The 121,951-nt window shown below is 43.5% G+C and overlaps 15 protein-coding genes across 23 annotated transcripts in view; 8 read left to right on the forward strand and 7 right to left on the reverse strand.

Annotated features, from left to right (window-relative positions):
* Nucleotides 1-4,917, reverse strand: part of klb (klotho beta) — a 5,258-nt gene extending 341 nt beyond the window's left edge. The window contains exons 1-6 of the mRNA XM_061079178.1: nucleotides 4,156-4,917; nucleotides 2,668-3,181; nucleotides 2,300-2,568; nucleotides 1,957-2,213; nucleotides 857-1,791; nucleotides 1-96 (exon numbers count right to left, since the gene is read on the reverse strand). The exon at nucleotides 1-96 is cut by the window's left edge and continues 341 nt beyond it. Of these exons, the coding sequence (XP_060935161.1) occupies nucleotides 1-96; nucleotides 857-1,791; nucleotides 1,957-2,213; nucleotides 2,300-2,568; nucleotides 2,668-3,181; nucleotides 4,156-4,917 (2,833 nt within the window). The remainder of the gene's footprint in view (nucleotides 97-856; nucleotides 1,792-1,956; nucleotides 2,214-2,299; nucleotides 2,569-2,667; nucleotides 3,182-4,155) is intronic.
* A 1,785-nt stretch (nucleotides 4,918-6,702) lies between these two features.
* Nucleotides 6,703-10,803, forward strand: LOC133011854 (toll-like receptor 1). Its single transcript, XM_061079771.1, has 2 exons — nucleotides 6,703-6,909; nucleotides 8,138-10,803. The coding sequence occupies exon 2, from the start codon at nucleotides 8,145-8,147 to the stop codon at nucleotides 10,551-10,553; it is 2,409 nt and encodes an 802-aa protein (XP_060935754.1). The 5' UTR covers nucleotides 6,703-6,909; nucleotides 8,138-8,144; the 3' UTR covers nucleotides 10,554-10,803.
* Nucleotides 10,804-15,622: 4,819 nt separating this feature from the next.
* LOC133011549 (toll-like receptor 1) lies at nucleotides 15,623-19,822 on the forward strand. 2 transcript variants are annotated; one of them, XM_061079295.1, is made up of 3 exons: nucleotides 15,623-15,812; nucleotides 17,072-17,789; nucleotides 18,015-19,822. In XM_061079295.1, exons 2-3 carry the CDS (start codon nucleotides 17,079-17,081, stop codon nucleotides 19,485-19,487), a joined length of 2,184 nt encoding a protein of 727 aa, XP_060935278.1. In that variant the 5' UTR covers nucleotides 15,623-15,812; nucleotides 17,072-17,078; the 3' UTR covers nucleotides 19,488-19,822. The 2 variants fall into 2 exon arrangements, with proteins under 2 accessions (XP_060935278.1, XP_060935277.1); XM_061079294.1 differs by having other exon boundaries at nucleotides 17,072-19,822.
* ints10 (integrator complex subunit 10) lies at nucleotides 19,822-27,792 on the reverse strand. 2 transcript variants are annotated; one of them, XM_061079296.1, is made up of 17 exons: nucleotides 26,999-27,792; nucleotides 26,807-26,874; nucleotides 26,623-26,726; nucleotides 25,832-25,971; nucleotides 25,674-25,755; nucleotides 25,437-25,583; nucleotides 25,170-25,344; nucleotides 24,302-24,471; nucleotides 24,029-24,168; nucleotides 23,734-23,887; nucleotides 23,261-23,343; nucleotides 22,939-23,094; nucleotides 22,098-22,206; nucleotides 21,711-21,790; nucleotides 21,414-21,576; nucleotides 21,199-21,292; nucleotides 19,822-20,304 (listed from the first exon to the last, which is right to left on the reverse strand). In XM_061079296.1, exons 1-17 carry the CDS (start codon nucleotides 27,125-27,127, stop codon nucleotides 20,148-20,150), a joined length of 2,151 nt encoding a protein of 716 aa, XP_060935279.1. In that variant the 5' UTR covers nucleotides 27,128-27,792; the 3' UTR covers nucleotides 19,822-20,147. The 2 variants fall into 2 exon arrangements, with proteins under 2 accessions (XP_060935279.1, XP_060935281.1); XM_061079298.1 differs by having other exon boundaries at nucleotides 25,443-25,583; nucleotides 26,999-27,791.
* Nucleotides 27,588-32,091, forward strand: LOC133011551 (mitochondrial nicotinamide adenine dinucleotide transporter SLC25A51-like). The gene is made up of 2 exons (XM_061079299.1): nucleotides 27,588-27,861; nucleotides 29,559-32,091. Exon 2 carries the CDS (start codon nucleotides 29,629-29,631, stop codon nucleotides 30,562-30,564), a length of 936 nt encoding a protein of 311 aa, XP_060935282.1. The 5' UTR covers nucleotides 27,588-27,861; nucleotides 29,559-29,628; the 3' UTR covers nucleotides 30,565-32,091.
* Nucleotides 32,092-35,337: 3,246 nt separating this feature from the next.
* On the reverse strand, nucleotides 35,338-50,030 carry frmpd1b (FERM and PDZ domain containing 1b). The gene is made up of 16 exons (XM_061080260.1): nucleotides 49,982-50,030; nucleotides 47,785-47,895; nucleotides 46,221-46,393; nucleotides 44,535-44,637; nucleotides 43,917-43,962; nucleotides 43,459-43,563; nucleotides 43,208-43,303; nucleotides 42,567-42,692; nucleotides 42,252-42,371; nucleotides 41,575-41,708; nucleotides 41,076-41,202; nucleotides 40,661-40,753; nucleotides 39,827-40,009; nucleotides 39,288-39,489; nucleotides 38,088-39,059; nucleotides 35,338-37,865 (listed from the first exon to the last, which is right to left on the reverse strand). Exons 2-16 carry the CDS (start codon nucleotides 47,889-47,891, stop codon nucleotides 35,338-35,340), a joined length of 5,115 nt encoding a protein of 1,704 aa, XP_060936243.1. The 5' UTR covers nucleotides 47,892-47,895; nucleotides 49,982-50,030.
* Nucleotides 50,031-59,166: 9,136 nt separating this feature from the next.
* Nucleotides 59,167-61,258, forward strand: tomm5 (translocase of outer mitochondrial membrane 5 homolog (yeast)). The gene is made up of 2 exons (XM_061079780.1): nucleotides 59,167-59,380; nucleotides 60,884-61,258. The coding sequence occupies exons 1-2, from the start codon at nucleotides 59,260-59,262 to the stop codon at nucleotides 60,916-60,918; spliced, it is 156 nt and encodes a 51-aa protein (XP_060935763.1). The 5' UTR covers nucleotides 59,167-59,259; the 3' UTR covers nucleotides 60,919-61,258.
* A 1,116-nt stretch (nucleotides 61,259-62,374) lies between these two features.
* On the forward strand, nucleotides 62,375-64,402 carry LOC133011285 (zinc finger and BTB domain-containing protein 5-like). Its single transcript, XM_061078978.1, has one exon. The coding sequence runs from the start codon at nucleotides 62,375-62,377 to the stop codon at nucleotides 64,400-64,402; it is 2,028 nt and encodes a 675-aa protein (XP_060934961.1).
* A 252-nt stretch (nucleotides 64,403-64,654) lies between these two features.
* Nucleotides 64,655-69,513, reverse strand: grhpra (glyoxylate reductase/hydroxypyruvate reductase a). Its single transcript, XM_061079081.1, has 10 exons — nucleotides 69,266-69,513; nucleotides 68,092-68,216; nucleotides 67,305-67,435; nucleotides 67,025-67,097; nucleotides 66,403-66,519; nucleotides 66,168-66,256; nucleotides 65,975-66,076; nucleotides 65,747-65,882; nucleotides 65,341-65,471; nucleotides 64,655-65,242 (listed from the first exon to the last, which is right to left on the reverse strand). Exons 2-10 carry the CDS (start codon nucleotides 68,175-68,177, stop codon nucleotides 65,121-65,123), a joined length of 987 nt encoding a protein of 328 aa, XP_060935064.1. The 5' UTR covers nucleotides 68,178-68,216; nucleotides 69,266-69,513; the 3' UTR covers nucleotides 64,655-65,120.
* si:ch211-203d1.3 (protein phosphatase Slingshot homolog 3) lies at nucleotides 69,361-79,942 on the forward strand. 6 transcript variants are annotated; one of them, XM_061079077.1, is made up of 18 exons: nucleotides 69,361-69,516; nucleotides 69,683-69,862; nucleotides 70,675-70,817; nucleotides 72,099-72,136; nucleotides 72,227-72,413; nucleotides 72,883-72,998; nucleotides 73,110-73,178; nucleotides 73,918-73,983; nucleotides 74,110-74,292; nucleotides 75,170-75,263; nucleotides 75,392-75,520; nucleotides 75,735-75,781; nucleotides 75,910-76,056; nucleotides 76,921-77,121; nucleotides 77,289-77,505; nucleotides 77,604-77,699; nucleotides 77,796-77,891; nucleotides 78,542-79,942. In XM_061079077.1, exons 3-18 carry the CDS (start codon nucleotides 70,770-70,772, stop codon nucleotides 78,656-78,658), a joined length of 1,851 nt encoding a protein of 616 aa, XP_060935060.1. In that variant the 5' UTR covers nucleotides 69,361-69,516; nucleotides 69,683-69,862; nucleotides 70,675-70,769; the 3' UTR covers nucleotides 78,659-79,942. The 6 variants fall into 6 exon arrangements, with proteins under 6 accessions (XP_060935060.1, XP_060935062.1, XP_060935061.1 ...); XM_061079079.1 differs by lacking the exon at nucleotides 69,683-69,862 and adding an exon at nucleotides 69,580-69,652 and having other exon boundaries at nucleotides 69,361-69,488; XM_061079078.1 differs by lacking the exon at nucleotides 69,683-69,862 and having other exon boundaries at nucleotides 69,361-69,652.
* Nucleotides 79,943-79,983: 41 nt separating this feature from the next.
* On the reverse strand, nucleotides 79,984-81,910 carry mrpl18 (mitochondrial ribosomal protein L18). The gene is made up of 4 exons (XM_061079082.1): nucleotides 81,694-81,910; nucleotides 81,416-81,584; nucleotides 80,326-80,560; nucleotides 79,984-80,218 (listed from the first exon to the last, which is right to left on the reverse strand). The coding sequence occupies exons 1-4, from the start codon at nucleotides 81,773-81,775 to the stop codon at nucleotides 80,141-80,143; spliced, it is 564 nt and encodes a 187-aa protein (XP_060935065.1). The 5' UTR covers nucleotides 81,776-81,910; the 3' UTR covers nucleotides 79,984-80,140.
* A 961-nt stretch (nucleotides 81,911-82,871) lies between these two features.
* Nucleotides 82,872-92,492, reverse strand: tcirg1b (T cell immune regulator 1, ATPase H+ transporting V0 subunit a3b). Its single transcript, XM_061079645.1, has 21 exons — nucleotides 92,353-92,492; nucleotides 90,924-91,046; nucleotides 90,690-90,768; nucleotides 90,434-90,582; nucleotides 90,204-90,299; nucleotides 89,424-89,485; nucleotides 89,207-89,333; nucleotides 89,034-89,116; nucleotides 88,864-88,957; nucleotides 88,516-88,728; nucleotides 88,251-88,401; nucleotides 87,762-87,901; nucleotides 87,271-87,428; nucleotides 87,097-87,187; nucleotides 86,871-86,989; nucleotides 86,332-86,545; nucleotides 85,024-85,134; nucleotides 84,575-84,661; nucleotides 84,348-84,465; nucleotides 84,015-84,186; nucleotides 82,872-83,372 (listed from the first exon to the last, which is right to left on the reverse strand). Exons 2-21 carry the CDS (start codon nucleotides 91,038-91,040, stop codon nucleotides 83,279-83,281), a joined length of 2,475 nt encoding a protein of 824 aa, XP_060935628.1. The 5' UTR covers nucleotides 91,041-91,046; nucleotides 92,353-92,492; the 3' UTR covers nucleotides 82,872-83,278.
* Nucleotides 92,493-93,917: 1,425 nt separating this feature from the next.
* prpf19 (pre-mRNA processing factor 19) lies at nucleotides 93,918-99,610 on the reverse strand. Its single transcript, XM_061080048.1, has 16 exons — nucleotides 99,444-99,610; nucleotides 99,091-99,240; nucleotides 98,228-98,304; nucleotides 97,677-97,818; nucleotides 97,467-97,540; nucleotides 97,301-97,366; nucleotides 97,159-97,200; nucleotides 96,960-97,034; nucleotides 96,794-96,869; nucleotides 96,575-96,684; nucleotides 96,286-96,441; nucleotides 96,112-96,181; nucleotides 95,853-96,026; nucleotides 95,631-95,713; nucleotides 94,778-94,883; nucleotides 93,918-94,683 (listed from the first exon to the last, which is right to left on the reverse strand). Exons 1-16 carry the CDS (start codon nucleotides 99,460-99,462, stop codon nucleotides 94,586-94,588), a joined length of 1,518 nt encoding a protein of 505 aa, XP_060936031.1. The 5' UTR covers nucleotides 99,463-99,610; the 3' UTR covers nucleotides 93,918-94,585.
* Nucleotides 99,611-107,840: 8,230 nt separating this feature from the next.
* Nucleotides 107,841-113,123, forward strand: LOC133012084 (uncharacterized). 2 transcript variants are annotated; one of them, XM_061080049.1, is made up of 7 exons: nucleotides 107,841-108,049; nucleotides 108,826-109,089; nucleotides 109,436-109,732; nucleotides 109,987-110,135; nucleotides 110,620-110,721; nucleotides 110,809-110,853; nucleotides 111,408-113,123. In XM_061080049.1, exons 1-7 carry the CDS (start codon nucleotides 107,995-107,997, stop codon nucleotides 111,570-111,572), a joined length of 1,077 nt encoding a protein of 358 aa, XP_060936032.1. In that variant the 5' UTR covers nucleotides 107,841-107,994; the 3' UTR covers nucleotides 111,573-113,123. The 2 variants fall into 2 exon arrangements, with proteins under 2 accessions (XP_060936032.1, XP_060936033.1); XM_061080050.1 differs by having other exon boundaries at nucleotides 110,005-110,135.
* A 1,734-nt stretch (nucleotides 113,124-114,857) lies between these two features.
* On the forward strand, nucleotides 114,858-121,488 carry LOC133012085 (uncharacterized). The gene is made up of 7 exons (XM_061080051.1): nucleotides 114,858-115,092; nucleotides 117,685-117,948; nucleotides 118,297-118,593; nucleotides 118,851-118,999; nucleotides 119,430-119,531; nucleotides 119,619-119,663; nucleotides 120,216-121,488. The coding sequence occupies exons 1-7, from the start codon at nucleotides 115,041-115,043 to the stop codon at nucleotides 120,378-120,380; spliced, it is 1,074 nt and encodes a 357-aa protein (XP_060936034.1). The 5' UTR covers nucleotides 114,858-115,040; the 3' UTR covers nucleotides 120,381-121,488.
* Nucleotides 121,489-121,951: the final 463 nt, after the last annotated feature.

Below are 121,951 nucleotides of genomic sequence, written 5' to 3' on the forward strand. Positions count from 1 at the left end.
GATGGGTCGAAGTGAAAAGGCCGAACTGTGCGACGTGTCGATCTTGCAGTTTCCACATGTAGAAGCCCTGCAAGTTTACCCCATCTAACTGTCGAGCTGCAGAGAAAGACAATCAGTATTAAAATCATTCCTCGACTTTCTCCTCCTTTTCAATGACTAACCTAAATATGTTGTTTTCAATCAGATACACAACGGATAACCTATAAAGACACATAGAGCCATAAAGGGCAAAGTACGAAGTCAACACTGATATGTATTGCTGCTGTACAGTGTTTCTCTGCCTTCCTTTATGTTTTTATGATATTTATTGTTCCTCATTAAGTTTTATAGTATAAAGCAATGTGGCCATAAAATCCCTAATGGCCGTGGAGCTGTATCTATGTCTCAACCTCCTCAATACTGCAGATCTCCATTTTGTTCCCTGCACCAAGGAGGTTATGTTTTTTATGTCTATCCCTTTTTTTGTTAGTTTGAATGGATCACTGAATGGTTTACCATGAAAACTGGTGAAAGGATGTGCATAGGGTCAGAGAATAACATTTGGTTACATTTTGGTGCAGATCCAGATTCGTTTTTTTTCACTTTCTGTACAATTGCAAAATGGAGTGTTATTTTTAAATGTTCCCCATTTTGTCCGAGAATAATTCGCACATTCAGGGAACTGATATCTATGTGGATGTGTACTTTGGTGCAGCTTGACTGAATTTAAAGGAAGCTGTTGGGCTTTGGAGGAGGTATGTGCTCTACTGAGAGCCATTCTCGTTCCTACCGATACATGATTTCACAACACATTTTGGATCAGACAGCAACAACATGATATATTTGAAGACGGGCAGAGATGAAATCCATGTCCCACCTTTCAGAGCCTCTTGCAGGTAACTCCTGAGGTAGTGTTGCCTGAGTTTGTCCTCTAAGGGAGCCTGATCATCGACCCCACTGGCTGTCACAATGATGGGTAGAGCGCCTCCATATCTGTGGCTCACCCAGTTCAGTATACTCCTCAGGCCCCAGGGTACGAGAGCCTGTCCCAGACTGGAGGAAGGCCAGGTGGGATCAGAGAGGGTCAGACAGTCGTGATCAGGGGGTTGTTTCCTCTGCTGAGAACCAGCCTGTGCGTGAGGATATGGAGACACCAACCGGGTGGTAAAATGGTTCAGTGCTATGAAATTCAAAGCCCCTTTCAGCTCCTCCTTCTCCGTGTCAGTAAAACTAGGTAGAGGAGATTCAGGGAGGCCCATCACTCGAACTCTCTCCTCCAGGTATGCCTTCATTTCTTGTGGGTACCCCCCCTTGCTTTGCTTCTCCTCATATCTTGTTCCCAGTAACGGGTCTAAAAAGCGACCGAGTTCAAACAAGAGGAATCTCTGTGCCGCTGCCGTATGAGAGTCAAGGAAGGGGTTGGCCGGCTCAGCCCAGTCCGCATGTAGTGCGAGTGATACCATTCCCCTCTGCTCTCTGTATTGTCCCTTTTCATACAACCTCCACGCTTTTGCATGAGCCAGAAGAAGATTGTGAGCTGCTTGATGCTTTTCTTTCCCATCAGAATAAACATCTACAAGTCTGTTAGGCTCATTGATGGTGATCCAGTATCCTACCCAGGACCCCAGCTGCTCGTAACACAGAGCTGCATATTCCTGAAAAGCTTCTACTGTGCTGTGGTTGAGCCAACCCCCAGAGGCATGGATTGGAAAAGGCAAACCCAGATTTGGGGCTCTGTGTGTGGGGTAGTAGAGGATCGCGACTGCCTCCAGGTTTAGCTTCTTGAGCTCGGTCAGGACACAGCGGTAGTACCTTTCAGATGTAATAACAAAGGGGAAACAAAATTTAGAATTAGGAATTAAAAGACTGACTCGGATAAAGACAGTGGGGCTCATCTTTAAATCCTAATTGGCGCTGGATGTTAGGATGACTGAAACTGTGACAGATCATGTTGAGGTGCATGTATTTATTATTTACCTTAAAGCCTGGGAGTTCACTTCAGAGAGGTCACCATGGGGTAAAATCAGAGACCAGTTTAGGGCGAAACGGTAGTGTGTTGCCCCAGTGGATGCAAACAAGCGAAGGTGACCACGAATCGCCAAATAGTCAGTGCACTGGGCCGGTCTAGTGCGGAGCTTCACCCCTGGGACGGGACGCAGTGATCCGTCTCCCGTCAGGTTCCAGCTGTACAGATGTGGGTCAGTAAACTGTGGTGAGAAAGGGCTGAAGTGGACCTGCCACAACATAAAAGACAAAGTCAAAGTGGTAAGAACCATTATTAAGCATTTTCTTCAGCACCATCCCCCTCTTGTCCTCTCACCTGTAAAGTGGAGTCAGCAATACCCCAGTGAAAGTCACAGGGGAAACTACCCTTGACCTCACTGGAGGTTTCGCCTTTGAGGAAGCCGTTGTCAGCGACTACACGTCGGTAGTACAGAGCAGACGTCTTGGGGGTCCTGGTTGGGTTTGATTGGCTGAAGTCAATGTAGAAAAGGCCTCTTCTGACAGTGTAGCCATAATTCCACTCAAATCCATCCACCAATGACCAGGCGACGTAACCAAACACCTGCACACCATCGAACTTTATCGCTGTAACAGAAAAGACAGTAATAATAGAGACACATTGATTTAACATATTTATGTTATGATTTCATTACATTAATTTGATCTTTCCAGTTCTTTGCTTACCTTGCAGGACCTGGTTGATAAAACTCTTCATCAGATAAATGGACACTGTGTCCTCCCTTCCCACCCCTGCTTCAGAGAACCAGCCTCCCTCAGCCACCAGCACACTAGGGTCCCCATACTCCAGCTTTATCCAGCTCAACATGCGCCTCAGGTCTGGGGACACAGTCTGCCCATATTGGATCAGGGTCCGACCCAGACGGAGGTTGTAAGGCCCGAAGGAGAGAGCGAAAAAGTCGGCAGTTTTCTGCACCCAGAGCTTCTCCTCAGGGGTGAACGTGGGCAGGAGGGCCCCATGCTTGGATCTGAGAGACACCGGATAGTCCCCGTCTCCAAAGATGGGGTTGGAGAACCAGCCGAGCACAGCCTCTATTGACTCCTGGCACAGCTCAACGTTGGCGGCTGTGGCCTGGCCGTTCTGAGGCTCGATCCAGTGGGATCCCAGAACAATGGATACTTTACCCCCTTGAGTTGGGCGAAAGTGGGTGTTGTAGGTGTGCCATGCTTTGGCATGTGCCTGAAAATCAAAGAAGACATATTATGATGCACTGCACAACGATATAAAACAAAATCACCATTATATAATAGTAGATTTTCATTGACAACATTGCATCTAGCAGTAAAAAAACACAGGTGTAGATCAAATAAAAAACTGGTGGCTGAATTATTTATTGCTTCAGTTTCAGGGTATTGGTATTGTTCGTGCTGGATTCTCAAAGATGTTTTGGGGGCATTTTGCATTTATTGACAGGACAGGAATTTAAAAAAAAAAATTTTAAAGTGCGTGCTTGTATCAAATGCATCACAATCTTCAATCTTCTAAATTGAATCAATTAGAAAAAACAAACATTTGGCACAATCCCAGAATCATTCTAGCTCTGCAAATGATTTATTCCTCTTCCTTGAACTGACCTAACTTTCTACCCTCATTCTTTAGATTTCATGCAAACCAACAAGTGGAAACAGAGTCACCCTCGATGGAGTAATTATGAAAACAAATCTATTAGACTCAGAATTGTTTTTTGCTTGTGCTCGACACTCGACTGCACAAACATAAGTGATTATTAATGAAGCACATCTCCACGACTTCCTGTCACATGCTGCTTCTCTCCAGCACAGAAGTGCTGATGTGGTGGACTTTGACACCAATGAATCTTTCCTGTTTACCGATCACAAGCCTGTTGAAATGAAATATGACCAGCTGATCTTTTAAAAGTTGTATTAGAGGTATAAGCTTTGCATCAGTGTATGTTGCAATGCAATAAAACATGTCCTTATTGATTTAACTTGATTGTTTGAACAAAATATGAGAGCAAGGGTCTCGTCTGTGTTTGAATCATTGCTTTATGACCTCAAAATCATTTGGACGATGCAAATATTCAATGTCATAAACTGATAAAAGTTGCACAAGTTCAAAGTTTACACGGCCTGCACTATGAGATAAATCTTCTTATACAGCCCAGCAGCAGAACAGGCTCCAGTCTAACTTACCCTGATCAGGTTGTGGGCTACGATAAGAGAAGCAGAGGGACCCCCTGTCTCTCCAGGGGCGTGCAAACCTGTCCCGTACCCCTGCACAGCCACCAGGTACGGGTTATGCATTGTGAGCCAGTATTTAACACGACCCCCAAATGTGTGGAAACAAAAGGCAGCATACTCCTCGAACAGTCCCACCAGTGTGTCATTCTTCCAGCCTCCATATTGCTCCTGCAGGGCCTGTGGCAGGTCCCAGTGATGCAGGGTGACAATGGGCTCGATTTTCTTCTCCAGTAGCCTCTCTATGAGGTGTCTGTAATGCTCCACAGCAGCCCTGTTGGACTGGCTCCTGGCGTTCCCATCAGGAAACAACCTGGGCCACGAGAGAGAGAAGGAGTATGATCTCACACCCAGCAACTCCAGAGCCTTGACATCTTCTTCCCAGTGAGCGTAGCCATCACTGGCCTCTCCAGGAGCCTCGGTTGCCAAATCACCACTGACAGAGGAGTGGGTGAAATGGTCCCAAATGGAGGCTCCCTTCCCCTCCTGGTCCCAGGCTCCTTCTGTCTGGAAGGCAGACGTCCCTGAGCCCCAGAGGAATCCTGAGGGGAAGGTATCATGAAGGAAAGACTGGGCTTTGATGGGGTCTGGCTTGGGCTGCTGCCAAATTTCCCTGCCCTCCCCAGGAGAACAGGCGACCTTGTTCAGGCAACACGCCGACAGCAGGGTGCACAGCGAGAGCCACTGGAGTGTGTGAGGAGGAGGATGGTTCAGCATCCTGAGGGAGTCCACCTGGTTTCAATGTTCCACTTGAAGGAGATAACTGGCATCAGTCAAAGAAGCTGCTCTGGTCAAAAGCCCTCCCGTGATTGACAGAAGATCCATAATGGGGTTGAAGGAAGGGAGAGGAATGATCACAGCCAGGAGAGAGGGACAAGTGAGGCTCTAAGGTGCTTCAGTATCCATCTGACAACCTGGTCACACTTCCTTATCGCTCCCTCAGCCCCTCCCGACCACATCATGTTCACACATACAGCGCCTGACTTACATCACACACACAAGCTCTTATTACTACACTTCTGGGCGGGATTCAGGTGAATTATTTTTCATTTGTAATTCTAAAAAAAATACCTCAGGCGAGGTATCACTCGATTATATCATCAAATCAAAAAGAATGTTTAAGGAGAGGAATGACGCTTGTGAAGACACACACACACACAGACACGCATTGTAAACATGCTGCTGCTGTAAAGAAGGCTCTTCAGTCAATAATTACCTTGTACTCTGATCTCAGCCCTATAACAGAAATAGTTCACATTTCGGTCTCACAAACACATACAGATTTTTTGTTCTGCTCACATTTCCAATATAAGATACACTCCAGATGTATTAGACACAGTCCCCATATGAAAGTACATTTAAATTCACAAGATCCTTATTTTTTTATGTGGATCTGCACCAAATTGCACACACTGGTAAATATCAGTCTCCCAAATATGTGTGTTTCTTTCCATCCGCAAAGAGATTTAATTGATTCTTTCCTGACTTATAAACACATCCGTCCACCACTCCACCCTGTAGTTTTTGTGTAATCCTGCTGACTAACAGACAGTCAAACGCAGATGAGAACACAACCTCCTTGATGGGGATGACAATATAAACAAGAGCCGCCTGATCAAATAAAATACAGATGTGCACACAGGCTATTGTCTTTGTGCCTTATGGCCTGGAGCAGGGAGGCATGTCCACACGGTTCTTCCAAGATTTGATCAGAACTCGCCAGTTGAGAACAGTCACACCAGCTCATATGACCTTATTCAATTTAGCTCCACTTATGTGAGTAACCGGACCAAGGAAAAAGCAGAGGGACCAGACTTAAAACATTGATGGGAAGTGTGCGTGTGGTTCTGTCTGTACACACTCTGTGATTAAGCCTCCCAGTCACTAGAAAACTGCATCAAAAAGCCCGTGTCCCCGTGCTCGTTCATCAGGGCAGTGTGTACAGCTGTCCAGAGTAAACAGCGTAGTTACCCGGGTTACGCTCTGCGACGAGGCATCAGTAGGATAAATCTGTTGTGTTAGGACATAGTCATTTCCCACCCAGACTGACCTCAGTGTGGTCACTGTGGTTCAGAGGATATGATCCGGATATACTGAGCAGCATTGTGGCTGGATAAGAGTATGTTTGCATCAGTATATATACATTGCTTCATAAAAGACATTGAAGAAAAAGTGCAAAGGAGACAAACCGGTGTTTTGCAGTAAAGTAAGATTGCCCTGTTTGTCAGGTTACTGAGATTTAATTACATTAATTCTTAAAACTTCCTTATCCCTTCGCAGCATGGGAATCGGAGTTAATCGTCTCACTTCCCGCACTTGATGATATAATCTCGTTTAACATATATCTCAGTAAATCCTCTCTCTGAGGGCAGATTTAGGGGAAGTAAATAGAGGATGTACGAGAGAGAAATGTGTGATTGGTCTGAGATTTGCTTTAATTTCTGTGACTGTTCCCCTCAGCGTTGATACGCACTGTAACGGCAGCAGAGAGCGAAGAGCTGAGACGGGCAGAGGCACTTCCTCCGTCTGCAGATAGTCTTTTTACTCAGTTTTCGTTTTCCACCCTTTGAGATTTTGAACCTCTGCAACTGACATTTCTCTGGACTTGAAAGCATGAGCACAGATTTGCAGCTGCTGAAACTATAGCAACTAATTACACTCTCAACAAACTACAAACCTGGCCGGAAAACCCATCTGAACTCAGCACAGGTTAGTGCCCTTTTGGTTTGTCTCTGTATTATTCTTTATTATTAATAATGAAATATAATAATAACAATAGATGAATACATTTTCATTTTACCAGCATATAGTCTCTTACAACGGACATGTCATCTTGTCATATATAGCAGAGTCTAAAAAAGACCACATGCAGACGACAGGGGAGGTTTTTAAATCATAATGGTTCAAACTGTGATTATAGCAATTCGTTTAAATCAGTTTAAAACCACGTGAGCAAGGGGCCATAATAGTAATAAACGCAGTGCTGCTCCCTGTTGGTCATATTTAAAAACAGCAACAATTCTTCCTTTGACAGAACAAACCCATAGTAACAATAACTTTTACACCAAATTACATTACTTACTACGTTTCCATATCACCTAAGTATATACAAAAAAACTCTTTGTCCCGGGTAATAACATAATTCATTATTAGTTTACAGTTAGTGGTTGACATGACATAGAAGCTATTGGAAAGATAGCTATTTGTGAAATATATCAGAAGGAATAAAATCCAAAAAGAAAATTAGGTGTGTCCTGTTTGTCTAGGGTAGCAATACTATTTTGCAATAGTTTGGAGTCAGTGGGTCACATGACATGGAAGCTATTGATAGAAATGTCTGTTTTTTTAAATTATTAATACGAGTATGAAATAGCTGACACACACACAAACCCAATTTAAAAAAAGGTGTATCCCATTTGTCTAGGGGAGCAATGATATCCAAATATATCATTAAATATATATATATATATATGATATAAATATAATAAATATAAGTTGGAGTCAGTTATCAAAAACAATGCTGATCCCTCCAATTCAAACAGGAATTTATTGTTGGTCTCTAAGTGAAAGACCTGTGATCCAGGCTGAATGTCTGTCTGGTAGGGCATGGCTGAATAGACAGGTTATCCAAGGGGATGAATTATTGGTCATTTTGGTTTTAGAGATTTGAATCCCCCTTCATCCACCTTCTGACCATATGAATCTATATAAAATAAAGACCATAGCCTACAAGGGATACTTACATTTGTGATATGTGTTTGACGTGGGGGAAGCATAATACTAAATTTATCTCTGACAGTTTATTCTCAAAGAAAAACACTTCCTGTTATGTCCAAGCAGAAGACGCTGCACATGAGGGAAGAAAAAACAATGACTTTAAATAAAGTCTGTGAGATGAACAACGATAACACCGATTTATCTCCTTTCTGTTGTCCAGGAAAACAATGAGGCCGACGACTGAGGCCCTCTGGGCGGCCCTCATGTTGGCGGGACTCCAGCAGCTCACATCATCACCTGACAGCAGCGTGGACCGCTCGTCCCAGAACCTCTTCTCTGTCCCCAGAGACCTGCCACCGGGGGTTGAGATCTTAGATCTGTCACACAACCACATACGGCAACTTCACCATGGAGACTTTAAAAACACCACTCTCCTGAGGCGCCTGAATGTGTCGTGCAACAGTTTGGAGGGGATAGATCCAGGGACATTCCTCGACACTCCACTCCTGGAGGATCTGGACCTGTCCCACAACAGGCTGAGGAACCTGTCGGGTCAGCAGTACCTGCTGCACACAGGAAATCTACTGTTGTTGAATCTGACCTGGAACTCGTTCGTCACAATGACCCTGGGGGATTCTTTCAGTTCCCTGGCAAAACTGGAGAGATTGGCACTTGCAGCAGAAAACATCAGTGTGGGTGATTTCAAGAGCATCGCTGGAAGAAAAATGCAAACACTGACACTTTGTCTGGGGGATGTGTTGGTTTATGAGGCAGGCAGCCTGAAGGACGTTCACGCTGAAAGGCTTCAGATAGCCTCCACCAGTAGTAAGAGTGTGGACCGTGGCCTGTATTCTGATGCTCTGTCATTCTTTGACGAAGTGGAGTTGACGAATTTGACCGGTGGCTTCGCGGAACTTTCTTTGCAGCTTTTCCAGAGGGTAAAAATCCGCACTTCTCATCTTTATCTCACCAACATATCAATCAAATGGTACGACTTTACTATCCTTGTCAATGTGATTCTGCAATCATCTATCACCCATTTGGAAAGCTCTGATGTGAGCCTGCATCATTTGCCTCAAGAAGACACTAAGGTGACCCAGAAGTCTAGAATGAAATCCTTTTCGAGTAGAAGGATTGTGGTGACAGAGTTCCTTTTCTCACAGGAGGCCGTATACAACTTCTTCATCAATATGCCTGTGGAGAGTTTCACAGTCACAGAGTCTCCACTCATACACATGACCTGCCCAAAGTCACAGAGTCCAATGCTCCAGCTGGATTTCTCCTACTGTGCTTTATCGGACACCATCTTCTCCATGGTGGAGAAACAGGAAACTCTTGAGTGTCAGACTCTCAGTAACGTGAGAAAACTGATTCTGGTCAGCAACAATCTCAAGAGTCTCCAGCTGCTGAGCCAACGCATGCAACACATGAAATCACTGCAGCATCTTGACCTCAGCCTCAACTCCCTCTATTACAAGGGTGTAGATGAGTGCTTGTGGCCACCAAACATCACCAACATGACTCTGTCCTCCAACCGTCTCACCGACTCTGTTTTTAACTGTCTACCAAAAGGAACAGAGACGCTTGACCTCCAGAACAACCAGGTTTCTGTGGTGTCATCATCCATCTTTAAATTGGAAAGCCTGACATCTCTGAATCTGATCGCCAACCGGCTGCGGGACCTGCCTGTGTGCGACGGTTTCCCTAAACTGAACGAGCTTCTGCTGAGATCAAATTCCCTCCACGCCCCATCTGTGAACAGGCTGGAGACCTGCCCCGAGCTGAAAACCCTGGACGTCAGCTACAACCCCTTCACCTGCACCTGCGCTCTGAGGAGTTTCATACAACTTGGCATCGAATCTGAAAGGAAGAACAGTCACGCAGGAATTGAATTATTGAGCTGGCCAGGGGAGTATTACTGCACCTACCCAGAGGACGTGCGAGACACCATCTTGAAGGACATCTGGATTCCAGAGATCACCTGCAATGTTGGCATCCTGGCCGCCACCATCTTGTGCCCAGCAGTGATAGTGATTTTGGTAGTTATGACCCTGTGCCACCGTTTAGACATTCCCTGGTACATAGGGATGATCTGGCAGTGGACCAGAGCCAAACATCGTGCCAGAACAAGACAAGCCCGGCCTGAGGACCTGATTGGTGTCGAGTTTCATGCTTTTGTGTCTTACAGCCAGCACGATACCGACTGGGTGCACGACTCCCTCCTTCCCAACCTTGAAGGTCCTGCAGGAGGCCTCCGAATCTGCCTTCATGAGAAACACTTTGTGCCGGGAAAGACAGTTGTAGAGAACATCATCGGCTGCATGGAGAAAAGCAGGCGCTCCCTGTTTGTGCTCTCGGCTCACTTTGTCAAGAGCGACTGGTGCCACTACGAGCTGTACTTCGCCAGCCACCAGCGCCTTTCCCGTGGATCCGACGGCATCGTGCTGGTTCTGCTAGAGCCTCTGCCTCAATACACGATCCCATCCAAGTACTATCAGCTGAAGGCCATGATGGGCCGGCACACCTACTTGGAGTGGCCACAGGACAGGGCCAAGCACAGGCTGTTCTGGGTGAACCTCAGAGCTGCTCTACAGGCAGACCTGCCAGACGCACGGGTCACAGAGATAGAGGAGTGACTGCACAGAGCAGCCTTATAAGAGGAAAAGGAAGTTGGAAGAGGCAGTAGGAAAGTGGCAGAGGAAGTTTGAAAGAGTGAACATAGGAGTGAAATCTAAGGAGCACAGGGGACACTGATTGTATTGTTTTTTTGTATTCCTTTAACATGAGTCTACTTTCTTGTTCTGCAAGCTGAGACCAAACTGTTGTTTGAAGTTTGTACGATTTAAATAATTTAGTCACATAACATGCTTACTCCTTGAAACTATTCAAATGACATTTAATGTTGACATTTACATAAACAAACAAGTTGATCAGGTTTGTAACAAAAACAATAAACATTACTAGAGAATATCAAAAACGCATGTGATTCTTTTATCAACACTGACATCCAGAAAACATCACAATATGATTAAACCACTTCAAATGTGGTTAAAAGCACATATTGGGGTCAAAAGGAAAACGATGCACATACTGCTTTTGAAAAGATAGATCCACTTTTAAGGCAAGACAACTTTTCAAGTACAATTAAAGATGAAAAAGAGACGAAAGCTAAAAGTGATGTATCCTTCTGTTGAGACAGCAACCGCAGCTGTTAAGGTTGTGAGGTCAGTCCAGCTGCATTCAATCTGTGTCCTGAATATCTGTTACGAACAGATTCAAATGTCACAGTCCAGGTGTCAAGGAAGAAACTGGATGATCATGATTTTTTCATTGATGCAGAAACGGTGAAGCACGCTCAGGAGGTTCTCCCCACAACGCGACACCTGCCTCTCCATGGCCAGACGGAAATCCTCTTTCACTCCTTTGGTGATTCCCCGCGTCACTGTGTGGTGTCTGTTAAAGTGAAAATGATGAAGCTGATGATACTTTACCCCCCTGAGTTGGGCGAAAGTGGGTGTTGTAGGTGTGCCATGCTTTGGCATGTGCCTGAAAATCATAAAAGACATATTATGATGCACTGCACAGTGATCTAAAACAAAATCACCATATATGATAGTAGATTTTCATTGACAACATTGCATCTAGCAGTAAAAAAGCACAGGTGTAGATCAAATAAAAAACTGGTGGCTGAATTATTTATTGCTTCAGTTTCAGGGTCCTGGTGTTGTTCGTGCTGGATTCTCAAAGATGTTTTAGGGGGCATTTTACATTTATTGACAGGACAGGAATTTTAAAAAAAAAATGTAAAGTACATGCTTGTATCAAATGCATCACAATCTTCTAAATTGAATCAATAAGAAAAAACAAACATTTGGATCCAGCCCAGAATCATTCTAGCTCTGCAAATGATTTATTCCTCTTCCTTGAACTGACCTAACTTTCTACCCTCATGCTTTAGATGTTATGCAAACCAACAAGTGGGAACAGAGTCATGACTTCGTTGACCCTCTTTGGAGTAAATATGAAAACAAATCTATTAGACTCAGAATTGTTTTTTGCTTGTGGTCAACACTCGACTGCACAATCATAAGTGATTATTAATGAAGCACATCTCCATGACTTCCTGTCACATGCTGCTTCTCTCCAGCACAGAAGTGCTGATGTGGTGGACTTTGACACCAATGAATCTTTCCTGTTTACCAATCACAAGCCTGTTGAAACGAAATATGACCAGCTGATATTTTAAAAGTTGTATTAGAGGTAAGCTTTGCATCAGTGTAAATTACAATGCAATAAAACGTGTCCTTATTCATTTAATTTGATTGCTTGAACAAAATATGAGAGCGAGGGTCTCGTCTGTGTTTGAATCATTGCTTTATGACCTCAAAATCATTTGGACGATGCAAATATTCAATGTCATAAACTGATAAAAGTTGCACAAGTTCAAAGTTTACAGACGGCCTGCACTATGAGATAAATCTTCTTATACAGCCCAGCAGCAGAACAGGCTCCTGTCTAACTTACCCTGATCAGGTTGTGGGCCACGATAAGAGAAGTAGAGGGACCCCCTGTCTCTCCAGGGGCGTGCAAACCTGTCCCGTAGCCCTGCACCGCCACCAGGTATGGGTGATCCCACCAGTGTGTCATTCTTCCAGCCTCCATATTGCTCCTGCAGGGCCTGTGGCAGGTCCCAGTGATGCAGGGTGACAATGGGCTCGATTTTCTTCTCCAGAAGCCTCTCTATGAGATGTCTGTAATGCTCCACAGCAGCCCTGTTGGGCTGGCTCCTGGCGTTCCCATCAGGAAACAACCTGGGCCATGAGAGAGAGAAGGAGTATGATCTCACACCCAGCAACTCCAGAGCCTTGACATCTTCTTCCCAGTGAGCGTAGCCATCTGTTAGGACGACCACACTTACGGCTGGACCGTACAGCAAAAGAAGACCAAGGCAGGATAGTTGCGTGTCACAGACGGGTTTATTGTGGTCTCTCAGGCAACATTGCACACGTCCTCCACCTCATGTAGCAACCACACGGGAAAACCCTCTCTCACTGATAACAAAATGGCCCCTTATATAGGGTGCCTAGTTAAGGAGGGAGAAACCATTCCCCATGCTGACATGCTCTCCTTTTGACAACACTTTTCTTTTATCATTATACCCACCATTCTCCTATATACACACACCCACACACATTTATTTACAAACACCCCCTCATCCCCAATTCCAGCACATTACAATAATCACATACACTTATCTTCCCACACCCACACTAATCACCACTTGGATGCCCCCGGAACTATAAATATGGTGCTTGTTTCCTGGGGAGGCGTTTTGCCCGAACACCCTGGAGACAAAAGAGACTGGTGAGTACCATTATACACACAAACACACACTTTACCCTTCCCAATATATTAACACACACTATTGCACATCATATGATATTAGTCACATCTCATCTTAGCGTTCAGTTACCACAAATGCACATTAACTCTCATGTCCCTCTTTTGCAGGTGGAACCATGTGGCCATCACAGAACCTACCAGCACAGATTTAAAAAGGACAATAAATGTATCACCAATCAACAAAGATTAACTGTTTTTAAGTGTGCAAATATGCCATGTGCAAACTCTGCAAATCCAATAAAGTGCAACTGCTTACAAAAGCCTGTGCAATTATTAAAGTGCATGTACCCGGTCAAAGTGCATGGTGCAATATTCCCCCAACCCCATCTCAAGCTCCAGGGAACGAAGTCCTCTTCGTTACATTTCCTCCCCTCTCCCCACAGAACAGTACCTCAATCCTCCGACATTCTGGACAAAAAGTCTGCCACCACATTCGACTTCCCTGACCTGTAGTTGACCGTGAAGTCATAAGGCTGCAGGGCCAGGTACCATCCCGCGATGCGCATGTTGGCATCCCTCATGCGATGCATCCACTGCAGAGCCCGATGATCAGTTTCCAGGAAGAAGTGCCGTCCCAGCAGATAATATCTGAGGGTGTCGATGGCCCACTTCATCGCCAAGCACTCCTTTTCCACTGTCGAGTACCTTGTCTCCCTGTCTAGCGGTTTTCGACTTAGAAACACCACAGGTCTCCTCTCTCCTTCCACCTCCTGCAGCAACACTGCTCCCAGGCCCACTCCAGAAGCGTCAGTCTGCAGGATGAACGGCTTCTCAAAGTCAGGACTGTGGAGGACTGGGTGAGTGCAGATGGCTTCCTTGAGGTCCCTGAAAGCTCTGTCACACTCATCCGTCCAATAAACCTTGCTTGAAGCAGAGGCTTTGGTTAGATCAGTCAGCACAACAGCTCTATCAGCAAATTGAGGCACAAACTTACGATACCAGCCCACCAACCCGAGGAATCCCCTCAGTTTCTTTTTGGTGGTGGGAACCGAAAAGGATTGAATGGCCTCCACTTTCCCCAGCTGTGGTTTAATCTGTCCAAATCCAATGATGTAACCCAAGTACTTCACTTGTTTGGGCATTAGCACACTTGTGAGGGTTAATGGTGAGGCCGGCTGCCTCTATTTTCCGCAGCACCTGTTGCAGGTGAACCATATGCTTCTCCCATGTCTGGCTGAAAATAACTATATCATCCAGATATGCAGCCGTACAGTCAGACAAATCTCTCAGAACATCGTCCATTAGCCTTTAAAATATGGCTGGTGCCCCCTGGAGACCAAATGGCATGACCTTGAATTGATACATACCAAATGGTGTTCTGAAAGCTGTCATCTCCCTGACATCTGGTGCTAAGGCGACCTGCCAGTAGCCTTTGCTGAGATCCAGTGTGGTGATGTACTGAGCTCTCCCAACTCTCTCCAGCAGATCATCAATCCGAGGCATTGGGTATGGATCACAGTTGGACACTGTATTCAGATATCTGAAATCAATACAAAATCTGAGAGAACCATCTTTCTTTTGAACCAATACAATGGGAGTGCACCACTCACTGCAGGAAACCTCTATTATTCCCAGCTCTAACATCAGCTTAATTTCCTTTTGCAGCAGAGGCATCAGCCGCTCAGGAATCCTGTAGCTCTTCTGACGCACTGGGGCATCTCCCTTCAGCCGAATCCTGTGTTGCACCAGTGAAGTGAAACCTGGTGTCCCTCGGAAGAGCTCTGGGTCAAGCAGGGGTTTCACCTCTGCCTGCCGAGTGAGAGACAGATGTGACAGGTCCACCTCTGGTGGCTCCGCTGTGGTGGTGGTGGCTGGAAAGAACTTGTCCACGATATCCTCCTCCTCCTTCAGTGTGGTCACTGTGGTTCAGAGGATATGATCCAGATATACTGAGCAGCATTGTGACTGGATAACAGTATGTTTGCATCAGTATATATATATATACATTGCTTCATAAAAGGCATTGCAGAAAAAGTGCAAAGGAGACAAACCGGTGTTTTGCAGTAAAGTACCATTGCCTTGTTTGCCAGGTTACTCAGATTTAATTACATTCATTCTTTAAACTTCGGTATCCCTTCGCAGCATTTGAATCAGAGATGATCGTCTTACTTCCCGCACGTGATGATATAATCTCGTTTAACATATATATCAGTAAATCCTCTCTGACGGCAGATTTAGGGGAAGTAAATAGAGGATGTAGGAGAGAGAAATGTGTGATTGGTCTGAGATTTGCTTTCAATTCTGTGTCTGTTCCCCTCAGCGTTGATACGCACTGTAACGGCAGCAGAGAGCAGGAGGCACTTCCTCCGACTGCAGTTAGTCTTTTACTCAGTTTTAACTTTCCACCCTTTGAGATATCGAACCTCTGCAACTGACATTTCTCTGGACTTGAAAGCATGAGCACAGATTTGCAGCTGCTGAAACTATAGCAACTAATTACACTCTCAACAAACTATAAACACGGCCGGAAAATCCATCTGAACTCAGCACAGGTTAGTGCCCTTTTGGTTTGTCTCTGTATTAAACTGTTGTAAATATAGTTTTTATGATTTTATTATTCTTTATTATTAATAATGAAATATAATAACAATAGATGAATACATTTTCATTTTACCAGCATATTGTCTCTTACAACTGACGTGTCATCTTATACAGCAGAGTCTTAAAAAGCCCACATGCAGACGACAGGGGAGGTTTTTAAATCATAATGGTTCAAACTGTGATTATAGCAATTTGTTTAAATCAGTTTAAAACCACGTGAGCAAGGGGCCACAATAGTAATACACGCATTGCTGCTCCCTGTTGGCCATATTTAAAAACAGCAACAATTCTTCCTTTGACAGAACGGAGCCATAGTAATAATAACTTTTACACCAAATTACATTACTTACTACGTTCCCATATCACCTAAGTATATACAAAAAAAAACCTCTTTGTCCCGGGTAATAACATAATTCAGTATTAGTTTACAGTTAGTGGTTGACATGACATAGAAGCTATTGGAAAGATAGCTATTTGTGAAATATATCAGAAGGAATAAAATCCAAAAAGAAAATTAGGTGTGTCCTGTTTGTCTAGGGTAGCAATACTATTTTGCAATAGTTTGGAGTCAGTGGGTCACATGACATGGAAGCCATTGATTTATTAATACGAGTAAGAAATAGCTGACAAACACACACACAAACCCAATTTAAAAAAAGGTGTGTCCCATGGGTCTAGGGGAGCAATGATATCCAAATATATAATTAATATATATATATATATATATATATATATATATATATATATATATATATAATAAATTTAAGTTGGAGTCAGTTATCAAAAACAATGCTGATCCCTCCAATTCAAACAGGAATTTATTGTTGGTCTCTAAGTGAAAGACCTGTGATCCAGGCTGAGTGTCTGTCTGGGAGGGCATGGCTGAATAGACAGGTTATCCAAGGGGATGAATTATTGGTCATTTTGGTTTTAGAGATTTGAATCCCCCTTCCTCCACCTTCTGACCATATGAATCTATATAAAATAAAGCCCATAGCCTAGAAGGAATACTTACATTTGTGATATGTGTTTGACGGGGGGGAAGCATAATACAAAAATTATCTCTGACAGTTTATTCTCAATGAATAACACTTCCTGTTATGTCCAAGCAGAAGATGCCGCTGGTCACATGAGGGGAAAAAAACAATGACTTTACATAAAGTCTGTGAGATGAACAACGATAACACCAATTTATTTCCTTTCTGTCCAGGAAAACAATGAGGCCGACGACTGAGGCCCTCTGGACGGCCCTCATGTTGGCGGGACTCCAGCAGCTCACATCATCACCTGACAGCAGCGTGGACCGCTCGTCCCAGAACCTCTTCTCTGTCCCCAGAGACCTGCCAACAGGGGTTGAGATCTTAGATCTGTCACAAAACCACATACGGCAAATTCACAATGGAGACTTTAAAAACACCACTCTCCTGAGGCGCCTGAATGTGTCGTGCAACAGTTTGGAGGGGATAGATCCAGGGACGTTCCTCGACACTCCACTCCTGGAGGATCTGGACCTGTCCCACAACAGGCTGAGGAACCTGTCGGGTCAGCAGTACCTGCTGCACACAGGAAATCTACTGTTGTTGAATCTGACCTGGAACTCGTTCGTCACAATGACCCTGGGGGGTTCTTTCAGTTCCCTGGCAAAACTGGAGAGATTGGCACTTGCAGCAGAAAACATCAGTGTGGGTGATTTCAAGAGCATCGCTGGAAGGAAACTGCAAACGTTGACACTTTGTCTGGGGGATGTGTTGGGTTATGAGGCAGGCAGCCTGAAGGACGTTCACGCTGAAAGGCTTCAGATAGCCTCCACCAGTAGTAAGATTGTGGACCATGGCCTGTTTTCTGATGCTCTGTCATTCTTTGACGAAGTGGAGTTGACGAATTTGACCGGTGGCTTCGCAGAACTTTCTTTGCAGCTTATCCAGAGGGTAAAAATCCGCACTTCTCATCTTTATCTCACCAACATATCAATCAAATGGTACGACTTCACTATCCTTGTCAATGTGATTCTGCAAACATCTATCACCCATTTGGACAGCTCTGATGTGAGCCTGTATCAGTTGCCTTATGTAGACACTAAGGTGACCCAGGAGTCTAGAATGAAATCCTTTTCGAGTAGAAGGATTGTGGTGACAGAGTTCTTTTTCTCACAGGAGGCCGTATACAACTTCTTCATCAATATGCCTGTGGAGAGTTTCTCAGTCACAGAGACTCCAATCATACACATGACCTGCCCAAAGTCACAGAGTCCAATGCTCCAGCTGGATTTCTCCTACTGTGCTTTATCGGACACCATCTTCTCCATGGTGGAGAAACAGGAAACTCTTGAGTGTCAGACTCTCAGTAACGTGAGAAAACTGATTCTGGTCAGCAACAATCTCAAGAGTCTCCAGCTGCTGAGCCAACGCATGCAACACATGAAATCACTGCAGCATCTTGACCTCAGCCTCAACTCCCTCTATTACGAGGGTGTAGATGAGTGCTTGTGGCCACCAAACATCACCAACATGACTCTGTCCTCCAACCGTCTCACCGACTCTGTTTTTAACTGTCTACCAAAAGGAACAGAGACGTTGGACCTCCAGAACAACCAGGTTTCTGTGGTGTCATCATCCATCTTTAAATTGGAAAGCCTGACATCTCTGAATCTGATCGCCAACCGGCTGCGGGACCTGCCTGTGTGCGACGGTTTCCCTAAACTGAACGAGCTTCTGCTGAGATCAAATTCCCTCCACGCCCCATCTGTGAACAGGCTGGAGACCTGCCCCGAGCTGAAAATCCTGGACGTCAGCTACAACCCCTTCACCTGCACCTGCGCTCTGAGGAGTTTCATACAACTTGGCATCGAATCTGAAAGGAAGAACAGTCACCCAGGAATTGAAGTATTGAGCTGGCCAGGGGAGTATTACTGCACCTACCCAGAGGGCGCGCGAGACACCATCTTGAAAGACATCCGGATTCCAGAGATCACCTGCAATGTTGGCATCCTGGCCGCCACCATCTTGTGCCCAGCAGTGATAGTGATTTTGGTAGTTATGACCCTGTGCCACCGTTTAGACATTCCCTGGTACATAGGGATGATCTGGCAGTGGACCAGAGCCAAACATCGTGCCAGAACAAGACAAGCCCAGCCTGAGGACCTGATCGGTGTCGAGTTTCATGCTTTTGTGTCTTACAGCCAGCACGACACCGACTGGGTGCACGACTCCCTCCTTCCCAACCTTGAAGGTCCTGCAGGAGGCCTTCGAATCTGCCTTCATGAGAAACACTTTGTGCCGGGAAAGACAGTTGTAGAGAACATCATCGGCTGCGTTGAGAAAAGCAGGCGCTCCCTGTTTGTGCTCTCGGCTCACTTTGTCAAGAGCGACTGGTGCCACTACGAGCTGTACTTCGCCAGCCACCAGCGCCTTTCCCGTGGATCCGACGGCATCGTGCTGGTTCTGCTAGAGCCTCTGCCTCAATACACGATCCCATCCAAGTACTATCAGCTGAAGGCCATGATGGGCCGGCACACCTACTTGGAGTGGCCACAGGACAGGGCCAAGCACAGGCTGTTCTGGGTGAACCTCAGAGCTGCTCTACAGGCAGACCTGCCAGACGCACCGGTCACAGAGATAGAGGAGTGACTGCACAGGGAATGCTTAAAAGAGGAAAAGGAAGTTGGAAGAGGAAGTAGGAAAGTGGCAGAGGAAGTTTGAAAGAGTGAACATAGAAGTGAAATCTAAGGAGCACAGGGGACACTGATTGTATTGTTTTTTTGTATTGCTTTAACATGAGTCTACTTTCTTGTTCTGCAAGCTGAGACCAAACTGTTGTTTTAAATTTGTACCATTTAAATAATTTAGTCACATCACATGCTAACTCCTTGAAACTATTCAAATGACATTTAATGTTGACATTTACATAAACTAACAAGTTGATCAGGTTTGTAACAAAAACAATAAACATTACCAGAGAATATCAAAAACGCATGGGATTCTTTTATCAACACTGACATCCAGAAAATATCACAATATGATTAAACCACTTCAAATGTGGTTAAAAGCACATATTGTGGTAAAAAGAAAAACGATGCACATACTGCTTTCGAAAAGATTGATCCACTTTTAAGGCAAGAAAACTTTTCAAGTACAATTAAAGATGAAAAAGAGACAAGAGCTAAAGGTGATGTATCCTTCTGTTGAGACAGCAACCGCAGCTGTTAAGGTCATGAGGTCAGTCCAGCTGCATTCAATCTGTGTCCTGAATATCTGTTACGAACAGATTCAAATGTCACAGTCCAGGTGTCAAGGAAGAGACTGGATGATCATAATTTTTTCATTGATGCAGAAACGGTGAAGCACGCTCAGGAGGTTCTCCCCACAACGCGACACCTGCCTCTCCATGGCCAGACGGAAATCCTCTTTCACTCCTTTGGTGATTCCCCGCGTCACCGTGTGGTGTCTGTTGAAGTGAAAATGATGAAAAGAAAAATGATGAACACAATCATACAAATGGTCAGAAATGTATTCTTATGAGCTGATTTGTCAAAGACACAGAAATGTGACCTATGAAGTAAAGACAAAGTCATGAAGACAAAATGCTACATTTTTTCTTTCACGCTCATCAGCCAGTCAAGATTATTATACAACAAAACTTTCAGAGTCATAAATAAAAACCACATAAAACATGTCCACAAATGAAATGTTATCAAGTGTCATGAAAAGCAAAAAAATTAAATCAGCTGTACAAAAAGACCAACATAATCCTCGTATAACGACTATAACAACACCGACAACAGTAATGACCACAGAAAGACGAGCAATGGCTCAAATAAACAGACGCCGACAGGAAATCAAAGAACGTCTAACTCTTGATGTAAAATGACAGGCCCAAACCAAAACTGGGGGGATGACAAGCCTTGAGGTTGGGAAATGAAGGAAGGGTGACTGGTGTGGGGGAGGAATGAGGGACTCTGGGAGGAGGGGCCTGGGGTACCTGTCCATCGCCTGCACCCCTTGTAGTAGTAGGGTGTTTAACTCCACCCCCAAGGCGGGACTAGGGTTCCTGAGGGAGAGCAACATTCAACAACTCTCAGTCAGTGAGGGTGCATTCAAGAGTCTTTACTTTCTACAGCATTGAATGAAGGAGCTTGAACGAAGCTTTATTTAACTGTAAACCCCTTTTGTTAAAAATGCCCTCTCTGTTACCAACAGTTTCATTTCTAGGTAACAAATTTCCCCACAGGCCATGTCTACTTAGAGCATGAGTCAATAGCACTGTTTTGTATAAAAACACAACAGAACGGGAGTGTGCAGAGTCAGGAAGCCAGCTGGAATGTGTCTGCGAGGGTCTTACTTGATCAGCATTCCCTGATTGGGCAGCAGCTCCAGCTGAATTCTTCCTCCCTCTGGAGTACGCAGGTATGCAAACTCCTCCAGCATGTCAATATCTGGCAAGAGTCATGAGCTCATGGAAACTAACATCCAAGACGAGTCCACATATTATTAGTGTATATGTGCTATTTATAAATCCATTCTAGTAGTTGTAGAGTAGTTTCAATTAAAGGATACTGGTGACATAGTTGAAGAAATTCTCATACTGCAAACCGCCTTGCTGACAGATTTTATCCATTGCCTTTAAAAACAGCATCTCCCCGTGTGGCCAGTCCTGCTGCAGGAGCACCACCACATGGCCGAGGGACAGGTCGTCACGATTGTCATTGAAGGCGCGGAGCTGATTGGCCAAAAAGAGAAAAAGAAAAAGATTTAATTGTACATAGTATTAAAAAATGCACAAGCACAAATTGGGCATATGTTACCACAATAAAACGAAAGAAATCATAAACTCCAGAGACGTAGAGTAGGCACCTTGAAGCAGGCGAGCATGAGCTGGAGGCCGAAAGGTAACACAGCTTTGCTGGTGCAGGGCAGCAATCGCAGGTCATTGCCTAGTTATGAGAAGAAAAGAATAGAATTATCTGTATAAGTGTTATCATAACTGTGTCACTCGAAAATCAGTGTCTCTGATGGTGGTTACTAGGAGTATGCAGAACACACAGTTCAACTGAAAGAATTGTATTATAGTAGTATTGAATCACAAAAGTGTATTATCATACAAATGTAAATATAAAAAATGAAAATATGTATCCATTTTGCACTCAAAACAAAAACTTAATTAGACATCAGTTTTTAAAAGCTGTTCACAAGTTAGAATGGTCACATGACCATTGATTTACAAAACCAGTAAGTGTTTACCTTTCCTCATTTTGGCCTTGAGTCTTCCCTGATCTTCTGGGGTCTTTGATGGTTCTTGGTTTGGGGGACTGAGCCCACTCACAACATCGAGCAGCTTCTCACAGGCCAACTGATCAACAGATATGGTACAAAATATACATGTCAACTGTAAACAGGGCAGCAATATCACATACACACTCATATTCAATCTAATTAAAACTGTCTGCTATTATTTTGTCATATTTCATCTTAAATCCCGTTGTAAGCACTTTATATGTATTGACCGTGTGTTATGGTAACAATTTACTAGACCGAAAACTTCTCTGAAAATCATTGATGACCAGGTATGTGCACATTTCAGGTAAAAGTTCTAACATTTTTAAAGACTTCATAGTTGCACCTATGTTACAAATCTGGTAAAACACAAAATTAATGAAATATCAGATAGTCACAATGTTTAAAATGACAAGTTCATTGTAAATATCGGGACTATAGGGCCACCTGCAGGCCAGTTAGTGTTATGCATCCATTTTTTAAGCATGGTCCAAAGAGCATCAGGTTATTGTGCTATATTCAGCAGATGTTAGAAAATACTGAACCTAAAATATGTCCCCAAATATACACATAACAATAAAGTATGAGAGACAGTATAAACATTATTAGAACAACAGCTCAGTGATGAAGTGGATGAAAGTGATGAAGTGAATTTAAATCATTTTAATTGAGATGCTATATTATCAGAATTTCTGTGCAATTTTAAGTGTAATATAATGTATTTTGGGTACGCTGTGCATTTAATAGACATAAAATGGAATTCCAACCATGTGTGTGTGTGTGTGTGTGTGTGTGTGTGTGTATTTACCCTGTACTCTCCCAGTGCGTAGTGGCAGGAGGCCTGCTGTATGAGGGCCCTGTGTTGCTCCAGACTGACCTGACCCGAGGGGCTCTGCTGCCCTGGCTGAGGCTGCAGCACTGCAGCCATCTGGTGCAGGCTAGAGAGGGCCTTACGGTACTGTCCCTGAAGAGGCAGGGAGAGAGAAATCATTCTTAGACTAAATGATGTTGTAAATATGTTGCTGCATTTTCCTGCAGTGATAAATAAGGGGATGTACAATTATAACAAATCTATTACAGATGCAGTAGTTGTTTTGTCAAAGACCGAAAACAGTGTATGATTTTCTTGCCTGATATATGATCATGTCAGTGAGGAATATTCTGAACCATAACCAGCTGTCTGTCTTCCAAGAGGCACAGATCTTCTTGAACTCTGTAAAAAGAACACAAAACAGTTAAATTATTCATTTGGTTGTCATGTAGTCATGAATGTTCTGGTGCTCTTCATTTTATGATATTTTATATAACACTGCAGAGCATTTGCATTTTGTGCTGTTTTGTGTGTGCTTTCCTGTTTTTTTGTATTCTAAAGGGGCCGCTAGGTAAAGAGACATTTTAGAGAGAGAATTGCAGAGAAAGAATATATCAGAGAATTATAAAAAAAGAAAATTGTAACAGTAGTAAACATCTAAAAACAGAGAGAAATCGTCTGCATCTGTTCTTGAATTTGTTGTGGTTGCCACCTTATGACACTGTGACAGGGTGACTGGACCCTGCATGGATGTGTAAACACAAACTAAAAACACACATTAGAGGTGTTTACCAGTTTCCAAGCCGTCATGGGAGTGAAGCAGATCCCAGCTCTCTCTCGCTGTGCGGAAGCTCTCCAGAGTCTCTGACCAGCTGGGCATCTCAGCCTTGGTTACTATGATGTGTCGACCGCGGCCTTTTCCCAACCCGTCCTCGTCATCTGAGCTCTACAGTGACACACAGACATATGCATAGTAACAAAATGCAGATGACATGAAAACAGATACATACTAAAACCTCTTTGTGTAACTGATCCGTCTTTGGCTTTTCACAAAGACAAATCTAAATGATCTCTGATCTAATCTCACCATAGTCTTCTCTCTTCCATCAGCCAGCTTGCGTTTCTTGTGTGCATGTTTCACAGCTCCCCTCTCCAGCTCCAAATCATTATACACCGAACTCAAATCCTCTACAAGGATCCATGGCCCCGAACTCAATGCATTCACGGCTGCCAAACATAAACACATCATTTGATTATCGAACCTTTGATAGAAACACAACAGAGGGGGCATAACCAGAGGGACTAGAGGGAAATGAACAAACAGGGAAACATGTGTGTGCTTGCAGAGAGAGATGCTGACCTTGGAACAGTGCAGGCTGTACAGATGAGACGTAGAGAAAGGCGCTGCGGAAGAGGACGAGTGCCGCACAGATGACCACTTGGCTGCAGCAGCGGGACCGAGTCTCCCCTTCCAGACTAGGGAGGTAGCGACACAACTCCTTCACCCTCAGCAGCATGTCCACATAAGTCCTAGTACACACACACACACAAAACAAAGACACAAAAAATACTGTAATTATTTGCCACCATAGTATACTAGTGCTATTTTTACCATGAAGGTTGGTGTGTGTGATCATGGCAAAATGTCATAGTGGAGACAGCTACTGTGGATGGGTTGAGGCAGTTTGTTCTTCTACTAAGTGTGTGTGCTTGTGTGTGTGTCTGTGGACAGATTCTGTCATCATGACAGCAGCACATACAAGATATAGTGAAGATAAACTTTGTATGTGTGTAATTAAGATCAAAATTAAGGCTTGAGTTGAAAGATGTGTGAACGACCCATTACAAGATGGTTTCTAGTGGATTATTACTATTTGCACATTTTCTATATTCCTACACTACTATCTATTATACTAGTATACTGAAACATATGCACTGCCTTTTAAATATATTTCATAATTAGATATTCTGGTTCTCAATGGACTGGTAGGGTTAGCGTTAAATGATTTATCCACATATACACAATAGAGTTCAGCAGGACCACAGACAAAAAGCCTTGAAAATGTTCGTTAAGTTAAATCAACGCCTCTTTAACACAAAAACTGATTATTATACCAGTAGTGAATATAGAATGAATTCCAGAGCTGCTGTATTAGGCTGCATTCATGTTTGGCTAAACAACCCTAAAGTACAGAAGTGAGTGAGTGACAGGCAGAGTGAAAGAGCACCTCTGTCCCTTGTCTCCCTGCCACTCGCAGCGAGCTCCAACCACAGCGAGGATATCCAGCAGCCGCTCCCAAGGCTCTGCTACCACTGAAGACTTTTCAGACAGGCCGTCAATCACATAGCGCTGGGAGCCACGGGACATGCTGGGTGACTTCAGCGATCCAGCTTCTTGAGAGCCTGAAAAGAAAGAACAGAACGGAAGAATGAGCACAAATTAAACAAAATGTTCAAAACCATCACACTGGGTTACTACAAAGAAAATGTCTTACCCTTACCCTGTATCTGTACATCAGCTGAGGGTCCACGGGTAACATAACCAATATAGAATTCAGCTGCTTTCAGCATGTATTTCTGCATCAGGCTGGCCGGCAAGCGCATGTCCATGTTGTTTATGACCAAAGGGAGGACATCACACACTGTAATAGTAAAACAAATGCATATAGCATGAGTATTTTCATTTTCAAATGAATCCGAAACAACCGGTTCTAAACCTGTGTTTCACTGACCAAACAGTTTTCTGAAGCAGTTGACGGGAGTCTCCACATTCTCTGACACCTCCGCCTCCAGCAGCGTCTCTCCTAAATTGACCTAAAAAATACAGCAGATTGCTGATTTAATATCAGTTCAAAGGTCAAAATTGAAGAGTTTCCATATTTATATCTACCCCGTGTTGGACCACAGACTCAGGAAAGCGTTTCAGAAGAAGCAGCAGCATTTCGGCCTTCTCCAACGTGTTGAAACACTGCTCGGTGGCTTTCAGGAGCATTTCACACTGCACACGGCCGGGAAGTGTCTCAAAAAGTCCTGGGGAGACACACACATGATGAGAGATAAAAGTGGACGATGTTGTGATTTTCAAAGCAAACACTGCCCCTCCCGACACGGCCTCCCACACTTGACTGACCCTGCTCACACCTGGTCAAAATGAACACGTCTCTTGTGATTTCTCCTGTGATTGGATCTCACTTCCCCGTTCTATATGCAAATACACATGTATGGCAATTGTGTTTGCTAAGTTCAAATGAGTTTACAGATGTGTCAAATGTCATTTTTGCGTTGGCGCCAGCGACAAAGATGGAGAGAGTGAAGAGACAGGAGGGGCTGAATGAATCGTGTGCAGCTCTACCATGGAGACAAACTATTCCAATTTAACAAAGGTATCGATCAATGTGGTGGTCTGTGTTGATTCTGAGATGGTGGCCATAAACAAATCAACTAGTGGACACTGAGAAGCATGTCACAGACCACCTCTGAATGGGATTTGAGTGATCAGATCTCAGGATGTGCTCAGGACTCATTTGGGGGCATTCAGACCTTTACTTGGCGCCGGCCACTTGTGATCGAATCACTCGGGACAGATGTCAATACCCGGAGTGAACAGGGTCATTATCAGACCCCTCACAGTGAGGATATACACTGTATTCATGTGGTCTGACGGAGTTGAACTCCACTCACCTCGGAGAAACTGTGCATGCTTGTCCTGAGAGTCCCCGCGTAGGGCAGCTGTGATGACACTGATCTCCCGCCACACAGTGGGTTGATCGGGAAAGTTGATGAACCTGAAGGATGGAGAAGTCATTAGCCACTGAGCACAGGCATGGAGGGGACACTCACATAGAGGAATCACACCGGAACTCACATGTCATACAGGAGTCTCCCTGCAGAGGCGGTCCTCTCTGCGTTGCGTTCAATGCTGTACATTTCATACTGTGAAAACAAACAGAGGATCCTCATAATGTGAACATGTGACATTGCAGAGACATCTAGAGGAATACGTGCATCTGAGCTGGTTGTATGATCAGTGAGGAATAGAGCAGAAGCCTAGTGTTACCTGGATGTTGAAGTCTGCAGGGTACAGGGTCCTGGCTGTGATGAGCCAGGCTTTGGCCGCACACGGATCGTCAGACAGCACCTCCCGGGCTCTTCTCACCAGGAACTCGCAGTCTTTTTGCGCTGACATGTTTACATGAATCAAGCCTTCACAGTCGGAGACGACAGACGAACCTCACACACTCAGTTCGGGCTGTAGTTTAATACAAACGGTTGTGTACTCAAACCAGGGTGGACGTGTTTGGCACAATACGGCTAACTAGCAGAAGCTAGCTAGTTAGCTCCGGATAAGTCTGTCTGTGCACATCTTTGCTAAAAACGTTCACCATCCGGCGCTCTCAATCTATTACACAATGATCTTAATCGCGTATAAAAAACATATAAAACAAACCAGAGAAGCTAACAGACCTGACGATGTGCTTAATCACACACAAATCTTCATTTAACGACACATTTTCCTAGCGCTGTGATAACGTCACACCGGAGTCGTAAAATCTACCACGTCCTGCTTTACGGCTAGTGTTTAGCTGGTAGCATCAAAACAACGCGGAACTGCTCGATTCTGGACGTTTTACTCGATCCACATTGTGAGTCTATAACATCTGGTGTGAGTCAGCAACACACAACATCCACTGCTCGCCTCGTACTTTACAGCTGACCGAGTATTTACATGTGAATCGACCTCCAATGAACTCCGGCTACCTCAGTCATCCATGCACTGCGAGATCTGCGCATGCGCCAAACGCTTTACTGCTGCGGTCACCTGTCGTTCGATCTACAGACACGACCTACAGACAGTTGTGGTTCGATTCCCACGCAATAACACGGGCCCGGGGCCAGGACAGCGACCCGTACACACGGCAGGTAAACACCACTTTACGGCTCCGTCGCTTGTTTGACCCAAAAACACCGAGAGACGCTGTTTCGCTTTCAGATTCGTCTTTGATCATCAGTCGGAGAACCAGGGGCAGGTCCCGTTTCCCGAGTGTTAGCCACTTAGCATGCTAATGTGTTTCTCTCTCTAGCATGGTGGCGTCACGTCTCATGTCAGCCCTTCTTTCATTCACCTACACATACACCTGACTCGAGTGGTGCTAGCACAACCTAGCAGGCCCCAGCACTGTCGAGCTAGCTAGCTTGGCTAACTAACCGAGCATTCTTGTGTGTGGCTATTGAGCTAAACATGCTAGCCCGAGGTGCCAGGTTGAATCTTTACTACTCGTACATTCAATAACTTTTTGTGTAGCGTTGTGTCCTTGTTAGTGGGATCATGGCTTTTCTGTGTGTGTGAACTGACTGACTGACAGTCTGACACGCCCGATAGACCAGGAAGCAGCTCACAGAGGGCGTGTTCTCTCAAGCTTCTATTTGGAAATGATCGGATTTCCTAATGAGGAAGCTGTTTCCTGATCTAACCAGTTATTCAAAGTGTCAGTATCATAATGTGCTCGTTTTCCACAATGGGAACACTCTTGATATCATCAAACTGTGGTGAAATCATTATCCAGACTCGCTAGCTAAAGGAACAACTGCAGTATACATACAACGTTTGTATTCACTTGTCAGTTTCAATAATGCATGTGATCATCAGATTACTTGTGTACTGATTAGTTGTAATGTTTTATTGACTTGTACGTTCTCTTAAATCACTTCTTCAGTGTGGTTAAGCAATTTCCTCACTCGAGTTTCGCAACATATAACTAAAATACCAGTACCTCCTAAGTAACTTCTAATGTACGTTGCCACTTGTAAATTCCACAACAGGCCCCTACACATCAGAAGTCATTCATTCAGGTGTGGTCTTACTCACTGGAAACTTTGTGTCGGAATTCTTTAAGAGATATTTTGGTTGAAGTCCAGTGACCTTTTAATGACCTCACAGATTGGACACCACTGTCTCCTCCTCACTCTATATTAAGACAACTCCTCAAGAACTTTCACTTTTTACTTTGTGTATTTACACACTTGTGTTTGATTTCGGAATAGTCTTGCTTTAATCTGAGCAAAGATTAATTATTGCTGTTGTATGCTTCAGTCTTTGCCACTAGGTTTTTTTGTTACCTCAAAAAGAACATTTTGATAAAACACCATCATACTCAATTTGCATTGTTTAGTGATGTACATTAAATGGTTGAAGGTGGTGTCTTCTGTCACTTGTAGCTTTGCTCTACCACACCATGACATGGCTGACACATGTTAACTCATTGAGTTGTGTAACAGCTCTTATCTGTTGCCAGTGGGGGCAGTCTGGTTGTACAAAGTATAAAGCAGGAAGTTAAACAGATCAATCTGCTTGTGCAATTTCTATGAAGAACCATTAATTATTCTCGGGGAGAATCCTATGAAAACATTGTTAAAGAGAATGAAACCAAAAAAAACCTGGATTCGGCTGCTGATTCAGATCTGCACCTAAATTGAATGTGTTCTTTCCTGACCCATAATGCATCTTTTCACCAAGCTTGGTGGTAATCCGTCCTGCAGTCTTTGCATAATTCTGCTGAAAATCAAACACAAATGAAAATGAGTGTATGTATCTGATATTTTCTCTCTCTCACACACAGGGTGCAGATTTGACAGAGTGGGCTGTTGACGTGATGCTGGAGAATCAGGCTGCGGTGCACTGAGCCTCCCATGGCTGTTAGCACCATGGACTCGGAGTCAGCCCGGACACCTCAGCCCCAGGCGGCCCTCTCTAAAGGAGGCCGCTCCCTGCTGCCTCCTGGGGCTCTGAGTGCTACGCTGGGCCACCAAGGGAAGCACTATGTCTGTGGCTCCATCGCAGCTTTTACCAACATCATGGTGACCTTCCCTATCCAGAAGGTGCTGTTCCGCCAGCAGCTGCACGGCGTGCTGGCCACGGAGGCAGTGCGGCAGCTCCAGAAGGATGGGCTGAGGAATCTTTACCGGGGCCTGCTGCCCCCACTGCTCCAGAAGAGCACCACGGTGGCCATCATGTTTGGCCTGTACGAGGACTTCTCTCGAGTCTTATTGGACCGGGCTCAAAGCAGCGGTGTGCCGGAGCTGGCCACACGGAGCTTTGCCGCAGCATTGGCAGGAACCGCGGAGGCCCTCCTGACGCCGTTTGAGCGTGTGCAGACTCTCCTGCAAGACCATCGGCACCACGGCCGCTTCAACAACACAGCCCACACCTTCCGGACGCTTCTTACTGAGTACGGTGTCAGAGAGTGCTACCGTGGCCTCGTGCCCATACTCCTCCGTAACAGCCCAAGCAATGTGCTCTTCTTTGGGCTCCGGGGGCCAATTAAAGAGCAGCTCCCAGAAGCCACTAGCCGAGGAGGTCACCTGGTGATTGATTTTGTGTGTGGAGGGGTGTTGGGGTCCACCCTGGGCATCATGTTCTATCCGTTAAATGTGGTGAAGTCCCGGGCCCAGTCTCAGGTTGGTGGACCCTTCCAGTCTTGCAGAAACGTGCTGCTGACAGTGTGGAGAGAGAGGGGTGGTAGCCTGGCCATGCTCTACAGAGGGGCTCACCTCAATTACCACCGATCCATCCTCTCCTGGGGGATCATCAACGCCACCTATGAGCTGCTGCTGAAGCTCGTATGAGAGGGGGAGTGGAGATGACAGAAGGAAAGACAGAGAACGTATTTAAAGGGAAATGCGTGTACGGAGTCGTAGATCCAGTTTTCCAGAAGAAAAAGGAAGTCGTTAAGTAAATCTAATGCACTAGCTGTCCAGTGGTGTTTGTGAGAGACTGGAGTTTCTTCAACTAAAAGACGGCAATGATGTTGCACTTCTGACCGGGGCCAACAGTCAGCGTGAGATAACCACCTGCCATTGTGACCATTCACTGAATTCAGAGTACAACCTAACCCACTCTGTCGCCTGTAACAAAACCTGTGCCAGGGTCCAATTGAAATGCTCTTGTTTTCTCTGTGTCCAAACTTTGATCGGAGCAGACTGAACTCCCGTGCTTTTTCTTTTTCCCACAGTTTCACGCAAATGTTCCATGACGGGATAAAGTGTTTGTAAGAGAAGCTGCTTTCTTTCTATGTGCTGTGTGCCGTGGTGTCTTGTTGACAATTCCTTCCACCAAGAGCACTTTGTATATGAACCTGAATTCTGCCTCTCAACTCAAAACACGTCTGTGCTTCTGGCTGTTATAAAACCGAAGCATTGTGTCAAGGAAATGTAATATAGTGCGTTACTGTCGGCTGTTGGTGAACTCCCGAGGCCAGTGAGTATCCGTGATGTACATGTTCTTGGAAACACTGTCCAGGCTCGCCATTTTAAAATATTTCACCTGATTCATCTATGTGACATGTTGGTCTTGTTTTTTTTCCAAAGTGTTACTTGCAGGGCGTGTGTATTATTTGAGTTTTGACAAGTGCCCTGTTGATGTATAAGTCAGTAAAATGTACAGTTACATGCAAATCCTGTCTGTTTCCTGTCAAATTCTTTGGCAGAGAGAATAAATAATATTCACCCGAGGTTCATTTACTGCAACAAATAATCCCACTGTAAATTTTTGACTATTAAACAGAGTTCTCTTCTATATATTTATTTTATGTGATCGCTCTTCTACATGCGTCTCTCCTCTCCCTCTGCTCACCTCTTTATGTTTCCTCCTCTCACGCTTGCTCTCCTCTCCGTCAGTAACATCTGTTGACATAATGGGCTCAGATTTCAAGCTTGAGTAGACTTGCAGTCACCACGTGGCAGCGCTCCCCGGGTATGACAGCCCGAAGAAGAAAGGCATGCTGCTAGGACACTGAGAGAGACTGAGCAGTAATGGTGCAGAGAGAAGACCGGGACAGAGAGCAATGTTCAGTGGCACAAAAAGCACAAGCTGCCATGTAAATGGACCACTTGAACCATTTCTTCAATTATTTTTTTTATTTTGTCCTTCAACAATCAACTGCGTTTTCTTAGATCTTTTCAGGATTTCCTCTTCGAAAGTAACAACCTCGTGTTCTTCTACGTTTTTGAAAGCAGGACACCCTCGCCAGTGCCGAGTTACACTGTTTACCACTTGCCATGAAACACATAAGTCACTCATTAAAATGTCCAAATTAGGAACTGCAACCAAATGAATTGTTCCAATAATCAACCTATTAAAATGTTGGGAGTGAACTTGTTTGTACTGTGGGTGATTATGTGGAGAAATTTGTCACCTTTCACATTTTCCTGAAGAAAAAGAGGAAGTCACGAGTGGGACAAATGTTTTACTTCATCCATTATGAAACCGAATAGCTTCTGTGTGACTGTCATACTTTATTATATCATGTGTCCTCTATCTCCCTTCTTGGCGATCAATAACAACAACAGCATCACCAACACAATGATGTATTGTAGTCAAGCTGAACAGTGAACAAACACTTCAGTAGGTTGTGTGGTTGGTGTAACACTGTCGAGACTGTTTTCTACGTGTGCGACAGTGCGTTGTGCGACTTTCTAGATTACTGTGTCAAGAAGTCAGGCTGCAGATGATGATCAGATTAAGGGCAATCTGACATTGGTACTTTGGATCAGGGTCAGGGCTGTGCTCACAAAGCCTATCCACGTTCTCGCTCCACTTTAACAAAACGACTCTCTGATGATCATCTCGGGCGAATCCATAAAGATTTTGACTTTTAAATCCATTATTGAAGGATCTAGTTTAATAATAGGAGTAGAAATGTCGCTCTGACTCTGCAGGCTCTGTAAATATTTTAGAGGCACTTGCTGAACCAAATGAGAGAGGGATGGATGGTAAAATGAAGCAGGCCACAGTGATACATGGACAGATGAACACTGTATTTGTGAAGTGCAGCAACTCACGGCTGAGACAGAAATCTCACAGTAATGCTTATTAACTAATTAACGATATTCTGTGTGCTGTTGTCACATTAATGCCTCCACCAAGGATCTTATGTTTTCATCTACATTTCTTAATATATTAGCAGGATGATGCAGAAGCTACACAACTGATTTTCATGAAAGTTTGTGGTGTGACATGACACAAGGACGAAACCATTACATTTTGGTGCAGAGCTGGATCGGGGGGTTGGCTCTAGATTTTCTTTTTCATTTTCTTAAAATTGTGACATTTTTCAACATTTCTTTCTGAGTATAATTCATGGATCTTGTTGAAAAACAATCAGACTGGTTTAAGGGACTGATATTAATTAGTGTGCGATTTGGTTCAGATCCCAAAAGAAGCCATAGTTTGCCATTGGGTTTAATATTTGACAAAATTGAACATCTCCTAATCTGATTTGTCTTCTTTCTGCGTGCGGTGTTTGTACATGAACTTAAAGTGGCACAATACAACATGACAAAACCCAAGCACTTGGTCCAACAACATTATTAAGGTCAGTGTGTAGTTTATTTCCGGACAATACAATTCTTGGTACATTGACTTCATTGAACGTGGGTACGAAAAACGTGTAGAAACACAATGTCCTCTTTGAATATGAAATGCTGTTGACACCGTTGTAGCATACGGCAACAAAACACACAGGTGACACAGGCACTGTTCACTGTCGGGCCTGTTTGATGAACTGCTAGAGATGCTCCTGAGACACACAGTATGTCTTGATATCAGTGCGACGATGGACACTGCTACTGGTCGATACCTCCATGGCAACTGGAAGCTCCTCTTATTTTTTTCAGCCAGAGCCACCGAGACATAATTTCCCTCGCACATGTTTTTGGAAGATTAAATATGCTACCTAACTCCTCACCCGCTGCCTCTGACAATGTAAGTAGTCTTAATTTCAGCTAATCCTGTAATCACACTTGTAGATACCACTGCTGGCTGATTTGGCTTAATTACCTTCCCGGTGTCGTAGGTGGCTCGGGTAAGTCCCTCAGATCGGCTGGCTCATCAAGTGATCTGGCATCTTGAAATGGACGAGCTGACTAGTGAACACTGCGCATCAGCAAACTCATCGAGCAAAAGAATCCTTTTTTTTTTTATAGACAATTCACAGACATCAGTATAGACAGGAGTCCTAATATTGACAAACGGTAATGCCATGCAACTCTGCAGAATGCATACGATCCATAATGCAGTAAGTTCTCCTGAAACAAGACAAAAAGCCAACATTCCCAACAAAGAAAAGCACCCATTATATCCATACAAACATAATGTGGCTAATGTTGTTTTTCATGTTAGCACATAAAGAAATGAATATACAGTATATGGTGGGGGTGAGGGTTTTATGTTTGCATAGCCATAAACTAAGGTAGAAACAGAACAGGACACAGAGATACAGTATAAATGTATATGTGAAGTTCTGACCCCAGCACACAGCAGTCAGTCCATCTTTTTAGTGTGTTATTCATAAGGTGGTGCACCCAAAGAGGATTGTGTAGTGGGGAACAGTTGTGGCTCAGTGTTGTAAGACTTTGGATCTTTGCTACATCTGGACAGAGTTTAACAGTCACACTTGTGCCAAGTCAAAAAACTAAACTAAAGAACAGAGGTCCCCTGGGCCCAATCAGCGCATTCCCAGAAAATATATATGTAGTGTCCTTTGGATGAGAACTAGATTACTGTTATAATACTGCATACGTCTGGGTATTTCCAAGAAGCATTCACTCAAGAGTCAGTCAGGACAGTCGGGGCAAAAGGGGGTAGAAAAAACACTTTACACAAGGGTACGTGTCTCATAAAAAGGTGCAATCTGTAACAGTCAAAAGTGCTCTCCCTGCTTTGTAATGGTATAGTTTTGTATCCAATTTATATGCGACTGTAATATTGAAAAACTAAATCCTTTAAAAAGGTGCGATCCCTGCACATACAAAACAAATCGGTCCGTTTCTGTATTTCGCAAGAGCGCTAAAGTATATTTTATGCTTTTTGTCAGTAAAACGTACTGTTAGTAATAAACTTGAAAACTGACAATTTACAGATTACACCTTGTGGAGTGGAGAAATCTTTAAAGCAGCAAAAAGTAACATAACACTGTCTCAAAGAGAAGGAAAAATAAAAATTCCAGTGACATCCATAGTTTTTTTTTTGCACGCCACACATCATGGTGCAAATATTGTAAAAATAAATACATAAATACATACATGGGTAATCAATCCTTACATACACACATTGTATCATAAAATAAGATAATTATAATATAATTATAAAATTCATATGTACAAATGCATAGTCCATATGCGTCCAACAAGAGTCCAAGCAATGACGGTTCCTTTCCTCTTTTGTTTTGTGTGTGTGTGTGTGTGTGTGTGTTTTCATGTGGTTGTGTGTAATATAGGTTAGTCCGTGTGCTGTGGTGTGTGCATGGCACTTACTGTACAAGAACACAGGGCTACACACCAGTTCACTCTGTGCTGTCTCGCCTCCAGTCAGTTGGTTATTAGTGGGTAAAAGTTCACAGGTCAAAAGTTGAGAGGTACGTGGCCGGGCGTCTCCGAAGAGTCTAGTGTGTGTGTCCTGAAGAGCTGTGTGAGTGCGAATACGGAGGAGATGAGCACGGTGCAGCGTTTGGCCAGCAGCCTCACCCCGTCACTCTCCCCCTGACCCAGTCCTGCCCCAGCACTCTTACCTCCAGCACCGGTCCCTGCCGTTTCAACCGCCCCGACAAACTCCCTGTAGAGACCCACGATCTCCTTCAGCTTCGCCATGGCCTCCTGACTGTCTTCCTCTTCATCGCCGTGAACCAGACTCGCGTTATGGCAAATGTCACAGCCAGGGCAGGGGCTTGTTCGCAGGCAGGCCACCGACAACTGAACCAGAGCACTGAAGCTGTTGGATAACGAGCGTAAGGCTTCATCAGGAGCCCAGCCCACACGCGTGGCCCGCTGGCACCCAGACGCCAGGCGCCGAGCTTCCGCCTGGAGAAGAGTCCTCTCAGCCTCCGTCATGGTGACAGAGCCGGCCCCAGTACAGCTTGAGACCGCTGCTGTGGTAGCGCTGTCTTCTGTCCCGTTATGATTTAGATCAGGCCCTGCTTTTATATCCTGCTTTGAGTCCTGATATAATGTTTGTGGTGGCTGCTCAAGGGCTCCGCTCTCTAGCACCAGCAGAAGTTGTTCTATATCTTGACGTAGGGAGGCGAACCCCCCCTTCAGCCCGCCGTAATTCTTGTTGGAGAGCGATCGAAGAGGACCGCCGAAAGAGGTTGTGGGGGAAACAGGTCGTGACACTAAGGGACTGAGTTCAGACGAGGCGGTGGAGAAGGTAGAGAGTGGGCGTGGGTTGTCTTTCAGCAGAGACAAGATATTAGGTTTTGGAGCAGGGATCGGAGGAGAAGGGGCCGGTCCCGGCGGGGGAGGTTTGGGTCGCGTGCGGCGGGAGAACTCGTAAACGGTGAGTTCCTCGTCAAAGCTGACACCGTCCTCTGTGTCTCCACTGAAACAGTTGGCGTAAACGGTGCGGCAGCCACACGCCTCCCGGTGCTGTTCTGGTGGAGTGCTGTCTGCCAGCGAGGAGGTTGGTGAGTCTCCGCCAATCTGCATGCTGGACACGCCCCCCAATCCGACTGCTGAGTGGGACCGGGACTGAGGCTGCTCTGACGAGACACTGCCGCTGTGCGTAATATTATCTTTAACAGTGAGATTAGGGTGTGAGCCATTCGTCCCATTGGCCCTTCTCATATGTGACGTCACATCCTGGGCCTCTTTGATGGTGGCGATGACGACCTCAGCTCCGTCCTCTAAAACTGTCCCTTTCCCTCCTGATTTAAAGACAATAGTCTCTTTTTGCTTGACAGGGGTTCTGTTTAAATCTGATAAACCACTGGCGACAGACAAACCAGAGCCAAATCCAGATGTGTCTCCGTTGATGGAGCTCGTGGAGGGATAGTCCAGAGTTCCCAAAATCTCCTGTGAACGGGTCATGTACCAAGGCAGAGACTGGATCCTCCCTCTCAGGGCAGAGGCTGGCAGCCTGCCCCCCAGGCTGGAGGAGCTGGTCCTCAGGTCCAATCCTGATCCAGATCTTCCATGTTCTCTGCTTTCTAGGCCCCGGACATCGTTAGAGTTAGTTGAGGTGAGGGATGTGGTAAGGGTGACTTGTGCATCTGTGTTTTTGGGTGAAAGGCTCTCATGGCTCAGAGAGACCCTCCGGGGTCCTGACTGGATGGTGCCGTTGCGGCTGCTCCAGGGATGGATTCCATTTGGCGTATTTATGCTATCCTTGAAGATCCCCTTGCTTGGATCAGTGGGGGAGACAGGAGAGCTAGCAGGTAGTGACAAAGGGTGGAGATTAGTGGGAGACGTGGGTTTTGGGGGCACCGCAGGGGGGATGGCTAGCTTTGGGCCTGAATTAGAGAGAAGGAGAGGGGGTAAGTCTAGTGGTTTCTTTGAGGATAGGGAAGTCCCATTGGTTTGACTCTCAACTTTTGGCGTTTCCTTTTTATCAGGAGTGTTTGCTCTGTTTTTGTAAATGACATGAGCGCCATTTTCCTGCCTCTTTGTCTTTTCCTCGGTGTGTGGTGTCGTGATCGCTGCAGGTTGCTTGCTGCACCTCACTGCTGTGATCAGAGGTGATGACAGAGGCAGTCCGCCCGCCCCAGATGTGACAGACTTGAACTCCATGGTGTCTGGCTCCATTTCCAGGAGTTCAGAGGACAGACGTCCAGAGGCGTCCCCGTTGCAGTGGGCATATGATCTCCCGTGCTTGGGGGATTTAGGAGGAATGATCTGAGGTTTGGGAGGCAGCTGGGGCTTGGGTGCCAAGGGTGGTTTGACTTTAACTTCGGGTTTCTGTGATGGCTTTGGTGGACTGGGACGTTGGTTGGTAAGATGATTTGTGGGCCTTTTAAGTGCCTCCACTTCCTTCTTTGTTTTAGAGGTTTGGGCTTTATTGCTAAGGGGGGAGGAAGGCTCTTTCCCTGGGGCAGTTGAAACACCATTCCAGGTTCCACTCAACCGATTAGCATTTTGCCGGTCGGCCAGTTCAGCATCTGTAAAATACGGAGACAAATGAGAATGAAGAGAAAGAAATGAAGCACAGAAATAACTCTTTTAATCACAGTGATGTCTCAGGATTGTCACATGTTGCCCTCACACTAAAAAAAACATGCCAGCTTCTCTCAAATGTGACACAGATAAACCATCCTGCTTTCAAGTCATAACAAACAATGCATTGTCCCTTCTTAAATAAAATAAACGTGCTGTGAACAAACCTGATAGATCAGGAACTGGGGGAGTAAATCTGTCCTGTGCATCAAAAAACTCATCCTCAGATTCTGAGACAGTGTCTTTGACCAAAAGAGCCGGTTTAGGGTTCGGTGAAGGTGTCAGGTATAGACTGTCTTCGTCCTTGGAGAGACGCTGCTCAGCCTCTCCTGCCTTGTGCCCGGGAATTGAACTTGTCCTTAGTGGAACTTTCGGCGGTGTCTTTTTCTTTCTTCTAATTGGGGATCTATCAAAGGGTATACTGTCAATCATTCTCAAATCTCTCGAGCTAGGAATCTTTGACATGCGTCTGAGTTGCTCCACTCCTTGCTCTTCGTTCTCCTCATCATCATCATCGTCATCGTCGCTGGTAGCCTCAGGCGGGCTTGGCAGGAAATCGGCCTTGGAGAGATCAGCGAAGCAAAGGCAAGAGTTGTCATTGCCCCGATAATTGAGGTTGGTGGGTCGCAGAGGGCCCTGTTGGCGTTTTGGCTCGAGGAGGAAGGGGTGGTGAACGTCCAAGCTGGGCAGGTCCTCGGCCGTGCGTTGTCCACGAAGTGCTTCTATGCGAGACGGGGCTTTAGCTGCGGTGCTGCTCTCCTCTAGTGCGGCACTCAAGGAGCTGCTGGATAAGCTGGAGAAACTGCTGGTGACCCGTGGGTCAGTGTGATACCAGGGGGTCTCCGGGTTCATTTCCTCATCCATGACACTAAATGTACGCAGTGCATTTCCCGTTGCTCCTCCCTCCTCTTCACCCTCATTTGCTTTACCTTCTATTGTCACTATTATTTTCACTTCCTGTTTTCCTTTGTACTCCTCTCTCTCTTTCCTTTCTTCTTCTCTCCTCTTTTCTTCCTCCTCTCTCCTCCTTTCTTCCCAGTCCTGACTTGCAGGGTCCGGACGTTTGTAGTTCTGTGAATCCATCGGGTCGTCGTCATCTGTCGAGTCGTCCGAGTCACTACAGCAGCGAGACACATAACCTAAGAACACCAGACAAACACCGCAACACAATAGATTAGCACTTGAGCGGAATATAATAAGGTTCAAATTTTGATGGTATGACTTTCTTTTCTATCCGTACCCGTACTGGCTGGTGATATACATCAATATGGGATGTTAAAAATGTCTATCAAAAGGCCAAAAGCCATTAAGTGATTTATATTTTTTGGATAATTTTTGATATTTTAAGTGAAACAGTTTTTGCTCACTTGATAGGGATTCATAGCACACGCCCTCTACTACGGCGAACCTCCCACACACACCTTCTTCAGCAGGAATCCGGTGCACCCTCACTTTTGGGCGCCCCAGACGGAAGACATTGACACTGGGATCCACCAGGAGTTTGCAGTAGCCTCCCAGCAGACACCCTAAGTCTTTGGCTGCCAGAGAGTCCATCAGTAAGGCAAATGGCTGTGAGGGGGAGGGCATTGCACAAGATAAGGTAAGGAGGCAGCGGTTAAAGTCAAAGGGTAAAGGGAGAAAAGACGAAGGAGTGGGAGAGAGAGGGAGAGAGAGTCACCTTTGAGACAAGTGTATTATATAGCTGGCACACACTCCCTTAGGCTTCTTATCATTTGTGTGTTCAAGGAGAAATTCCTGACCTATATTTACTCTAGCATGAGCTTTCGCACAAATGTAATGTGTTGAGTGAATATCTTTTTTCCACATCTGTGTCAGTGTGTAAGTGCCTGCACATTAATGAATAATGGACCCTGGCGTTTCGGTGACCATACATGTTCTTCCTTACCTTCATGTCGTGCAGTGAGATGCGCAGGAGGCTGACTTTGTCCGACTCCGAGAGCAACTCCACTCGGCTGATGCTGCTGAACTCGACCAGCGTGGAGATCACGTTGAGCTTGTGGTTGATGATCTGACTCATCCCGTACTTGGCTCCGACCAGCAGGCTGACCACCACCTCCCTGTCTTGTAGCTGAGAGTGAGAGGGGGTACAGCAGAAAAGAAAGAAATAGAGAGGAGGGAGTGCAAATAAAATGAGGAGACAAGAAGGTCCAAGTTATATTATGTATATTATGTACATATTCACTGTTTTTATTCAACTTTATTTTTTATTTTGTTGCTTATTTTATTTTTATACTTTCACATGTTCACTTATCTCATTCTATCTGCCCGTCTTACAAGTAAATTTCCCCAGTTTGTATCTTATCTTATCTTAAGTTGGTTGAGTGGGTGTAAACTATACACTGTAAACAATTCATGAAAAAACTGTAAAAAGTCTGGCACTTACCATCAGATTACAGAAAAAAAAATTGGTTTACTCTACAGAGATTTATTCTCTCTAAATACAGATAGAAATTCAAATATAGATACATACAAAGCAATAGGATGTATATTATTTGTATTTTTACATATAATTCAATGTAATGTAACATTTAAGGCCATTGGGCAATTGAATATTCCTTCAAACAAATCTTTAATTTCACCATTATATTAATATACAGATTACAACTTTTATTACATTGTCAAGATTTATAATAAAAGTACTTTATTTCAATAATACAGTGAAATTCTGTGAAAATATTTTTGTTGACGATAAAAACACCCTCTGGGCCACAAACCTTACCATCATTGTAGCCGAGTATGATCGCCCTCCGTATGAAATCAGCTCTCCAAGCTGAGTGAGGTAGGCCACTCGAGCCTGAGTAGCAGATATTACCTACAACACCACAGTGGATGTAGAAGAAGGGGAAGAAGGGCAGGGAGAGAAAACCAGGGGAAATATTACGGTAGAGTCACTGAACAAAACGATGCTCTCCATAGAGAAATATGCTCCTTTCCCCCAAATGTTTTATTTCCCTCCGTCCCAACCACCATCTATCGCTTTCCCGAGCTGCTATACCACTTAAAACTGCAAGGAGATTAGCAGTCGCTGTGAGAGTCGACTAAAAAGTAGCTCAACGCCTCTGCTAAACTCTCACTCTCTGTCTCTTTACGCCTCTCAGTGCTTCCTTCCACTCGTCCCTCAGTGTGTTTTGTACCTTGTGCCGTGGCTCTAGCAGGGACTGGATCTTTTTGAGGTGGTAGCTGATGGCTTTCCTCAGGTCCTTCTCCCTCATGTTGCTCAGCAGCGTGGGAGAGATGAAGCTGTTCAGGCCAAACTCCTTCCTGTCACCACACACACACACACAGGAATTAAACTGATACATAATGGAGATTATGTACAGTTTATGTAACCCTAACCGTAACATCTATATTTGAACAGAATGTCCCTTTAATTGTAAGCAGTGAAAGATCTGAGCTTTGAAATGTGTGAGATTGAGACAGAAAGAGGGAGAATTATGTCACACACAACAAGACAATTGTGATCCACACACCTGAGATAGAACAAATACACACTCCTGTGCACACAAACCATTTCCCATCACATTAATTCATTAGTCATTTAGCAATCTGATACAAATTACAGTGATTGCAACAGTCGAGCAGGAGGAAACACTGACCCTAAACTGACAGGGACAAAAACAACATATGACTCACGTGATACTCTTGATAGAGGTCCTGGTCTGTCCACAGCTGTCCAGTCTCTCGTGCATGTGCAGCGCTGCCAGGCGGAGTGCAGTGTTACACTTCATCTCTACTGCAAAACGCTCCTGCAACACGTCCCCGACACTCTGAAAGAGACGCAGTCACAGAGTGATGCATACAGCCATTGGAAATGCAAATATACATTACAATAACTTACCAATAAACAACTTAAAAGCACCAGACTTTTAGATTGAGTTATGTTAGGTGCATGATGTTACCAATCATGCACCTTATATTTGTAAGTAAACCAACCTCAGGGGAACCTATGCCGTGAGTTATGCAGCAAAAACAAACACAGCAAGCACAATAGCACGCTACAATAATAAATCAACTTGACATAAGTGGTGCTGCCAGTGCTTTACTGTTTACTGCTGTGTTGTGTCACCTAAAGAATCAACGCGCAGGAGAAGACAGAGTTCTTTGTTAATTCATAAAATGTCTACACCGGTGAAATCCGGATCTATTGAATATAAATGTGGTTTCATGAGGGGACGGTTGGGCCTTGGTGGGGGTATGTGCTCTGCTGTGTGAGATTCTAGTTTCGATTTTGAAATAGAGATGTTTCTCAGAGAGACAGAGATACAGCAGCCCTGTAATATATAAGATAAGAGAAGTATAACTTCTCTGACCTGTAAAAAGAGGTACTCAAAGGTAGAGGAGTCGTCCTGCAGCATGTCCATGGGGTCTTTGGGGATGAAACACACCCTGAACAAACATCGGTAATCATGGGAGTCTTTTTTCTGCACCACCTGGTGAAGACAAAGCACAGAGGTGTGAGGATACTTACAAACAGTAAAGGCAACAATTCATATGAGCTGTACCCTCTTGGATTAAGGTTGGCTGAAACCGGTATTCTTGACAATGACAAAAAGGTGAAGTTAATCACACCCACTTTAAGCCATATGTTTGTGTGTTGGTCTATGTGCGTTTGCTGTTTCCTTCACCTTCTGCATGAGCTCGTCTTCGTGCAGCAGCAGCAGCTTGTTGATGCTGTACTGTTGCTCTAGCACCAGGGCGAAGTACTCGATGGCCCGGAGGGACAGTTTATCCTTCAGGGTCAGAACAATGTCCTGGAATGGTGGAAAAGCAACAGCTCAGACCCCCTTAGACAAACATGTTTCACCCCAGTCTGCTGGTGACAGATGGTCAAGTCTGACCCCCCCCCTCTCACTTTCCCTTTGGCTGGGAACATAAACGGAAAAACAAATACTAAACCGGCTGTCACAACAACAATGTGCTTATAAAGACAGTCACCCTAACAGATCTTATGATGTTTGCTATCTTATTATATTAAATTTCAGTTTAAATCCAATATATTTTTCTATTATTATTCAATGAAGCTACGGTCGACACACACTCTGTCACACTTGGGGAATTCCCATAATAACAAATGATAAAACAACATCATTTGTTCTTTGGGAACAGAAAAGACATACGTGTTTATATGCAAATAGAACAAAGGGAGATCTTAATGATGACATGATGTTAATACCGGATCTGAACAGGGCCTCAGTCACACATCACAATAATCCAAATTCTGTTGGCGTAGCTGCCATGTAGCATCGAGATTCCCTTCAGTACTCACTTTGACAGTGGTGGTATTATCAAACTTGAAGGCCTTGGTCTGCCCGTTCTCTAAATAGACTTTCAGGACATTGGGCAGGAAGAGAAGAGAGTTTCCCTGGTGAGAAGAAGTGAGAGATTTTAGCAAGGTTTGACAGCTTAGAACATAGGACCAAATGAAGATGAATCGAAGGTGTATAAGATGTAGAAATGAGGATCGATCGTGTTTGGTACACGACCGCCATCACTCTGTGTCAAATGAGGTTCCCCCACCTGAGTGTGCCCGTTGACCACCACCTCCTCCGCAAAGCGCACTTTAACTGGATTACTCCTCAGACGAGCTCTCTTCTCCGCTGACATGATGGAGGACTTGGGATTCTGCAGACCACAGACATATACCGGTGCCATTATGTCAGAAATGCACACAAGCACATACACACACGCGCCTTGAATTCAAAGCAGTGTAGTGACACAATTAATTCTACAGGTCAACAGAACCTTAAGACACAAACAACCACGGCCTTAATCAAATGGTCGACACGTCAGAAGACTTATAGTCACATGCTTGGAAACACACAGAGCTTATGTTTGAATGAGGACTGGTGTAATGACTGTGTGTGTGTGTGTGTGTGTGTGTGTGTGTGTGTGTGTGTGTGTGTGTGTGTGTGTGTGTGTGTGTGTGTGTGTGTGTTTGTATTAGGGGATGTCATCAATGTCTTCTCTGTACTCACCGTCATGTACCGCAGAACAGTCACAGTGATACAATCCTCCAAGTCCCTGTGCAGAAAAAAACAGATTAACACACAACCGTTCACACAAACATGTGAAAACAAACACATACGATGCACATGTATGTGCACACACATACACACAAGAGAACTCAATATCCTTCTGTCCAGCTGTCATGTAACCACTTTCTCTGACCTTTTGACCATAAGATCCTAAGCCATTCTCAAACACATGTACGCAAACACACACACGTTTGTACAGCTGTCTTAGTGAGGACACTCATTGGCAGAATGCATTCCCTAGCCCCTTACCCAAACCCTAACCATCCAAACTAAATGCCTAACCCTATCCCGTACCCTTAACCTAACCTAAATCTTATTCCAACCCTCACCCTAAAAACCAAGTGTTAACCCCCAAACAGTCCATTAAAGGGGGGGTCACAAAGTGAGGACCGGACAAAATGTCTTCACTTTCCCAAAATGTCCTCACTCCGTAGGTTGTGGTCCTCACAAAGATAGCTGTACAAGAGCACACAGTCAGACGCAGACTGACACACACACACACACACACACACACACACAGTCAGACACACAGAGAATTATCTCTGCAGTTGTTCTCACCTTAAGATGCCTTCCACCTGCTCTGTGCTCAGATCCTCCAGCACTGTATCATTAATTTGCAGTACCTGGTCCGCAGGGAACAGTATCCCATCTGCAGGACTCCCTACACACACACACACACACAAACACACACACACACAAACATACACAATGAAAACAGTGAGTGCATGAATAAAACCAAAACCCAGCTGCATGTGTGGGCTAACACTTTAAGTCCAGATAAAAGGGTGACGTATGCTACAAATGCACACACACACATATACACACACACTTTCACAGGTCACTTTTGGCGACATTACACAGACTTCCATTTAACACATGGTCCCCCCCCCACACACACACACACACACAGAATGACACACACATGGCTGTTCAACATGGCTGACTCAACAATGTTCGGCTGAGCTCTCCAGGATGTGAGGGGTTACAGTTATTCTGGGTCTCATCCAGCTCAGCTCTGCTCTGCTTTCCCTGGCTATTTATATTCATTTGTCTTCGGGCGAGAGAGCACGACTGAGGCGCAACACTTTCAGCTTGTTCTAACACACATATACATACACGCACACACAAGTGTATGTATGCGTACACATTCACAGTACGCCATGTCCACATATTTTCACACACCCAGTGCCTGGCAAAGCCCCCACCCACTGATGGCATTGCCACACCGCTCTGCTAGCTCACACACAGACACACACACACAGACACACAGACAGACACAGACACACAGACACACAGACACACAGACACACAGACACACAGACACACAGACACACAGACACACAGACACACAGACACACACACATACACACACACACACACAGACACACACACACAGACACACACACTTGAGATCGTTTCACACATTTACATTCTTGCTCCTCCTGCCAAGTTTTCCCTCTCATCTTCACCTCCTCAACACCAGGACCTCACTCTGTCTTCTTTCACCCGAAGATGTCAACCAGCCTCACTCCCTCCCTCCCTCCCTCCCTCCCTCCCTCCCTCCCTCCCTCCCTCCCTCCCTCCCTCCCTCCCTCCCTCCCTCCCTCCCCTCTGCACACTTTCACACTCTCTCCGGTCACATTTGCACATTGGTCATTGCATATTCCCCACTGCATCACTATAAAATGTTCTCCCCCTCTCTTACCCCTTCATTTTCTCTTTGGCATCATATAGCAGTCACAGAGCTGGTCCTTTATCAGCTTAATTTAAAGGGTAGAAGTAAAAGTATTGGATCAGCACCTCTCTCTCTTCCCCAAACCGCTCTTTGTCGCTTTCTCTCGATCCCCACTATCAAAGCTGTCTAAATGAAAAGTGATTGAATCAAGGAAGGATGAGCATGTAGCTCTGTTCTCTGGCACTGTGCCTTGCAGTTTGAGTGCCAGGAGAGAGTCGATTATTGGTGAAAGCATGTGTGTGCATGTGCGTTTGTGTCTTTGTGTGTGTCTGTGTGAGAGAGAGAATGAGAGAGAGAGAGAGTTTATAAATCTGTCTTGCTGTAGGCGATGCACTGTTGCATAAACCAGGTGGCCATTTGGAGAGGAAGCAGGGAAACAAAGTGCAGTCATCCTTATAGACAAACACCACTCACACGCCTGCACGCGCAGACACAAACACACTCACACACACACAAACACACACACACACACACACACACACACGGATGCCACCTCACATGTCACGTACCTGCGGCAATGTCCCTGACCAGCAGGGGTGCATGTGGGGTGAGGGTGAAGCCATGTCCAGTGCTGCTGTCCAGGACCGGGTCCCTGGTGATCTGCAGCGTCAGCTTGGCCAGGAAGTTCTGACTGGACAGACTGTTGGAGCGCTGCGACCTCCCATCACCTAGCAACCGCTCTCTGAGAAAAGAGTCAAACAGGGTAAAAGGTCACCAGCGTGGAGACTACAAAACTGTAGTCATCAACAAATAAATGCAGGCGGATTAAAGGCGAGAAGCGTTGTTGCTGTGAACACGTTCATTGTGAACATTCATCACTTTCTTTCACAGATCAAGTCACTTCTTTATCAGGCCGGGAATAGTGCTGTAAAAAGCTTACAATATGTTATATATTATATTATATTATTATATTGTATGAAATAATTTGATCTGGCACTATGTCTGTTTGTTTTGTTTGTGTTTTACTTTATCCTGTTTATTTGTTGTGTCATTGCTGTATACAAGATTTTGTGAATAAAAGGTTACAATTTTTTTTTAAATAAAAAAACGTTAAAAAAAAAGAAATCAAAGTACTCCACACATTAACATTTTGAGCTGAAAAAAGTTTTAACTTTTGGTTGAATGTCTCAACCAAATGTTCTTTTAATCCATTAACTTGTTGTTGAGGCATTCAATTACTAATTTATTAGGATTCATCCTCTGAGAACCATGAATATGCTACATTTCATGGTAAATATGATGTAGGTCATGGTTTATATAAGCTTGGCTGCTGACATTAATTAGCAGACCAAATAGCCTGTACTGATCTTTTCCTCACAGTTCAGGAGCCAGAGAAAAGGTTAGATTCATACAAATATAAATCAGCTCAAACGAACTCTGGAAAAATCCAGTATCTGTATGATTTTCTGTTTTTTCTTTACCCGAGAATGACTAACAGGGAGCTTACTGGCTCTGCACCACCTCCGCTGTTGAGAATGAGAAACAGCTTAGCTGACAGCGAGTGAACGACACTCTTGAAAGCATATTTGTGGTTCACTGTTGGGTGAGAGGGACAGTTAGGTTTGAATATGTACTCAACTATGTGTTATGTGTCTGAATGTGCGGGTGTGGGGAGGAAATCCAGTGTGTGTGTACAGCAAGGAGACATAAACTTTAAACTGTTGATTTTTGTCCACTATTTGTCAAGATATTTGCCCTTTTTTCACTTTTTCTCAGCTAAAAAGACCAACCTGGCCGAATGCATCTTTTGCTCCAAATGATTTACATCACAAAAACCCACACTCTTCCCCCACAACAGGATCTGGGCAGCGGGCCGAGGAGTGGATGATGCTGTTTGCTCCACCCTCTTGCTCCACTCTCTATCCCAATCTTCATTGTTTTGTTTTTCTCTACAATAAGTTCTTGAAGCAGGGGGTTTGGCCTCTTCTGCTATTGCTGCGTGGTTGTGTGCTGCCATCACTTTCTCTACTGCACACTCAGTTGTTTTTCCCATCACAATCAAATCTATTTTCTCCCTCAGAGGACATAGTCTCTCACATCAGGGTGCCAGGCGTCATAGTGTCCATTCTGTACCTGCTTAGCGACTCCCGGGTGCGTCGTATTATTGTTCCCACCACCTGCTGCACCCGACTGGCCCTCCGAGCCGGAGACCTGCTCCTACATCGCTCCTTCTCCTCCATTTATCTAAACAGACAGACAGAAGAATGTGAGACAGATTCACAAGGAAGCAAAAAGCAGAGAGAAAAACAGACAGAGGGGACCTGAAGGGAAAACCGGTTAAAAACAGTTCAAAGAGATGTTTAGCTCTCTCTTAATGGGCTCTATAGTCAGTGCCAGAATTGTGCCTCAGCTACATTTGCATTTCATCGGCTCCATTTTTGAAATGCAGAGCATGTCGCCTTCCTTGAATAAGGAGAATAAGCAGATATGTGAACGGAGAACAAGAAAGGCTGTGAGAGAGCAAGCAGGCGGTGACGTTTAATCAGCATGTCATGAGTCACATTTTTGCCTGAATGACCTGATTTTCTCAGCAAACAACTGCACCATGATAACTGAGCTCAATATAACAATGCTGCAATCTGTGTGCAACTTTACAGCTGTGACTTTTCTGCTCAGCCTGCCCTTTAAGCTGGGGGGGTGGTGGGGACTTAATGAGGGAAGGTCTGAACCTCGACCACATCTCAAGATTTCCTCAAGACTTTCCCTCCATAACATAACATAACGTCATTGGTGGAGCTAACAAAGAGTTAAAGATAAAGATTTCAAGGTTTGAATGATTTGTGAGCCATATTGGGGTGAATTAAATCTTTATTTCCAGCAGATTCTATTTTACTGTTGTCTTGAGATATACTTAATGTGCTGTTGTTGCACTGCTGTATCGGACGTTTTGACCCCACGAGGCAGAGAAGACGAGGTGGAAAACTTGGGTAGAAATGTTAAAAGTAGCGACTCAGACCCGATCGATACAGGTAACGATGACGGATGTGCTCCTGAAACCTACTGATCCATACCGTGGCCTCGGAAGCCAACACCCTGAGGGCTACAGTCTGATTGGCTCCCTGAAATATGGAGGAAACCTCTGCAAGCCAAGACTTGAGTCGAGATCTCAAATTAAGCAAAACCGTTTTTCTGGCAATCTGCCACAGCTAACTGGGACACTTAAAACATCCCTTTGTCCAATAAAAGAGGAGATAAGGTCATTACAGTGCAATTACCTTACTGTACTTTCAGCTTTGATTTATGTGGAAACAATACACGCTGCATTGCAATCAATACAGGATGTTAGGCAGAATTGCTGCGAGTTAAGTTGAATTCATGAGACAGAAAACCAAATCCATTTGTTTTGTTTTTGAAGAAACAATCAGGAACGAAAACAGCAGGACTTCAGCTCGTCTCTGTGGGAGAAGATTGTCGGCCTATAGGGACGACTGGCCTGGTTCCATAGTAGTACAGTATACAGTGTGTGGGTCTGTCCTTTAAGAGGATTAGCGGCTGTAGTGCTGCACGGGCCTACACTGGTCAGGGTGTCACTTTAGCACCTCCCGCTGATCCAGATTGAGGAAGACTGATGAGGACGAGGAGGGATGAGTGATGCTAGGCAGCTGACAGCCGCGCACTGAGGAACCGATTGTGATTATTGACACATCCACCCGCCGTTCAATCAGAGAGGAAACAGAAACTGACTCATCGTTCAGCTTCACAGGGACACGTTTGGACTGCTAATACACTTCTGAGGCTTGACATCGTGTTGTTTGGAGACTTGTGCTCGTGTGGGTTTCGGTTGCATGTGTCTGCTGCAATCAATGCAGAGTCAGGTGACATTTTTTGCAGTCTTTCCTCTCTTTCACTTTCTGCCCCCCTCTCTCTGTCCTTGCCGAGTCAGGGAGTCGTCTCCAATGACAGTTTCTCTGGGCAGCAGCAGCAGCAGCAGCAGCAGCAGCCGGCCCTTTCTTTTCAAACACGCACTTCCTAAAGCAGGGGTTTACTATCCTCCCTCAGCAGTAACAGCCCATCTTTACAGCTTAAATAAAGCAGGTGTCAGGGAGAACATGCTGAGTGCGTATTGGCATGGAAGGTGCTACCTCTGAATATTACACCTGAAAATGAGCTTTTGCACATTAATCTTCTGGGAAAGGAAGGAAGACATTTGACATTCATTCCACGCACAGGAAATCAGAACCAGCCCTCAAATCAGAGGCTCAAATCCTGCCCTGGCATTTATAAGACAGCAGCAAAACGTCTGGCATTTTAACTCAAGAGGGTGACTCACCGTGATGTGGCTTGTCTCTTCAGGACTCCAGAACACAAATACCCTCTCGCCCTCTGAGACATCAGCTCTGCGACCCCTCCGCGATTGGCTGAAAAGGGGTGGAGGAGGGGTCTCTGCGATCATCAGGGCCAATCCCAATCTGGTGCGGCCACCTGTGCCGAGCAGAGAAACGTCAAAAATCGGTCAAGCCCCTTAAACAAGATGCACATCCCAACACGACGGTTTTATAATTACAGCAGAACAGGAAAGGACCAGATATCGAGTCGGACAAGGCCGAATCTGCTTCGGGATTTTTAACCTATTCATAAGCGGTGGAGCTATTTTCCTGTTATTGATAGTTTCAGAGTGAACACGAAAGCATATCAAGCAAAGCAGATGTGAGTCCAAAGCAGCTATGTGGTTGTGGTTTTCCAAGAGGCCCCTCCTCTGGTCCCCAAGGCTCTCTCGCTCTCTCTCTCTGTCTCTCTCTCTCTTTCTCCCTCTCCCTCTCTCCACTCCTCCGCAGCCTCAAAAGCACATGGCAATGTGGAGACGAGGCACTCCATCTCCGTCTGGTTGTACTAAATTAAAATTTCATACCGCCCAGTTCAGTTAGCGTGAATCCTGATGTGGCGGAGGGAGAAAGCGATGCCAGGCAGATGTGGTTCTCAGTCAGTAATGAAACAGGACGAGTCTTTCATGTGAACGTCGGGGCAGATATGGCTGAAACCTAAGAAGGCCTCTGGTTTTGGGGAGAAGAAAAACACACTGGGGGAGAAAGGCTTTGTTGTGAAAGGCCTGGCTGTTGAGTTAGGGGAGACATTGAATAAACATTCTTGATCTTGTCTTAGGAAACCGCCTCATTTTGCACTTGAATGTTGATCTGTGAAGTAAACGCACACTCCCAGAGGCTTTCATCCAGAGGGAGCAGATATCGGGGGAATTGATAGGTCCATCTGTGCAGCTCGTCCGTCAGGCCCTGTGTTCCACACACAGAGCTCTCTCTTGAGGCCCGTGCGTCCCAGTGAAAAGCCGGCATGGAGGCCTAGACCCACACACAGACTGCAGGGAGCATGAATAATGCATGGGGCTAATGCAGCTAGCTCGGCCTCCACCGCCTCCTTCTGCCACTTTGCCAACACTTTCAACAAGAAGAGTGGAGAGGAGAGAGAAAAGACACACAGGAAAGACGTATGGGGGGGGCGGGGGGTTGCAGAGGTAGGGAGAGGGGCTGGGAAAAAGGGGAAGAGACTCAGAAAAAGAGAATTGGTTCGAGGCAAAGAAAGGGGAGAAAGGACAGGATATTGGAGGGGGGGCGAGGAAAGGGGGAGAATTTTAAAGAGGGTGAAAAGGGCAGCGGCACAGAAATGAGGGAGTGAAGCTGCAAGGGGAAGAAAAGAAAGAACAAAAGTGTCTACAGTGAGAGGTAAAAGAGTGCGTTCAGCAGGAGGAGTGAAAAGGAAACTGACTAATGCAGCAAACAAAGAAAAGTCAGGCAGCAGACAGTGATGTATGAACAGTCATTAAGTAAATAAATCAAAAGCAAACCTGTAGCACTGCTTCCATTTCTCCCCCGTGCTCTGCTTTGAGACTGTTCCCTCTTTCTAATGATGGCAGTCTCCAATCTGATCCCAGTGTCAAATCCAAGACAGCAAAGCCTGTGTGTGTCCGGGCGGGTGATGAGTCTGCTCCTAATCTGGTTCTGAATCAATAGTAATCGCGAATCCTGTCGTCCACTGTCGTGTCCTTAAGTCCCCAATCCGCCCGGCACAAGCAGCTCATCGGCGACCCTCGTCGTCTGTCCAGCCTTTCACTCATCCTCCCTCCGTTTTCTCTCCCTTCACCTTCCCACCCCTCCTCAAATCATCGCTGCACAAGGAGCATGTTTGTATGAAGTGCTGTTTGGTAATAATGAAGGCATTTCTCAAGCCTTGTGAGTCTTGTGTTTCAGTGTCTCTGAGACAAACCAACCCCACGCCTGCTCCACCCACCTCTGCTCATTTGCCCACATGCACAATGTCTCTCTGTCTCAGACAACACAGCCAGTTATTCAATCCTGTCGCCCGGTATGAGTACACACGCAGTTCATAGATGAACTCCACAAACTCTCTCCTCGGGAGTTGGAGAAGTGGCACTGAAGTGGCAGTTGCTGTTCAGCCAGCTGGACATGAAAACAGCCAAATGAAAGCTGCTCAAGCCAGACGGGGGGGGGGACGGGGGGTCTACTGGAGGTCAAACAAACATGGACAGGACCACGGAGAAGATGCAGCTTATATTCTGCTAAATATCATAATCCAAGCTGATGGGTATGACAACCTGATCTTATCTGTGTCGAAAAATGAAGACTGGACTCAGCACTTAAGACAATCCATTATTGCAGTTACAAACACTCAAGCACACAAGGCCCAGACACACACACACATTTACAACCCATATGCTTTAATATGATTTGTAGGTGGGGTGTTGCACAATCGGTAACCAGACTCCTGCATAAGCTTTGTTGACTGACAGCAGGGACACCCCCTCTTCCACACACACACACACACAGGCACACCGGATACAGCTGCGCCACATGAGTTAGCAGCAGCAGGGGAAGGGTCAGCCACTCGACAATTCATTTTGGCTCCGAGTCTCTGCCAGCCGAGTTGGACGCAGACCTCGGTGATGGTTCAGTCTGACAGCAGCACACTTGGCACAGAACTGAGTGTGTGTGAATATCTGGACAACCTGAGGCAAGAGGGATCTACGTTTATGAGAAGCATCTGGATTGCTTCTGAATTCATAGTTTAAAATATAGGTAAAGGTGTTGAATATTCCTTGTATGTTTGAAGGTCTTCGGCACAATATAGGTTACCAACTACCGGTAGATGTTAGCAGGTGTTAGTGGCCACCAGCGGATGTTAGGGACATAACTTCAGTTGTGCACCATAGCGTCATCAAGTGTTTTGGTCTTGTTATCAATAATACAGGCCGAATGTGAGGGTACGCTGAGGCTCAAGGTGATTCTGACTGGCTACTGAAGTAGATGGAATACAAATTGACTCTAAATAAAGATTATTAAACAAAACACATCTTTTAAAATAACATGTTTTGGAAGATAACTAGAAAGGTCACTCAGAGAGCAAGGCTTCTTTATCACCATATTGCCTATTGAAATCACGTACACACACCGTGTACACAGAAATGTTTTCTCGACCACACTCTAAATTCCTTCTTTAAATCAAGATCACCCCATGAAAAATATTCATCTTTATCTTCTTGGTCACAAACAGCTTCTAGAACCATTAATCATGATTGTAGGAAATCGATTCAATGTCCCAACGGCCTGCTCTTAAGAGATGAAAAGTGTCAATCCTTTCTTTTCATTTGTTAATTTTACGGTTACCCGTGAATAGCCGTAGTCAAATCATAATAACTTTCATGATTCATCACATTTCATCACTATCAGTTTGAAATGTGTATTTTTTTAGTGAAGTTTCTCTGTTGGGTGGATTGCCATGACGTTTGGTATAGACATCATCAGATAAAATGGACTCACTCATCTAACATCAACAGATCAAAACTCCCCTTTGTCTACTACTTTTATTTATGGCTAAATACCTGGAGATGTAATTGTCCCGATCAGCTGACAATATAGATTTATAGAGATGTAGTGATATTATTCATAGGACGGTTCCTGACTAAGTGAAATGACCCAGTTGTATCGAAGCGGCAGCCACATGATAAGAGACGGTTGAATTCCCTAAATTCTTAGGAAAGATGCTTCAATGCTTCCTTTCTTAAGACCACACTGAGCCGTTCTTTACAAAGACACGACCTTGAGAGAACTCTTTGAATACACCGCTCCACTTATTGACTGATTGTTTGGTAGATAAAATGTCCGAAAATGAGAAGACAAAGAAAATGCTTATGTTTTGTTTGACAGTCCAAAAACCCAGAGATTTTCATTTTACTGTCAAAGAAAACAAAAAAAACTGCAAATATTCTCCTTTGAAAATCTAGGAACTGGATATTTGGTATCAACTGCTTATCATAGATTATGCTGACTGAAATTCAGCTGAATGTCTTATCAATGACACATTGTTGCAGCCAAACAGTGTACACCGTGTTGTGTGGCTATGCTATGAGCTTTGTCCCTGTCCATCAGTACTGCTTATCTTTTGAGGGTGGCAGGAAGGCAGACGCCAATCCCAGGTGACATCTGGTGGGAGTTGAGTATACGCTGGACATGTGCTGACATATTCAAAACAAATAATCATTCATGCTCATTAGCGGTGGGAGGAAACCCACGCAGGCAAGAAGAGAATATGCAAGCTCTACCAGGTCAAACAAGGGTCTGAACCCAGTACTCCCTGTTACCTGTTAAACAGCAGCGTGCATGGTGGGTCATCTGTCTGTCGATTCCACCTGGTCGCTGGTTATTATTGACATCCTACCTGCATGTCTTCCCGACACAATCAAATGTCCCGTTCTTAATTCAGTCCGTCAGCTCATTCCATTAGCATTAGGTGGACGGAGCTCACTGTTCGCCACTCATTTAATTCCCCCTTTCATCAGCGACCTGGCGAGGCTTGAGTTCCCCTGCGTGCTATTAAATAATGGGTCTTTCAAAGATTAATAGTGCGCTGCATTGTGTTCCAGATCTCTATCAATAGTTCGGATGGTTCTGGAGAGAGACATACAGCGGAACAGACAGAGAGAGAGAGAGAGAGAGAGAGAGAGAGAGAGAGAGAGAGAGAGAGAGAGAGAGAGAGAGAGAGAGAGAGAGAGAGAGAGAGAGAGAGAGAGAGAGAGATCTTGATGTCTGAGGAAGGTTTTTGGATGTCAGTGGATGATGGATGTTGAAAGTCTGGAAAACTGTCTGCCTGGCTTCTTCTTCTTCTGCTGTTGTCTGGGCCAATTTCCTTTAACTCAGGGATCCTTCAACTACTGCACAATAGAGGTCTTATCTTTAAGTAAAAAGTAATATGAGTGCAGCCAGAAAGTCTGCAGCAACAAAGGGGCCGCGGGCTCTGGAGTAATACTTACATATAGCTTCGGAGAGACTTTAATATTTCATATTACAGCAAGGAATAGAAGAGGAGAAAACCGAGTTATAAGAGGCTGGTGACTTACAGTACTTAAGCCCTATGATTCTTTTAAGGCTAATGCTTTTCATTCTCTTTACTTTATTTGTGTCAACCTAAATTACACCATCGCTGCCAGTCAACTGTGCCATCACCATAGAGCTGTCATATCAATGAGGTCATGCCTCCTTTTTCCTGTGCTCAAGTGCTACTGGTACTGTCTGAGAGAGAACACAAATACCCAGCCTAACCCAAATCTGTTCTAATATCCATCAATGTAGCCATTAATAAATCCATCCATTCAATCATTCACTGTTAATATTATAAACCGATGCAACCCGTGAGTTCCGTTAGTGAGGAAGGGCAATATTGAACAATCAGCGGTAACCCTTAAGTGCGTCAAAATTCATCGAATTCTTGAACAGGTTCATTTATGGACGGATATAATGATCTATTGGTCGAGGCTTTGGACTGGAGCTGCAAACACCAGCCCAGCAACAGCGGTCTGCCCTGGAGACATGAAGCTATAAGACCATGGAGGAAGGGAGAGGGAGAGGATGGCTGCCTGACTGGCTGCAGTATCTGGGACAGGGCAGCATTCAGCAGAGCAGATCCAGGCTAATGCAGCCAGGCATCAAGTCTTTCCTGATGTGCAAGTTCTGCCCGTTGTGTCTCTCCTCCGGCAGAATGACCTCGGAGCTGCAACTGCCATCACATATTGTGGCATACATCCCTGAGTCATAGCACAATGCCTGAAGCAGTGGCACAGCGCACACACACACACACTCGGTGCACTCGAGTGTGACAAGGAAAACACATCCTCAGCTGAAGACTTCACAGGGCTGAACCAGCATTCATTCATTAGATGTTATTGTGTGTGTGTAGTCCAGGTATTACTGATGTTGTGGGGACCTAAGTCTATTTACACAGTCACATTATGGGGCTTTGTCTTCCTTACGCAGACAAAGAGCAAGTCACCATCGTGTAAATCATTACATTTTAGGTTAAGGGTTGGGTTGGGGTTTAAACGTAGGTCAATGTAGGTCAATGCAATGTCCGCTGAAGTCATGAGGACACGTTGTGTGTGTGTATGTGCGTGTGTGTGTGTGTATACCGGTCCTCACGTTCTGACCCACTTTCAAAGAGATGTTGGGGGGTACAAGACTTGGTTTTAGAGTTAGGGGTTAGAATGGATTATTCCAAAGACAGTCCTCACTTAAATAGAAATACAAGGTTATGTGTGTCTGTTCCTGTACTTATGCCTTTGTGAGGACCATACAAACAAAGACCTTACAGAGTGACGACATTTTAGGAAAGTGAGGACATCTGGACGGGTCAGCATCTTTCCAATGGGCTGTTTGAGGGTTAAGACTTGGTTTTAGAGTTAGGGGTTAGAATGAATTATTCCAAAGACAGTCCTCACTTAAATAGAAATACAAGGTTATGTGTGTCTGTTCCCGTACTTATGCCTTTGTGAGGACCATACAATCACAGACCCTATACAGAGTGAGGACATCTGGACCAGTCCTCATCTTTTCAATGGGCTGCTTGAGGGTTAAGACTCGGTTTTAGGGTTAGAACCAGGTTTAGGTTGGTTAGTTTGGATGGTTAGGGATAGAGTGAGGGGCTAGGTCATGTAATAGGCCAACGAGTGTCCTCACAAGGATAGAAGTACAAACCTGTGTGTGAGTGTGTGATCAGCTGTAAACCACACGCAGCAGCATTATGATGCAGTTGACAACACTCCCAGGAATGTGTGTGTGCACAGTGATCGGCTGCAGTCGCACACGTGTCTAAACGAGGGATCGCGATCGGCGGTCATATAAAATCATGTCATGCGTTAAGCGAAGGCCCCAGAACAGCAAACACGCATTGTTCCGGTCTAGTTGTGTGTTCTCGCTTGGCATGCACGGCACGGCACGGCACGGAAGAAGGAGGCTGCCGCTGGCCGCAAGGGGACGAGGAGGAGAGACGAGTGTCACATCGCCTACGCCCATTCATAATGTTGCGTGTTCTACGAGACACATCCCCCCCTCCCACCCAACCCAGTGATCCACCAGGATTTAGCCCGGTCCTGTCCAATCTGTAGCCGGAGACAGTGCTCGCATTGCGCATTCAGCAGCTGCGTGTACATGTGGCACAAGAACCAGCACAGATTTAGACTGTGACCCCCCCTCTTGTATACATCCCATGATAAACTCGATTCAGACATAAATGGATGTAACCAGCAGCCACACATAGGACGTGTCCGCTGCTCGTAGAGGCGTCACAGATGCGTTTAGAACAATCGATATTCCCATTACACTGGTGGTGTGTTAGGGTTAGGCGCAGCAAGTTGGATCGGCGGCCATGCCAGTCAAACCACGGGGCTAAACAAAGAGACAGGGGGAAAAGGTCAGTCTTTTGTTGCTTCCCTTATAATCTTAATCGGATTTAAATCTGTGCATCGCCTTCCTCCACGGGTGTAGCCCGGTGGACACCACCACCAGCAGCAGCAGCAGCAGCAGCAGCCCAGCCACAGATTACGCGGAGGGGGGATGTAAGGTGCAGCTCCTCCATCAGACAATAACACCGGGAAACAACGAGAGGACTCACCTCGTGGAGGAGTGAGGAGGAGACGGGAGTCAGGGAGGGCTGCTGCTCTTCCCTCCTCCCTGAAGGACACGATGAGTCCCGCGGATCAGACCAGGTGGACGGCTGTCTCTCACGTCTGTGTCCTCGGCGTCCTCCCGGATGGTGGTGCTGATGTGTGATGGTGTGTGTGTGTGTGTGTGTGTGTGTGAGGGAGGAGGAGGAGGAGGAGGAGGAGGAGGAGGAGGAGGAGGAGGAGGAGGAGGAGGAGGAGGAGGAGGAGGAGGAGGAGGAGGAGGAGGAGGAGGAGGAGGGGGCTCGGCTATGTGCTGGATGCTGTCATCGCGCTGGGACTGTTCTCTAATCCTGAGCTCAGAAGCAACCCCCCACCCTCCTGCCTCCGTCCGTCTCTCCTCCTCCTCCTCTTCCTCCTCCTCCTCCTCCACTGTCTGCCCGGAGGAACCTCCTCCACAAGGTCAATGAGTCAATCATAATCATAACAATAAATAATTATGCTTATTCTACGACTCCAAAATGATATATATAATATAATAATAACAATGTTATGATTTTTTATGCAATTTTATTTGTTTTAACCTGTAATTTACAATTATAGGCACTGTTTTAAATTAAAAAAACTTGTGTTTACCTTCATTGACATTCATATTTTTAATTCCGAAGTCTGACGTGTTGTGCTTCATTATTTTATTACAATGTTCGGTGCAAATTAATAAACCAAATTGCTAGAATGCTTCTTCTTCTTCTACTACTACCATTTATTAAGAGTCATTTTACCATTGGTACTTTTCAGACGTTGATGCTTATACTTTACAACCTTTATATTTTAAATCCGCAACTTTTACATGATAATTTATACCTTAATATAAGAACAAAAAAAACAATAATAATAATAACAACAATGATAATAATAATGATTATGATAATGATCATCAGCATCATTTATAGTAGTAAAGTATTAAATAGCACAATAGTAAGTTTGTGCATTGTTTAAATTATAATTGTTTTGTTAAAAGCAATAATGTATTGTGTTACAGTAGTTATGTTGGGTAATTGAATTTAGCTAATGCATTTTTCAAGAGTCTTAATATTGGCTCCTGCACTGGTGCCTGTCTTGCTGAGGGGCTCTGCGTTAAATAAAATCCATAAACAGAAACTGGGTGGGTGAGTTAATTTACCCACAGCCAAAAGGCTAAATATTTTTTTTAAATTAAGTATTCATTGCTCCTAAACAATAAAATACTTTAGTCTTCAGACTTATTACACAGAAATCTGAAAATGTGTTAAAATAACAACTAAATGCCAGAAGCTAGAACTGGGCAGCACAATTTGTTCCTCTCTTGAGAACAGTAAATATATGAGCCACAAAATAACTTGCTCACACAAGAGATAAAATTAGAAAACATTAAGAGACAATAACTACACATTACTAATACAATGATAACACTTACCACTGTTACATTTAATAATTGCCTCCTGTTCGTGCGGTTTGTCCCTCGGTGGGTGCCGTCGTCGTACAACCTACTTCCGGCTATTACGTCTTTCCGGTTTCTTGCTTGCTCCTTTCATCCATGCTCCTAGAGACGGTGCATTTTCTCTCCACACATTCGGCGGATTGAAGCTCCGGTAAAAACAGAAGCGATCATGTTCAAACTGGAAGGACTGGGACCTAAGATGGACCCGGAGGAGATGAAGAAGAAGATGCGTCAGGACGTCATGTCGTCTTTGAGGAACTTTCTTCTTTACGTCGCTCTCCTCAGAGCCAGTGAGTTCGGACCTGTGACATTGACATGCAGCCTCATACTGATCATATTAACCCCGCAGAGAGATCTCCAGTGGGATCTACTTCATATTTAGTCTCTTCATGCAGTTGATATTCAGAACATGTGCTGGGAGAAGCGGACATGTTGGTCTTTGGCTGTTTTTTGATTGACATGCAGTATTTCTCAGAGGATGATTGTAAAAAAGCAAAATCATAAAGGTCACTTCATTGATAAATGTTGCACACACACACGATGCTACAGTCCTGTGTCACTGTGTCTCTTCTAATGCAAGACTGTTTTATTTATAAAGCACATGTAAATACATAGAGGTGGATTCAAGGTGCTTTAAAAACAACATTAAAAATATTGACACATAGAGCTGTTCAGGCTTGGACTCCTATCATGAGACAGAAGTTTGGACGTGATAGGACAATGCACAGTGGAGTTATGTCAACATCGTCTCCTTTGGCGAAGGATGGACCTTTGCCGTACCTCAATGTTTACACGGTTTGAGGAAATGCCCCAATTCTGTGAGAGAGAGAGACGTAACCTTTGCAAGACATAAAGATTCCTTTGATCTTTGACCACTGACACTGGAGGAGTGGAGTTGTTTGTTTACTGCTCAGCATCAAAGGATTCATGGTCCATGTATGTCCACGTTACAGAACATCGTGTTTTAATGGCATGTAATCAAACTTTGACGCCACGGTCACACCGTGTGACGAAAAATTGATCTGTGAAAAACTTTTAATCTCCGTCTTGTTGTGATGACACACATCTCGATTTGAAGTTGATCAGATGAAAGCCCTGGTACGAGTACCTCAAAGTAAAAATGTGAAATATGGCCAAAATGGCCACTAAATGCAAAATAGCAGGTTTCCTGTGGCGTTTTTCCAATTGCACTTAAGACTTTTTTGTTTGTCTGGTCATGATACACGTGTGTATTGATTTGTGAAGATCGGTTAATGTGAACACCTTCCGGGGGTCTCGGGGGGCACCGTTGAGCCATTTTGCGACGCCCATTGAAAATTCCTTCAGAATACGTAAATTTTCACCACTTTCTAACTTTCTGCAAATTTTGGTAAGAATTTGAGCATGTTAAAGCCCTCAAAAAGCCAATTAGTTTGCCTGAATAATAATAATAATATCCTTACAATTTCAATAGGGCCTCACCTGACCTTTGATGTCAGTGCTCGGGCCCTAATTATAATCAGAAAGAACAGTTTAAAACAAATTTAAAGCAAAAAGTAAAAGAGAATAAAAAGATTAGAATAAAGCAGTAAAGAGATTCAAATTTGACAATAAGTCTTCATGGAAATAAAGTGAACTGTGTAAAATAATCGAATAAAAACTATGGAATATATACAATGATGACAATTTAAAGTAGCTTAGTTTTACTGACCATCAGGGAGTTGCTCTCAGTGCGATGCTGCATAGCGACGATAAACTGCTTCTCCTTGTTTGGACTTCAACAATCTAATAATCTGTGTTTCCTTCATTCACAGCTCCATATGTGCTGAAGAAGCTGGACAGCATATAAACGGAACTGCTGACCTCTTCTCTCCTCCACCCACTACGAGTTACCTGTGTCGGAGACGGAGCACAGACCATCATCACCATCATCTTCACCATGAGCAGACCGCTGGGGCCAGGGCAGCATCTTCCCCCCCCGTGAGAGACGACCAGCGTCAGTCCATCACTGTGACCAACAACAAACCTGTTCTCTCTGTTCTCTCTTTCTAGTCATGTTGTAAACATTAGTCTATTCTTTTGTGTGTTTTTTGTTAAATAAATTGTGACCATTGTTAAATGCAGTGTGTGACAATGTGCAGGGTTGCTGCATCTTGCAATAAAGAGAAATAATGTTGAAATGGTTTAAATATGTGTGGATGTTATGTTCTCAAAGATATGGAAACTGTACAACAGGAGTTTCACCAAACTACTCTGCCAGGCATTGGTTATCTTTTTTTTTTACTCTCAGACTTTCAAAATCCTAGATTGGCTGGGGGGGATCTATGTGGAGTTTCATGCTCTCCCAGTGTTTGATTGGGTTTTCTCTGGGTACACCAGCTTCCTCCCACAGTCCAGGAACATGTGCACTGGGGGTAGGTTTTATTGGACCACAATATTTTATAATTAACCATAGTATAGGAAATGGATGGATGAAGAGACAAACTGAGAGATTGGTTGTTTTTCCACTGCAAGAGGGACGGAGAACAAGGGTGATTAACCTCCATATATTTTCCAATGAACTAAAATGAAGAAAAAGTGTCATGTATGACCCTATAAAGATTTTTATTGTCTCATCTCAAATACTGTGACTGGCAGGGTACTATAGTTATAATTTAACTAAAACAAACTTTATATAACACCTTTTATAACAATGTGCTTTACAAGTTAAAACTCAAATTTAAGGTAGGAGATAAACTGGGAGAAAAACTAAAATGATAGGTCAAAAGTCAAAGATTTGAAAGAGGACATTTAGTTAAGTAGACAAATCTCAGTGATGTGTGGTGGTAAAATAATAAACTGAGGTAAGTAATAGAGAATGAGGTGCACTTTCAAGAGATAACCGCCTGGGGGCGATGTTTAATTGTAAGAACGGCGGTGGTGCCGTCGACAAAGGACGCAGGATGCAACATGGCTGTGAGAGCGGGATGAATTATTCACACCGGTAACTACTGAGTAACTACTGGGGTAGATCCAGTGTTTAAGTTGCAGCAGTGGGAGAGGACCAGAGAGCGGCTGCTGCTGGAGACAAAGCCCGAGTCTGAGTCGCATCTCCCCGCGTCATAGCTGGAGTGGGCCCGCCCAGACTCTGGAGCAGCTCCGGGACACAGATGCTCATCAGCCGGGAGGGAGGCTGCTGTCCGCCCGGATGCAGAGCTCAGCACATGAGACGTGCATGATGAGAAGCTTCTTCTGTCGGTGACCTTCATTGTGTCACCAGCAGCACCTGAACCAGCTCCCCCCTCCTCTCCCTCCCCCTGGACACCATGGACTTCCCAGGTCACTTCCAGCACATCTTCCAGCAGCTCAACCACCAGCGGCTGCACGCCCAGCTGTGTGACTGTGTGGTGCTGGTGGGAGGCCAGAGCTTCCAGGCTCACCGCTCCATCCTGGCAGCATGCAGCTCTCACTTCAGAGCCCTCCTGAGCTCCAGTGACGCTGCAGACGAGGTTGGAGGAGCCGGGGTCGACAGAGGTGAAGGCCCCAGTGTGATAGAGCTGGACCCAGAGGTGGTGACCCCCGAGGCCTTCTCCACCCTGCTGGACATGATTTACACCTCCACCCTCTCACTGGGAGCCTCCAACGTGATGGACGTTCTGCTGGCCGCCTCGCACCTCCATCTGAACACTGTGGTGAAGGCGTGCAAGCTCCACCTGTCCAGGAAGAACTTCCCTGCCTCGCCGCCTAAAGGATGGAGGTCAGTGCAGCAGCAGCAGCAGCAGCAGTGTCCCCCCTCACAGGCCGAGAGTTCGTCCTCCCTTCAACTGGTCTCGTCTGCCATGGAGGAGGACTCAGATGAAGATGGAGAGGTAGTAGAGGTGAGCCAATCGATGGGGGAGGTCAGGGGAGTCAATGGAGAGACACCGTCCTCGAGGAATAAAAGGAAGTCACATGAGGACAGGCTCAGCAGCAGGAAGAGAAGCTGCAGAATGCCTGAGGGAAACTACAAGGAGTGTTCTCCCACTGTCACCAGCAGAAGCACCGTCAATGCAGAGGATGGAGGAGATGATCAACTGTCCCAAGACCGCCTGAGGACAGCTGATGGGCTTTTGGAGAACCAAGGGGATGAGGAGGTGGAGCAGAAATACGAAGCAACCAAGGGAGAGTCAGAGGAGATCCAGCTGCCGAGCCAGTCGGACAGCAGCACGGGGGGTGCAGGGGCGTGGAAGAAGGATGGAGATACAGATGGGGACACGGTGGTGAAAGTACAGGTGGGAGAAGAAGGGGAGGAAGAGGCAGAGGAGCCAAAGATGGTGATGATGGAGGTGAAAAAGGAAAATCTAAGCTCATACTCCCCAGATCTAGATTCTCCTCCACCTCTACCACTAGACTGCACAGACAATTTAATCGCTGAAGTAAATGATGATAAAATGTCCACGGCAGCCGAGCCAGCAGTGGGTGGTGTTGGCTGTTTACAATCTCAGCTGTGCACAGATCTTCAGACGGACGCACACAGGGACGATGGGGATCTGTGTGAGGACGCTGAAGGCCTGGACAGCCTGTCAGAGCTGGCCTTCTCCTGCTTCCTCAACCCCAGCGCCCTGGGAGCCCTGGAAGAAGAAGACAGCCTCGCTACTCTCACAGCTGCTGCCACTGCCGCTGCTGCCGCTGCCAGTAATGCTGGAAATGTAGGTGAACCATGTCCAATCTCAGAAGAGGCAAACATCTCTTTTGCTCCGTCCTCTGATTCCTCCTCCTCTCTTGTTTTTCCAGTATCCTCTGTCCCTCTGCAGCAGCTTCTTCCGACCCAGAGCTCTGGTTTTAGCGACACGCTCCTCCTGCAGCCCACCCAGAACTCTTTAGCCGGGTTTCTAAGCGGCATCAGACCCGGCCTCAGTTTGGAAGCCTCCCTCGTCCCACCGACGTCCTCTAGAGGTGGGACAGGCTCAGGTGCTACAACCTTCCGTCGCATTGCTCCCAAAGTGGTGCCTGGGTCAGAGGCCGGCGCAGATCCGTCCTCTTCCTCTTCTGGATCAGCGGGGGATGCTGCTGCTGATCGGCCGCTTCTAACCAGAGCTTCAGAGGACGTTCTGTCCAAGTGCAAGAAGGCGGCAGCCGAGGACCATGTGCTGTTAGTAGAAGGGGAGAAGAAGTACGCCTGCAGCATCTGCTGCAAAACCTTCATGAACCTGACTGACTGTAAGAAGCACATTCGTGTCCACACAGGAGAAAAGCCCTACCCCTGTCCGAAGTGCGGGAAGCGCTTCAGCCAGTCGTCCCACCTGTACAAGCACTCCAAGAACACCTGTGTGAACTGGAAAGACGAGCAGTCGTTCACAGAACCGCTGCTCTGACCTCTTTGCTAGAGGAAAAACTATCATTCTGATTATTTATGAATCTCAAACACTTGTTCCATGAAATCAAAAATCAATTTCGTTGTGTAATTATTTGATGTTATATTATTTTATTATTATTATTGTTTCAACCAAGCGTTTTTTTTCCATAAGTGAAACATACGATGTAGCAAAACCAATGTGAATGCACTGAAACTATTCTCAAAGAATAACATGGTTGATGTCACTGAAATTAAGAGTGAGGAGAAAATAAAGAATTGCACTCAGTGACTTTTATTGATCATTTTCAAGCACAAGGATCTTTTTAAGACATGCATAAAATGTTACAATTCTAGTGAAAATACGTTTTTGAAAAGCCAGAGCAGGAGTGTTGAAATGGAGTGTCTTCATCAGGTTAAAGTGCAGACCAACAAATGTATTTCTAATCTTCATGGCAAGTACCGTGTTAGAATGAGAGAGGAAAACATTCTATTTTGAAGGAAACTTCTTCAATGCAAACAAGATCATTTTCTTACCCTAAAAACTAAGGTTAAGGAGTGCTTCTATCTGAGGGGACTAAACTTTGCACCAAGCATTTTCTTCCTAAAAACGCACTTCTGTGTTACTGTGACAGAATCAAATGTAACTATCCAGGCAGATCTATTATCACTTCTGTGTGGTTTCTGTTTCCTGACGTCTGCAAAGCATCAGAGGAGGCACAGTGGCTTCACTTCAGACTCTAGAGGACGAGCTCTTTGGGCATCTCTGTGCCGCGTAATCCAGCCAGCAGGTTCTGTGCTGTCAGCACTGACATGACACCTCGTGTGGCGTAGGTGGCACTGCCGATGTGCGGCAACACCACTGAAGAAAGGAAGAGGACACAGGGTACCGTAAAGATGGAGAAGCAGGGCAAAATTCCTCACATTTTTCTGGTCAAATCAGTTGAAATTTCTACTCACCACAGTTTTTGAGTGTTAGAAGGGGATGGTTTGGTGGGAGTGGCTCGGGTGTTGTGACGTCCATTCCAGCGGCAGCTATCTGTCCACTGCTCAGAGCCGCGTACAGATCGTCCTGGTTCACCACAGTGCCCCTAAATCCAATAATTCACCATGTTGTCATCCTCATGTCTTTTCCAAACAAACAGAGCTGGTGTCACAGAGATATGACAATAATCCAAACCCACTAAATGTCTATTTAATTTTGTATGCCGATATGGTCACAAGAGAAACATGAAACCACCGTCATGTGACGCCTTCCGCGGATTTGAGCTCATTACAGTCATCTCCACCAAACCTTGAAAATATGTGCATTGAGAACAGAATACATAACGCCACAGCCTAACTAGAAACTGCTCTTAAATTCTACCTGCTTGAGTTGATGAGGACTGCGGTGTTCTTCATCTTGCTGAAGAAGGCCTTGTCACACAGCCCCTGGGTTTCTGGAGTCAGGGAGCAGGTGAGAACTATGAAGTCGCTCTCAGGCACAAGTGTGTCCAGAGGAACTGTTCAACAAAGAGAAGAAAAACAATTGATTTTTATCATACAATTTTAGATATGATTTTCACAGTTTTTAAGTTTCTCTCATTACACTTACCAAATTCTCCATTCAGCTCTGCAGCCTGGGGCTTGGCTGTTCTCCCGGAGTAGAGCAGCCTCTTCACCCCAAAGGGCATGAGTCTCTTAGCAACGGCCATACCTGAATAACACATGTTGCTAGTTAGTTGAGGTTACAGTTAGTTACCGGATGTAGCCATACACCAAAGCAAAAGAAGAAATCCTAAGCCTACCAATGCGTCCGAGTCCGATGATTCCTACTGTGCTGCCAGAGAGGCCGTATCCACACAGCCAGATCGGGTCCCAGGAGCTCCAGCCACCACTGAGAGAGCAACACAAACATAGTTGGACCATTGTGCCAGTTTAAGTAATTACTTGTTCTTTTAGCTTAAAAAATAACAGAAACACAATGGTAATCAAAAGAAAACACTGCTGATATGTGTCAATGTGTAACTCTGTGAGACTGACTTCTTGACCTCCTCCACTCCCTCTGGTAATCTGCGAGCAGTGGCCAGCAGCAGAGCCACAGTCAGTTCAGCTGTGGCATCGGTCAGCACGTCCGGAGTGTATCCAACACGTATACCGCTGGGGAAAACACGTGTGGCACTTTAGTCTATTAGTCGAAGCTGGGTTTTGACGGCATGAGCTGCAGTTTGTTAATGTACAGGGTTCATACACATTTTGACCAATGGATTTCCATGACTTTTCCATGACTTTTCAATAACTTTAAGCCAAATTCCCATGACCAAACATTTTGTGAAATCTCGGTGTATATATGTGAAAAAGTGACGAAATGTAGTATTTAAACTAACAATGAGAATTCCAAGGCATACAGTTCAGCTTAAATGACACAAACCCAAGTATGCCTGCTTATATTTTGAGGGAAATTTTTTTAAAAGCATATGAATTATTTAAAACTCAGCGTAAATGAACGACATAAAAATATGAATATAAAAAATTTCCATGACTTTTCCAAAACTTTTGGGATGTTTTGTTTTCCATGACTTTTCCAGGCCTGGAAATACACATTTTACAATTCCATGACTTTTCCAGGTTTTTCATGACCGTAGGAACCCTGAATGTAACCTACCGTTTTTTTATTTCATCCACAGCCAAGTGGTCGAACCCTACGGACATGGTGCTGATCACCTTGAGGTTTGGGCCTGTAATCAGAGACAGATCTAGACACTCGTTCATTTGACAAGACAGCTTCTGGTCTCTAATTTAAGCTGAAATAGTGAAAGCATATTGAACCAGGCAATCAGCAGAGCTTTAGCGTTCGACAGGGCCCAAGAGTCCTATTAAATGCACACAGTCATAGATATCACATCATATACACAGACACACACACACATAGAGATGAGAGTGACCTGCAGCATCCAGGACCTCAGCATCGATCTTGTCTGTCAGCATGCACACGAGACCGTCCGCCCTTTCAACGCCCTTGAGAAGCTCTGCCCTCGGCACTGGTTCGCTCGAGTCCCACTGAGACACTTCACACCTGTTTGCATGCACACACAACAAGATTAAGATTAAGATACATTTATTTGTCCCAAACACATGCACAGACATGCACAAGCACACTCATGCAATTGTAGGGAAATGTAACCTCTGCTTTTAACCCATCTGGTGCAGGACACACAGAGCAGTGAGCAGCCATGTACGGCGCCCGGGGAGCAGATGTTGGGGGAGTAAGGTGCCTTGCTCAGGGGCACTAGACAGGGTAGGGAGAATCCTCTTGGTTTTTCTGACAGATCAATCCAGGTTCGTCTTTTTGTGGTTTCTCCATGGCGAATACACACATGAAGCCTGTAAGAAACGAGGCTGAAAGAGGGTCGTCCTGCAGAGGCTCCCTTCAGATGATGTGGCTGATACTTGAGAACGTCCTCTGCAGAATCTGTGCAGGATCTATTCTCCTGCACTTTATTCACTCACCCACTTATTTCATAACATCACACGAGTGGCAGGGTTGTAAGATGTTTCACTTATAGTAATAATAGATGTATTTATAGAGCTTTTTTTAACACAAAGTACAAGGGCTGAACAACAAAAAAAAACATGTTTTCAACATATAGCAGGAAGTAAATCGGTTATGATGATAATAAAGATAGATTATCTGCTGCTTTGCTAAAGTCAACTAACAGAGACACGTCTTACTCTCCGGCCGCAGACAGGAGCTTCATCCCCTCCTGAGGAATCCTCCGGGTCACGAACACCTTCATGAGTTTCCCAGCTGCCTGCATCACACCTCGATAGATCGTGTTCGGACAGAAGAGCAGAGTCTGAGAGGAAAGTTCACAGTTCGTCCAGGTTCATACTTCACTGAAAGCTCTTCTTCTTCTTCCTCCTATGACAGGGCGGGCTAGAGACCTCAATGGCGCATGGCTGCCCCCTACAGTTTGGTGTTAGAGGTGCACGTATGTATGTATATATGTATTTATAGATGTATACATTATATTCCTATATAATCCGCAAAGTGTTTTGCACTTAATAGGCATAAATCAAAAAATCAAGGAACAATACATTTATGTTTCTGTATCTTTCTTTATATTTGTTGACAATATTCTCAAGTCTTTGGTTCTCAGAGAAACATTGAGAAATAAACATCTGTTCCTCTGACAGATATTACATGTGTGACTTTGACCGAAACTACTGAACTGTGAAAAGACTATGGAAAAGACTTGAGATGGGTCGTTGTTTTTTTAGTATTTCTGGAGTATAATATCTTGAAACTCGACAAGCAGACAGTGGGAGTCACAATGAACAAGAGTCAGGTGAAATATCTGTGTCACCTCTCAAGGATTTTTTAAATGCATATTTAATAGGAGCAGGGTATGAGTACAATAATACAAATTTAGCTGACTTTCCCTTTAGTTTTCTCAATATTTCTTCTGAAACTTGACATGCAGACAGTGGGAGTCACCATGAACCAGAGGGAGGGGAGAATTCTCTGTCACCTCTTAAGGATTATTTTAAAATAATATTGAACGGGAGCAATATATGTTTTATGAGAAATAATGTAAATTGAGCTGACATGTTTTCTTTGATTCTCTTTATGAAACACATGTAATATTCCATTTCATAAAACGTGTTAATGTGTTTGTGTGCAAATCAAATCAAATGTCCATAATAAGTAAAATTAAACTTTCAACGTTTATTTTCGGGTCTTTTCTTATTTCTGCTCCAAGCACCTGGACCGTAACACCCGCAGTAGACGCGCATCATTGTTTAAGCTGGACCGTGTTTCCACAAACCACACGACCACAGGCTTGTGTTACCTTATTTCTCTGGAGTCGAACCCACTGGGAGCAATGGTTCAACTGGATCTCACCTTTCCCGAGTCTCCGCTGCGGGAGGACGTAGACGTAGCCGGACGTGTCTGTGCGTGTGACGCCTCCGGCCACCTCCTTCTCCTCCTCCTTCTCCTCCTCCTCCGCCTCCTCCGCAAGGGAAGCCTCTGTTCTCGGTGAAGTCTTCTCCCTGGAGCCGAAGCGAGGGCGGAACCAACCGGGAGCTGTCGCTGCAGGAGCCGGAGCAGGAAACGGAGACAGGAGGTGACAGGAGGAGCCGAGTGTGGACGAGGTGACGAGTTTGTGTTTGATCAATTCGGTTAATCGATGTTTCTCCTCGTCGTCCTGCTCGCAGCGGCGGATCAACACGGATCGTCAGCTGTTCGCTCCGAGTCCAGCTGTGGTTTACCTGAAGCTCACTCAGATATGTGTGTGTGTGTGTGTGTGTGTGTGTGTAGATATGTGTGTGATCAATACATTTAGAGTGTGTGGTCTTGTGTAGTCCCTCCACCTCTTCATGGTGTCACAACTCAAAGTCCCTGTTTTGGAACGAGCTGCAGCCTGATCCCACATCTGCTTTTTATAATGGAGGCGTCTTCAGCCGAGTTCGTTTCGTGCGCACTCTCCACACAACACTGGTGAGTTGTGCTCGGATGTGTCTTTGAAACGGACTCGATTTAGGTTTATTATTTTATTTTTTGTCGTTTACTTTATTTATATCGGTCGGTTTCCACTGCACTCAACGACCTGAGCCCGCAGCCCGAGACACATCCTTCAATTCAGCACAACTTTATCAACAAAACGAGTCAAACTCTCTCCAACCACAACAGGGAACTGCATTATCAGCATTTGATCTCATTCAAATAAGTTATTTTTAGTATTTCCGGCCTTTCTGGTGCTATGACATGATAATGCAGCATATAGACAATGCAGTTTCATCTCTGTTCGTGTAAAGAATAATCAATTCTACCTTTTGAGTCACGGTATGGATTCAATTGTGGATCACAATCTATGTAATGTTGTTATTGATCTGTAATAGGATCATATTGTGACATGTTCTAGATTCCTAGCGTCTTCCTTCTAGATTAAATGTTCTGTGATCTTATTACAGACAGTACTTGATGATATTGATGTTATTGATATCGATTCGCTAACGTCTGACCCAGCCGCCAATCATGTGAGTCGTTGGGGGTTGGGGGGGGGGGGTCACATGAGTTACAGTACGAATGGGTGTCAAGCCGCCGGGGGGGAGGGATCTCAAGACTGCATTGGACATGGTTGAAAAGTGACATCGTAGAATCACCTCCTTCTGGTGTCTCATGCCTTTGAGACTCTTTTAAACCATATATGGCCAAAATGCAAACCACCCACACAGAGTCCTCAGGCTCTCCCCGGTGCAATGCTTGTTTTGCTGGATGTAATCAAACCCAAATATTCCTTTCATTTCCAGAAAAGCCCTCCAGTGTCACCCCACCCTCTGCACACGTTTGGCTGAGGAACCTGCAGAGCCTGTCTGAGCTTGCCAGCCACAGTGGGTTTAGTGCAATGGCTCTGTTGACCCTGCACAGGATTCCATCCCTCTCCATCGCTCCAGTGAGTGCCACCGTCTCCACGCCTGTTTTTTTTGCTTCATATCCTCACATACGAAGGTTACCTTTCGCTTCAGTAGTGATCCAGGACTATAGGAGCTGCTGCTCACGCTGGACCCTTGTTCATGAATGTGTCCTTTGTGGGTATCTGCGCTGTATTTGCCTGAATGATAAAGAGGCTGTTGTGTTTTTCAGTTGTCGCCGGGGATGTGATTGCACTGATCGGCTCTATTTGACACAGATTTGTGGTCGGCAAAATAGATTTTTTTTAAAGCTGCCATTCATTAGAGTGGTGTCACAGATGATTGAATCACTGTCTGTCCAAATCTGACACTTCATCACCCGGCTCTGTCAGTAACTTGATCTCTTCTCATTCTCTCCTTCTTCTGTTAAGCTGATTTAACTTGACGTCAGAAGCTTGTTATTTTCTTCCGGTGTTTATCACTGCCAACCAAATCATACGTGACCTGACTGTGGGTCCAGGTCTCGTTTTATTTGCATATTTTGTCACTGAATCGAGTCGACTCTACTATCTTAACGTGTGCTCTCTCTTTTTTATCTTCTTCCACTCCTCATTGTTCCCCTCCTGGCTCCTGCCCACTTCTCCTCTTACATTTCTGTTTTCTTTTCTTGACTCTGTCTGGACTTGTCAGTTGCGTAACAGGTAAAGTCGCTGTCCCCGTAAACCCTTACTACTGCTGCTACTTCTCTCTTGTTTCTAACCCCCCCCTCCCCGCACTGCATTTCTTCTTCTTACCTTCTTTAGTTTCACTGCTAATCTCTGTTTTTTCTCCTCACCCCTCAGTATCCTCTTCCTTCTACTCACATGTCACTCTTTGTGTCTGTCTTCCACTGCCCCATATCTGTGTCACACCACATTTCACCCGAGAAAATGACTGAACAGTTTTTCCTGCCATATGTGTCAGCACTTTCAACAGGAAAAACATTGCACGCACTGCTGCTGGTGCTCCCAGCAAGCTTATCGTAGTGTTTGAAGAGTTAGAAATGTGATCAGCATTAGGATCAGTGATCAGCATGTACTCATGGTAATTAGCGTATTACAGCAGCCCAAGCATCTGCCTTCAAGTTTCTTGGCAATGTGCTTTTGTTCATAATTACAAAGCACCAGCTCCAGAGAAACTTCAGTCTGCTGGAGCGTAAAGGAATGAAATAGAATAATACAAATCATCATCAATTGAAGAAAGGATTTAGCATTTTTTAGGTTTGTAGAACTACACGCAAACACATCCGAGATTAATTGTTGTGGTGTATTTTATTTTGAAAGGATGAAAGCCTCCAAAAAAGAGGGAGACTGCAGAAAAGGTAGATGTGAACACTCGTCCTCTCTGAAGTGACATTTAATGACACTCGTAACAGAATGATGTTTAACTAACTGATGTGTTTGCGTCTCAGGGAGAGCTTTGCCCTTGTTAAAGGGGCGGTGCTTCTGCTGGAAGAGGGCGAGGGCGAGGACCCCCACAATGAGACGTCTCCCAAGCCAACGTCTCCCACGAAGCAAGAGGGCGGAACGTCAAACGCACGGCACAGACACGTCCACGCCATGATTGAGCAGCTCAGGCCAGAGGATACCATCCAGCTGGTGAGATCTCGTCTTCTCACCCACGCTAGGAATCGGATCAGATCTCAGGTTAAAGGGGCCACATGCAAACTTTACTCTGATATAGCCCTTAACAGCTGTGTGCTCACTAGTTTAGCAGTTAAGTTAAGTTTAACATTTTGCTCCTCAAGACACATACGGAGTATAAGAAAAACACAGCTATGTTTCTTTAAGTGGACCCCAGCCAGTGTCTGTAAACAACCCTGACTTCCTTGACTTTAAATTTTCTTAAGAAGGCCAAAGAAAATAGAAAGCACGGGATATTTTCTCTGTGCATAATCAGCCAGGTTTTGTGAGATAAATTGGGGACTCCAGACCTCAGAAGAAACTGCAACATGTCGCACAGACACACCGTTTTTACAGAGCATCAGACCTGCTGCGTTTACCTCTTGTCTTCTTTCTGTCTCACACATCCTCCGTCTCTCTGCCGCTCTTGTTTTCTGCCATGCAGGCGGTGCAGCTGGAGTCCATGAGCCCCAGCAGAGTCAGGTATCTGATCGTGGTTTCCACCCTCGGCAGCAAACAGGAGAGCGTCCTGCTGGGGATGGATTTCCCCGACTCAGACAGGTGTGTGTCACCAGCATGCTGGTGCACTGTTTCACGAAGAGCAAACATCCATTGACGTTTTAAACTTTGTTCCTTGCCTTGAGTCTCTGTGTACCCGCTGGCTCTTTGCAGTGACCGGTGCACCATCGGCTTGGTTCTGCCGATATGGAGCGACATGCAGGTGTATCTGGATGGAGACGGGTAAGAAACGTTTGGATTAAACATTAAGCAAAAGGGGGGATGATGATTAAGTAAAAGATTTCAAAGCAGCAGCAATGAGTTTGGGAGGCTGGGGCACAGATGGTGCAGCTCGGTGCCTGGGATTCTGGCCAGAGATAATGAGAATGAGTAATGACTCTATTTGTGGAGTTGAATCATGCTCCATAAATTACGACTGCTCCTATCACTCACTAAGACCAGTGGATAATCATGGAGCTCATGTGTTTTTGAAAGTGAAGTATGTTTGGCTTTGGCCTATAGCTGAGAGTGTAGCTGAGGAAAGGTCTGGTAAATAAACTCCCTGTTTGTGTTGTAGTGCATCCAGAACCTTAATATCCACTGCAGCTCTGGTGTGATTTGAGTTTACTGTCTAAAGCAGAGACTCGTTGCTGTGGCTCTGCTGCCTACTGCCATGTTTTAAATAATCACCATCACACTTTGATTGGCTGCCATGTTCACCCTCATCCGGCTGGATCGCACCTCCCACTGTGCTCACTTCTCACTGGCCTCACATTTCCTTTCCTCACGAGAACAACCACTCATTTACACTGAATAATAACAGGATTCAATTTCCAAAATAATATAGCGTGTGTCAGTTTGCTTTATAGCAACGCTCACAAAGCTTCTTATTAGTGTGACTTCCTCTTCTCTCTTTCTTCTGTTTCACTTTCTGTTCCCCTTGACTTAATTATCCGGCCTCATGTTTGATTTTGTCCCTCAGTGGTTTCAGCGTGACCTCAGCAGAAGAGACCAGGATCTTTAAGCCTGTGTCCATGCAGACCATGTGGTGAGCAAAATACTGACACTCAGGTGTTCACGCCAAACATGAATGTACCTTTAATGGCATCCAGCACCACACATCCAAAAGTACCTAGTGACATTTTCTCCTTCTACCCCTCCCCACCAACATAAGGTCCGTGCTGCAGGCGCTGCACGGCTGCTGCGAGCGGGCGGTCAAGGCAGTGTTGATCCCAGGCTCTGGTCTGGAATGGGCCCAGCACTACCACACGCACATCGAGTCAGACCGCTTCTGCCTGAACGAGTGGGAGGCCATGGACGATCTGGAGTCAGTCCGCAAGGACGTTAGTGGACAGAGGTAAGAGGTGTTTCCTCTAAATGTCAGTGCAGTGCTCTGATCGGAACTAAGTGAGCTCCTGCTGCCAGTGGTGGATCAAGTATTTAGATATTTTACTTAAGTAGAATTACAACATAATCCACTTCAGGCAGTCCAGCTTTTAGAGTTTAACATAAGCAGAAGTTCAAAAGTGTTATCAGCTAAATATAACTGAAAAGTAAAGTAAAAGTGCTGAATAGGCCAATGTGAGTGTTGTGTTATAAACCTGCTGTAACTGCTCTCAGGTAAATGAAGTGGATTAATTAGTTAACAATTAAGTTCAATATTATCGCTCTACCTACAGTGTTTTTCCTAGAATTGTTCTCAGGCCTGGTATTTCTCACCCCAGTTTAAGAGCGGTGCATGAAACTGAAAAACACTCGGACATTCAGAAACACGTAAGCAGAGAGCAAAAAAAACGTAACTTTCAACAAAAACTTTAAAAATAAGCTGAGTAACCTTTAACTACACATCATGAACACAGTGAGTGTGATTCATTGCTGCACATGGTGAAAATGTCAATAAAACTTTACATACATTTTAAAAATAAAATTTAAAAAAAGGAAATCTTACTGTAATTGTTTTTTGTTTTGTTATTAAAAACAGTTTTTTGGGGGCCTGGCTGGGGTTCATGCCACCAGGCCTGTACTGTTATAGACGTTAACCACTATTATAGTTGTTATTTCTAAAGTAAATACCTCCTGTGTATCAAGTATTGTACTTGAACAAATGTTCTCTGCGATATTCGTCTGCCTGTAGCTATAAATTTGTAAATAAAAGTAAAGCTGTCATCTGTTCTTATTGCTCATACACACCTGACAATCTGTACTAAAAGTTTGACTTGTCCTTGTTTGGGTAGCTCGGCAGACAGACTCTCCAACGAGATGCTGATCAAAGAGAACCTCAGAGACATTATGAGGACTGAAGACCTGGACAACCTCACGTCGAAAATGGTGAGACGTGGGCAGATGAGGAAGTGGGAACTTCTGTAGCAGGGCCGCAGAAGATAATCTGTAGAAAGTAAATATTAACAAGTGGATGTTTGCAAACCTGCATTGATCTTTGCTTTGCTCTGACGTAGGTGCATTCTAGTCTAGAGTCGAGGATCGGCTTCGATATGAGACCTTACAAGGAGTACATCGACAATGAGATCCTGGTCACCATGGCTCAGATGGACAAACCCTCTAAAATATTGGACTTTCTTTATCTGGTGAGTTGAATCTCAGCTCCTAAGAAGTTGGTCAGAAGGCTTTGTTTAAGTCAGTGTATTTGGGGGTTGCTTTCACCAGGATGTCGTAAGTGACTGTAACTTCCTCTTTGTGGCAGACATGTGTCGACAGTGACAGGGAAGATGGCTGTGTTGGCCCTTTTCTTTTCCTCCTCTGTGCCCTCGGTTGAACGTGTCCTTCTTTATCTGGTTTCAGGGCTCTGAGTGGAACGCCGCTAACTTTGAGGAGCTACAGAAAAACAAGTCAGTGAAACACATTCTGAAGCTCTTTGTATCCCAGTTATCATCCAGAGTTTGCATTGTTTTAACGCTGAATTGTGTTTTCCTGAGTCACTGACGCTGCTCTGACTCTGCGTCTATATGTCTTTCAGTGTCGGCTACATTCTGAATGTGACCAGAGAGATTGACAACTTTTTCCCAGAGTCCTTCACCTACATGAACATCAGAGTGTACGATGTCGAAGCCACCGACCTGCTCCCCTACTGGACGGACACATACAAATTTATACACAGTGCAAGGTAGTCCTGAAACCGTGCACACATAAGAAGACTCTTAACATCCAAAGTGTGTCAAAGCATTTCCCTGACACATGTGTGGCTTCAACCACATCACATGCAGAGAAAGCTGAATCATCAGACGAACATGTTTATATGTTTGTGACTGTTCTGACCTGAGACTCAGTCAAAAAGGGAAATAGGTAATTTGTGCCGACTAGGGGTGCAACGGTTTTTAGTCACAAATCAGATAATTGTTCAGATCTGCAAAAAGAGTCGAGAGAAATATAACTTTGCTTTCTATTCATTAAAGAACATTAACTATAACAACGTAAGAACTTTTGCAACATTCCACTTGTTCAGAGTTTAATTAATAATTTAAAGTAAAATATTTGATATTTTCTTGTTAAATAGAAGTACAAAATGAACAATAGTGAATAAATCCAGCGTTTTGTTGTTGTGTCTTCAATGTTTCCAATTAATTATCTAGACTGAAGCGCACCATATTCTAATTTGTCCTGCCACAGTCTCATAATGAACCAACAAAAGATACAAATTAAGAGATTTCTAAGTTTTTCTGCCTGGTGCTCGCTCTGTCTCTCCCTCTTGAACACTTGCAATATCGTTTTTTTACGCTAAAACTTTGCAATCGACCTGTGGTCCACATGCGTTCAGGGATCAGCCAAGGGATTGAACTAGTCTCGAATATAATCACCTCCTGTTTTAATTTCCCTCTTTCTTAAAGCTGTCTGAATCTACAGCCACCTTTTCTCAAGCCCATAACTTTTAATTATCAAGTGTTTTAAAAATCGATTTCCTGTGAAGCTGAAACCTCAAGTAGAACTCTAAACCACTGATGGAACTTTTCTTTCGATCTCTGTGTTGCAGGAAGAGGGGAAAGGCGGTGTTGGTGCACTGTAAGATGGGCGTCTCCCGCTCTTCTTCCACGGTGATGGCCTACGTCATGAAGCAGCAGCGCTGGTCGATGGATGTGACGATGGGCTACGTCAGGGATTGCAGGTCCATCGTAAAGCCCAATGACGGCTTCCTGAAGCAGCTGCAGACCTACGACGGCATCCTCAACGCAAGGTCCGGCACACTGTTAGGACTTTTAATGTGCAAGGATCTATATTCCAAAAAGTGTTTCAGTTTAGTTTTAGTTTTAGAATGAGTTTTCGGCTGCTTGTGAACGTTTTGTGACGTTGATTCATTTTCTCGTGGAGTAAATTTGTGTTGTTTGTTCCTCATCATTGCAGCCGGCAGCGACACAGCGCCCTCTGGAGGAGAAAGTCGAGAGACCAAAGACAGAAGTCACTTCGCAAAGAGGAAGGAGGCGACGACGAAGGAAAGCCAGAAGAGGAGGAGGAAGAGGAGGAAGAAGAAGATGAAGAGGATGAGGAGGACCAAGAGAGTCCAGATGATAAAGATTCCGGTTGCTCAGAAGAAAAAGATGAATCAGAGGATGAAGCAGAGGTAGTTCGTCACAACAATAACATGTTTATCCTTCATCCTTTAAATCCTGCAGATACTTGTTTTATCCCTATGTCTTTAATCTTCTGAACCACACGCAGGTGTTTGAAGTCCCCACGTCTGACACCAATCAGGACTCAGGGCCGACGGGACCAGCAGCTGCCTGTCCCACAATAACTCTAAACGAACCAGAAAAGGTGCGAGAAGCTGCCTGGCACCACAAGCCTGTATCTTCCCATGGCACGATAACATTCACTCATGTAGATATTCTTTTCTCTCTGTCTCCCCTGCAGGTAGCTTCGAGCATTAATCGCAGCGGCAGGATGAACCTCTTCTCCCTCATGCAGTCCATCAGTGAACTGGATGCTGAAGATAAGGGACGTGAGCAGGTAAATGATGCAAAGAGCAGAGAACAACAAGCAAATGTAAAATCTGTCTTTGGTTTTTGTCTGTCCAGTTTACTTGGACTCAATGATGAGCTGATTTGATTTTGGTGGTAATTCTAGTTCACATCCTTCCACATTTATTATATTTAAAGAGAAACTCTGAGTTCCTTGTGACAGTGCCAGGAAATTGTAGATATAGAAGATAAACTGTAAATTCCAAAAGTCCCCTTCTGGAGTTGTGTAAGACTTGTGAAATATTAGAGTATTTAATTTCCTGAGACTCTAATGTGCTCTAATCTTTTACAGCTTCATTTCTTCGGCCTGTTATATTAATTCAAGCTATTGCTTGATTTAATTATTGAATAATTCACTGCTTAATCATTTGAATCTGACTGCGATGTCTTTACTGCGTGTTTAGTCCATCTGTAAAAAATATTAGTAAGTTTACTTTCAAATACAAGGAAGAAAATCAACAAATTGTCACGTTTAAGATTCTGGGAAAATGTCTTGCTTAAAAAATAAACTATTATTGGATCATCAATAAAGCCAAAGCTAAACAAATTGATTGACCAACTCTTGTTGCAGCTCTAGAGCTGATTTTCATTTCCAGCTCCACCTGTAACCACTCTTTTCCTCATTTATTAATTTCAAAGCTTCCTGGCAGCCCGAGGCGGTCTCCAGGGCAACGCAGGAGAAGCAATAGACGAGGTCTGACTCACCAGACCGCATGCGTGGACGTATCACCTGAGCCGCGCAGCCTGCCGGACTGAGTCCACCCTGAAGTGGCAGAGCAGGGAGGGAGGAGGAGGAGGAGTCTGAAGGAACGTGAGCTCCAGTAACACGCCAAGGTTTTTTGTACACTGTTCAGATTATTTTAGAACGTTTTTAATTCATGGTTTGAATTTCTCTTCTCGTAATCATTAGAACTGATGGGTCACCTTTGGTAAAAGGATCTTGCTGCAGTATTGATGTACCAGTAAAATACAGGATAGATTATTGTATTATTATGGTTTAAAAAGTGTTTTTAATTTTAGAACATATCCTCCCACATATATACGGTTTCTTCCTCCATGTACCATCCTCTTTCTCAAGCTCTTTTCTTTCACTCTTCTTCAGCATTGTCTCTATGCAATTACTGTCCTCTGTAAAGTATGCTGTATGCTGCCATTCCAAGGTCGTCAATGTTCTTCATTTCCTCTCTCTCTCTCGCTCATCAGAAGTCTTTTACATGAGCTGCTCATTGATGTGAGGGTTCTACTGTTTCTAAGCTGTGCATTATGGACCAGGGCCAGTTTCATGGCACAAGCCTGTTTGCCAAACAATGTATTCCAATGTGCCAATGAACATATAGTGTATTTAATTGAAAATATGTATCATGTCACCAATTCCTATTTTATTTTCTTAAACACCAGGACTGGGTGAGTGCCTTCAACCTGAGAATGAAATCCAACTCTGTGACTGGTGTTTTAATGTTTCTACTACGAGGTGGTGGCTGAACATTGGATGTACCTTGTGCTATTTCTCACTTGGTGTGATTGCAGTATAAATGTGAGCATGTGTGTGTGTATAAGGCATATATATATATAAACAGTATATGTATCCACAAGTAATTGCTGATAAACTGGGTGCATGTTGTGTTTTTATACAGGCCTATGAGAGCAAAGCGTTCACGTATTTAAATGAGCCTTTAATGGATAAATTATACCGCATATTGTTTTCAGATTTACGAGATGCTGATACGGAACAGTATCTCATCATGCTGGTGTTGTTTATCCAGAGAAGCCAAGCTACAGCTTATTTTACATTTAATCTGCATGATAGGTAAAACACCATGCACTTTATACTCCCACAACACTGTTCCCACTGCCTGAGCCAACATCAAGCTATGCTGTCCTCTGCTCTAAGTGATCCTTTTTGAAGACTTATTACTCTGTGTGTTTAAAACCAGGTCTCTTTGCCTTGTTGATTTAATCTCTCCACTGAATACACTGTCTCACTCCTGTTTACAAAAAGCACCACGAGTGAAAAATAAATAAACATCCTCCACAACCCGATTTTTTGTTTCTTGATTGAATGACACACCAGAGGACAAATGCTCTGTTCCACAAACATTTTATCCACAAGAGACAAAGCACAAGCAACTGTACTTTCACAAGTGATTTTACTCATGATATTGTAATTTACTCATTTAGATTCTGTACAGTCATTCTTAACAGAGCAGACACAAGAGACGGGATGGACGAAAACTAAACTCATGTTGCGATGTATTTCCTTCTGGGTTCACTGAGCGTGACTCCTCCTTCTTTCAATGCTGTTCTGAAAGCCTGAACCTGTGAGAGAGAAAAATCCAGAGAAGGCAAATGAAGCAGGTGATGAATAAAACGATATAAAATGATTCACTGCATCTTATTTCTTGGATCATGCTTGATGTTCTCACCGCGTCCGAGCGGTATGTCCAGGGAATGGCCCTGTACACCATCCTCGTGATGCCGGCCTGTTGACATCGGATCGCCAGAACCTCGCCCACCGCTTGACAGGTGGCCACACACCTGGTGGAGGCCAGCTCCCTCCTCAGTGACCACTCTGTGGTCGAGCAGGTCAGCACAGGGTCGGGCGAGCTGCTGGAGAACACTTGTGCCGTCACGTGGTGCTGGCTGCGGGAAAACACCAACCTGAAACAGGACAAAACATAATGAATTAAAGGAAACTGATGCAGGAATATCCAAAGCTTGAAGAATGTCTGAACTCAAAATGATGACTGTAGATCATTTCTTCAGATTTCGCAAAAGCAACTGGATGGATTAACCTGAAACTTGTAAGGATGGATGTGGTGTGGGTCAGGAAAGAAGCCATTCAGTCGAAGTGAGGATCAAGAGGGGATGCAGGAATTTTTCTCACATTTTCATGGATTTGTCAGTGAATAATGGATGCATCTTGACTTTTAAAACATCGGACACGTTCAGGGGACTGCTAGTTATGATTGTGTGCAGATCCAAATAAAAATTAATAAAGATTTCAAAAGGGGACTGTTAACGGCGGAGGAAAACTTAAATAAGTAACAATTTACATTTGAATTAGTATTGTATTAAGTGTATCTATTGCAAGTATATGGTATTTAACTGGGTAACTGGATATTGTAAACATTATCAGCTATATCTTGATAAATCCCTTGTGGGGAAATTGTAAAATCATTACATATTAACATGCAGTTTTTCCCAAAACATCAACAAATAATAAAATACCCCTATAATTGTTTATTTTGATATTTTGTTTTTACATAATGTGAAGACACACTTACACTTTTGGTGCCGACAAAGGGTGCAACTAACTTCTCTCAAGACTGAAAACTAATCCTAAAACATACTCTGACATAAGCAAATAAGACAATTAAAGAGACTCAATTAAGAGGTAAATAAAGAAGAAAAGAGTTCAGGCATTCAGACAGACAGACACACACAGAGAAAGTCTCTCACATACACTTTCATATTCACACACCCACACACACTCATCCTCTAAGGTACACACACCTGTGGTAGAACTCGCGGGGGGGCCAGCTGGTGCTCCAGCCGCGGTCCTTCACAGCCAGGGCCATCTGCTCCAGGTTCCGCGGGTTCCTGTTCACGAAGGTCGGGTTCACATCTTGATTTTCCTCCGCGCTGGGCTGCGGCTGCGGGGCCGCCTGGCTCAGACACCTCGCTGGAAGTGGAAACAACCGCTGCAGAGTTAGTCACTGGTATCTGTGTTAAATCAGCCATTAAAGAACGGACTGTCTAATGTGAACAGTCAGTGGAGTCTGCGGACTAACCTGTGTGACTTGCGGCGACACGATACTGTTGAATCTGACCGAACAACCGCCGCAGGCTGAGGTTGACTCCGCTCAGAGCCATGTCCTCACCCCGTGTGTTCAAATAGAGCTTCTGTTTGGTTGTGATCACCTCTTGACGCCTCTGGTCCTCAGAAACAAGCAGATTCTCCTGCAGCTTGACATCAACTCACCGTGACACGGCCAGCGCCATCTTTGACTTTCAGACAACATCCGGTTCACTGTGTGCCACTCCACCGGAAGCACTTACAGAAACAACCGGTGGAAAACATTGTGTTCCGCTTCACTAGGAAGATTTGCATTTGTTTTGTATTTTTTTAAAATAAGTTATAATAACTAAAGTGCTGCGCTTAATATTTCAAAGTTATTCTCGAATGTATTTAAATTTAATGTTTTTCAACAAAGGGGTCTCTCCTCCACTACCTGGGCGGAGAAAAATTACTGCGAATTAAAGCTAGGTTCTGCAGATTAGGATTTTAAAGAAGTTAAGATATAATTTCTGGAAAATCAGGAATTAAGCAACATCTTTGGGTCCATGTGACAACTGGTCAAAATGTGAAGAGGTTATTTAAAGGCAAACTTGAGATATCATTTTCAGGAGGCCGAAAACCATGTGACCTCAACTTTTAACCACCAAAATCTAATCAGTGCATCCTTGAGTCCAAGTGAATGTTTGTATCAAAATTTGAATAAATTCTCTAAAGGCGTTTTTGAAATATCGTGTTCACAAAACTGGGATGCACTTACACGCCGATGGACAACTTGAGAGCAAACATCTCTGACCACTGGCTGTCGCCGTGCGGAGGCAGACATTTTGGTTTAGTTTCACCAAAAACAGCTACAGTTCATGCTAATGAAATCACACTAATTCGCTAATAATACTTGATACTAGAATGCAAAATTTCTCATATTGAACCATCAGTAATAATTTTGTTCGTTTTTTCACTTGTTTGCACTTTAATCTAAAGCTCTCTTAGTTCACCTATAATTAAATGTGCCACATATATAAAACTGCCTTGTCTTTACATTGCTTTAGTTGTATAGCTTTACTTCTTATACCAATAATCAAATATTACGATTAAACAGACTTCTTCCATTGCTGACAACTTCATTTATGAGTCTTAAATACACAAAATAATGAGTGACTTCCCACAGTAAGATAAAGCGAGAAAAGGTGTTTTAATTTCAGTTTGGATTTTACGGTGCAAACCTGCAGAAAAAAAAGAGACATGTCCATGTTGTTTATGATGATATCATTTATCCAAAAGTCTTCATGAACAAACAAGCACTCTGTCCCAGTAAGGCACCTGAAAAACTGTCAACTACCACTAAATACCTCTTGGATGTTTGTGCTTGGAAGACATGGCAATGAGTGGAAAGTACCGATGGCTCATGAACATCAGAGATAATTGTGATGTAAACGTAAGTGATTATTGTTATTATTCATTACCCACAGGCTGTAGAATAGCACAGTTAAGACGGGAATATCCTTTAAGTGTTGCAGTCCAAGTGCTCAAAACACAGGTTAATGTAACCGTTTGGCAAGTGTGAGGAATCATTCGACTGATCATATCGGAGCTGATGCATTGATCAGGGAGGAGAAAGAGAAAGGGCTCAGCTTGTATCCGGTTCCACTGTAGAACTTGTTCTGAAACTCCACCCTGCAAGAGACAGAAGCACAGTCAACACACACACAGCAAAGTAGAATCCTACCGAGCACAGCACATACCTCTGCCAAGGCCCAACACACAATACACAATACATTTTTATTTCTATACTTCTCAGACCAACAGACCTTTTTTTAATGGTTTGATATGTTTGTTAATCCACGAAAGAAAATAAATAAAGAACCGAAAGAGAAAATGTTTTTCCCACAGGGAGAGTTTGGTGAAGTTGGAATAATCTCTCTAGCATCACCATGCAGCAAAAAAATATTCAAATGATATACAAGAAATACGAAAAAATGTGCAGTCATCAAATGTACTGAGCACATTCATGGCACCTGAAGGAGGAACCCTCAGGAAAAGCATCAGGGCAGGACATTTGATGATCCAGCTCATTTGGTTCTTTAAGTTAATTGAGTTGGTTGATCTGTTTTATCTGAGATCTGATTTATCTGATGATACCTTGAATAAAATTACTCTTACTCACATTTGGAAATAATTATTTAGTCCTCTCGCCTTTATGTTTTTTTTCTATATGTGATGTGTTTATCTGAAAATGTCTCCAGGTCTTTTATTAAGGCAGCACAGAACTGAACCAGGCGTTTTGGGCAAATGTCTTCTTTGTCCTCCCATCCTTACCAGTGCAGACGGAGCGCGTGGAGGAAAGCTGAGAGGCCCTCCATCACCAGTAGAATGGAGACAGTCAATATGGCAAAGAAGGCAAAAATCACAAAAAGGACCACAGATCCCACATAGCCCTGCCACCGCAGGGCGAGACGCATCACCATCACCCACAACACCTCCGACAGCTCTGTGGAGACACAAGTAACTCACTGTCACGCAACCAGCGTCACATGGAACAAAGCTCTCACATGTATAAATAACCATGTATAAACAGGAAGGCTGATTCTATGCATCATGTGAGCGTGAAAATACACATTGTGTGTGTGTGTGTGTGTGTGTGCCACTCACGTGCATGTGCCAGACTGAGAGCCCAGAGGCGGAGGTAAGAGGCCGTGTTGGAGATGCAGCCCAGGCAGTACTCTATGGTGTGGATGGCCTGATGCATGAACACGTCTGCAGCATCAAACTAATGCAGACAGCACGATCAGTAACAGTCGGAAAAGAAACAAAAGAATAAGCTCTCTGAATAGACGTCATTTATTAAATGAATGAAGTCACTTCTGCTTCTCCATTACCTCTTCTTCTCCAGCTCCTCCATCCACCTCCCCCTCATGAGTATTGATGGAGCCTTCTTCAGTCACCAGCGGTTGTCTGTCTTCTTCCTGATGTTGGGAGGATTAAAATTGAGTCAAAGTGAAATTACTGCCCCCTGTTGTTGTACATCTCCGCTAACATGTGCAGTCTCAGTCTATACACTTTTCAATTTCAGACTCATGAGGTAACTGTGACATCTGTCCACTGTAATCTCATGAATTCATCTACAAGTATGAGTACAAATGACAACTGCTCAAAATCTGAAGACATTCCCTACAGGCCGACTTGAGATATGTTCAAGAGACTAAAAACATGTTTTGTGAGGCTACATTGACCATAATGCCTCCGGCCACTTGCTATTACCAATGCAGAGCGACCCAAATCTAGCTAACTATTGCTAAAAGAGTTTCAAGTTCAGAAACACACTCACCGAATGACGTCTTCTTCTCTTGAACGTGAGGTATTCGTACGTTGGCTTTCCAAAAAGCAGGACCGGGACTGAGCACAGAGCCAGAACCACCAGGATCTTCTGCACCAAGTTCTGCAGATGAGGAGTGAACAGAGACCAGCTGCTCACTTAATCCACGTTGAAGGACAAGACTGTTTTTTTCCCCCATTTACAACACAAGCTACGCAACGTACACACTTTGATTTCTGTGAACCATATTTCAAAGCATGCCACAGTCTGTCAACATGACTGGTATTTGCCGATTTCAGTTCATCTTGCAGAGACTAAAGCGTAGCTCAAGATTAATTCTCCTCACAGTGAGCGTTTGTCTTTTACTAGACACAAAATTACTTAAGAAACTGAGCAACAGTTGTAGTATTATTGTCTGTTTGATTGTTTTAAGAAATCTGCTGCTGGTGTGTTTGTAGAAAAACTTTGACATGTTGGAGAGTGATCAGTTAAGCAGCACTGCATTTACGAGCGCTCTTATCAGAAGTAGAAAAACAAAACAAGCAAACAGAAGTGAAATAAGGAAGCTTCATGCATGAAAACTGTTACTAACTGATGTATCTGGGATAATCTAAGCAACAATTTTAGAATTATATTCAAAAACAAATCCATTTCATATCCAGTCTCGGGGCCCCTCAGCTTACGGCGGATGAAAAATTTGCCTCTGAGATCTACGGACAATATTTTGGGCCGTCTGGTGTAGACAGCAGAAATCCGGACCAAGACTGTATCTTCTGTTCGCCGTTTAATGTTGGACTAGTTTATTCTATCACATGAGTCAAGTGTTTCTACACACAAACCACAAACAGCGATACTTTTTTAGGGGTTTCCAGTCCAGGCAACATTTTGGTCAATCTTATATATTCACAGTTATCTACCAAATTAAAAAGTTGATAAACGATTCATTTCGGTCAATGTGTTACGACTCATTAAATCTCCCCATGGACTGTTTACCTGCAGGCGATCAAAGCCTGCTCAAACCTGATTGGTCAAACTAGAAATTGAAACCAGAAGACTCCCGGCCCCAAAAATCATGTATCTCATCTATAGATTCTGAGAATTCCCATATAGAATCTGTTTATACAGATTATTTCATACATAACAACAATTGAATAACCCTCATATAAGATCATGCAGACTAAATCATCACTGTTTTGGGTTTTCAGGATTTTCAAAGCGAGTTTATTTTACTGTATTAACTAAATAAAATAAACCGGAAGCTTCTTGAACTGGAGAAAACATGGATTCACACAACATCAAAGAAGTGAACAAACCACCCACCTGTCCCACGTAGAGTGGTGCGTTGTCAGGGTTGTCTGCGAAGAGGAACATGTCTATGAAGTGGATGAGTATACTGGGAGCGATTTTGGACTCAGCAGTAGTATAGGCAATCCACTTGAAGACCACCATGAACACGAGGTAACCGAACAGAGACACCATGAAGAACAGCTCTGGGATCAGCACAAAGAACACACTGCTGATCTTGCCAAAGTGCCTGGAGAAAGAGAGGGGGGGAGTAGAAACAGATGAACAGGGGTGTGTCAAGACGAGAAGGAAAAGAAATGAAGAGAAACAAGGACCCAGTTCGGACCTGGTGATTACATGTGTCCTGAGGGAACTGATGATGAAGTGGTCAGCCCTAAATTCAGGTCTGAATGTACCCAAATGCATCCTGGACACATTCAGGACATATTTTAATACCAGGAGTGAACAGACGAACTCAGAACTGTCCACTTCGGATCATCGGCTCAGTCATGCGAGTGTTAACATCGGGTCTGAACAGGGCCAATTGCTCCAAACACACATACATGATCACTTACACGTAATTGAAGAATGACAAGCAGACTCCAAACGTCATGTGGATGACGCCGATTATGACTGACATCTTCATCTTGTACGAGTTCAGGAAAGTCAGCTTGTTGTTGGACATGCCCCAAATCTGAGGATGACACGGACACAAGAGAACAAATAAATTGACGGAGCTGATGACGTGAATGAAAAACAGTGAAGCTGAGAGGGAAGAGGTGAAGAGTTTGACGGACGAACCGGGTCAATGCCAAATGGATAAGGGCTGGTGAAGACACCGGTCACATTCGGATCCATGGCCAAATACTGGTTCCCTGCCAGGACGGATGCACTGTAAGAGATGACACAGAGGTAATATGGACGGGAACCGGAGCCTTGTACTTTGAAGCTTTGCGAGGTTTGAATTGTCCTCACTTCCATAAGTTGTTCTCAAACATGGGGGCGACGTGCCACGCTGAGTCGAAGGTGCTGAGGCCTCTGCTGAAGCACTCGTTGTAGATGGCCCCCGTGTAGATAGAGAACAGTCCCATCAGCAGAATCAGGTACCTGCCTCCAAACATCATCCTCCAAATCTAGACACCACACACACAGAGAGAAATCACACAGGGGGATTCATTTCAGTTTGCACTGTGCAAAGTTAAATACGTCTTTGAGAACTTTAGCTTCAGTCTGAATGAAATAGTTTGCAGATCTTTTAAATCCTACAAAATAAGCCACATTTAGAGAAAATACAAGAAGTTTAATACAATTGCCTGCAAACTAAAACTTACAAAGTCAAATTAATTTCTCTAGTATGTAATTGAATTTTAAAATGTTATACTATTGATGGGTTAGGGTGGGTTAGCCTTATCCTTGCATGAGCAGTGTGTGTGTGTGTTAGAACGAGTGGATATCCTCTGAATTACCTCGTTGTTGTTATTCCTGAGTTTGGGGTCCTTCTCCTCAAGAACCATCCAGAGTGCGGCCAGAGTCATGAGTAAACCGTGACCCACGTCCCCAAACATCACGGCAAACAGGAAGGGGAATGTAATTATTGTGAACAACGCTGTAGAGGTGTTGAGAGAAAAGAGGTTAAAAAGGAAGACAGGGTCAAAAACTAGTGTATGGACAGACTGTGTGTGGCCCATGGGCAAAATTGAGAATGTAGTTGAAAACTGATGTTAAAGCAAACTACTGTAATTAACATATTTATGATGTCATTGAATCACCTTTGCATGTTTAGTGTGAGCAGACATCAACTCTTTCTGTTTCACTTTGTCTCAGTCAGACATTGGACTGTTCAACTGATTTGAAAATTTGCAAGTACGCAAGCACGCACGCAAAAAGAAAAGAAAATCTCCAAAGGGTTTGATAATGGAAACTTGTTAGAACTTGTTTAGTCTTTGCGGTTGTACCTGGATTGACTTCACGGTAGCTGGCCACTCCATATGCATCAACAATGTTCTGGAAACCAGCTGAGAAAGAGTTGATGGGAAACAAGGTGGGCGGAGGGGTGGAGGACGGCAGGCGGTTGTAGAAAGAGTCGACCCCACTTCCACTCTTCCTCTGGGGATGGAGAAGAAGTTATGTTAAAAAAAAAAAAAAAAAAATCAGGACAGTGAAAAATTAGACACTTCACTTAGTTTGTGTTAACTGTTCTTGTCTGCTACAGTGTCGTACCCCTCCCTCTCTGAGAGCGCTCTGCAGTTCAGGCAGCTTGGAGACGGGGCACCAGGCCTCGGCGATCAGACACTTGTCAGTAACCGAAGGGCTGCAGAGATTCAGAACCATCTGGACAGCCTTACTCTTCTGAACCCGCACCTTCCACTGAGGCAGCACGGCCACCGCCTGCATCAGCAGCTGCTGCAGGAAGGCCTCTGTCTGTGATAATACCTTAAGTACAGAGGAGCGAGAGGAGGACGAGTGTCAACAGCCTTTTGAAGAAAAACCCAAAGTACTGCAACTGTTGATTGATGAAAGCAGAAACAAAAAGTCAACTGTACTTTTATCAAGGGAAACAACACTTACTGATTTGATGTCTTCAATTCTGCCTTGAAGTCCCTGAAGGATCTCCTCTCTGTCAGCCGTCCTCTCGGGGTAGGCAAATGTCTGTGTGCGGAAACTTTGGGGAAATCGAAAGATTTTCAGAAAGTTCAACAGACGGTGCAGAAATGTTACTGATGCAGAGATTTACCCACCAGTCACATATCTTCTTGACTTTCTGTCCAATCTGATCTCCCCAGTAGGAAATAAGGAAGACCGTCCATTGCACCATTTCCCCCTGCAAAAGAAGAAACAAGAAAACAGCCGATGAGAGAAAACCTTAGAGACAACTTCCATCTCTCAACCACCATCGTCTCCCAGTTCTCACGGTGTCTGGGTGCTCGAGGCGATCCTCCATTTCTCTGAAATCCACGATTATGTAACCGCGACACGCCCGCCATAGCAACCGTTCAAAAGAGGGGACCTTCCATGGATGGACTACTCCTGCCACAAAACTGGAGGACATGATAGAGAGAAAGAAGTGTAAAACAGGAGAAAGGGTAACAAAGAGGGAGTTCGAATGCATTTTGAGGAATTTAATTCACCTGAGGTGGACGTCTTGGCGGTTATCGAACAGGCCTTGGCTCTCCACCACAGGTGGTGGAGCCTGTAAGAAGAAGCCAGAAGAAGAGTTATTTGTAAGTTAAGTCAGTTTGCTCACTAAAAGAAAATATAGGAAATGATATAGGAAATGCTGCAGAAAACAAGATTACATCCATATGAAGACATTTGTATTTGAAAACAGCATTTCCAAACTAACACGATCTTTGTCCACACAAGCGTTTTGGCTCTTTATCAGTTTTAATCCACGTCCAAAAAAAACGCCTGTAAAAGCAGATCACATGAGCTGGTGTACACTGAAAGCATTTGGTTGTTAGTTGCGGATTGCTTGAATAATAGCTTGTCTCATGCACATTTAAGCAGTTGTATCATCAGACCACAGGGTCAGCAACACACATCATGTAATTGATGATCCATGTTGCGTTCTACACTGGTATCCTATGCTAATCTGTTTTCTTCCAGAAGGGGGTCATGTGATAGAGCCTGACGAGTCAGCGAAGGGGACATCCTGACGGAAAAGACCCAATGTGCAGGTGGTTGTGAGTTTCTTCATCATTGTTTCCAAACATCTGTTTCTGCCCGTCCGACTCAAACGCAGCTCCAGAATTTTCAAACTAAAAGAGGCACAGTAGCATTTCCAGAATTCTCTGTTATAGCATCTCAAAAACTACAGCGTAGTGTGGACAGCACTGGACACCTGGTGTTATTGATGCAGTTTCAAATGAAAACACAGTAGTGTGGATGCAGCCTAAGTCATTACCCACCTGTGAGTCTGTTAGAGAGTGTGTTCTGGTCAGGACACCTCGGTACTGAGAAAGCTGGATCAGCTGAGCCCGAAGGCTGTCTCTGTTCTTGGACACCTAGTGAGACACACACACAGACACACACACACACACACACAAAGAGGAAATAAAAGCCAATAAGTTCAAACGTTTTCAATAGAGCAATAAAGAGAAAAATAACTTTCTTCCTCTTCTTCGTTTCCAGCCCTCACCTCTCGGAGCTCTCTGGCCAGCCTCTCGCTCTCCTCCTCTATGGTGATAAGTTCTCGGGGCTGAGGGGCAAAGGGGCTCGGACATGGAAGAGGGAGGGGTCCATGCAGGGGGGGGGACAGGGAGCGTTTGATCTCCTGCTCCAGGAAGGCTGAGGGGTAAATAAGAGACGTTCAGAGGACAGACAGAGAATCTAAACAACTTCTTAATAACACGCATGGAACTACGGGCAGGGATCAATGAGTCCATCTCACTTACAAAAGGTTTTCTCAAGTTCCTCACATCGTCTGACTTCGCTGACGAACTTCCTCTGAAAGGAGTTCACGTTGGGATTTAACTGGAGGGAAAAGGGGAAGAGGGCAACATGGTTACACATTGTCTGGAAAATTTATTTTTACAAGGGGGCTACAGAGGAAAAACTGACTCGCACATTAGTGTTCACAAACTGCAATGTGACATGATAAAGTAACTTCAGGAACAAGAGTGACTCACGTCTCTGAACTCAACCAGACCCAGTTCTCCCAGCTCACTGACACAATTGTAAGCCGAGCCAGACTGAAGGAAGAGCTGCACCAGGCACACCTCCTCGCTGCGGAACATGGAGCCCATGGTTGGCTGCGCGAGAGCACGGAAACAAGTTCAAGTTAATAATTTCATCTGAAAAAACAAAACGAAAAAAAACAACTGACCTACATAACATACAGAAGTTCCTAGTGGAACAGGAAATAACAATGAAAAACTGGAGTGAGGCAATATACAGTTAATAAACATGAAGTTCACAGAGAGCGTCTAACTTCAGTTACAACAATAAAAGCATCTTGGCTGTCGATGCAGATGCTCATGAGTTGAAACTGAAGAAAGGGGAAGTTTCAAGTCCTCCTGACTGTGATGATCAGGTGGAATTTCCAGAGTTGCACAGGCATCTTTCTGCCAATATGAGAAGCTCACAGTTGTATCAGTTATGAGAAACATCCCTTTACAAACAAACTAAATCAACAAAAAGGAATCATAAGCACAAGAGCTCTGCAATAAGTCAAACCTACATATGAGGGTTTAACAGTTTTTTTGTAAGTAAGATGAAACACAAACATCCAAGTGAATTTCTAGGGTCAGGGGAAAACCCAATAAAAAAACCTTTCAGTTTTGTTATTATTGCGTGATGTTTTTCTACATTTCCCAGAGAATAATTGATGGATCTTGTTGAACAGTATCCGGCACTTTTAGGGAACTGATATCCACAAGTGTGTGCAGTATGATTGAGTTAACTCAGTTGAAACTGTTTTAGAGAAGTAATGCTTTGTTTTTTTAGACTGTAGCTTGTGGTGCTGTTGAGCTCTATCTCATTATATTATATTTAAACTTCATTAACAGCAGCATCAAGGACCAAACCCTCAAATTTGGCAAAAAAACATGAATCGAACGTTGTGATTTTTTTTAAAGAGCAGAGCTGTTGTGTCAGATTGCATCATAGTATTCTGCTCAGGTGTACCTAATAAACTGACAGCTGAGTTTTATAGCGGGTAATAACATTTGTGAAACGGGGTTTACTGAAACAAAGAAGAAGAACCAGACTTGGCATTAAAACTATAAACATATCATTACAAAGTGATCTATTGGAACCCTTACAAAATAAACTTTTACATTATTAAGAAGGAATGGCAGAATAATGTCTGCCTACTTTCCTCCTGCTCAGCACAAAGTAACTCAGGCACACGTTCCTTTTTGTTAGTGTCCAAAGAAACGGAGGCGCAAATGTTTTCAACTCGAAACTGAAGAATTTGACATTAAATTAAAAACAGCTCTTCGTCAATTAAGGCAGAGGAAATGAAACGAAAGTGTTAACGGAGCTTTGACTCGTTCGGCTCCGAGGGAAATACTGAGAGAAAAGACCTGATAAAGCTGAATGAAATGAATCTCTCACCGGTTTGACTCCCGACTCTCCTCTGGACTCTGACCCGCTGGAGCAGCACCCTGTCCCGGCCTCGAAGCGACGGACACACCGGTGACTACGCGACCGAGGACCGAGGAGAAGAGAAGCTGTTTGTGAGAAGTTTCCTCCTGACTCCTACTTCCTGTTTCACCAGGTCACGTTACCCCAGTCTCACGTGACAGCTGCCGTTTTCATTCAATTAACTTTATTAACATCACAACACGTCACAATACAGGAGCAAAGACGAGTGAGGGCTAGAGAACATGTATAAATAAATACAAAACAACAAACATGCTAAGAAACATTACACAGATATTAAGATGAGGGAACAAACAGAAACGGAAATTAAATTTTACTCAATTGTATCAAAATCAGGTTTGATGGCCGAGCAGGTTTACACATACAAGGAATTTGAAGTGTTTTTGAATAAAGTATAAATATATACAATATAAAAAATAGGAAATTTTACATCAATAATAGTATATGCCCCAGGGAAAGGATTGTGCAATATGTTGCAGATTATAACACGAAACTGGATTGTGCAGCTATAAGATTTACATTTTTAAACATACTTATGAATTACTTCAAACTTAACTAAGTATTCAAGTTCAATGAAGTAAATGTACTTTAGAAAGTATACAATGCACAAAATACCTTCAGTATGTTGTATTTTCTTGTGTATTGTGTTCTACACAATGAAGTGTCACTTCTGAGCAGACACTAACATTTTAAACTTATTGCCTTTTTAATTTTGTAAAAAAACTTTGACATATGAATAACCGTTATGAACAATATTGATTCCACCGCGGTGAAATAAGTATAAATAAATATAGAAATTGTTTGTGTGAAAATTATCATTTGTATTATGGGTTAATGAGCTAATTATGTTTGAACTATTCATTTGTTTGGTTTGTTATAAGCCTAAAAAAACCCACTTAATTTAAGATCATCTCCAAGCAAATCAAGTCTCAGATGAGTTTTTTTATGCACAATAAGTTAAATGAAAGATTTCATCTTCTTCCTGCATCACTGGACATTTCAAACTCTGGAATCAATTATATCACATTTAAAAATTAACTACTGGACAAGATGTTGTGCTACTGCACTGAAATGTCTGTTCTATTTTCAGCCATCTAGTATTTACACATTACTCTTCAGTTGGATGTGGAATCAGTGACTCACCAACAAGTGGTCTTGTTAAAAAAAATCCTGTTCAGAGACAGAACTTAAACTCCTGATTAGTGGATTATCACAGAAATGTTTCTCCTCTTGCAGACGTGTAAACCTCAACCTAAAATGTCCAACTCTGGCCTTTCGACATTTGTCACTTTGAAGCAGAAAGTAGAAAAATACCTTAAACGTTCATACACCAACAGTAGCAGTGTAAATTTTTCATGACAGACAACAAATGGATATCGTCTTGACGATGTGGACAAACTTGAACTCATTGAGCAACGGTGTAACCTGATGAAATGTCTGCAAATGGAGGCAAAGTAAAATCATTTTATTTCCTTTGGAGGATCCAACAAGTCCTCTTAATCCAACAAACACATGAATGGCCATACAAAAGATATTTTATTTTACTGTAAAAGGGCAGCAACGGGTAAAATAGCAAGTATTGAGAAATATACAATTGGAAGAGAAAGACAAAGTAGAAATGAAACAAATGATACAGGAAATGAAAATGGGGGGAGGTCACACCAGACTACATTTGTCAGAGGAAAATGAATCTCTGGTCGTGTTCTTCTGCTTGGTTCACAACAGATGATTTTAACCTAAAGATACTGTAATAAAGCTGGTCTACGTTAAAGTAAGTACGTTTTTGTCACACCACATTTGTCAAATAGTGAACAACAACTATGGAGTTGTATCACAATATATTTCAGGGACAACCCAACCCCCCCACACAAAGAAAATACTACAGTAAAATCATAACTGCTGCCAAATCACACTGGAACATGACACTGGCTTCTGTATCTTATTTAACATCATTTATATTTCAATGCCGACAAAATGTTGTTATCCTAGCCATTGTGCTGTGGTTTCAATCAGCAGTTTGTTTCATGTTCTCTCCTGGACATGACAACTAACACACTACAGAAGCAAAGTTAGCACTGATTTTGTTTTTTTATTTTGTCCTAAAAATTACAGGTCTATGTCCAGGATAGTGACTGCTGCCGCTAACCTCCCCTCACACCTGCTCCTCTCTCGGATGTATGTTTCTCTACAAACTGTAAAATTTGAGACTTCTGTCCATTCCAGCAGAGGTCAGGAACTGAGCGTTCTCTCCAAAGGCCACACCAGTCACCAACCCTGTATGGTCTTCAGTTTGAAAGGAAACAGCAATGTCAAAGATCTGCTCATTCAACAGCAAATACCATATAAAATGTGAACATTAAGCATTTCTCTTCCTCACCTGTGAAGTTGAGGACCTCGGACCACTGCTTGCAGATGTAGACACGGATGTCAGACCCTCCTACAGCAAGGTAAGTGCCACTCTGATCGAACACAAGGGACTTCACCTGGAACAGAAAAACACAATAATTATTATTCCTTATTGTGAATCTGCGTAAAGCTCCAATTAACATTATGTCCTGTTAGACTCTTACTTTGAGTCACCTGAATAACTACATCTCATTAAATACAGGGTTTCTGCAGGTCGCAATAAGAAATATACAATTTAAAAAAAGAACTTTAAGATCATAATGAATAAAAATTTAGCCCCCATAATTGACAGAAGTTTAAGAAGCCTAGTAAAAAATAATCTGAAAAGTGCCACTGAACAGCATAATCAGCCTTGTGTTAATCTTGTTTGTAGTTTGATTACTGTAGGCGAACATCTATTATAGTTGAGAAAAAAACAATACAACACATGTTGACAGAATTAGGACCTACCTTAACTTATTGTACGTACTTTTTTAACCTATTAAAGAAATTGTGATAATTGAAATTTTCAACTTTTTTTTAAGTTTAAGACGTTGTGAAAACCCAGTAAATAGTTTGTTTTCCTTCTCTTCTATGCTACTTTCATGTCTGCACTTTAACATGAAGCTGGAGACACAAGATGACAAGCTTGGCATCAAGACCCAAAATAGTTGCAAACCACTGACCCAGTTTTATAAGTTAAAACAATTCACCTACTGATAACTCTACCTTTTACTAATGTAGACAATTTTACGTGTAGAGATGTTGACATTCAAGTCTAAGATGAGGTTTTAAGGGTGGTTCCACTCTGCTGCTATTTTTCTCGTTTATCCCTGTGGTCTTACCTCGTAGTTGCTATCAAGATTGATTGTCTTGAAGTTCTTCAGTTTTCTAAGATCCCACAGTTTCACAGAGCTATCCTGGGCACCTGAAGGAAACAACCAGAATATGTCACAGCTCAGTTTAGTGCCAATACAAAGGCTGAAGAGTTAACAGTTATTTTAGATCAGTGAACTTGTAAATGTTCCTGAAACTTTACACAAACGTTTCCTGTTATGAGTGGTTACCTGTGGCCAGATAGTATCCATTCTCAGAGAAAGCAATGGAGGTGACAGGACCAGAGTGGCCAGGGAAGTTGGCCACATTGGTGCGCTCCTTCAGATCCCAAATCTTGATTTGAGAGTCAGCCGTACCAGTGCCAAAAATTAGACCATCAGGGTGGAACTGAGCACAGGTGAGGGCTGTAAAGAGCAAACAGAAACATTACCAACTGGAAGATGATTCATTCAGACTGTGAAATTCACTTGGTAATATAGAGGCACTTACCACAGCCAGCACTTTCATCAGTCACTTTGGTCAGGACTCTACCGGTCTGAATATCTGAGAAGGCCCAGTACTACAGGATACAAATAACAGTGAACTTAGAGTGGTAAAGAAGTTTTTCTAGTATCTTTGTAATTTGTGGGGTCTGCCTGTATTTTTTTCCAGATGCAAACGTACCTGATCCTCTGAGGAGCTGAGCAGGTAGTCTCCAGTAGCATGCAGGGAGAGTCCAGTGACACTTCCCTCGTGGGCACGGATCACCTGGACACAGTTGCCTCCAGTGACAGACCAGACACGGATGGTGGTGTCTGGAGATGCAGAGAAGACCACCGACTAGAATGGAAAGTTAAAAAACAGTTGAGATCAAAAAATTAAGCTTTGCATGTGTTTAAATCTGCTCTTTCATTTATTTACCTGAAGACACATTACTTTGCAAGGTTGATGTTTCACAAAAAGGAAAAGTTACCTGAGATGGATGGTAAATGACAGAGGTGACCTTCTTTGTGTGACCCTTAAGTGTCGCCACAATCTGCTCCTCATTCTTGTCAAACACCACCACGTTCTTATCAGCTCCACCTAGGAGAACACAGTCAGGGTTAGTATCAAATAACAAGATGCGTCAAAGGATGAGTAGAAAGCCAACAAATTATAAAAGCTTTTAAAAAGGAAACATGATTCAACGTACCGGTGAGCACTTTGTTGGTGTCTGAAGGACACAGATCCAAAGCCAGAATACCAGGAACACTGGCACTATGAAGACCCTGAAGGCAAAGAAACAGTATGTAGGTTGAATAACTTGAAGAATCTGTTGCAGCCTCCTGATCCAAAAGCAGTCAGACGCATATACTCACGGCATGAGTGGCCACTTGGCGGTATTTGCTAAGGTCCTCAGCTCTAACCAGCTCCTCTGGCACAGTCTTTCCTCTCTGGAGAAATAAAGAACAGGCGTTACAGTTGTATATAATCAAACCCAGCACCTTAATGTTTGCTTAACAATTCAATATTACTGCAGAATTTATCAATGAAATTAATCAAAGAACAATATTATACCTTCTTTCTCTCTGTGGTAAGGATTGTAGCTTTGTCTTGGAGCTGCAAACAGAAAAAAACATTGAAAAACATCGTAGGGCCGCTACAAAAATGGAAAGTTTGATTCCAAAAAATGATTGATACAAGTTAAAGAAAGTCTTACCTTCTGGATGATCTCTGGAGTCATTCCAACCTGTTCACTAATCTCCATAGGCTCTCCACCAGCTCCCTGTGAGGGAAGGAACAGACATTGTTATCAGCAACTATGGCAAAAGACGATGGTGAGCATCAGCAGCGTATCAGCTGAAATTAAAAGTCAAATAACTCACTGCCGCAGTCTGCTGAGAGGTTGGAACTGCCTGAGGGGCCACCAATCCAGCTTGGGGTTTGAGTGTGGCAAGAGCTGTAAGGAGGAAATACATCACATAAGAAAAACAGGCTCTCACAACATCCTCTAACATCATATAAAGTCGCTCTTTGTGTTTTACAACTGCAATTACGCACTACAGCAGAGGCCAGGAAAACTGTAGTTAACTCACCTTCTCTCGCAGCAGTGACCTCTTTGGTGAGTCGAGCGATGACTCTGCAAGCGGCATCGTGTTGGTAGAGGGCGTGAGACAGTTCTTGGCGAGTAGTCTGCAGCTGCTGCCGCAAGGTGAAACTGTGGAGCATAACGGCATCCTACAAAAGAAAAGACATGAGGAAACTTTTCCACTTTTCTTAAAGTTTTAGAGAAATATCAATCTAAGCTATAACATGAAAAGAGAAAAATGATTATTAACTTGGCTCATAATCACAAGAAAAGCTTTCAAAAAGAATCAGGGATAATTTTTTAATTCAGTGCATTGAATGTGTTAAGTGAGAAAAAAAAGAGTAATGCAAAATATAATTACAGCAACAAACCAAGATTTTCTAATCAGGACAGAATATGCTTAGTATATTGTACTCCAAGAAAGCCACGATCAAAAAATAAAAAATACATTAAGTTCCTCCTAAAGTTTTGACATTGAGAATATTAGTTTTAAAAATGTTTAAAGATATAGTTTCTGCTTTGTCCCTGTAGCGACTCTTTAGAGTTAAGTGTACTTACCCACTCATCTTGAAGGGATTTAAGAATGGCAGGAATGCTTGTTGCTGATGGCGCCTTTGGTCTTATAGGATGGGACACTGAAAAAGGAAAAGTTTCACATGTTCAGTACAAGCGGCCTCTCGTGGATAATTTGGTTTCAGGGACACTTGACGGGGAATAAATGTGAGAGTCAAACAGTACTTTGTTAAGTGTGATTCCCTAATATAAGGAAGTACAATAAATATATTTCCCTAACTTCGGTTTAAACACCTGAAATAACTGCTCAACATTGGCAAAGAAAAAATGTATTAGCACAATAAGAAATATATCAAAGAAGTATTTTCAAAAAGCACAATTCCCCAAACCTCCCCATTTCCTGCTGCTCAGGAATGGGAATTGTTTTTGGGCGTCTTGGACTTTTTGTCACGATAAATAATATTGAAAAAAATCCTAAAATTATGAAAGCTAATTTATTTAGCTTGACATTAGAGAAATAAAAGAAGATTTATCAAGAAACATCAATATATAGATAAAATACAAAATAATCCCAGATGGACACTGATCCTGCTCAAGGGGTTTTACATGACAGGAAATTAGGTAAAACACTGCAATATTACAACATACAATCAACCATTTCTTCCTGGATGTTGAGCTATTGATGATAATGTGTTCCGTTTGAATTACAGTTGATATTATCTCCTCTTTACTGGGCGTTTCATGTTACTTATCTGAATAACCATTCTTGTTGAGGTGGACAAAACACTAGAAGTCCCCTTCAGTATAACGACGTACACATCAGCCTCCAAACTGAACACACACGTCTATCCACACACGTTGAGCTGGAGCGGGGCTGCTCCATTACTTTTAGTTTGAGTTAAGTTCACCTTTGATATCTACGAGCTGCTCCTCAGACAGCGGTTGTCCATTCATCGGGTCCGTCCCATTCTCCGCGATGTACTTCTCGATGAGCCGGCGCTCGAACACCTGGTTGGACACGGGGGAGACGCACGGGTGCTCCGGCACCTCGTTGGAGACTGGGTGAGGAAACAAGATGTGGTTACAGCCTCTGAAAACCAGTCGATGCCGGCGGTAAAACCAGCACAAGCTCCCAAGACCCGAGAGCCTCCGAGAGTCAAAGGCGGCACTGCATGGCCGCTAGCGTTAGCTAGTAGCATTAGCGCGCTCGCTAGCTAACCTGCTCAGCCACCGTCATTTCAATGAAAATAGCTTCACTTACTTGCACAAACCAAAGACATCCTCCCGACGCAGTCCTGTGACTTTCTGAAAGAATGTGGATAACCTTCAAACTGTTCGTAGTTAGTTCCCGCCGCTAGCGCCCACTTAACTTATGTTTTGCTCGAATTGGAAGTAGCACGCTGTTCTTTCATTGCCGCTACAACCGTGGCTTCTTCTTCCTCTATGCTTCCCTCCAGGCAGAGCGGCAGAGCATCGCAGGCGCGCCACTGCCCCCTACCGCAGGAACCTCGTCACTGCTCTGATCTAACACAAGGCAGTCTGTTTAAAGGTTGTTTAAAGGTCCAGTGTGATAGATAGATAGATAGATAGATAGATAGATAGATAGATAGATAGATAGATAGATAGATAGATAGATAGATAGATAGATAGATAGATAGATAGATAGATAGATAGATAGATAGATAGATAGATAGATAGATAGATAGATAGATAGATAGATAGATAGATAGATAGATAGATAGATAGATAGATAGATAGATAGATAGATAGATAGTATATTTGAATACAATAAAATACAATACAATAGAATAAAATAAAAAATATTGAGGTAGAAAGAATAAAAACAGAAACACAAGATAAATAGGTAGATAAGATGCAGTGGCAAGATGATGGTAAGAGTACTGATGATATGATGGTATTGTTATTGTTAGATAGTATATTAAAATAGTACAGTATATAATATAACATAATATATATTCATATATGATAGTTATTATTTTATTAATATAAAATAATCCTACTGACGTATTCACGAGTGTGTTTCATCTAAATTGTAAGAATTGTTGCTTTCCTTACCCTAGAATGGAATCTTTATATTGAAATACTTTGTACATCTGGAGTGGGACCTCTTTACAGAGGCTGCCATGTTTTTTACAGTAGTCCAAACTGAGCCAAACAAACACCATTTGAGTTTGTATGACAACTGAAGGCTCCCACAAGTTCTCTATCACGTTTGGAAGGGGAGGGTGAGGAGAGGTGAGGGGAAGTCAGCTGCAACATGACACTTCAGCACTAAATTCTACACACTGAATCTTTAAACCTCATCAAATGTGAGTAAAGGCTGTTTTATTCATTTGAAGTATGCTGAATTGCTATGGTTTTTGTATCGTCAGGCAGACAAATGTGACAACAACTCATGTTACTCAAAACTACTATGGCAGTCAGTGGAGCGCATACCACAGCCAAAGCCCAACAGTCCCCATATGAAACTACATTTAAATTCACTTTATCTGTATTTTTACTTTAGATTTATTTGTATATCATGTCCCTAAAATTCATCAAGATCATTTCACTATTGCACTATTCTCTAAAAAAAACTCAATGAAATGTTCAAAAATTCCCAATCACACAATGTCAACAAAAATAAGAAAAATACCTGGATACGCCCCCTGACACGGATTCTCACCAAAATGTATCAGTTGGGTAGTTTTTGCTTAGTTCTGCAAACAACAAACATAGCCTCCTTTTGCACACTAAATATTCATCAAAATTCACAGCAAATAAACTTAATAACTAATGTATAAATAATAACTATTCGTCAAAACAAACAGCATATTTGATTAAAATAATCAGAAATATTTAGGTTAAAGACAGGCTACAGTTTATTGTTTGACATGTTTATATTGTAAAAAATATATCAAGCAGCAGTTCAACCTCTCTAGTGACTTAAAAGATGTGGTGATGATATTTTATTTCTATCACAAAGTTCACAGATCAACTAGCTATTGAACTATTTAGTGGAACATGTTAAATTTCACACAACCACTACAACCGTCACCTTGAGGGTTAATACACTACATCATTGTAGAAGCCATATGACTCCAGCACAGATATTTAACATTAAAACAGATGTTATCAAGATTGAGTAATGGTTAAAACTCCTTAAATTACTGTACAGTACTGAAAAATTCCCTTTTGCTAACCTGTGTATCATAGCTTTAATGCCTGCATAGCCCTAGATATCACATTACACACACTCAGCAGATACAGGGCAGGTAAGAATGGTCCTGAGGGGTGTGGAGGTAGGTAGCAGCAGGAGATTTCAGGAGCAACAGTGGCAAGATTTGGGTGACATATGACAGGAAGGCTAATGTTCCACTCATGCTCAGTAAAATTACATGAAAAAATAAATAATTTACATGCAACATTGAATCCAGCCCGTGGAAACTGGGCTAAGATGCAAAAGGCACATGTGAGATCTTTCTGTTCCACCAGAAAACTATTGGTTGTCAATGCCTCATGTTTATTCCTCTTTCAGATCAGCTCCAATTCTCTGTTTTATGAGAAGTTCAGTTTATCTGAAGTGTACACGCTGCAGGACTCCGAGATGTTCGTGTCCAGCGGCATTGTGGAAAAGTATTGTTGTGATGTGCTCCACCTTTCTCTGTCTCCATCTGTCTTGATCTGGAACTGAACACAGTCCTCGGACGAGTGGAGGCAATCTGAAGCCCCGGTCACTGAGAAGGAAATCCTCCTCTCTTCTTCATTAGATTTGTTCTGCTAGGAGAGAATGAAGACATATGTTAAGAAACTATTTTTGTCTGTGACCATAGAATGTATGTAAAGATGGAACTACATGGCTGTACCCCAAAGGCTAAGCCAAAGTGTCTTGATCGCCACCTACTGGCGTGCTGCATTCTACGTCATAAATCCTGCCTCTTCCATGTTAGTGGATGGGACGAGGACCAAACTATAAAGTCTGCGTCAAATACATTTTTCTAAAAGATGGTTTCTGTCATTTTAGGTAGTTCTTGAAACATTGATGTATATTCAAGCTTTACATTATTTTCCCCATTATGTGTGATGATATAGAAACAGGGTGAAACATCTGTGGCTGACTCAGGATTGGTCTAGCATGTGTATTGAAATGACCTCTTTACAAAGATCCTTCCCCAGATCCAAAGTGCACAGACTCTGGCTCCAAATGCAAAAGATGGCAGCGTTTGTATTCTGTGTGTTTTAGCTTTATTTCTGGATAGTGGGAGGAAGTAGAGACTCGTTGTCCATCTTTATTTACAGTCTCTCTCTGTGACCTACAAATAATCACAGCGTAGAAGCTTAGAGCCATATTACCTCAGTGGTTGAAATACGACTCGGGGAGATCTCAGCTGCTAAACTTTGTGTTCCCTGGTTCTCAGCTCTCTGAGTTTCTGATCTGACCGGAATGTAACGCTGGAAAAAAAAAACAGCAGCACACATTTAGCAAATTCAAACAACATGAACAGTTTTAGAGGATGGTAAAACCTGACAATTTACTTCAGCTCATCATCTTACAGTGTGAGTAGGACTCGCTCTCGGGGTCCATTCTCTAGGTGTTCCAGGCTGCTGAGAGTCAATGTAGTATCTTGAGGGCTCAGAGATGGTCTGACTGTAGTCCTGCACACATACACACGATTAAACTACATTGTCATTGCATATATTAATATAAAGATAAACAATTACAGTGAAGGAACAATAAACCACTGGAGCAGAGACAGTAAGATGCATATTATATAAAATGTACATTACCATTAAATGGGGGTAAATTATGTTATTGCCTTAACTACAAATGTGTTGAAAATATTCCTTTGTTTGCAACATTCAGGTTGTTTTTTTTAATTAGATATTAACTCGCTATTTTGTGTTATTATAATTTTCATTATTATATGCAGATCAGTTGGTTTTGAGCTCTCCTAGATGCCTTTATTTTGAAGGGCCAGTGGCAGGGGCGATGGATCTGGATATACAGGTGGGCAGGGATATGACCAACAGATATAGGAAAGAGCATATGGTTTGTAACCAGGGCAGGAGAGGAGCACCACCATTTGTTTCATTGTGACAAATAGCCAATCAATGCAGTATTTAATACAGTTCAAGTGATTTTTCCTCACCTGGTTGTTAACTCTTGGCGTGCGGTTGCAAATTGGAAAGCGCGAAATGAACATCATTAAACAGGCCAGTGACGCCAACATCCCAGAAAGGGCTTTGAGGGCCCCAAGGACTACTTCCCATATGTCTCCCTTTTCTGGAACGATTAGAGACACAGAGGTGGATAATGAGAGAAAAGGACCGTCGAGAAGCAAACACAGATCGATAAGAAAAAGAAACTTTGTGTTACTTACCAATCACCTGTAAAAAGGTGGAGGACACGAGGTTGCCATCTCCGTCTCTAATTTCATACAGCCCATCATGCCTTGAGCTCAGCCTCGCTATGAATACCTCATTGATGGAACCCTTTCTGCCCAGGGAGATGAGGCCCCTGTAGCGCAGGTCGTAGTCTGATATTTGGCCCTCGCGGATCAGCTGCACGGGTCCTCGGGGGTGCTTTGGGTCGAAAGGGCCCATGGAGGATTCATTAGGGTATCGGGTGGGGGTGAAATTGAGGTGGGTGTGATTAACAGGGAGAAAGAGGGGCAGGTTTAGAGTCTCCTTGCTGAAGCGGGTTACATTGAATGAGTGGCCTGCGTGCAGGATGATTGACAGAGGGAGAGGAGTGGAAAATGTAAGAAATGTGAGGGTAGGAACAGATGTAAGATGGAAAGGGAAATATAAAACATCACTATTTCCACTGACAGTAACACAAAGTTAAAGATAATCATCTTAAAACATTTATCCTCTGGTGATTTTTCTCCTCTCACCACAGACGGTGAGGGTGCTGCGGGACAGCACCCTGCCCTGCGGGTCTCTCAAAGTGTAGTTGCCTTGGTCCACTGGCGTCACTCTCTCAGCCACCCAGACCTTCCCGCCTCGCAGCAGTCGACCCCGGCCCGGATCACCGGTCCCGGGCTCTGTACGGTTCCAGAGAACGATGGGCATGGCCTCAGACGGAGCACCCCAGGGAGAGAACTCCAGGAGGCAGCCATTCTCAGGGATGTTGTGCTCAAAGTTCTCGCCGTAGTTTCTGCGGTAAGACTTAATGCATTCTGCAGCGGGGTGAAGAAGTAAGAAGATGTTCATCAGTGGATTAAAGTATGTGAAGTTTCTGAACTACATTTATTTGTGGTAATCCGTCTTTTAGTTTTTGCATAATCTTGCTTGCAAACAGACCAACCATGAAGCAAGAGGACACGCTGAGGTGAAATACATGTATAAAAATGAAATGGACATTTATTTTCCTCATTCTTCTACACCCTAGATGAAAACCACATAGCGTGCATTACATAAGAAGCTACAAATATCTCCACCTCAACCACCTAACATCAAAAAACATTGCTTACCCACTGATGTATGAGCAACACCAGCCCAATAAATTAAAAAACACATGAGTTCCAACAGCGGCTGTTTCTATACAGATACTTTGCTGATAACACAATCAAACTTTTGAACAAAGGACCTTTGCTTGCAATGGGGTATTTTCTAACAATGTATTGGTAATTTACATGAAAGCATCTGAATACATGATCAGATGAAGGAGAATGATCAAAGTGTTAAATTTCAAGAGTCACAGAGCCATTTGATTGACAACTCATGGCCGTGGAGCAAAAGGAAATTAGATGTACAGATGAATTGAAAGTCTTGTACCTGAAACAATCAGACGAACTGCCTCGTCTGTGAATCCAGAGGAGAGTTTGATGGCATACAGTCCCTGATCCCTGTGAGACACTTCTTTCAGTACCAACATCTTGTCTCTTGTCCATTCGAACCGAGGGTCTTTGACCTGCAGTTCGTTAATAGGTTTAGACAATCTGTATGCACAAAGAAAAAAACACTACAACAACAATGAGCTCTGATAGACTTCCACTCACCATGGTTTTTTCCAGCAGGACACGTCTCGGTCCCTCAGGGTCTGGTGTAAAAGTCACTGTCCGGGAGGTTGAGTACACCGGCAGATGAAATTCTTTCCCAGCACAAACCACCTGGACTTCTTCTTTTTCAGCTGTGACAATGGAAAAGACAGTCAGGACACTCTTCAGAGAAAATGTTCTGTGGATAGAGGATATTTAATGAAATGTGGCAGCAGACTCACCTGGTATGACCAAACCTGTTGGAAGGGTCGAGTTGATATGATTATTATTGATCTTCTCAAGCAGCAAGCAGAGACCTCACAGGCAATGGAATATCACTTAAATTATATTTGTATGTACTTGTGTATAAGCTGTTCTGGAACTATGTATGGACGTTGTTGATGTTATAATATTGTTTCGGTTTTTATTCAGGTTTTTAAGCTCATCACAGCACTAAGTCAGCACTTGTTAAAGTCACCATGGTTGCCTTTCTCTGCAACCCAGTCTCATCAGAGGTGCTTGCTCAGTCGTAATTCAACTAGAAATTTGGCCATATCTTTTTAGAATTGTTCTCTTGCATCGCTTCAAAACTTGGGATAGGCCTTAAGGCCGCTGCTTTTCTGCTACTTTCAGACTTTGGCAACAGAACAGCCTCTGCTGTTTTAAATTAATGTGTGGTGTTTCACAAGGTTCCATGCTTGGACCATATTTAATTTCAGGTTTTAAAGAACCAGGTTTATTCTTAATCACTGTTGACACAAATGACACACAACGTTAAAGTTTGTTCCAATTAATTGAAATTATACTTCAGCATACAGTCATGTACTTAGTACCGCCTCATCGAATGTCTAATATTAATTATAATAAATGAGACTATTTATATTTTGGAAATGATAAAGTAACAACATTTTAAGGACACTTGTAAATCTTTGGGTTTACAATTTCTGTTTTCATGAACGCAAAAAAGATAGATGGACAGATATACAGACAGATAGACAGATAGATAGAACTTACCCACAGCGAGGTGAATGGTAAAGAGGGCCGTGGGTAAGACATAGGGGGACATCTTCTCCTGTGAAGACGGATCAGTTTAAGTTTTCATCTTTAAACACAAAGGACAGAGATGCACACACACACACACACACACACACACACAGAGTCATCCCTGTGCCTCTGAGAACATGCAGCAGCAGACATGCGACCAGCTACACAAGGGGGAGCCCACACACAACAGTGTTGATGTTGATGTCTCTGCAGAGCGATCCCTCCTGCTCGCATCTACAAAAAGCATCCGTGCTCTCTGAGTCCATGACGCACAGTGATGTCAGGTGTCAAACATGTTCCTCCAGCCGCTGAACATCGTCTGCAGCGACGCAGCGGACTACCAGGCCCTGAGACAGTGATCACACGCACACACACACGACCATACAGCGTGTGACACATCCCACTCACCTGAAGGACGCGTGAGAACACGACTCCACGGCAGAGTATTGATGAGTGTTGGTCAATGAGGACAGGAGGATAACAACGTCCTCTGTGCGGCGCGCATGTGCACTGGCGCCCTCTTTTATTTATAGCGATCGCTTGGTTGTATTCTCAGCAGCTCTTACGCAAAATACATCCCACGTTGCTTTAGTTCTTGCCAACATTACGTCACTGGCGTGAAAGAGTGCACGGTTATAATGTGGAATCTGAGAGATAAGATTACACAGAAATTTACAATCACAGTACTGCAGTATCTGCACTGATTACACTCCATTACATCTCACAGAAATACTTTACTTTATACTCCACTACATATCACATAGATATATACTGTACTGTATACTCCATTACATCTTACAGAAATACTGAATTTCTCGGTCTTATCCGGCCCGTGAAGCGATTAGGTTCATCAATAATAGATTATTAGCGTTTGTACCATGTCAGAGTCTCAGTCTGTGTCCTCCTCCACTGACCTGAGCTCACTCCACACTTTAACTTCAAACACCAACACTCATCACAAGTTATCAGGATCTGAACAGTACTGAAGTTTACTTTGTGTCTGTTTGATACCCTCCAAAGTTCGTGAGACACACGCACACACACACAAGGGAGCAAAGGCTGGAATACCAATACATCCCATCCACTTTACTGAGCTGTTAATATATATATATACAAATATCCTGAGCCAAATATTTAATACTTATTCAAAAGCAATTTTTGTTAACAAGGCCAGAGAGTGTTTTTTTAATGTGTCATTAAGGATATTTTATTTTTTTTAATTATAATTCAAATGTTGGTCTGAATATTCCAACAATTTATGTTATCGTGACAGACAAACCATTTTGTGATTTAGCACCATACAAATACAATTGAATTGAACACCCCTCCAGCTGCTGAAAAAACCTCAAATGATGTATCAAGAACTAAACTCCCCCAAACTCATTCAGGACAGTTTTTTTGTTATAAGGAAAAAAAAAAAAAAAAAAAAAACTTCCATCGTTTCCAAAACGAAAAACAAACAGTAACTCATCCCCTGCGTGTTTCTCTCTCTCGATGCAATCACTGCATCGCTGATGACTTCCACGGTGCTGCTTCTCAGTCGGGCCCTAGAACCTTGAACATCTGTAGTTTCTGACCGTCCTCGAACGCACCGCGGATGTCTCTGAGGCCACGCCCTGTTGAGTGGGTGTGGCCCAGGAAGCGAACCCGCGGAGCAACAGCGTCTGTAACAACAGCACCGAGCGGAATGTGTCCTGCGTGTGAGACGTGAATATATGACCGATCGAGTGTCGATAGAACCGGGATCGAGTGTTGGAAAACGTGTGGTCGTGGGGGGGCCTCAGGATGCTGGTGTTGCTGCTGCTGCTGCTGCTGGGGGGGGCCGCCTCTGTGGACGCGGGTGAGTCACCGACGTCATGGAGAGGTGGAGATCAGGTGGAGATTTAACCTCAACCTACCCCCATGACATGTTTTCACTAGTGTGTTTCACCTAAATTGTACAAGTTGTTGTTTTCTTTACCGTAAAATGCGACCTTTAAATTTAAATACTTTATATTTACATCAGGAGGGGGTCCTCTCTACGGAGGCCGCCATTTTTTTTTAGTCCAACTGGACAAACTTAAGTCCTGGACAAACTTAAGTCCTTTTGAGTAACTGAAGGTTTCCAAAGGTTATCCATTATGTTTGGAAGGAGAGGGTGAGGTGAGGTGAGGGGTATTTAGCTGCAAAATACAACTTCACCACTAGATATCACTAAATTCTACACACTGAACATTTAAGGTACCCCTTCCAATAACTAGTGATGAAATTAAGTGCACTGGGGTTTTCAGCTACGCAGCTTGAGTAAGGATGTTAAGCAATCTATGCTATGTCCCATGTCTCATTATATTTATTATTATGCTGTACAAGATTAAAATGTATTCTTATTAATATTCATATTTTGGGGCATATGGAAGGGATTTATTTATGTAGATGAAACCTATTTTTTTCTAGTTACAACGTATTTTTGCATTGTTCAATCTGACCAGACCCTCCATCAGTGAACTCAGTTGTAATAAGCATCTGTCTCTGTGTAAATATATGAATAGTAGAAATGAAAGTGAGGCAGTGTGTCGTGATTTATAAGGTTTGTCCTCAGTGGTTTTTTTTTAATCCGCTTGGTTTTCCTCACTCCAGATGATTACTATTCGAAGCGTTATGGGGACACACTCTCTGTCAGGATGTGGCTGCATGATGTTTCAATCAAGTTCATCCCTGAAGACACCAACTCAGAGTCAGTGATCTTTTGGAAACCCGACGACCCTTCGGTCCCCGTGGACAGCAGGCGGAGTGTCTCTAATGGCTATTTGGAGATCAAAAATCTAACCCAGAAAGACAATGGCATCTACGAAATGATAAAAAGTGAGATAGTCCTGAAGTCATGGTCCGTTGAGGTCGAAGGTGAGACGTTTTTAAACGTATTTAAAGTTGTGGCTGTGGCTCAAGTTGGGGTTTAATGGGGACTGTGCACGACTTGGTGCTTATAGTTTGAATTTGGTACCTTTTGTACAAGGTTTGTTAAGCAGTTTACAGTTTTTCTGCCAAGCTAAGCTAACAAGAAAGGAAATAAATGTGTTTCCCAAGATGCCATCTATTCTAATAAATCTGTTCCTGTAAACTGCTGTGCCGTGTGTGTGATCAAACTAGAACCGCACACCAAGAACCAGGACTACATGGCAAAAATCGGCTAAGATTTAGGCTGGAAGCAGCTTTTAATGTCCTCTGTCTTGTGTGTCCTCTTTTCCAGCAAAGTATGAGGACCTTGAGCTGAAGTCTGGTGAAGAACTCAGATTCACATTTCCTCTGGTCAAGAACCACTGCAACATCCACTTCTTCCCAAAGAAAAAGGAACATGAACTGACGAGCTATGACACCCAGCTAGTTCGTAATGGCAGAACGGTTTCAACCAATTCACTCTGCAATAGCTTTGAATTTGTAAGGCCGTGCGGGTTGGAGATGGAGATGCATGAGTTGTGCGACGGACGCTTTGAGGTCAGAGATCAATATGATGAAATCGCCTTGAACGTGTACGTGGATTGGATGGGTGAGTATCCTGTCTGTTTCGTAGTTACTGAATTATTATTATTACTGAGTTACATTTTGATACTTTGTAATGAACGATTATTCACACATTCATTAATTTAAAAAATCTCGTGGTCTGTAGTTGTCACACCACTTTGATAAAATACTTCTCAATGTCTCATATCCCAACAGCAAATATTCCATGTTCTTGCAACTTACACAACCATTAAAATACAGGCCTAGCTGGTGATAATGTTTCTGCCCATATCGTTTCAGCCGAACCTTTTAATTTAGGCTACATTGGAATTTGCGTTGGTGCTGCCCTGGGCGCAGTGATCTGCTGCTGCTGTGTGAAACGCTGCTGCTGCAAAGGCTCCAAGAAAAAGGACTCTGCTGCCGCTGAAGTGCCTGTGGCTTACAACGAGGTGATCACATTGAAGTTGTTTTACACTGTGTTTATGTGTGTGTGTGTGTGTTTACATGCAAGAGTGAAAAGTACGGTGACCTTGAAGCACAAATCACATTGACAAATCACAACACAACACCTTACAAAACACAATGGCATTCACTTTTAGATAAAAAGATGCCTGCTGCAGACAGCGATCGTCGATGAATGCACTCTGCACATGTCTTTGGATTTGTTGTGTTTTCTGATCTGTTGCTTTGTTTTGTGTTTGTTTTTGTGTTTTGTGATTTGTTGTGTTTTCTGAGTTGTTTTATTTCCGTATCTGTATTTGTGATTTGTTGCAGTGTTTTGTTATATATTGTATTTTGTGATTTGTTGTGTTTTGTGATTTGTTGTGTTTTCATATTCGCTGTATTGTTTTGCACTTCAGGGCTACCGTAGAAAAGTCGTGCTGTTGAAGTCATGTCATGCTCATTGTATGTCTTGTTTCATCCAAATTGCAGTATGTCCAGGAGCCTGTGGCACTGAGGCCAGCGCAGCCCACACCGCGCCCTGTGACATACTACTCCCCCCCTCAGCCGTCCCAAGCTCCGACTGGCCCGCTGGTTAGTGTGTGTTGTATCTCTCTAGTCTTCTGGACACTTGCACTCCTCTTTCCGGATGCTGATATGTTGTGTCTCTTTACTCTGCAGATACACAATCCTACTATAGTGAATGGGCCACCTGCTTATTCTGAGGTTTGACCTGAATACACACACACACACACTGTATTTGATATGTTAGTGCTCACCGAGAACAGCTGATTACGTTACCTCCTTGATACCCCCTTGATTGACTGTGTACAGGAAATTGCAGTGAAAGCTAGAAACCCTCTAATGAGGCCGCGTGCCAAATACTCTCCAACAAAAACTTAATTTTAAAGGTTTTTGTGAGTACTACCACCTCTGAATGTGTGTGTATGATAGGATGGGGGTTTGTATTTAAACTGAACTAGTTTATTATTATTACACCCTTTGGGAGTTGCTTTGGTTTAGTTCAATGCACAGTCCGCAAGTCTCTCAAGACTTCTGGATTCATGAGACAGACTAATGGATAGATGATGATGAAAACTGCATTATATGCTAATCCATCCAAATCTTTTTGACAGTTATTTGGCAGGAATATTCTTCATGTAGCACCTGTGTAACAGCAGCTGCTAACATCTGCATATCAGACTGAACCAAGGAAGGCTGCTTGTGCCGCTCTGATCCTTTGATAGTGACTTTCACTGTTTGTGTCTCTTTCTCTGCAGGGTTCAGCTCCAGCAGAGCCGGCAAACGCTCCCACTTCCTCTCTGCTCTCTGACTGTGGGCTGCAGTTTGAACTGAAGGGAATGCAATTTCCCTGTGCTTCCCCTCTCCACGCAGAGTCAACTTACAACAGCGTTTATACCTCCAACAAACTGGACTTCCTCTGAAAGCCTTGAATTTGAACACTGCACTCATTGAATGAAAGGTTTGACATTGGGGATATATGCCTCATCTGGTTGTCTGGGAACTGGCTCCTGCCAAGAAATAGTCACACAGCCTTATCCGTAAGAACAGAATTAAACAAGAAAAACACGGTAATCTCAGATTTTTAGAAACACTGATGAGTTTATTCAAATACCTAAACACAAAGCAGAGATATGTTTTAACTGCCTATTACTAGCTAGCCCAGGGGTGGGCAAACTTTTTGACTCGTGGGCCACAATGGGTTCCAAAATTTGACAGAGGGGCCGGGCCAGGAACAGATGGATGGAGTGTTTTTGTGAACTAATATAAATGACATGGAAAAATCATTACATGAAAGGATTTGGCCTTTACCAAGTAGCAAAGCACTTATTTGCAAGGCCATTTAACAAAAACCCGCCTTCAGAAAAAGGCTTGCTAGCCTTTGCTATTTCGAATGTCCCCCAAAAAACATGCCTTGGTAGATGACTCTTTAATCGCAGTTTGTCTGTGAAAAAAAAATGTTGCTGAGTCTCTAAATTAGTCGCCAACCTTTGAGCTGCAGCCACCCGTTCTTGCGTTGACTGCTTGCTAGCGTAGTTAGCATGTTTCGTAGCAAAGTGACGGCTGATGTTGTACTCCATGAAAACTGCGACAGTTTCTCGGCATATCAGGCATACACCCTTCGATTTGACATCAGTGAAAAAGTATTTTGTTGTCGACATTAAACACTCGGCACTCATTGTCCACTTTTCTTTTCCTTGATCCTCTCTCATTTTACAGAAGGGATCACAGGTCAAAGGGAAAAAGTGAAGGGAGATCATGTGCCTGCTTTCAAGCCCTATACACCACACTCCCGGGCAAATTTAATTTAGCTGACTATTTTATCCAAAGCGACTTACAATAAGTGCATTCAACCCCGAGGGTTCAAACCCAGAACAACAAGAATCAAGAAAGTAAGATTTCTTCAAAAATAAAGCAAAACTACAAAGTTCTATAAGTACGTGCCATTTAAGTGCAACAAAATAAAAAAAGCCTTAAAAAGCCCAACGGGCTGTACTTTGCCCATGTCTGAGCTAGCCTAACCAACTGCTGGCTGTACTTAATCAGCAGTCAAACAGGTTATAGGGAACCGAGTCTGAAAGACACCCATCCATTGCAGATTCCATAACGCTCCAATGTGCCAAATTTGACCAGACAGTGTAAACGATCCAGGAGAAAGGGAAGACCATAGGTTTCACATTTATTTGAGATCACTCTGATCGAAAGCCATGTGTGACGAGCAGTGAGTTTAAAGCCATAGGAAAGAAAATATCCACTCTCAATAGCGAGTCCTTCTGCAGGTCTTGTCAGGAATACCTCATCTGTTACAGACCAGTTTGCCTGTGAAAAACCTGCATCAGGGAAGCTGTGGATGTTTACTCACATTTGTAGAGATACAAAACTATTAACTGACAATTTTTCTCAGGTCCGTCTACGCACACACTCAAATGGTTTCTTTTTAATTGAATAAAAAAAGACTGTTTGATAACTTTAAAGATATCAGAAACCAAGGTTGCTTTTTTTCCATTAGTCTTCCGATGAATACTTAAACACGCCTCTACACCTCTGTGCCGGACTCATATAAGATAAGATAAGATACATTTTTATTTATCCCACACACATGCACAAACATGCACAGACAGACTCATGCAATTGAGGGAAATTTGTCCTCTGCTTTTATCCCATCTGGTGCAGGACACACAGAGCAGTGACCAGCCATGTACGGCGCCCGGGGAGCAGATGTTGGGGGAGTAAGGTGCCTTGCTCAGGGGCACTAGACAGGGTAGGGAGAATAGTCTTTTGATTTTTTGGACAGATCCAGGTTCGTCTTTTTGTTGTTATTCCATCCAGGTAAGTTTTTGTTGAAACTCCATGGAGTCGAACCAGCATCGAACCAGAGACCTTTTTCTGCCAGTAGTCCAAGTTTCTGCAACTAAACACGAATGTAGACGCTCACAAATGCTCAATTAACCTTCTTTCTGCACGTCTCCTCCCTCTCATATATGCACTGACTACAACAGTAGATTTTTATTTAGCTTTTACGACCCATGTGATAGTTATTCAATTAGTCGTCGTCGTACTCTGCATGTCGTAGTGCTTTAAATTCTGTAGACGGGTTGGATTTTGTTGAAACTGTAGTTGTAAAGCATGTGAGAATCCTAGAATACTTATTCAAAAGCATATTTGTGAACAAGGCCAGAGAGTGTTTTTTTATGTTTCATAAAGGAAACTTAATTATTTAGAATTTTAATTCAAATGTTGATCTGAATAATCCAACAATTTATGTTATCGTGACAGGCATACCATTTGGCGATTATCACCATACAAATACAATTGAATTGAAAACCCCTCCAGCTGCTGAGAAAACCCCAAATGATGTGCCGAGAACTAAACTCCCCCAAACTCATTCCGGACAGTTTTGTTGTTATAAGGCAAAAAAGAAAAACTTCCATCGTTTCCAAAACGAAAAACAAACAGTAACTCATCCCCTGCGCGTGTTTCTCTCTCGATGCAATCACTGCATCGCTGATGACTTCCACAGTGCTGCTTCTCAGTCGGGCCCTAGAACCTTCAATCAATCATCAATTAATCAAATTTTATTAGTATAGCTCACATTCACAAATAACAATTTTTCTCATAGGGCTTTAACATGGTGTGACATCCTCTGTCCTTAACCCTCAACAAGAGTAAGGAAAAAACAATAAAAACCCTTTTAACAGGTACAAATATGTAGAAACCTCAGAGAGAGCCACATGTGAGGGATCCTTCTCCCAGGACGGACAGAAGTGCAATAGATGTCAAGTATAGGAAAACATCATCGGGATTAAAGTTTTTAGCAGCATCGATGAGGGTAAACATTTTTGAAGGATAACTTCAATACTATATGTCAAGCAGTCCTGCTGCAATCATAGTCTCTGGTCAGCAGCCAGCAAGATCACGATCCAGCATCAGGATGGGATCCACTATAGTGCACAGTCATTGTCCACTGCCGTCAGTTAGGATCCGTCATCAGCCGCCGCCTCGGTCGTGGTCCACCACCATCCGATGCCAACGCGACAAAGGATCCTCCATTACCACTACGATCAGCCGGCACGATACAACATCCACCAAACTGGATCCACCATTGCGACCTCTGACGCGCGATCCACAATCATAGTCTATGGTGCGGCCGGTCAGAAACTACCTTGAACTACTGTAGTTTCTGACCGTCCACAAACGCACCGCGGATATCTTTGAGGCCACGCCCTGTTAGTAGGGTGTGGCCCAGAACACAAACCCGCGGAGCAACAGCGTCTGTAACAACAGCACCGAGCGGAATGTGTCCTGCGTGTGAGACATGAATATATGACCGATCGAGTGTCGATAGAACCGGGATCGAGTGTTGGAACGTGTGGTCGTGGGGGGGCCTCAGGATGCTGGTGTTGCTGCTGCTGCTGCTGGGGGGGGCCGCCTCTGTGGACGCGGGTGAGTCACCGACGTCATGGAGAGGTGGAGATCAGAGACAAACACGTTCACATCGGCTTTCAACGCAGGGGTTGGTAGTTTGATTCCAGACAAGAGACATGTGGTCGTCCGTGTGGTGTTTTGGAGGAGCCGGTCTACAGACTCTAACTTTAACTTTAACCTCAACCCCCCCCCAACCCCACTTATTTTAGAGTAGACCCTGACTGCTGTCACGTGATGTAGGGGGCCTGAGGCTACATGTACCGTTGCCTAGAGTTTGTGAATAGAAACCATTTTCTCCATCAGGCCACTCTTTGTGTAGACAATACTAAAGGAGACATATTATCCTCATACATCATTCAGAACTTGGATTTGATCTATTGCCCATTTGCCGCAGCTCCTCCCTCAGCATCTGTCTGAGACACTGCAATTACAGATGGACGCCAATGATAATATTAAGAAGCCACAGTTCTGATCGTGGTTTGGCCAGGCGGTACTGAGGTCACAAGCTTGACCAATCGTGGCTCAGTTTCAGCTGTCAATCATGACCCATCCCCCACTTCTGGAGTAAACACTGCTGCAGCCGAATCTATAAAAATTGAAGTCAATGAGTGAATTTTCCTCTTTTGGAGAGGTATCCCCGTAAGGAGTTGTTAGGAAACTACATGCATCTATATGACGCTTTTGCCCCTTTCTTATGATGCACATTATCTCAACGTTCTCCACCATTGCCATATGTGTTATTGTCTGACACTCTTGACTCTGTGGAAGTATGTGGGCAGTGACTGTTACACCATTTGAAATGGACATATGGTGGATGACATGGCGCATGATTTTTCTGTAACTAAGTGTAAATGTCTATTTAGATGCATTTAACCAATTAAACAACACATGGATGTGATGCATATTATGGTACTTTGTTTAAACTTATGATTTTGTATGAAATATCTGTTATGTTTTGATTATATTTTAAGGTAAATAAATACGCAAAATGTCCTGCGGTGTGACCGTAACATAGGTGAAGCATTAAACTTACATATTAACAAAATAAACCAGAAATATCTGGAGCAGGTAATAACTGCCTTGGCATTATATTGTATATAATGACTTTATTAATATTAGGTTTTAATATGCACAAAACTAGTATATTAGTTTTTACAGCAAAATAACTTTCGTAACACAGATGCTGTCCTGTGGCGTGACATGGAAAATCAGATTTTTGAAAAGGCAGTTACATGGACAACTATAGGGTCCCTTAGTTTATGAATGTACTGTGTATGTTGAAAGGTGACTGTTAACCTCTGATTAATTTCATAAATTTCACTCTTTCAATCAGAAAATGAATGTGTGATTTTTCGAATGTCCTGCGGTGTGACGGCTGTAGTTAAAAATTTGTTTAAAAATAAATTGTAAACAAAAAATTTAAATTTTTTTAAAATTTTTATTTAATTTAACATAATTAGGTTAAACTGTGTTATTATTCAGTTAGCATAATAGCTAAGGTCAGTCTTGTATAGCAATCACTTAAAATGGCCACAAGGATGAAAATGTCATCCTTGTGGCAGGACACACAAATGTCCTGCGGTGTGACGGCCAGTTCATTGTGGTGTGACTGGTGTGACGGCAAGTCACACCACAATGAAATTATACAAAAAATCCATGGAACACTAGCAGTTTAAAAAAATTCAGCATTGGAAAATTATAATTTCATACAACTGTAATCCTCATTAATCTTTGTTAAAAAAAACACTGTTTCACCCTTATTTGTCAACTACCCATCATGATCTATTTTCATACGTAAAGGCAGCATATATGAGCCTTAAAGGTCCAGTGTGTAAGATTTAGGTGAAAGGGATCTATTGGCAGAAATTTAATAAAAAATAATACAAGTGATGTTTTCACTAGTTTGTTTCACCTAAATTGTACAAATTGTTGTTTTCTTTACCGTAAAATGCGACCTTTAAATTTAAATACTTTATATTGACATCAGGAGGGGGTCCTCTCTACGGAGGCCGCCATTTTTTTACAGTAGTCCAACTGGACAAACTAAAGTCCTTTTGAGTAACTGAAGGTTTCCAAAGGTTCTCTATCATGTTTGGAAGGTGAGGTGAGGGGTATTCAGCTGCAACATACATCTTCACCACTAGATGTCACTAAATTCTACACACTGAACCTTTAAGGTACCCCTTCCAATAACTAGTGATGAAATGAAGTGCACAGGGGTTTTCAGCCACGCAGCTTGAGTAAGGATGTTAAGCAATCTATGCTATGTCCCATGTCTCATTATATTTATTATTGTGCTGTACAAGATTAAAATGTATTCTTATTAATATTCATATTTTGGGGCATATGGAAGGGATTTATTTATGTAATGAGCACTTTTACTAGTAATGTTTTAAGTACATGTAGATAAAACCAATTTTTTTCTAGTTACAACGTATTTTTGCATTGTTCAATCTGACCAGACCCTCCATCAGTGAACTCAGTTGTAATAAGCATCTGTCTCTGTGTAAATATATGAATAGTAGAAATGGAAGTGAAGCGATCTGTCGTGATTTATAAGGTTTGTCCTCAGTGGTTTTTTTTTAATCCGCTTGGTTTTCCTCACTCCAGATGATTACTATTCGAAGCATTATGGGGACACAGTCAGTGTCAGGATGTGGAGTCATGCTCTTTCAATCAAGTTCATCCCTGAAGACACCGACTCAGAGTCAGTGATCTTATGGAAACTCGACGACCCTTCGGTCCCCGTGGACAGCAGGCGGAGTGTCTCTAATGGCTACTTGGAGATCAAAAATCTAACCTCGAAAGACAATGGCGTCTACAAAATGATGAAGAATGAGAGAGTCCTGAAGTCATGGTCCGTTGAGGTCACAGGTGAGACGTTTTTAAACGTATTTAAAGTTGTGGCTGTGGCTCAAGTTGGGGTTTAATGGGGACTGTGTGCACGACTTGGTGCTTATAGTTTGAATTTGGTACCTTTTGTACAAGGTTTGTTAAGCAGTTTACAGTTTTTCTGCCAAGCTAAGCTAACAGGAAAGCAAATAAATGTGTTTCCCAAGATGCCATCTATTCTAATAAATCTGTTCCTGTAAACTGCTGTGCCGTGTGTGTGATCAAACTAGAACCGCACACCAAGAACCAGGACTACATGGCAAAAATCTGCTAAGATTTAGGCTGGAAGCAGCTTTTAATGTCCTCTGTCTTGTGTGTCCTCTTTTCCAGTAAAGTATGAATACCTTGAGCTGAAGTCTGGTGAAGAACTCAGATTCACATTTCCTCTGGTCAAAGAGCAATGCAACATCCACTTCTTCTCAAAGAAAAAGGAACATGATCTGACGAGGTTTGACACCCAGCTAGTTCGTAACGGCAGAATGGTTGAAACCAATTCACTCTGCAATGGCTTTGAATTTGTAAGGCCGTGCGGGTTGGAGATGGAGATGCATGAGTTGTGCGACGGACGCTTTGAGGTCAGAGATCAATATGATGAAATCGCCTTGAACGTGTACGTGGATTGGATGGGTGAGTATCCTGTCTGTTTCGTGGTTACTGAATTATTATTATTACCGAGTTACATTTTTACACTTTGTAATGAACGATTATTCACACATTCATTAATTTAAAAAATCTCGTGGTCTTTAGTTGTCACACAACTGTGATAAAATACTTCTCAATGTCTCATATCCCGAAATCAGCAAATATTTCATGTTCTTGCAACTTACACAACCATTAAAATACAGACCTAGCTGGTGATAATGTTTCGGCCCATATCGTTTCAGCCGATCCTTTTAATTTAGGCTACATTGGAATTTGCGTTGGTGCTGCCCTGGGTGCAGTGATCTGCTGCTGCTGTGTGAAACGCTGCTGCTGCAAAGGCTCCAAGAAAAAGGACTCTGCTGCCGCTGAAGTGCCTGTGGCTTACAACGAGGTGATCACATTGAAGTTGTTTTACACTGTGTTTATGTGTGTGTGTGTGTGTTTACATGCAAGAGTGAAAAGTACGGTGACCTTGAAGCACAAATCACAACACGACACCTTACAAAACACAATGGCATTAACTTTTACATAAAAAGATGCCTGCTGCAGACAGCGCTCGTCGATGAATGCACTCTGCACATGTCTTTGGACTTGTTGTGTTTTCTTATTTGTTGTGTTTTCTGATCTGTTGCTTTGTTTTATTTCTGTATCTGTTTTTGTGATTTGTTGCAGTGTTTTGTTATATGTTGTATTTTGTGATTTGTTGTGTTTTCATATTCGCTGTAGTGTTTTGTGGTTTGCACTTCAGGGCTACCGTAGAAAAGTCGTGCTGTTGAAGTCATGTCATGCTCATTGTGTGTCTTGTTTCATCCAAATTGCAGTATGTCCAGGAGCCTGTGGCACTGAGGCCAGCGCAGCCCACACCGCACCCTGTGACATACTACACCCCCCCTCAGCCCTCCCAAGCTCCGACTGGCCCGCTGGTTAGTGTGTGTTGTATCTCTCTAGTCTTCTCGACACTTGCACTCCTCTTTCCCGATGCTGATATGTTGTGTCTCTTTACTCTGCAGATACACAATCCTACTATAGTGAATGGGCCACCTGCTTATTCTGAGGTTTGACCTGAATACACACACACACACTGTATTTGATATGTTAGTGCTCACCGAGAACAGCTGATTACGTTACCTCGTTGATACCCCCTTGATTGACTGTGTACAGGATATTGCAGTGAAAGCTAGAAACCCTCTAATGAGGCCGCGTGCCAAATACTCTCCAACAAAAACTTAATTTTAAAGGTTTTTGTGAGTACTACCACCTCTGAATGTGTGTGTATGATAGGATGGGGGTTTGTATTTAAACTGAACTAGTTTATTATTATTACACCCTTTGGGAGTTGCTTTGGTTTAGTTCAATGCACAGTCCGCAAGTCTCTCAAGACTTCTGGATTCATGAGATAGACTAATGGATAGATGATGATGAAAACTGCATTATATGCTAATCCATCCAAATCTTTTTGACAGTTATTTGGCAGGAATATTCTTCATGTAGCACCTGTGTAACAGCAGCTGCTAACATCTGCATATCAGACTGAACCAAGGAAGGCTGCTTGTGCCGCTCTGATCCTTTGATAGTGACTTTCACTGTTTGTGTCTCTTTCTCTGCAGGGTTCGGCTCCAGCAGAGCCGGCAAACGCCCCCACTTCCTCTCTGCTCTCTGACTCTGGGCTGCAGTTTGAACTGAAGGGAATGCAATTTCCCTGTGCTTCCCCTCTCCACGCAGAGTCAACTTACAACAGCGTTTATACCTCCAACAAACTGGACTTCCTCTGAAAGCCTTGAATTTGAACACTGCACTCATTGAATGAAAGGTTTGACATTGGGGATATATGCCTCATCCGGTCGTCTGGGAACTGGCTCCAGCCAATAAATAGTCACACAGCCTTGTTCATAAGAACATAATTTAACAAGAAAAACACGGTAATCTCTGATTTTTAGAAACACTAATGAGTTTATTCAAATACCTAAACACAAAGCAGAGATATGTTTTAACTGCCTATTACTATTGCCCATGTCTGAGCTAGCCTAACCAACTGCTGGCTGTACTTAATCAGCAGTCATACAGGTTATAGGGAACCGACTCTGAGAGACACTCATCCATTGCAGATTCCATAAAGCTCCAATGTGCCAAATTTGACCAGACTGTGTAAACGATCAAGGAGAAAGGGAAGACCATAGGTTTCACATTTATTTGAGATTACTCTGATCTTCGAAAGCCATGTGTGACGAGCAGTGAGTTTAAAGCCATAGGAAAAAGAAGATCCACTCTCAATAGCAAGTCTTTCTGCAGGTCTTGTCAGGAATACCTCATCTGTTACAGACCAGTTTGCCTGTGAAAAACCTGCATCAGGGAAGCTGTGGATGTTTACTCACATTTGTAGAGATACAAAACTACTAACTGACAATTTTTCTCAGGTCCGTCCACGCACAGACTCAAATGGTTTCTTTTTAATTGAATGAAAAAAGACTGTTTGATAACTTTAAAGATATCACAAACCGAGGTTGCTTTTTTTCCATTAGTCTTCCGATGAAGACTTTAACACGCCTCTACACCTCTGTGCCGGACTCATATTAGCACCGGGCCTCGAACCAGCAACTAAACACGAATGTAGACGCTAACACGTGCTCACTTAACCTTCTTTCTGCATGTCTCCTCCCTCTCATATATGCACTGAATACAACAGTAGATTTGTATTTAGCTTTTACGACCCATGTCATAGTTATTCAATTAGTTGTCGTCGTACACTGCATGTCGTAGTGCTTTAAATTTTGTAGATGGGTTCGATGTTGTTGAAACTGTAGTTGTAAAGCATGTTAGAATCCTGTCTTTGTATCATGGTGTATTTTACAATGTCAGGAGTATTAAACCTTCAATAATGAATGATCTGTGTCTGTGTTTTGCTTGCATATCTTATCTCACATACACTATCATTTACTTGAAATTCTGAGACAACACCTCCACTACAAGCACCACCCAACCAACATGTCAGCTGGCAGCCAGAAGCTCATCGGAGCGCATAAATTCCTGACAGCATACCAACTGGTCCACAAAGGAAGCACCGCCGAGCAGGAGTTCAAATACGACTGAGGCTGTTGTGTGTCGTGAAGAAGAAGCACAACTCTTTCTTTGTGGGCACATTTGTTACACTCACTGAGCCTGAAACCCCCTCCAGGTTTATAATCCGTGCTTTGTTTAGGGATGTAAACACCGGCACTGCTACATGCATTTGAACTCTATTCAGAAATGACATGGACATTGAAATAAAAAACCCATTAACCTAACTGAAGGAAACCAGGCTCCCTCTGAATGCCCATCTGAATCCTTATGATCTTTTCAAATGATT

Source organism: Limanda limanda, chromosome 10 (assembly GCF_963576545.1).
Source record: "Limanda limanda chromosome 10, fLimLim1.1, whole genome shotgun sequence".
NCBI classification, from domain to species: domain Eukaryota; kingdom Metazoa; phylum Chordata; class Actinopteri; order Pleuronectiformes; family Pleuronectidae; genus Limanda; species Limanda limanda.

Coding starts and splice junctions, on each gene's coding strand:
- LOC133011854 (XM_061079771.1), top strand. CDS start 8,145: ATGAGGCCGACGACTGAGGCCCTCTGGGCGGCCCTCATGTTGGCGGGA.
- LOC133011549 (XM_061079294.1), top strand. CDS start 17,079: ATGAGGCCGACGACTGAGGCCCTCTGGACGGCCCTCATGTTGGCGGGA.
- ints10 (XM_061079296.1), bottom strand. CDS start 27,127: ATGTCAGCGCAAAAAGACTGCGAGTTCCTGGTGAGAAGAGCCCGGGAG. Junction 24,169..24,301: donor ACAGCCTGCACTGTTCCAAG/GTCAGCATCTCT, acceptor TATGTTTGGCAG/CCGTGAATGCATTGAGTTCG. Junction 20,305..21,198: donor AATCAGGGAATGCTGATCAA/GTAAGACCCTCG, acceptor TCACTTCAACAG/ACACCACACGGTGACGCGGG.
- LOC133011551 (XM_061079299.1), top strand. CDS start 29,629: ATGGCTGTTAGCACCATGGACTCGGAGTCAGCCCGGACACCTCAGCCC.
- frmpd1b (XM_061080260.1), bottom strand. CDS start 47,891: ATGGAGGAGAAGGAGCGATGTAGGAGCAGGTCTCCGGCTCGGAGGGCC. Junction 43,564..43,916: donor CTGTTCTGCGGTACATGACG/GTGAGTACAGAG, acceptor TGTGGTCTGCAG/AATCCCAAGTCCTCCATCAT. Junction 41,709..42,251: donor TTGAGTACCTCTTTTTACAG/GTCAGAGAAGTT, acceptor CGTCTCTTTCAG/AGTGTCGGGGACGTGTTGCA.
- tomm5 (XM_061079780.1), top strand. CDS start 59,260: ATGTTCAAACTGGAAGGACTGGGACCTAAGATGGACCCGGAGGAGATG. Junction 59,381..60,883: donor CGTCGCTCTCCTCAGAGCCA/GTGAGTTCGGAC, acceptor CTTCATTCACAG/CTCCATATGTGCTGAAGAAG.
- LOC133011285 (XM_061078978.1), top strand. CDS start 62,375: ATGGACTTCCCAGGTCACTTCCAGCACATCTTCCAGCAGCTCAACCAC.
- grhpra (XM_061079081.1), bottom strand. CDS start 68,177: ATGCAGGCAGCTGGGAAACTCATGAAGGTGTTCGTGACCCGGAGGATT. Junction 65,883..65,974: donor AGAGCTGAATGGAGAATTTG/GTAAGTGTAATG, acceptor TTTGTTGAACAG/TTCCTCTGGACACACTTGTG. Junction 65,243..65,340: donor TCTAACACTCAAAAACTGTG/GTGAGTAGAAAT, acceptor TCCTTTCTTCAG/TGGTGTTGCCGCACATCGGC.
- si:ch211-203d1.3 (XM_061079074.1), top strand. CDS start 70,572: ATGGCCAAAATGCAAACCACCCACACAGAGTCCTCAGGCTCTCCCCGG. Junction 72,414..72,882: donor CAGAGGATACCATCCAGCTG/GTGAGATCTCGT, acceptor TCTGCCATGCAG/GCGGTGCAGCTGGAGTCCAT. Junction 77,506..77,603: donor AATCAGAGGATGAAGCAGAG/GTAGTTCGTCAC, acceptor AACCACACGCAG/GTGTTTGAAGTCCCCACGTC.
- mrpl18 (XM_061079082.1), bottom strand. CDS start 81,775: ATGGCTCTGAGCGGAGTCAACCTCAGCCTGCGGCGGTTGTTCGGTCAG. Junction 80,561..81,415: donor CCCCGCGAGTTCTACCACAG/GTGTGTGTACCT, acceptor GTCCTGTTTCAG/GTTGGTGTTTTCCCGCAGCC. Junction 80,219..80,325: donor GGACATACCGCTCGGACGCG/GTGAGAACATCA, acceptor TCTCTCTCACAG/GTTCAGGCTTTCAGAACAGC.
- tcirg1b (XM_061079645.1), bottom strand. CDS start 91,040: ATGGGCTCCATGTTCCGCAGCGAGGAGGTGTGCCTGGTGCAGCTCTTC. Junction 88,729..88,863: donor GAATTGAAGACATCAAATCA/GTAAGTGTTGTT, acceptor TCTGTACTTAAG/GTATTATCACAGACAGAGGC. Junction 83,373..84,014: donor CACGCGCTCCGTCTGCACTG/GTAAGGATGGGA, acceptor TGTCTCTTGCAG/GGTGGAGTTTCAGAACAAGT.
- prpf19 (XM_061080048.1), bottom strand. Junction 97,367..97,466: donor CCTCTCAGCAGACTGCGGCA/GTGAGTTATTTG, acceptor CTTCCCTCACAG/GGAGCTGGTGGAGAGCCTAT. Junction 96,442..96,574: donor TCATTTACCATCCATCTCAG/GTAACTTTTCCT, acceptor TTTCCATTCTAG/TCGGTGGTCTTCTCTGCATC.
- LOC133012084 (XM_061080049.1), top strand. CDS start 107,995: ATGCTGGTGTTGCTGCTGCTGCTGCTGCTGGGGGGGGCCGCCTCTGTG. Junction 110,136..110,619: donor TGCCTGTGGCTTACAACGAG/GTGATCACATTG, acceptor TCCAAATTGCAG/TATGTCCAGGAGCCTGTGGC. Junction 110,854..111,407: donor GGCCACCTGCTTATTCTGAG/GTTTGACCTGAA, acceptor CTTTCTCTGCAG/GGTTCAGCTCCAGCAGAGCC.
- LOC133012085 (XM_061080051.1), top strand. CDS start 115,041: ATGCTGGTGTTGCTGCTGCTGCTGCTGGGGGGGGCCGCCTCTGTGGAC. Junction 118,594..118,850: donor CGTGTACGTGGATTGGATGG/GTGAGTATCCTG, acceptor ATATCGTTTCAG/CCGATCCTTTTAATTTAGGC. Junction 119,664..120,215: donor GGCCACCTGCTTATTCTGAG/GTTTGACCTGAA, acceptor CTTTCTCTGCAG/GGTTCGGCTCCAGCAGAGCC.